The 144179-nt window shown below is 51.6% G+C and overlaps 2 protein-coding genes and 1 long non-coding RNA gene across 6 annotated transcripts; 2 read left to right on the plus strand and 1 right to left on the minus strand.

Annotated features, from left to right (window-relative positions):
* The first annotated feature begins 41085 nt into the window (after window positions 1-41085).
* LOC118702906 lies at window positions 41086-66349 on the plus strand. Its single transcript, XR_004982879.1, has 4 exons — window positions 41086-41098; window positions 53469-53481; window positions 57461-57465; window positions 66170-66349. It is a non-coding gene; the product is annotated as an uncharacterized LOC118702906 (long non-coding RNA).
* On the plus strand, window positions 45260-46390 carry ACTBL2 (actin beta like 2). Its single transcript, XM_036409447.1, has one exon. The coding sequence runs from the start codon at window positions 45260-45262 to the stop codon at window positions 46388-46390; it is 1131 nt and encodes a 376-aa protein (XP_036265340.1).
* Window positions 65898-114557, minus strand: GPBP1 (GC-rich promoter binding protein 1). Of its 4 annotated transcripts, none has more exons than XM_045571855.1 (13): window positions 114292-114557; window positions 112601-113586; window positions 92790-92909; window positions 84822-84945; window positions 84494-84717; window positions 80809-80875; window positions 79755-79814; window positions 74253-74437; window positions 73544-73684; window positions 71980-72147; window positions 70515-70702; window positions 68021-68123; window positions 65898-66336 (listed from the first exon to the last, which is right to left on the minus strand). In XM_045571855.1, the coding sequence occupies exons 3-13, from the start codon at window positions 92850-92852 to the stop codon at window positions 66178-66180; spliced, it is 1482 nt and encodes a 493-aa protein (XP_045427811.1). In that variant the 5' UTR covers window positions 92853-92909; window positions 112601-113586; window positions 114292-114557; the 3' UTR covers window positions 65898-66177. The 4 variants fall into 4 exon arrangements, with proteins under 4 accessions (XP_045427811.1, XP_036265337.1, XP_036265338.1 ...); XM_036409444.2 differs by having other exon boundaries at window positions 112621-113586; window positions 114292-114556; XM_036409445.2 differs by lacking the exon at window positions 79755-79814 and having other exon boundaries at window positions 112621-113586; window positions 114292-114554.
* Window positions 114558-144179: the final 29622 nt, after the last annotated feature.

The following is a 144179-nucleotide window of genomic DNA, read 5'->3' on the forward strand; positions in this document are numbered from 1 at the left end:
GTGACATACAAGCCCGCACTGCCCGGGGCCGCCTGGGCATACACTGGCCGTCTGCTCAGTAGTAGAAACCTACGCGGGCAGTCCTCCTGATGCTGGAGGTCATCTGGTCAGTACAGTCCTCCTGATGCTGAAGGCCACCTGGTCCATACAGTCCTGCTTGATGAAGGTCACCTGGTCCGTACAGTCCTCCTGATGACGGTCACCTGGTCCATACAGTCCTCCTGATGACGGTCACCTGGTCCGTACAGTCCTCCTGATGACGGTCACCTGGTCCGTACAGTCCTCCTGATGAAGGTCACCTGGTCCGTATAGTCCTCCTGATGACAGTCACCTGGTCCGTACAGTCCTCCTGATGAAGGTCACCTGGTCAGTACAGTCCTCCTGATGAAGGTCACCTGGTCAGTACAGTCCTCCTGATGACGGTCACCTGGTCCGTACAGTCCTCCTGATGAAGGTCACCTGGTCAGTACAGTCCTCCTGATGATGGTCACCTGGTCCGTACAGTCCTCCTGATGAAGGTCCCTGGTCCATACAGTCCTCCTGATGACGGTCATCTGGTCCATACAGTCCTCCTGATGAAGGTCACCTGGTCCATACAGTCCTCCTGATGAAGGTCCTTGGTCCGTGTAGTCCTGCCTGATGCTGAAGGTCACTGGGCCCACTTCCTGGTCACTGACATGCCTGCCCACAGCAGGACGGTGGAGGGACTCGGGGAGGGAGAGGTGGCAGCCACGTGGGTCAGCACTCCGCACACTTTTCCAAACGACCGCCATCACTTGGCAGCTGTCAATCATCCCGCCCAACGCAGACGCTCCGGGCTCTCGGAGCAAACGTCACCCACACCGAGCGCGGTTCCCTCACTTTCCTGAGAGGAAGTCAGTACGTGACTCACTTCTAAGACACGGTCGCCAGGGGCGGGCGGCCTTCCGCAGCGGCCGGCTCTCCGTGTGCCGCAGGCCAGAGCTGCTCACACTCCGGATCTCGATGCTCTGCGGGCACCTGAGCTGGAGGCACAGCCGTTTGATTCCCTTCCGATCGCCATCTGCAGAACCCAGGCGCTGGGGAGTCAGAGAGGCGCCTGCATTGCCCTGAGCTGGCCGAGCAGCCGGAGACTGCCAGAACGAGGGGGGTGCCCCCGGAGCACTCGGAGTGTCTCCTCGGAGCAGAAGGACGTGACGCGTCAGGAGTTAAACTTCCCAAACCACACACCAGGGTGTCGGTCGAGGCCGCGCTCATGACCGGGTGGCTTTGATCCTTTTCACAAAGCGGGACTGGCACTGGGCCGAGTTCCCATGAGAAAACGTCCTGTGATTGGTTAACGTGCCGTCCACACCCGGCTCTAACTGAACCACGGAGGGACCAGGAAGGTGATGGCGGTCACGTGGCCACAGAGCTCTGTGCACGCCGGCTCAGCGACTCCGGGACCGTGGCTTTTACCAGCAACAGCAGAACAGACCCTGGACTGAAATCCCTTCTCCCGAGTCAGTGTTTACACACAGTTTTAAAGTGACTTATTGTAACTACAGTTTCAATATTTCACTGTAGAGCAAAGGTATATTTGAGTGAATAAGGTTGCTAAATAGGCATGCAGTTAATTAAAATTTAAAGTGTGGCTGAAGCCGGTTTGGCTCAGTGGTAGAGCGTCAGTCTGTGAACTGAAAGGTCCCAGGTTTGATTCCAGTCAAGGGCATGTACCTTGGTTGCAGGCACATCCCCAGTGCAAGAGGCAGCTGGTCGATGTTTCTCTCTCATTGACATTTCTAGCTCTCTAGCTCTCTCCCTTCCTCTCTGTAAAAAATCAATAAAATATATTATAAATAAATAAATAAATAAATAAATAAAATTTAATGTGTGTGTTAATTTGTTGTGTGTGTTAATCCTCACCTGGGGGTATTTTTTCCTTGATTTTTAGGGAGAGTGGATGGGCGGGGGAGAGACAGAGAGAAACATCGATGTGAGAAAAGCATGTTGAGCGGTTGCCTTCTGCACACGCCCTGAACCAGGGCCAGGGATCAACCCGCCACTGAGGTGCATGCCCTGGGCCAGGAATCAAACCCAGGACCCTTCAGTCCACAGGCCGGCACTCTGTGCACTGAGCCACACCAGTTAGGGCTATATGTTCATTTTTAATCAATAACATGTCATAGTACATTCCCTGAATAGTCTTTTCAAATTATTTTTGTGGTTATTGAATGATGTCTTTTCTTGTTCTTTTTATTTATACCCAGATGTGAATAGGAAGAAATCATATGGAAAATGTCAGCTCCTTTGATAAATAACTGCGATCACTAATGCACCTGAACTCCTTACCGTCTGCGTGACCCTGTTAGGAACTGCCGTGTCCAGCTCTGTGAAGCTGGTGGTGTAAGCGGAGAAGCCCCTGGTTTGTGACGGCTGGCTCCATTTCCATCCCGTACGATATCTGTGAAGGGTACTGGATCGCACGGGCTGTCTGGGCGAGGTTTGATTGTCCTGAGAGAGTCCCGCTGTCAGGGCCCCTGAGCCGTTTCTCCCATGCAAAACGGAATAACAACAGGCCGGCCAGGCTGTGTGGGTGCCGTGGGCGTTTCTGAAACGCCGGGCGAGGATCGGATGAAAGGCGTGCTCTGATTTACCGCGTTAATTACTGTTTTTATTAACCTTAATTACCCCAAAACACAGCAGCTCTGCATGTTGTTTGGCCATCACTTCCCATGAGCCCCGGCCACGCCTGCTCCTGACACCTCGCTCTGTCCACACGGCGGCGTCTCCGGGTTCCCCACGGAGCCAGCTCGGGGACGGCGCGCAGAGCGGGCAGCCAGCAGGACAGGCCCAGCCGCTGCCGGCCTGCTGGGGAGGCCTCCCGGCCGGGAGCAGCTCGGGGCGGGGTAATGGAGGGACACAGGCAGAGCCTGGCTGCGGACGGGGATGGAGCTCCTGGGTGTCTCTGGGAGCTCGGAGCAGCACGGGATTCTGCCTTCACTCTGGGGAGCGGCGGGAGGCTGCCAGGAGGGTGTGCCTGGGGCCACGGCCTCTCCCAAACGAGGTCAGAGGGTTGCCGGCCCGGGAGGGAGGGAACGCAGTGTTTTGAATCTAATAATTGGGAGACGCTGCCTCTCTTCAGACAGACGGTGCCGTCTGAGGATGAGGCGCCGTCTCAGCGAGTGGCCGTGCTGGGCCCGGGAGGCTGGGCCCGGGAGGCTGGGGGGTCAGACCACACGGCCGCTCCGCCTTCACGCTGCCCGTCCGCCTCCATCCCGGAGCACAGACTGCGAGGACCTGCGTTCTTCTGCACGTCTCCCTCTTCCCCGCACCCCTCCCCCAATCCACACACACACACACACACACACACCCGCCCACCCTGCCAGGCCCGGCTCCTCCTCCTGCAGAGATGCCTCTCAGCCGTGCCGGGTGCCCGGGTATGTGTATGGGGGGAGGGGGGGTCGCCAGGCTGAGTCACCTAATTGCCCTGGGAGCTAAGGCAGCTGCTCGAGCTAGGCCTGAGCCGTTTGCCAGCATTATTTGTTTCAAGAAGCCCAGCCGGCTATGTGTGTGGTATTTGCTGCAACTGAACTGGAATCTAATTTCCAGCGAAGGCCTGTGCGTCTCTGAGGAAGGACAGTCGTGGGTCCGAGGGGAACCCCTGGTCTCACACTCGCTGGCCCCTTCCCCCACGGCTGGCCCCGGCCTATGGCTGTTTTCGGCTTTTCCCCCTCAGGCCATGGACTGTCCCCCCAGGACCACACGCCCGCCCCTGTCCTCAGCGCCGGCCGGCACGAGAGCGGAGCACCCTCTCGGGGTGTCACTGGGGGTGGCGAGCTGTGCTCTTTCCCCCTGAGGTCGTTCTGAGGCCCCAGCGGCTGAGACTCAGCGCCACGTGGGCAGAGCTCTCTGTCCGAGCTCATCTTGGCTTTCGTTCCGCCCCGAGCAGACACAGCCTGGTGACACGTCTCCCTGCTTCCACGTGGAAGTCCACGCGTGACACCAAGGAGGCACGTGGGAGGCTCCATGGGTGTCGCACAGGTTCTCAGCCAGCAGACGGTGAACTGCCTGCTCCCGGCATCCGTGCGACCCCCCTGGCCCCCAGCCCTCCAGCCCCTCAGCCCCCAGCCCCCCAAACCCCCAGCCACCCAGCTCCTCAGCCCCCAGCCCTCCAACCCTCCAGACCCCAGCCCCCCAGCCCCCCAGCTCCTCAGCCCCCCAAACCCCCAGCCCCCCAGCTCCTCAGCCCCCAGCCCTCCAACCCTCCAGACCCCAGCCCCTCAGCCCCCCAGCTCCCCAGCCCCCCAGCCCCCCAGCCCCTCAGCCCCTCAGCCCCCCAACCCCCAGCTCCCCAGCTCCTCAGCCCCCAGCCCTCCAACCCCCCAGCCCCCCAGCTCCTCAGCCCCCAGCCCTCCAACCCCCCAGCTCCCCAGCCCCTCAGCCCCCAGGCCCCAAACCCCCCAGCCCCTCAGCCCCCAGCCCTCCAACCCCCCAGCCCCCAGCCCCTCAGCCCCCAGGCCCCAGCCCTCAAGCCCCCCAGCCCCCAGCCCCCCGCCCCTCAGCCCCTTAGCCCCCAACCCCCCAGCCGCCCAGCTCCTCAGCCCCTCAGCCCCCAGCCCTCCAACCCCCCAGCCCCCCAGCCCCTCAGCCCCCCAACCCCCCAGCCCCCAGCTCCTCAGCCCCCAGCCCTCCAACCCCCCAGCCCCCCAGCCCCTCAGCCCCCAGCCCTCCAACCCCCCAGCCCTCCAGCCCCTCAGCCCCTCAGCCCCCAAACCCCCCAGGCCCCAACCCTCAAGCCCCCCAGCCCCCAGTCCCCCAGGCCCCCAGCCCCCAGCCCCCCAGCCCTCAAGCCCCCCAGCCCTCCAGCCCCCCAGCTCCCAATCCCCCAACCCCCAGCCCCCAGCACCCCAGCTCCCAATCCCCCAGCCCCCAGCCCTCCAGCCCCCCAGCTCCCAATCCCCCAGCCCCCAGCTCCCAATCCCCCAACCCCCAGCCCCCAGCACCCCAGCTCCCAGTCCCCCAGCCCCCCAGTCTCCCAACCCCCAGCCCCCAGCCCCCCAGCCCTCCAGCCCCCCAACCCCCAGCCCCCAGCCCCCCAACCCCCAGCCCTCCAGCCCCGCCGGGCTCAGAGCCGAGAGTGTGGGCCAGCACAGGCTCCAGAACCAGGCAGCCCGGGCCCCAGAAGCACAGGTGGCAAATGCCAGCCGCTCGGTGCAGCCGGTCCATGTGCCGGCACTCGGTGTGGGCAGGGAGCTGCCTGCTGACAGTGACTCAGCACCGGGCACTGTGCTCGCTGTTTGCCGGTAACTGGGAGCAGGTCCTCTGCCTCCCGGCAGCGGTTCCGGCATTTCTCGGGGAAGGAGTGCCGTGAGCTCAGGGCTGGGCGGGGAAAGGAGCATCGCCTGGCCCGTGGGACCAGCCCGTCCTCACCGGCCCTGGCACCGCACACGAGCTCGGCCACGTGCAGGAGGACAGGGAGGCCTGGCCTCCCAGGCGTCAGGCGGCCAACACCCCGTACTGGCGGGACGGCGACTGCGCACACGCAGCCCGGACGGCCTGGGAACCTGCTTTCCTTTACTCACACGCTCACTCACACACTCACACACTCACTCACTCACTCACACACTCACACTCACTCACATTCACACACACACACACTCACACACATTCACACACTCACTCACACTCACACACACTCACATTCACACACTTACACATATACACTCACACGCAGTCACACACCCACACACATACACTCACACACACTCACACACTCACTCACTCACACACTCACACTCACTCACATTCACACACATTCACACACACACACACTCACACACATTCACACACTCACACACTCACACTCACACACACTCACATTCACACACACACATATACACTCACGCAGTCACACACTCACACACCCACACACATACACTCACACACACTCACACACACACGCACACATACACTCACATTCACACACACACATACACTCACTCACATTCACACTCTCATACACACATACACTGACATACACACACACACACATTCACACACTCACTCACATTCACACACACACACACTCACATTCACATACTCACACACACACACACACTTACTCACACACACTCACATTCACACACTCACTCACTACACACTCACACACACTCACACACACTCACACTCACATTCACACACATTCACACACACACTCACACACACACTCACATTCACACACACTCACACACACACACTTACTCACACACACTCACATTCACACACTCACACACACACACACACACTTACTCACACACACTCACATTCACACACTCACATTCACACACACTCACACACTCACTCATAAACACACTCACACATTCATTATCTCACACACTCATACACACAAACTCTCACACACACATGCACTCATTCACACACTGACATACACCAAGCATGTTAAACCCGGGAGCCTTCCCACACGGAGCAGACCCCCAGCACCAAAGAGGGAGACCCGACTGAGCAGCCACAGCCCCGTGGCCCATCGAGCCCCTCGCCTGCCGGCTCCCCTGCGGCCAGCAGAGCAGCTCTGGGCACCGGCGGTTCCCGGTCAGCCTCCCGGCCACGGCTTCCCCCGGGACCCCCCGCGGGACCCACACCCACACGGCCCTGCATCCTGCTGACTTGGGCTCCATTTATTTCAGAACCTTGGCCCTGCCCCCGGGTCTCTGGGTACAGTCTGTGCCCTGGCCCAGTTCTCCCCGCTGGACCCAAACGCAGGCCGATTCCCTGAGGACAGAGTGCCTCTCGGTCCGACCCGGCCAGGGCCCACAGGACCGGCCCTGTGCTCTGGGCGCTGGGTGCTGGGACGGGTGCCTGGCCCACAGGACCGGCCCTGTACTCTCTGTGCTCTGGGCGCTGGGACGGGTGCCTGGCCCACAGGACCGGCCCTGAGCTCTGTGTTCTGGGCACTGGGATGGGTGCCTGGCCCACAGGACCGGCCCTGAGCTCTGTGCTCTGTGCACTGGGACGGGCGCCTGGCCCACAGGACCGGCCCTGGGCTCTGTGCTCTGTGCGTGGACGGGTGCCTGGCCCACAGGACCGGCCCTGAGCTCTGTGCTCTGTGCGCTGGGACGGGTGCCTGGCCCACAGGACCGGCCCTGAGCTCTGTGTTCTGGGCACTGGGACGGGTGCCTGGCCCACAGCACCGGCCCTGAGCTCTGTGCTCTGGGCGCTGGAACGGGTGCCTGGCCCACAGAACCGGCCCTGAGCTCTGTGCTCTGGGACGGGCGCCTGGCCCACAGGACTGGCCCTGTGCTCTGGGCGCTGGCGCTGGGACGGGTGCCTGGCCCACAGCACCGGCCCTGAGCTCTGTGTTCTGTGCGTGGAAGGGCGCCTGGCCCACAGCACCGGCCCTGAGCTCTGTGCACTGAGACGGGTGCCTGGCCCACTGCAGGGTCACCCTTATTCAACAGCCAACAGGCTGAGGCCACTCAGCCTGCAGAGCAAGCACGTCCAGCCCGTGGCCCATGGCCCGTGGCCCGGCCATTATAAGGGTAAGAAACGTTTTAATGAAAACTTAGTAACTTAATTTTTACAATGTCCTGTTATACGTCATTATTAATAATGAGCTACAACCTTCGCTGATGACTGATGACTGTAATCATGTGGCACTCACTTCCCTTACACACACCATTTCTCTCCACCGACACCAGCAGTGAATGTTCTAGCGGCCGATGGCCACGTCATTAGTCTTGAACTGACCTGGCCGGTGTGCACAACAGAAAATATTTCACTTTCGGAGAACAAGAAAAATAGGTTTATTTGCGTTACGCTTATTAATTTGCACAGTTTTTCAGTGTCTGGTGAGTTAATACTCAAGAGAAAATATTCATTTTTATTAAAATGTTCTATTATTTTATGTTAATGACGACTCATTTGTTTCAGCCTTTGTACTCAGCGTGTCTCTATCACAATAAACCTCTGTTCTCAGGAAATCACCGTCCAGGACTCGCCCTGTCATGGATCTCACCTTCGGCTCACGCTGGAATCGCCTGCCCGAAGAGCTTTGTGGGACACGGAGGCTGGGGGCCGGCTCCGAGAGAGCCCTGCATTCCGGTGAAAAGACGGGGTGGCCTCCCCACACCCCCACCTCCTGCTGCTGACAGCTCTAGCACCGCTGAGCCCAGAGGCCCTCGGACCAGGCAGCTCAGGACCGGAACCCTGCGGGCGGGCGGGCAGGCGGGCGGGCAGGCGGGCGGGCAGGCGGGCGGGGGACAATGCGGCAGCCCCTCGCCTTCCCCGGGTCCCTGCCCGACCTCCAGCCCGAGGCGTGGTCCGGACGGAGGAAACGCCGTGTTTACACAGCCTCTGCAGGAAGAGCCGCTGATTGACGGAAGGGCGGGCAGCGCTCCGGTGATTGCTCTCAGCCCCGGAGATCCACCGTGCAGGGCCTTGGCCGCGCTTAAAGCACAAAATCAATCTGTCCGCTTCCTCCCGAGGGCCTGGGTGGGCGGGCCGTCCCCAGGAGGGCAGGCATCACCTCGGCCGTCGGCCAACACACTCTCCTCGGCCGGATACACTCTCGCTGGGGGAGAGGAGGCGAGACGTGACCATCCAGGCGGCCATCACACACCTGGGACCAGACAGTGAGGTCACGGCCTCCCGGTGACAGACATGCCTCCCTGGTCCTCTGACCCGTGGTTACTCCATCCACTCCGGGCGGCACAGCTCCCGTACCAATGAGCCCAAGCCCGAGCCCGAGCCCGAGCGAGTCCCAGCCCCAGCCCCAGCCCCAGCCCCAGCCCCGAACCCCAGCCCCAGCCCCAGCCCCAGCCCCGAACCCCAGCCCCAGCCCCAGCCCCGAACCCAAGCCCAAGCTCGAGCCTGAGCCCCAGCCAATCCCCTCAAACGAGAGACAGCGGCACTTTCCTCGGGGTGTCACCCGTCCCTTTTGTCACTTCCCTGGTGGACACCCTTGCCCTGCATTTCCCCAGTTCCCGCGTCTCCACCGCCCCCCAGCAGGCCCCGCCCCACCTGCCCACCCCGCCTGCCCCGCCCGCCGCAGCTCCGCTTGGGGGCCCACTACTCCACTGGGGGGGAACGGGGAGGCGGCTGCAGGCGGCAGGGACTCAAGCAGCCCCACCCTACGCTGCTGAGACGGGACCTCCCTTCCTCCACAGCTCAGGCCACAAGCCCGACCACGTTCCACTCTGCGCCTGTCTTCTCCTCAGTGACCGGCGTGGCCTCCGGAGCCGCTCCTGGAAATAAATCAGGCGGTGAGGCTGCATCGGGCAGGTGAGCCGGAGCCACACCCATCAGCACCCGCTGCAGGGCGGGCGCAGGCCCCTTCCTCCCACGGAGCAGTCAGGCCTCCCACAGCCCCGGGCGCAGCCCGCCCGGCGTGGTCCCGACGCTGTGCCCAGGGCGGGCATGCAAGAGGCTGGCGGGCAGGCAGGCGGGGCACCTGGGCGGGCAGGCGGGCAGGCAGCTGTAGGGCAGGGCAAGGCCCGTCCCCAATGAAGAATCCCAGGCATGCGAACACCCACACATCAAAGGGACTATTATCCGGGTTACAGCTCCTCCCCTCAGGAGCTCAGGGCCTCCCGCTCCCCAGGCTCCCGGTGATCAAAGGCCAGGCCGCCAGGGGCAAAGATGATGTCAGATGTCACTGCCTGGACACATGCCACCTGAGGTACTTCCGTCTCACACCCTCTCCCAGCCAACCTCAACACACAACAGCCGGGGCAGGTCTGAATGAAGCTGTATTTCTCCCTTCCTCACAGATCTCACAGGAGAGAACCTCGCTCTCTTTTAGATTTTTATGAAAGTAATGATAATAGTTTTTTTGTTTTGTTTTTGCTGATTTCAGAGAGGAAGGGAAGAGGTGGGTAGAAACATCAATGATGAGAACAGATCTTGGATCAGCTGCCTCCTGCACGCTCCACACTGGGGATGGAGCCCACAGCCGAGCCAGTGCCCTGACCGGGAATCGAACCCGCTGAGCGTTCATAGGTCGACGCTCAACCACGGAGCCACGTCAATCGGGCTGATGTTTGGCTTTTGAATGCTCAAGATTAGAATGGAGTTCTCTCTTCAAAGACACATCCTTCTATTTTTTATTCAAGAAGCCTGATTATTGCTCAGATCCTTGGGTTTGGGATCCAGAGATGGACGACAAACACAATCCTTCCACACAATGAAGCCTGTGTCACGGATTCCGACTGGACACCCCAATTCCCTTTAGAACGGAGCGCATTAGCCCAACAGCACCAGCCCTTCCGTCGGCGGCCAGTTTAACACGAGGGTGATGACTGGACCTCTGTGCGAAGGAGAAGGAGAGAACCGGTCACTCCTCCTCCTCCCCCTCCATCCACAAGGCCGGCCGCCCACTGCCCGGGAAGTGGGGACCTGTCTCCTCAGACCGGTCCCCGTGGCCGCCAGACGGTAAGAAAAACGGGAAGAGAAGAGGTTTGCTTGGCTGACCCAGGGGTTCTCGGCTCCCAGCACTGCACACCCACGGTTCCCGGGCGTCTGTACGGTCCCGTCCCCGCTGCCATTACAGCGTGAGAGTGACACTTCCCATGATGCACCCTGACTCCACGCCTATGAGGGTGTCCCCAGAGTGACCACATCCTCTGACAGCTGATCAAAGAGCTCAAGGTGACAGTGAGATGTGTTTTCATAGGCACTACCGTTAGAAGTACTGAGAGTGTGTGCAGACATGTTGGGGGGATATCCTGTGTACATAATTTAACATAGAGTATATACATATGCATACAGTGTTTATAACATATGAATACACCTGCAAGTTTAAAAAGCAAACGTACTGTGATTTCCCACTGAATTAGGTAGCAGTGAGTGAGCCATAGGACAGCATGGATGATGCAATTACTCGTTGGTAAGTAGTTAACACGAGGGTATGTTAGATTCTCTTTAGAGACGTGTTACCATTGTCTTGTCAAAAGCAAAGCAGGTGCCTCTCAGGAGGCTGAGGGTAGCATTTCCTTTTCGTCCGTCTTCTGGGAGGATCTTCAGCTTCGTAATTGTGCTTGGAAAGAGCTCTCTCTGAAGAAGTGTCACAGAAAACCGGAGAAGAACCAAGCAAAGCTTAGAGAGATGGAGTTCCATTTAGTTCCTGCAGGCCCAGAGAAAAATGTCTCTCAAATTCTGGGCCCCCACATAAAGGAACTTCCCTATTTATATGTTTTACCTTCTTTGTCTCCCAAATATGGGGTGTTTCCAGCCTTTTTTGTGAGTTCTTAAAGAGCCCGGATTTGCTGGGGTCTTGAGACCTCAACCCAAGGCCGTGCCTGGTGCCAGCACTGATAACCTTGTCCGGGGAAGGTTTAATGGCCTCTCTGAAGTGGGAGTGTTCTTATTTCCTTATTATTTAAGCAAGCACGCATCTACAGAAGCCAAAGAGCAGGGTTAACATTTCAAACAGCAGTTTTTACAGAAGATAGATGCTTCGGAGGATCTGGTCAGCCCCATGGACCAGCCAACAGTCAGGAAACCCCGACGCTGAACGTTTGGCAGGAACTCAGCGAAGAAACCGTCAGGTGGAGAGGGAGCAGCTGGGCCCATTCCCCCGGAAGCAATGCAGCCGGAAAGCCGTGGCCCTCTCGCGGGCCAGCCTGCCTTCCCGCCGACTGAGCTGAGCCCCGGCCGTGGAGGAAATGCCTGGGCTGGAGCTGCCCTTGAGATTGTCTCTGTAGCTCTGTCTGTGGGGAGAAATGGGCCTTGTAACACCTGCTTTCGCCTTGAAGACGCAAACACAAGAGCACACGGCGGCACCTGCACGCCCGGCCAGGTGACTGGCAGCGTCCACGCCTCCCGTCTTGCCACCAAGAAAGCCCAGAACAAAGCCGTGTGGGAGCCCAAACACCAGCAACAACACCGTAACCGCGCAGGAGCGCTCCGCACCGAAAGGCCGTGTTTACAAAGCACCTGGCAGCGTTCTCTCTCGTTCTCTCAGCCCAGGTGTGTGGGAGGCGTGTCCCCGTCCCGTCTGGCGAGTGGAGACGTGGAGGTTCGTGGAGGTGACGTGCTCACGGCCACCAGGCAGTCCCACACGGGAACTGAGTCACGGGGCTCAGAAGGGAGCCGCCCGCACCCCGCACCCCACACCCCGCACCCGGACGAGGCTCCGGGGCTGGACGGCCGCCACCACGCAGTGCTGACCTGAGTGTGAAGAGCGAACAGTCCCTGGTGCAGTGAGGGGGTCGCCGCCCGGATGGGAAGGTCGTCAGAGGTCGCCGCACACAGACACACCGGGCAGTGTCCCCGACGGGCACTCTGAGAGGGCCGCACGCAGAAGCAGAGGAGCTGGACTTCCGACCTGGACGCTCGTTAGAGAAAGTCCAGGAGGAAACAGGAGACACACTGCAGGGACGGTCAGGCCAGTGGGATCCTTCCTCACGCACCCACATCTGATGGCACCCACATCTGATGGCACCCACATCTGATGGCTCCCACATCTGATGGCTCCCACATCTGACTGCCCACGATGCTCCGTGCACGTGGCCCAGCTCTGCACCACATCACAGAGCCGCACCCAGCACAGAGCGACAGGCACCCAAACTGCGTGAACCAGGAGTGAGTGAGGGACACGTGAATGAGTGAAAGGATAAGACAATTCTTAAAAGGCTCGTCTACATCTCCTGGACGTGACCGAGACTTCCGAATTCAGATAAAGAGATAAATCACATTTAGTGCATTGTCCACAGAAGACAAGTGCCAACAATCAGAGTAGTTACCCACGTCGTCAGTCAGAGCCCACCCCATGTTCCCACAGGATCACCTGGAAGGCAGTGATGAGGCAGCACAGATGAACTGTCACTTCACTCCGAAGACCTACCGTGTTTCCCCGAAAATAAGACATCCTCCAAAAATAAGACCTACTTACAGGTTTCCTTCTGAGTGAAATATAAGGCATCCCCCGAAAATAAGGTCCCCCTAGGCTAAACATGAGAGATTTGGTCCACTGATTCTGAAAGAAATGGAGTCACAAGAAATTCACCAGGAAATTCAGGAATTGGATTGTTATGATGATGTTCCAGAAGATGATGACATGATTGTCACTGAATATCGATAAATGAGTAAATTCTTGATACTGTAGGATTCACAGTTTGTCTGGTTTGTGTTGACAACTACCGTACTACCGTACCATATACAGGTAATAAATTTCCTTATTTTCATTTAACAATAAATGTGTACCATATTCTTCTTCATGGAAAAATAAGACATCCCCTGAAAATAAGACCTAGCGCATCTTTGGGAGCAAAAGTTAATATAAGACACTGTCTTATTTTCGGGGAAACAGGGTATTTCATGGGCCCCACATGGCGGGCAGGGAGGGGTAGAGTCCATCGGAGTAAGATTTCCGCAGGAAGAAATGTTCCCGTGGTCCCGAAGGCACCACGAAGAAATGTGGGAAACACTTCTCCGCTCGGAATCTCGCCCTGCCCGGACATTCTCCTGTTCTTGGCCTTCCACATGTTACGTTCTGGTGTCTGAGAACGCATCGTCTCTCTCCAACCGCGAACCCCAGAGCTCAGGGCCCGTCTTTCCGTGGGCACAGGGGCTGGGGAAGCCGCCGATGGACCACACCTGCTGCCTGTGCAGCGTGAGCAGTGACCCAGCCCCAGCCTGGCTGAGTCCCAGACACGGGGAGATAACGGAGGCCGTGTGCCACTCCAGGCAGACAGAACCGGTGCGAGCTTCCATGCTTTACTCCAGAAACAACTCAAGTCTCAGTAAATAAATAAATCTTATGAAGCCCACAAAGGACAGGAGCCAGGGAGGGAGGGGACCAAGCCCTGAGGTCCGTGGGCTGATGTGGTGACTGATGTGGCTGCAGGCCGGCCATCGGGGTGCCGTGGTGAGTGGTCACCGGCGGCGTGGGCGGCGGGCACCGTGGGCGGCGGGCACCGTGGTGAGTGGTCACCGGCGGCGTGGGCGGCGGGCACCGTGGTGAGTGGTCACCGGCGGCGTGGGCGGCGGGCACCGTGGTGAGTGGTCACCGGCACCGTGGGCGGCGGGCACCGTGGTGAGTGGTCACCGGCACCGTGGGCGGCGGGCACCGTGGTGAGTGGTCACCGGCGGCGTGGGCGGCGGGCACCGTGGGCGGCGGGCACCGTGGGCGGCGGGCACCGTGGTGAGTGGTCACCGGCACCGTGGGCGGCGGGCACCGTGGGCAGTAGGCACCGGCGGCGTGGGTGGCAGGCACCATGGAAGTGACGTGGATGGGTAGGTGGGCACAGGACACTCAGGAAAGTCTCTGCAGGAGCACGGAGCCCGGGCCCCTCCTCCCAGGCAGCCAGGTGTCTGCATGGCTTCACCGTGAGCGACGCCTGTGTAAACACAGGACGCACGGGCTGACCACACGCTAACGGCATCACACACAGAGTCACGTGTGTGTTTGGGGTGAGAGGAGGTCGCTGTGGGATGTCGTAGGACATCGGAAACTCCCAACGATAAACAGCGGGACAGCACGGTTTGTAAACTCCGGAGGCCGATGCCAGAAGAGCAGCTAAGGGGAATGGAGCGGCGTCCTCCAGCGGACGAGGGGGCTGGGGGGCCGGGGGACTGATTTGCATTCTAATCCCAGAAGGATATTGGGCGTTTACACCTCCTTACGCTCAAGGCGGTCACTCATCAAGCACAACGGAACCGCCTTCATCCCCGAGCGTGTTTATGCTCCACATGTTTACTCGTGCTCGTGTTTACCGCTCTGCAGGCTCTCGTTAACTATTGGACAAATGACTATGCACATGAGCCATCGGGGCTCACATACAGAATCGCCGGCAGAATCTCAGGAGGGAAAAGGAGGAGGCGCCGTTGCCTTTGATTTTATAACAGAAGGAAGGAACTGTCACACGGGACAAAGTTTTGAACAAGTGTTGATCTGTCTGTGGCGCTTTTTAGGGGAGGGACAGAGAGAAGCTGCTATAAACAGGAAATCGGGTACCAGTTCCAAAGGTGTGGCCTGTGAAATGTGAATATTTTCAACTTAAAAAACTCCCTTAAAAATGCCATTAGCTACCTAAACAGGGTGAGTGAGTTAACCTGGTAAAGTCAGCTCTGACGATGGCCTCTGCCAGCAGCACTGCTCCATGGGTCCATCCCGCGCACCATCCCTCGCCCTCCGCCACCAGGCAGTGACTGACATCGCCGGCATCCGCCCATCGATCGGAGGCATGATGGTGGAGTCTGGACACACATCCCACGCTCACACTCACACTCAGACTCACACAGCACAGACAAGCAGCTTCCGCCTTCAGGGGCCAATATCACACTTTGGCTTTGTGTTTCGTTTTCTTGCCGGACCGAGTCTGTGCTTGGAGGTTCCCATCCGGAGGCTCTTCCTCCAGCCTCTCACCTGGATCAGGGAGAAGAAAACGGAAAATAACAAGATCCAATGGTGGGCTGTCTACTCCCCACCCGCTCTGTTTTATTGCCACTATGACCCCTGAGCCCAATCACTGGGGATCAATGGAGATCAACGGGGATCGACGGAGATCAGTGGGGATAAATGGAGATCAGTGGGGATCACTGGGGATCAGTGGGGATCAGTGGGGATCCTGAGCACTGCTGTGAGGGCTGCACTAACGAAGGGGCACCTGGACAGCGCTGAGGAGGGAGCGCCTGTGGTCGGCTGCCCTCCAATGGGACGGGGGAGCCTGCTGTGCCGACAGAGGACCCACAACCGTACCCAGGAGGCACCGTCTGCCGTAAGGAAGTGGAAGAAGAGGCGGGTCCGGAGCCTGTTCTCCGCAGGACCCTCTGGGCGGCTGGAAGCCTCCGTCAGGGAAGGTGGGTGGAAGCTCTGCCCGGAGAGGGTGGCACAGGGCGAGGGCTACACTGGGTGCAGGCGGCAGATCGCCCAGACGTGGATCCTGAACAGGAGAGCGAATGCGCTTCCACAAATGATTCTGCTAAAAGCCAGCCAAAGCCCATTACCTGTGCCCCCCCAACCCACCCCCCCAAAAAAAGAGAGAACGTTTACAGCAAATAAAACACCGAATCAACCTGCTTCTCACCCAGGGATCCAATTCTCGGGAGATTGAGAGTTTTTAAAGCCTCTGGGCTGGGCTGGCCAGTGACCCGGGTTCGGTGCTTCCCTCCCCGACCGGCCGCCAAGCACCAAGGGGTGTAGCCACGGAGGCGGTGCCGGCGCCTCTGCGGAAGGGTTGTCACAGCTCCATACCCGTGTCCGAGGAGCAGTGTCTCCGGCCTCCCAGGTGGGCAGGGAGGCCGGGGCCACGCCGACAGGCATGGCGGCTGCCTGCTGCCCGCAGAGTGGCTCGGGCCTTGGCACCGTGAGGTCCAGCTCCGCGGCACCAGCTGGCCAGATCGAGGGCGCCCGGCTCCTCAGAGACCGAGGGATCTCCCGTCCCCCCAGCAGCCCCGGCGAAGGAGCCGCAGGGAAACACTCCTCGCAGAAGCGGGCAGAACCCGCTGGGCAGACCGGGCGGCTCACCTCGACCTCCGACCTCCGGAGCGAGAGCCAAACAAACACACTGTCTCTGCTCGGGATGCAGACAGGCGCGTGTGTGCTGGCACGGCGCAGAGGCTGAGGCCGGCGGGGCCTGGCGGAGCCCGATGTCCTCACAGGCAGCCCAGAATGCTGCCTTCGGCCGCTCTGCCAGCCCGGCGTCCGCCGGCCCGGCGTCCGCCAGCCCGCTGAGCCGTGTCCTCAGGGATCTCACCTTCTTTCCGAGTCCCCAGACGCCCTGTGCCACGCGGGGGGCAGTTCACCCGCACTGACCACTGGACTCGACAGCGCGGGGCCTGCAGGAGGCAGCCCATCAGATTCTCTCTCATCACTGACGTTTCTATTTCTCTCTCCCTCTTCCTTCCTCTCAGGAAGAAACCAATAAAAACATATTAAAAAAAAAAAAAAAAAAGAATAGAGGATCAGCTCCCAGGCAGGCCCCGGGGCCAGTGGTGTGAGCTGGGAGGCCCCACCCTGTCTCAGGGTGGCCCCAGCCCAGCAGCGTGGGCGGCAGAGCGTCGGGGGTTCACCAGCAACTCAGGCCTCTGAGAGGGTGGACACCTGCCCAGGTCCCTCCTTAACGCCGAGCCCCAAGGGAGGTCAGCCGGCCCGACCACAGGCCCTGGCCGGACACAGCCTGCTCCCGCTGCTCCTGTGTAACCCTCAGCTGCTGGGACAGCGACGCCCCTCGGACATTCACGGAGGGCGCACGGCTTGTGGGCACAGACGGAGACCGGCCGGCATGGGCAGTGCCCGCACCTCTCAGCTCGTGTCCCCCGGACTCTAGGCCCACCAGCCTCGCCCGGCCGTGTGAGAGCCGGCCCCACTCAATGTCTCTTCCAAAACGTCGTTTACTGATTTCAGAGCGGAAGGGAGAGGGAGAGTCAGAAGCACCCGGGATGAGAAAGGGTCATGGATCATGCACGCCTCCTACTGGGGAGGAGCCCGCACCCCGGGCCTGTGCCCTGACCGGGAACGAACCCTGACCTCCTGGCTCCCGGGTCGACGCTCAGCCACGGAGCCACGCGGCCGGGCTGAGTCAGCCCCGTTTGAGAGATGAGGACGTTGAGGCTTAACTATTCCACCTGGTGGCCCCAAACCACACCCTGCGAGGAAGCACTTGTCACTGAGCCGAGGTTTGCGGGTGCTGTGGGTTTTCCACCAAACCCCAGGTGTCTAAATATAAGCCAGGAATAGCACCTCCTCCCCCCTGACATGAGGCAGCCTCGGGGGAGCTGGGAGAGTGTGAGGACGTAGTCACCGCACTCACCTCGTTAGACGCTATTCCGAGCTCAGCCGCCCCCTCACGGCCTCCCGACCCGGGCACAGGGGTCAGGCACCCACGACGCCTGCTGACGCGCACGGTCCTGACTCAGCGCTGAGTCACCGCCCGGCCTCCGAGGACCAGGCCCCCGAGAGGGGCCGCAGGCAGGACCGCTCTCCACGGGGGACGGGGGCTCCAGCGTCTGGAGGGGGGCCTGGGCCCCAACCATGGCCGGGAAGGAGGCTTTCTCCGCGTCCACCTCACACCCGCACGCACGGAGACGGCCCCTCGCAGCCGCCCCGTCGGTAACCGCACCGCACAGAGAGGCCTACTCTGGCCTCTCGGTTCCAGCGAAGGACTCGGAAGGGGGTCTGATGACTCAGGCCCCAAAGTAAACAGAACGGATTGTAAACAATCAGCACAGCACAGCACAGACTCCACCAAGCAGCCCGCCCTCCTGCCTCCCCTCTCCCCATGCTGCAAGCTTTAAAGGGGGGCGGACTGATGGAAATGGCTTTTCATTCCTTCCTTCCTTCATTCATTCATTCATTCACTCATTCATTCATGGGGGGCATCAGCGCTCAGAACCGGCCCTTCCCCCTTCCCCCCTCCCATCAGGAGGCCAGGCCATCTTCCCTGGCGGCTCTGGACAATCCCTGGCCTCTGAGACGACACCCACAACCCAAGGAGCCGGTAACTCCGAGGCGCCGGGACCCTGGGCTGCCCGTGGCCAGAGGCGCCCGCGCGCGGAGCAGAGGCAGGAAGGTCGGCCCAGCTCCCGGCACAGGGTCCTCTGCTGTGGTTGAGTGAGAGGAGCCTTCACCCCGTGGTGCTCAGACTCGCGAGGTCCCGGGCCGAGGGCAGGCCCAGGCCCTCCCTGGGCACCGGGCACGGAGCCGGCCTGAGGCAGCCTCTGTCACTGGCCCAGGTGCTCTAGCCCCGAACTCCATCTTCTCCCTGCGATGTCTCTGCCTGCGATGTCTCTGCCTGCGATGTCTCTGCCTGCGATGTCTCTGCCTGCGATGTCTCTGCCTGCGATGTCTCTGCCTGCGATGTCTCAGCAGCACCGCGACGAGCCCAGCGGGTGATGGAAATGGCTTTCATTCACTCACTCACTCACTCACTCTCTCGCTCATCCCCTCATCCCCTCATCCAGTAACAGCAGCAGCATCGGCGGCGGCTCTGTGCGGAGTGCTGAGGGGCTACAGGAAGGCGCTGCTTGCTCGCCTGCACACCGAGCACCGTGCGGGCGGAGGGCTGAGGACGAGATCAGACCGGACCCACTCAGCCGCGGAGACTGACCTCCCGGGGGAGAAGGCAGCGGGCCCCACACAGGGGCCCGAGACCCCACGTTCGAGGAGAACCGGGGTCAGGGTCACAGTGCAGTCGCAGGACTGGAAGCAACCTTTGCTTTGACCTGAAGAGCATTAGCGACCCCGGTGAGAGCCCTCAGAGCTGGCCGCCGGGAGCCTGTCACCCACAGGCACCCTCAGAGCTGGCCACCAGGAGCCGTCACCCACAGGCACCCTCAGAGCTGGCCGCCGGGAGCCTGTCACCCACAGGCACCCTCAGAGCTGGCCACCAGGAGCCTGTCACCCACAGGCACCCTCAGAGCTGGCCGCCGGGAGCCTGTCACCCACAGGCACCCTCAGAGCTGGCCACTGGGGAGCCCGTCACCCACAGGCACCCTCAGAGCTGGCCACTGGGAGCCTGTCACCCACAGGCACCCTCTGAGCTGGCCGCCGGGAGCCTGTCACCCACAGGCACCCTCAGAGCTGGCCGCCGGGAGCCTGTCACCCACAGGCACCCTCAGAGCTGGCCGCCGGGAGCCCGTCACCCACAGGCACCCTCAGAGCTGGCCACCAGGAGCCTGTCACCCACAGGCACCCTCAGAGCTGGCCGCCGGGAGCCCGTCACCCACAGGCACCCTCAGAGCTGGCCACTGGGAGCCCGTCACCCACAGGCACCCTCAGAGCTGGCCACTGGGAGCCTGTCACCCACAGGCACCCTCAGAGCTGGCCACTGGGAGCCCGTCACCCACAGGCACCCTCAGAGCTGGCCACTGGGAGCCTGTCACCCACAGGCACCCTCAGAGCTGGCCACTGGGAGCCCGTCACCCACAAGCACCCTCAGAGCTGGCCACCAGGAGCCGTCACCCACAGGCACCCTCAGAGCTGGCCACCAGGAGCCTGTCACCCACAAGCACCCTCAGAGCTGGCCGCCAAGGCCGTCGGCACCGCTGGGAGCCGGGGACCCAGGAAGGGGTCTCCAGGGGAGGCTCGGCAGGACGCCGCTGGGCTGACGCCTCGATGGCACGCCTCCGGCCCGGACTCTGAGGAGATGAGTTTCTGTCTGAGCCCAGCGGGTGGCCACGTGTGGCGGCCTGGGCCACGGGCGCGATGCCGTTCACTGGACCACGAACGAGGTTCCTCGGGCTCTGCCCCAGCCTGAATTCCCAGAATGCCGTGCAGCGGCACCTCCCAGCGGCAGCCACCTGCTTCCTGGGGCCATTCATTCGCTCACACAGCACTTCCCTCCGTTTCCCTCTTGGCTTTCGAAGCAGCAGCACGGCCGCGGACAGCCACCGGATGGGACTGTGCTCCCGCAGCCAGCTCTGAGGGTGCCTGTGGGCGAGGCTCTGCCGCGGCCGGCGGTCCCGTGTGAAGGAGCGGGCAGGACGACATCGCTGAGGGGCCAGGCTCCCTGGTCTCCAGGGGTCTTAGCACGGAGTCTGCCGCCCCGGACGCCGCAGCCTACAGCAAAGAGAGGGGGCTGCTCTGTTTCAGAGCCTCCCAGCTCCAACCGCCCCCCAGCATCTAGCTGTATTAATGGAAGGGTAACATGCCAATTAGACCATGAGACCTTCCAGGCGTCCTTCCGGACAAGGCCATGGTGGCGGGGCCGAGGCAGAGGAGGCTAGGGGTGATCAGGCCAGGAGGGAAGGGCAGTTGGGGGCAAGCAGGCCAGCAGGCAGAGTGGTTAGGGGTGACCAAGCAGGCAGGCACGTGAGAGGTTAGGAGCCAACAGTCCCGGATTGCAAGGGGGTTGTCCAACTGCCAGTTTAAGCCTGATCCCACAGGGGTCTCAGATTGGAGAGGATGCAGGCCGGGTTGAGAGACACCCTCCCCTTATGCACGAATTTCATGCACCGGGCCTCTAGTATACATATAAAAGCCTAAGCAACCATTCAACCATTCAACCAGTAGCTATGATGCACACTGACAGGGGCCCTCTGACCTGAGGCAATTCTCCCCCGATTCCCCCTGGATCTGGTGATTCTGCCTCCATTCAGGGTCCCCAGCATCTGGAGAGACCCTGTTTCCTACCCAGGGCCGTGCAGAAGCTTCCGGCATGGCCTCCAGCCACCTGCTGGCAGTGAAGCAGGCGAGGGGGCGGGGGGGGGGGGGGGGGACGGACAGGCCTGAAGGGAGAGGTTTGAGGAAGCCCTCCGGGTGCCCAGAGGCAGATTCCGGGTGTGGCCAGGCCTGCCCCTGGGCTGTGGCTCCAGGAAGAAGGGTCCGAGTTCAAAGAGAAGCCAGGTGTCCACACCCTGAGGCGCCTGATTGCGGTGACAGTGCTTCTGTCCCCAAAGATGTGCCACAGCCAGAGCGGCTCAGACTGCGCGTGTGACCGTGCTGGTCCCCGTGGAAGTGAAGGTGCGATGAGGGCGTGGGGGGCCCGAACCAGCATACCTGGCCTCCTTACAAAAGGGGGTCTGGCCGGAGGCACAGAGGAACACCACGAGGCGCCCGGTGGAGGAGCTGGTGTCTCGGGCGGTGCATCCCCAAGCCAAGGACGCCAGCCAGCGCAGGAGGGGGTGAGGAAGAAGACGCCCCCAGCCGCCGGGGAGCCTGCGCCCTCTGGGCGCCGGGAGCTAAGCTGCTGCCGGTTCCGGTGCCGATGTGGTTCGAGCCGCAGGGATGCAGGCACGTGGACGGACGGACGGACGGACGGAGCAAGCATCCTTCACCTCTCAGGGTGCACATTCGCCCCACACGGAGCTCAGAGAAGATGGCGTCCACGCCTTCACTTTATGAATGGGGACACTGAGACACAGGGAGACTGGCTCACGGCACACAGCAAGTCCGGCCAGCTCTCCGCCTGCCTCAGGGGACGAGGCGGGGCGGGGAGGAGTGTGGGGGTCCGTGAGCGGAAACCCTCACACAACACGCCTCAGTCCCCCCATCGCCTCCCAGGAGCCCCAGGGAATGGAGGGCACCCCCAGGCGCAGCGTGAGGGCCCCGGGGAGGCAGCACCATGAACAGCCTCTGTTCTCTCCCTGCCAGAGGAAAACATCCAGTAACCCTGAGAAAGTCCCCATAAACCCGCAGAACAAAGGGGCATTTCCTTGTGAATTAGCAGTTTGAAAGTTAAACAAAGCTCATTGTGTGAGGAGTGACCGGCCATCCATTCCCGGGAGCAGCGATAAGAAACGGCCCAGTCAGCAGGCACGGGGGCGGGCGGGGCCCCGCCGAGCAGATCCGCTTCCCGTGGGCAGAGTTTCCTAGGGCGGCTGCTGCCCCTCCTTTACAGTGTTTGCTGTGGCTGATGGTGCTCCAGCACCTCCCCCCCCATCACACACACACACACACACACACACACACCGTCTCCCCCTATACACACAGACACACCGTCACACACACACACACACACACCCTGTCCCCCCCATACACACACACACACACACACCCCGTCCCCCCGTACACCCACACACACACACACACACACACACACCCCGTCTCCCCCTATACACACACACACACCGTCACACACACACACACACACACACACACACCATCTCCCCCTATACACACACACACACACCATCACACACACACACACACACACACCCTGTCCCCCCCATACACACACACACACCCTCACACACACACACACACACACCCTGTCCCCCCCATACACACACACACACCCCGTCCCCCCCATACACACACACACACCGTCACACACACACACACACACACCCTGTCCCCCCCATACACCCACACCACACACACACACCACCACACCCGGGTCCCCCCCATCACACACCACACAACCTCCCCCCGCACACCATCACACACACCACACCACACACACACACACCCGTCTCCCCTATACACACACACACACCGTCACACACACACACACACACACCCTGTCCCCCCCATACACACACACACACACACACCCTGTCCCCCCCATACACACACACACACACACACACCCTGTCCCCCACATACCACACACACACACACACCACACACACACACACACACACCCTGTCTCCCCCCATACACACACACACACACACCCTGTCCCCCCATACACACACACACACACACACCCTGTCCCCCCCATACACACACACACACACACACACCCTGTCCCCCCCATACACACACACACACACACACCGTCCCCCCATACACCCACACACACACACACACACACACACACACACACACACCACACTACACCGTCACCCCTATACACCACACACACACACACCCACACACACACACACACACCCGTCTCCCCTACACACACACACACACACACACACACACACACACCGTCTCCCCCTACACACACACACACACCGTCACACACACACACACACACACACCCTGTCCCCCCCATACACACACACACACACCCTGTCCCCCCCATCACACACACACACACACACACACACACACCCTGTCCCCCCCATCACACACACACACACACACACACACACACACCGTCTCCCCTATACACACACACACACCGTCACACACACACACACACACACCCTGTCCCCCCCATACACACACACACACACACACACACACACCGTCCCCCCACACACACACACCGTTTCCCCCATCACACACACACACACACACACACACACACACACACACACACACACCGTCCCCCCGTACACCCATACACACACACACACACACACACACACACACACACCGTTGTGTGTGCCCCTTCCCCCGCCGGTCCCAGGGCCGTGCTTCTAAGAACGAGTCCTTTGGTTTCTCTCTTCTCGCCCCCAACCCCGCGTCATGGTTGTCCATCAGCCCCTGCGGGCCCTGAGGGAGGCCACACCCCGGGCCGGGGGAGGCTCCAGAGGCTGTGGGAGGAACTGGGGGGCAGGCCCTGGACCCCGGAAAGCCGTGAGCCGGGAAAGCCGGGCCCGGGAGAGCCAGGAACCGGGAAAGCCCTGAACCCAGGAAAGCCATGAACCGGGAAAGCCAGGTCCCAGGAACGCCGTGAACCGGGAAAGCCGGGCCCGGGAGAGCCGGGAACCGGGAAAGCCAGGTCCCGGGAACACCGGGCCGGGAACACCGCCGTCCTGGGACCTCTCTCCCCGGGAGCCACCGTCAGCAGGCGCCGGGCTGGGCCCCGGTGGTGACCCTGTCACGGCTTGAACAGGCTGCCAGCTGGGGTCCCGGTGGTGACCCCACACGGCCGGCCCTCCAGAGCAGGATTCTCTGCCCAGGTTCGGCCCCTCCGGCAGGCAGAGCTGTGCTCCAGACGAGTCCTCGGGCAGACAATTAGCTCCACAGACTCGGCCTGAGAATCGCGCCCTTAGGACCCGACAGCCCCCTGAGGCCCGGCTGGTTCTTGGGGTTTGGGGACGGGGAGGGGGGCTCACCGGGGGAGGGGCTCACTGGGCCAGTCACACCTCCTGTGCGGGTCTGGCTCTGGTCCCCGCTGGTGCCCAGAGGGGGGTGCTGGGCTGGTGTCGCCCACATGGGGCACCTCGGGGACCAGGTCACAGATCACAGGGCCTCCCACATACTGCCCGCACCAGCCGGTGCGGACACCTTCCCAGCCGGCACTCGGCACGGGCACAGAGGCCCAGGTGGCTGCTCCCCGGCTTCCCCCTCAGACCGGCTCCTCCGCACCAGGACCTGAGCTCGCCCTCTGGGCAGGGAAGCCCAGCATCACCGAGAGCCCCGTGAGCTGTCCCTCACAGCGAGGCCCCTTCCCGAGGGCGGCAGAGCAGGGGCGGCAAACACAGTTCCCTTCCTCCCGGACACCCGGCTGCCCCGCCGTCCCTGTCCCGCCCCGGCTCAGCATCAGCCGGCGCTGGTGACCCCTGAGCACGGCCCCTCACTGGGCTCACACGTCCTCAGCCAGCGGCAAACACCTTCCCTCTCAGCGCCTTTAGAAAGGACCTCCTCCCGGTACAGCCCCTGGGGCTGTGCTCAGCAAACCCCTAGTCCACAGAGCCAAATATCACAGCACAACGACGGGCATTTCTTTGGAGAGCCGTACTTTTTAAACTTAAACTTCTTCTAATGCCACTTCTTCAACACAGACTTGCCCAGGCCGTGGTGTTTTGTGGAAGAGCCACACTCAAGGGACCAGAGAGCCGCATGTGGCTCGGGAGCCGCGGTCCTAGGGGATCGTTTCCCTGCAAACAGAGGCTCCCAGCCACCCCTCTCCCACCCTCTCCCCGTTCCCAGGGGACGTTTGTCCTGAACTTTATCTTTAAAAGGGAGAGAACATGACACCACGAACGTGGGACATCCACGTGCAATGAGTGAAATTAAACACGTGGCAAAACCGGGGGTGTTTGTGGTGAGATGTGTCACAGTCAAACTGGTGTGTCAGGCCAGCCACAGCCTCGTCCCCGGCTCCCCCCGGCCTCTGAGCAGCTCTAAGGTCACTGTCCCTCCCCAGGCTCTTCCCACGACCCGTCTGCGTGGCATGGGCATAGGGCTGAGCACACACAGGTGCGTGTGAGTGTGTGTGTGTGAGTGTGTGTGTGTGAGTGTGTGTGTGTGTGTGTGTGTGAGTGTGTGCGTGTGAGTGTGTGTGTGTGTGTGCTGTGTGTGCTTGAGTGTGTGTGTGAGTGTGAGTGTGTGCATGTGTGTGCGTGTGCAGGGGGTGTGTGCGTGATTGTGTGTGCATGTGGTGTGTGTGTGTACGTGTGTGCATGCCTGTGTGTGCATGTGTGGTGTGTGTGGTGTGCATGTGTGTGTGTGTGTGTGTGGTATGTGTGTGCTTGAGTGTGTGTGTGTGAGTGTGAGTGTGTGCATGTGTGTGCGTGTGCAGGGGGTGTGTGTGATTGTGTGTGCATGTGGTGTGTGTGTACGTGTGTGCATGCCTGTGTGTGCATGTGTGGTGTGTGTGGTGTGCATGTGTGGTGTGTGTGGTGTGCGTGTGTGTGTGTGTATGTGCGTGTGAGTGTGTGTGTGGTATGTGTGTGCTTGAGTGTGTGTGAGTGTGAGTGTGTGCGTGTGTGTGCGTGTGCAGGGGGTGTGTGTACGTGTGTGCATGCCTGTGTGTGCATGTGTGGTGTGTGTGGTGTGTGCATGTGTGTGTGTGCATGTGGTGTGTGTGTACGTGTGTGCATGCCTGTGTGTGTATGTGTGGTGTGTGTGGTGTGTGCGTGTGTGTGTGTGCGTGTGTGTGTGTGTGTGTGGTGTGTGGTGTGTGTGTGTGTGTGTGTGTGAGTGTGTGTGTGTGTGTGTGTACGTGTGTGCATGCCTGTGTGTGCATGTGTGGTGTGTGTGTGTGTGTGTGTGTGTGCGGGGAGTGAGCCCAGGACGGGATCATCCACGCCCGCCCTGCAGACGAAGCGGCCTTTTCCCTGGAGGAGCGAATGGCCCCCAACAACAGCCGCTTTGTGGTCCGAGGGCAGCAGGTCCAGAGGGGAGCCGGGTGTGGGCGGGTTCGAGGGCAGCACTCAGACCACGTCGAAGGCTGCTTCCTGCCACGCACTGAGGACGCACAGAATCCCCCCAGGCCCCAGAGGTTCCATTCCTTTTCCGGGGGCAGCGCTGGCGGCTGAGCCGGTCCTGCGGGCGGGGCCTGTCCTGTGACAGCTGGGGGTGAGCGAGCCCCAGGAGCCCCAGCGGCTGTGCACACGGGCCCCTCCTGGAGAGAGGCCACGGAGTGAGCGTGGGGGGTAGGCATGGACATGGGCGTGGCGGGGCGGGCACTGTGGGTGCAGAGCAGCCAGGAGCCGGCCGCTGGGAACGGGAGCCGTGGGGGGCGTGAGGGATGTGGAGACCACAGAGACCCTGAGTCCGATCTGACTGACCCTAAAGGGAGGCCCGGCTCCGGGGGACAGACGGCTCCGGGCGGGCGGCAGGGCCCGCACCACTCTGGGAGCCTCAGTGCCTCGCGGTCCTGGAGCTGCTGGGAACGTGGGGCGAACGGCGGAGATCGCCTCCGAGCTCTGAGCTCCGGAGCCGCGCTGCTGGTGGCGGCACCGTCTGCGGGACCCGTCTGCGGGACCCTGGGAGCCAAAGGGTGAAGCAGGGGAGTGGCTGAGGGACCTTCCTCACCGCCGGCCGAGCCGGACGCTCTGGGCACGAAGCCGCTCGCAGAGAGAATCCAGGGTGAGAGCTGGCGAAGCGGACGGGCTGGTCCCCACGCGTTCCCACGACGACGCAGGCCTGACAGAGCAGCAGGCCACGGACGGAAACGTGTGGGAGACGCTCACTCAGCGGGCACCGGCGCCGAGTCAGCATGGGGCCCGGGGCCCGGGCATCGGGGACCCTGACTGGGACCCGCCCGTCACGGGCGCTCCTGCTCCTGCTCCTGCCAAGCACGAGCCTGTGTCTGTGACCAGCCAGCACCGGGCAGCCCTCCGGGCGCAGGGAAGGGGGAAGGCGATGGAGGCCATCTTGGGGGCTGGGCCCGGCGGGAGAGCAGCCACAGGGGCCCCGGGGCAGCAGGCAGAGAGGCCCAGGCGTGGGTCACGATCGTTGGGGTGAATGTGGGGCAGCCGTGAAGACCGGGCTGCGGAACCGCGTCCTTGCTCTTGGAAACCTCGTGGAAGTGTTGGGGTGGGAAGGGCCCTGCGGGTGCCTGGGTGGGAGCATCGTCCTGAGCACTGGGAGGTTGCGGGTTCGGTTCCCGGTCAGGACAGATCCTCATTGTGGGTGTGATCCCCATTGGGGGGCGTCGTACAGAAGCAATCGATCCATGTCTCCCTCACACTGGTGTTTCTCTCTCAACATCAACAGGAACAATCCTCCGGGGGGACGTTTGTGAAGAGTAAAAGGGAGTCTTCCACTCACTCTCAGAGGAGAGCTGTGCTATTACAGTCTGTGAATGTGGACAGAGAGGGGGCTCAATGTAAATATGCAAAGTCACACGCGCGAAGCAGCAGTCACAGGCCGGCATGGGAAGGCCCCTGGAGGACAGAACAAAAAGCAGCGCCTGAACTGACGGAAACCTGCTCCAGAAGTGTGCAGCACACCCTTCTCCCCCGTCCAGCATCATCGGACACTTAGGGGTTACCTGGGGCAAAGGAAGCAGCTCCGTAAGAGAGTGAGATGCGGGGGGAGCTGAAGGCGGTGAGTACTTAGAAAAGCAGTGACACAGCCATGGTGCCTCTGACCTCCAAGAGCCAAGGTCACGGCTCAGCAGCCCCCTCTTTGAGCCGGCAGGAAGGCCGCCCTCCTGGGACCTGGACAAAGGCCCTGCCTGCCTCTCATCGCAGCGTCTCCCACCCATTTCCACCAACAGAACCGCTCCTCGCAGAGCCAGAGGAAAACTACCTGGAGAGAACCGGCCGCAGCCAGATACGGGGCGGGGAGGGGCGGTGTTGATACTGCAAGGTCAGCCCTGTGGAGGTCGCTGAGGGCGGAGCTCAGCACGCGCAGCAGGAGACGAGGCTGGGTGGCAGGCACCCGATCCTCCTGCCAGGCCACACCCCTCCATCAGGCTGTCTCCCTGAAAACAGGGAGCAGGACGGGCACCCCATAGCCCCAGCCCTGACATGGCCACCGGGAGATTCAACTGCTTCATCCCTGAATGCCCTCAACTTTCTTCTCATAAATTCGACAACAAAGTCAGTTCTTGCTCTCCTCCCTTGCATTGGATTTATTTTGTTTTTTTAAGCTTCACCAAGGATTTTAGAGAGAGGGGAAGAGAGAGGGGAAGAGAGAGAGAAATGTGGATGTGAGAGGAAGGCTGCCTCCTGCAGAGCCCCAACCAGGACCCAGCTGGGGAGGAGCTGCCACCGAGGCATGTGCCCTTGTTTGGAGTCGAACCCAGGACCCTTTGGCCCGCAGGCTGGCGCTCTAGCCACTGAGCCAAACCAGCCAGGGATGATGTGGCTCTGACCACGTTGTTAAGTAACCAGCTAACATGAGAGATCGCTCTTTAAGTCCTAGGAGACACACTTTGCCATGGAGGGTTTTCCTCTCCTTGTAAGCACTAACGTTTCCCCAACCAGCCGAAACCAGTTTGGCTCAGTGGATGGAGCGTCAGCCTGCGGACTGAAGGGTCCCAGGTATGATTCCTGTCAAGGGCATGTACCTTGGTTGTGGGCACATCCCCAGTAGGAGGTGTGCAAGAGGCAGCTGGTCGATGTTTCTCTCTCATCGATGTTTTTAACTCTCTATCCCTCTCCCTTCCTCTCTGTAAAAAAATAAATAAATAAAATAAAAATTAAATTAAATTAAATTCCCCAACCAGATATTAGGAAAATAGTTTCCAAATCATTTAATTAAAGGCAGGAAGGGACCTCACATGGAGAAACAATTCTCACTGTTTCTTAAGCATGTTCACAGCTCATGTTAAAACTGCCCCAAAACCAGACCCGCCCCTGAGACCACACACACACAGGCCACCAGCTGGAGAGTCAGAGGGCGTGGGGGGTCCAGGGCAGCCCCAGCGCAGGGACAGACCCACCGACGAGACACACATCCCTCTCCTCTCGTTTCCCAGAGTCTCCTGGCGAGAGGAGCTGTGCGTCTTTATTCCCGATGCCAGGAAGACAAGGAACAGAGACGCCGTCTTTCAAAGCTCAGAGGAACCCGGGTCTGCTTGTCCTAAGGGAGCCCGCCTCACCGCGCACGGCTGCGGGGGCAGGGACCGCAGCATCTTTCTCAAGGAAAGTAACCATGACGACAGGCGAGGTGCCCACTCACGGCGGTTTATGCGAGTGCTGCCGGATACACACTCAGCAGGCCGAGTCCCATTCCGCCTGGCTCCAGAGGCCTCTCCACACCGCGTCCAGGTCGTGGACGAGAGGCCCAACACGAGTCCAAGCGCTGATGACGAGAAGGAACGTTCATGGAGGGCCAGGCACGAGAGCGGCCGGCAATGGCCTCGGGCTCTGGGGCTCGGAGCCGTAGCTCTCCAGGCTGAGCAGGAGGTCGGCCTGGCCTGAGGACACGTGCTCGGACAGGCCTCTCCTCGCTCGGTGGCAGAAACCAGCACGGTTACGACCGCTGAGCCTTTAGCCACGAGCGAGGACACAAAGATTTTTATTACATTTTACATTGACTTCGGAGAGGGAGAGAGAGAAACATCCACGATGAGAGAGAATCACGACTGGCTGACTCCTGCACACACACACACACCCCCCCGGGGGGATTGAGCCCACAACCTGGGCGTGTGCCCTGACTGGGAATCGAACCAGCCTCACTCGGTGGGTGAGAGGACACCCAGCACCTGAGCCACATGCTCAGGGCGCATGAACACATGGTTAATTCTGATAAACAAATACATAACAGCCACGCAGCTGCTGTTATGAAGCCATGCTGCTTCCTTCCGTCTCTGCACCATCTCCCAGACGTCAGCAGAGGTGGCGGCGAGTTCCCACCTGACTCCGAGGACGGTCCTCGCGGCCGGGACACATCCCATTCTACCATTTCTAAGGGAACACTCACCGCCACCGCGGCCCGGACTCCGTGGTCGGTGACATAAATACCGCCCTCAGCACCTTCCTCGTTAGACCGCAATCCAGTGTAACCATGGAAACAGATGATCGGTTTTATGACAATGTGAAGTCTCATTCAACCGGTGAACATAAATACCCTCAAACAGGAACTCCGTGAGCAGGTTGGAGAGGAATTCAGAATAGAATTGAAAGAACATTATCTGGTAAAAATAAATAAATAAATAAATAAATAAATAAATAAATAAATAAGTGTCCTTCAAACACATTCGCTGTAAATACTATTGTAGTGGGGATTTTTCTACCCTCTCTCTCAAACCCTAAAGCACCCATTCTTTATGCTGCTGATTCCAGGCTTCACTACAGATGAGACTGTAATTTGATCATATCTTTTACTGTCAATCACAAACCACAATATCAAACCAGTATCCAGGGTGGGACTAGGAGACAGACCAATGGGACTGGGAGAGGGATGATGGGACTGGGAAAGGGATGGATGGATGGACTGGGAGAGGGATAGATGGATGGACTGGGAGAGGGACGGATGGACTGGGAGAGGGATGGATGGATGGACTGGGAAAGGGATGGATGGATGGACTGGGAAAGGGATGATGGGACTGGGAGAGGGATGGATGGATGGACTGGGAAAGGGATGATGGGAGAGGGATGATGGGACTGGGAGAGGGATGGATGGATGGACTGGGAAAGGGATGGATGGATGGACTGGGAGAGGGATGATGGGACTGGGAAAGGGATGGATGGATGGACTGGGAGAGGGATGATGGGAGAGCGATGATGGGAGAGGGATGATGGGACTCGACACAGGACGAGAGCCTCCCTGGGGCGTCACCCGGACAAGCACCGCTCGTGACGCAGTCGCGTGGAGGTCTGCGCGTTCACTAAGCAGAGCTCACCAGTGACCACTGCAGACGGACTGTCTGCCAATGAGCCTGATACACCTGGACACACGGTCGCCAGAACACATGGTCACCAGGACACCTGGTCTCCAGGACCCATGGTCACCGGGACACACGGTCTCCGGGACACATGGTCACCGGGACACACGGTCACCGGGACACCTGGTCTCCAGGACACCTAGTCTCCAGGACACTTGATCTCCAGGACACACGGTCTCCAGGACACAGGGTCACCGGGACACATGGTCACCAGGACACACGGTCTCCAGGACACACGGTCTCCAGGACACAGGGTCACCGGGACACATGGTCACCAGGACACACGGTCTCCAGGACACACGGTCTCCAGGACACAGGGTCACCAGGACACACGGTCACCAGGACACACGGTCGCCAGGACACCTGGTCTCCAGGACACCTGGTCTCCAGGACACACAGTCACCAGGACACACGGTCACCAGGACACAGGGTCACTGGGACACACGGTCACCAGGACATACGGTTGCCAGGACACCTGGTCTCCAGGACACACGGTCACCGGGACACACAGTCACCAGGACACACGGTCACCAGGACACAGGGTCACTGGGACACACGGTCACCAGGACACACGGTAGCCAGGACACCTGGTCTCCAGGACACAGGGTCACCGGGACACACGGTCACCAGGACACCTGGTCTCCAGGACACCTAGTCTCCAGGACACTTGATCTCCAGGACACACGGTCTCCAGGACACAGGGTCACCGGGACACACGGTCACCAGGACACACGGTCGCCAGGACACACGGTCACCAGGACACCTGGTCTCCAGGACACACGGTCACCAGGACACCTGGTCTCCAGGACACATGGTCACCAGGACACCTGGTCTCCAGGACACACGGTCACCGGGACACACAGTCACCAGGACACACGGTCACCAGGACACAGGGTCACTGGGACACACGGTCACCGGGACACAAGGTCGCCAGGACACCTGGTCTCCAGGACACCTGGTCTCCAGGACACACAGTCACCAGGACACACGGTCACCAGGACACACGGTTACCAGGACACAGGGTCACTGGGACACACAGTCACCAGGACACACGGTCGCCAGGACACCTGGTCTCCAGGAGAGACGCTGAAGCAGGGAAACAGCTTAAAAACAGTGTTGAGGTGTCATTGGGGGCCCTCTGACCTGTGCGTGGGAGGGCCGTTGCACACCGAGGGGGCAGCAAGCACCATGGACCTCCTCATGTTTTAGCTCCGTGCTCATTTCTGCTTACACACAATGCCCATTTCCCAAAGTCACTGCTCGGCTCTGACCCGGGCCTCTCCAGTCCCCGGACAAGTCCCCCTTATCTTATTATGTCACCGCTATTTGCTGTAATGACTCCGTTATTAACACCCTGTTGTCTCTCTGTCCCTTTAAAACAGGACGTGCACCGTGTCCCCGAGGTAGCCAGCTGGTCACCAGGAGCAGCCGCCCGTGGACGGCGCCTGTGGACGGGCAGGCCTGCAGCTGTGAGAGCACAGACCACAGCTTCTTCCTGTGCCTTATGAATGGCGCCTGTACCATTTCCACACCAACAACCGTCCTGTCAGAAACCACACCCACAGGGGAGCCGGGCTGAACGCCGCCCGAGGGCTCAGACAGACCTGCGACTGGGATGAGGGACCAATCCCCCGGGAGAGATCAGAGCCCTGACAGCAAGCCCAGTGGTCAGAGCGCAGCCCGTGCCTCCCCCTGTACAGGTTTGCTCTCCGCCCCAGCGGGGTGCGTGTGGGCGGCAAGCAGCCGATAACTCGCTCACATCCATGCTTCTCCCTCCCTCCCTCCCTCCCTCTATCCCTCCCTCCCTCCCTCCCTCCCTCTATCCCTCCCTCCCTCCCAATCTGTCTGAAAAGCAACAGGAGAAACACCCCAGAGTGCAGGCAGCTCTGGACCTCCTCACAACGACGGAGAAGAAAGAGAGGCCAGCCACCTGCTGTTCGGGGTTTTGGATCCGGAAACCACATGTTCATGGCAGGGGGTGTGCAGGAGGCAGCAGATCGATGTTTCTCTCTCATCGATGTTTCTAGCTCTCTATCCCTTTCCCTTCCTCTCTGGGGGAAAAAAAAAAAAAAAAGAAAAAAAAAAAGATATGTTTTAAAAATAAATAAATAGGTAATCATAAAGCTACCTCGACCCAGAAATGCTGCCACCAGACACACGCCCCCGAGAGCTGCAGGCGGGTTCTCGGACACACACCGCGGGCGGGCGGGCGGGCGGGCGGGCGGTCAGCGCTGTCACTGCAGTGTTTAATGAGCTGCTGCTGCCAGACGGGCCGTCCTGGGGAAGCTCACAGATGTGCAAACGACTGAAACGTCTCTCACAGCAGTGACCATGGTGAAGTGCATGAGAATTTTACCACAATTCATTTTGTAAGTCAACACGCTGGTTTCAATCTCTCCTTCTAAATCCCTTCCTCACTTCAAGAAGCACTGTTGAAACATATCGAATTGTTTAAGCAAAAATTAAGGATTCATTTCAGCCCACTAAGCGTTTCTACACACATCTTTGTCTGAGCCAACCAGGAACATATGTGACTTGCTGTTAGCACACACCCCTACCCACCCACCCCCACCTCTCCACCCCCGTGAGCGCCCACTCGGCCTGAGAAGCCACAGCTCGGGCCGCGTCCCGGACGAGGTGGGGAAGGCAGGCCTCAGAGCTCAGAGCACAGGCTGGGCGGCTCAGGGAGGTTCATTCCAGAGAAAGTGAGGTGCTCGCTCAGATCTGTGTTCTACAGCCTGACCCGAAGGTGGAGATGACAGGCCCTGGTGTATCCCTGAAATCCCGTAGAGTGTCCTCTTCCGCCCCTCCCCCTCCCCACCACTCTATCCCCCCTCCCCTCACACACACACACACACACACACACACACACACACATGCTGGGCTTCATGGGAAGCCAGGTGCTGGGACTGCAGCCTCGTTGTCATGGTAACGCAGTTTATTCTGAGCAGCCGGAATTGATATATTTATAGGATGCTCAAACAGAAACCCTGATTGCTTCACACAGACTGGGAGAAAGGTTAAGAGAGAGTCCGTGAGTATAATGGACACAGTGAGTGTGGACACGATAGAAAACGCAGCTGCAGTCCCAAAAGCCAGTCTGTCCACAAACACCAGACCGTGTGTGCGGCTCCCGGGCCCTGTCACCGGACGGCGGGAGGACAGCACGGGGGCCGGCGGTGTGCTCCGTCAGAGAGCCCCAGATCCCCGCACCAGACGCTCCTTCCCCTCCCACGGCCCCGCCCCAGCCTGCCACTCACACCTGCACACTCACACACACACTCCCATTCATCAATTATCACACCCACACACGATCACTCACACACAGACTCCCATTCATCTATTATCACACTCACACACACTCACACACACACTCCCATTCATCTATTATCACACCCACACACGATCACTTACACACAGACTCCCATTCATCTATTATCACACTCACACACGATCACACACTTACACACTCCCATTCATCTATTATCACACCCACACACGATCACTTACACACAAACTCCCATTCATCTATTATCACACCCACACACGATCACACACTTACACACTCCCATTCATCTATTATCACACTCACACACAATCACACACACACACAATCCCATTCATCTATTATCACACCCACACACGATCACACACTTACCACTCCCATTCATCTATTATTATCACACCCACACACAATCACACCCTTACACACTCCCATTCATCTATTATCACACTCACAATCACACACTTACACACTCGCATTCATCTATTATCACACTCACACACAATCACACACTTACACACTCCCATTCATCTATTATCACACACACAATCACATACTTACACACTCCCATTCATCTATTATCACACTCACACACGATCACACACTTACACACTCCCATTCATCTATTATCACACCCACACACAATCACACACACACACTCCCATTCATCTATTTCTATTATCACACCCACACACGATCACACACTTACACACTCCCATTCATCTATTTCTATTATCACACTCACACACAATCACACACTTACACACTCCCATTCATACACTCACACTCTCATACACATTCACTCACACACTCACACACAGTCACAGAGCAGGAGCCGTGCGAGCATCGGGCTCGGGGGTCTGGCCGCTGTGGGCTTGTCCTCCATGTGCCTGAGACACGGGCCTGAGACACGGGCACTGCACGGACTAAACACCTCGCTCTCACGGCTCAGGGCACGCGACCTCCGAAGTGGACAGACGTGTGTCCGGGAGAGGGAGACGCCTGGAGCGGGGGACGCTCATCCTGGTTTCCAGAGCCGTGGTCCTCAACCTCCCTGACGCAGAGAGCCTTCACTACAGCGCCTTGTGTTGTGGTGGCCCCCAACCATGAAACTATGGATTGAACGCCGCCCCTGTAATGTTGCTCCTGTTATGAATCGTAACGTAAATATCTGTGTTTTCCGATGGCCTCAGGCTCCACAGCAGCGGTTCTCACCTGTGGGCCTCGGCATTAGGAAGGCTGAGAGCCACTGCTGCAGAGAGAACGGCAGCAGCAGGCCGCCCTGGCAATACCCCCCCCCCCCCCGGGCTGCACCCGCCCCGCGGAGCCGCCTGCGGGCAGGGCGCCGGGCCAGAGCCGCCGTCGGCTCCGGGGAGATGGACGCACCGGAGACTCCACGTGGGGAGCGAGGCAGAAAGCAATTCCCTCCACACGCGGTTCCCAGGCTCGGGCTGTTTTCCCTGGAAAACGCTTCCGGGTACCCAGCTGCGAGCAGCTGCCTCGTGGAGGGGCCCTCGCTCTGCCAGAGCCTCCGGCTGGTGGCAGGCAGGAGGGCGGGGCGGGCGGGCGGCCACCCCAGGGCAGGTTCACAGGCCACAGCCAGGAGGCTCGTGAGTTCACTGCCCACAGAGACACAAAGTTAAAAAATTAAAACAAAGACTGGGAAGGCCCTGGGGCCTCTCCTGACAGCTGCTCCAGGGCTCCCCAGCCTGGGCCTCTCACCAAGTGCAAGAAGCCACCCTGTCTGCATCTCCACCCCCTGCTCCACTCAGCACGGCCTGTCCCAAGGTCATCTACTCCACAGAGGCCCCCGGCCGCCCTGGCAGGGGCCCTGCAGCCCACGGCACCTGTGACCGAGCCACCGGCCTGGCCTCCAAAACCAGGCTGAGCATGCACAGCGCCTGCAGGGTGGGGGGGTCCTGTGGTCCTGGGAAGGGGCTGAGGATAAGCCGCCTCGAGCCAGTTTCCTGGAACTTCAAGGTGTTTTATGAGATGCTTTCCGGAGGAGGAACATTCTAGAAACATGGACAGAGGCTCCGACACACGTTCTCCACGGAGCACTCCTGCTGGCGGCTCCCTCAGTGGACCCACCAGCCACCTCTGTGCCCTCTGCCAGGCCCAGGCCAGGCCCTGAGTGTCCCTGCAGCTCCCTCGTCCCTCACACTCACGTCACGGCCACCCTGACCGGCTCCTCATGCTGAGACATCACAAGCACTTTGCACAGAAAGCCTCTTTGTTCAGACTAACAGCTCAGCTGGATGAGCTCAGCAAAAGCCAGAGAAGCAACTCGCCTGCAGGAAGGGGTCTCCCGGGAGCCACACCCGGACTGCCTGCAGCCCACACACAGGACAGGTTCCCAGGGGGCAGGGCGGGGGCCGGGCAGGGGCACTCCGCTGCCTGGGAGTGAGCTGCTCCTTGCTGGGTCTTCCTTGTGCTCTCACTTCCTGCAGAGCCAGGGAGCTCCGAGTTTGACCGGAAATCTCCCTTCCGTTTCCAGTTTCCTCGGATTTCGCCGACTTTAGCCCTGGACACACACAGCCAGACCAGCCACAGGGCAGCGTCCTATGACAGCCGCTGTGTGCTCTTGCCTCGTCTGCCACCGCAGGCCTGAGGCGTGGGACCAGGCGAGACGTAAACCAGAACAAAGGACGTTCAGGCTGTGTCTGTGATAAAGCCTGCGGCCTGCACGCCCACGTGTGCTGAGCACAGCTAAAGGTCACCCGAAGGACGTGTGTGCACGCCTGTGAGCTCAGCTAAAGATCACCCAAAGGACATGTGTGCATGCCTGTGAGCACAGCTAACAGATCACCTGAATAGCATGTGTGCACGCCTGTGAGCACAGCTAACAGATCACCCGAAGGACATGTGTGCACGCCTGTGAGCACAGCTAAAGGTCACCCGAAGGACGTGTGTGCACGCCTGTGAGCACAGCTTACAGATCACCCGAAGGACGTGTGTGCACGCCTGTGAGCACAGCTAAAGGTCACCCGAAGGACATGTGTGCACGCATGTGAGCTCAGCTAAAGGTCACCCAAAGGACGTGTGTGCACGCCTGTGAGCACAGCTAACAGATCACCCGAATGGCATGTGTGCACACCTGTGAGCTCAGCTAAAGGTCACCCGAATGGCGTGTGTGCACGCCTGTGAGCACAGATAAAGGTCACCCAAAGGACGTGTGTGCACGCCTGTGAGCACAGATAAAGGTCACCCGAAGGACGTGTGTGCACGCCTGTGAGCACAGCTTACAGATCACCCGAAGGACGTGTGTGCACGCCTGTGAGCACAGCTAAAGGTCACCCAAGGACGTGTGTGCACGCATGTGAGCTCAGCTAAAGGTCACCTGAAGGACGTGTCTTCTCACATGTGAGCTCAGCTAAAAGTCACCCTAAGGACGTGTGTGCATGCATGTGAGCACAGCTAACAGATCACCCGAAGGACGTGTGTGCGCGCGCCTGTGAGCACAGCTAAAGGTCACCCAAAGGACGTGTGTGCACGCATGTGAGCACAGCTAAAGGTCACCCGAATGGTGTATGTGCACGCCTGTGAGCACAGATAAAGGTCACCCGAAGGACGTGTGTGCACGCCTGTGAGCACAGATAAAGGTCACCCAAAGGATGTGTGTGCACGCCTGTGAGCACAGCTAAAGGTCACCCGAATGGCATGTGTGCACGCCTGTGAGCACAGCTAAAGGTCACCCAAAGGACGTGTGTGCACGCCTGTGAGCACAGCTAAAGGTCACCCACCAAATGGCGTGTGTGCACGCCTGTGAGCACAGATAAAGGTCACCCAAGGACGTGTGTGCACGCCTGTGAGCACAGCTAAAGGTCACCCGAATGGCGTGTGTGCACGCCTGTGAGCACAGATAAAGGTCACCCAAGGACGTGTGTGCACGCCTGTGAGCACAGCTAAAGGTCACCCGAATGGCGTGTGTGCACGCCTGTGAGCACAGATAAAGGTCACCCGAAGGATGTGTGTGCACGCATGTGAGCACAGCTAAAGGTCACCCAAGGACGTGTGTGCACGCCTGTGAGCACAGCTTACAGATCAGCCCAAGGACGTGTGTGCACGCATGTGATCACAGCTACCCGTGTTTCTCCAAAAATAAGACATCCTCCAAAAATAAGACCTAGCGCATGGAAAAATAAGACATCCCCTGAATAGATCTAGCGCATCTTTGGGAGCAAAAATTAATATAAGACACTGTCTTATTTTAGGGGAAACAGGGTAACAGATCACCCGAAGGATGTGTGTGCACGCATGTGAGCACACCAATGGGCACAGACACTGGGGGAGGGAGGATGGCATGTGCCAGGGGGAGGGGAGGCTAGGGGAAGGTCAATGGGGAAAAAAGGAGACATGTACTATTTGTAATACTTTAAACAATAAAATTAAATTAAAAATAAAAAATAAAGGCACATCACTCCAGCCTCCACCTTAAGTCTCAGTCTCCAACCCCACGCCACGGGCCCGCCCACGCCATGGCCCCGCCCACGCCACGGGCCCCGCCCATACCAAAGCTCCGCCCCGCCCATGCTGTAAGCCCCGCCCATGCAGGCCCCGCCCACAGCCGTCTCCATGGACCCCTTTCCTGGCTCAGACTGATGGGCACTGACCAGGGAACACAACACGCACTTAATCTAGGGCTTTTCTCCTGGAAAACCAGCAGCTCTGGCACCTACAATCATCCTCACTCCCCACGGGCTCATCCCAGGGAGCTCACTATGAGGCTGAAACATAGGAATTTGCCTTCTTTGTGGGTCACAGAGCGATCTGCCATTTGCAGTCCCACATGGCCCACCTTCACGGCTGTCTCACCTCTGGAAAGGGGACGGCAGCCGCTGCTCGGAGTGAGTCACCCTGATAGCAGGGCCCATCGGTAACGGTGCCACAAGCAGCAAGCCCTGAACGTGGTGAGACTGCTCCTCCCAGGTCCATCCAACAGCCAGCCAATCAGAGCCTCAGGGCTGACTCCGTTCAACAGCCAGCCAATCAGAGCCTCGTGGGTTGACTCTGTTCACTACAGCCAGCCAATCAGAGCCTTGAGGGCTGACTCAATTCGCACAGCCAACCAATCAGAGCCTTGAGGGCTGACTCCATTCACACAGCCAGCCAATCAGAGCCTCGTGGGTTGACTCTGTTCACTACAGCCAGCCAATCAGAGCCTTGAGGGCTGACTCCATTCACACAGCCAACCAATCAGAGCCTCGTGGGCTGGCTCCATTCAACAGCCAGCCAATCAGAGCCTCGTGGGCTGGCTCCGTTCACACAGCCAGCCAATCAGAGCCTCCGGCGTTGACCAGCGCTGATGGCAGCTATTGAACAGACTGAAGACCAGGTGAAGCTGCCTGACCACGGCCCTGCTCTCTTCCCACATCGCCTGCTGTCTGCCCGTCAGAGCGGTTTGGGTCAGACTGGTGACCCCCGGGCAGGTTCCGACCCCACAGCCTCGCGATGACCCATGGACACGCAGGAGGCAGGAGGCCTGGGGCCGGAGCGGGCCTGGGGTGGGCGCTCCGATCTCTCCAAACCCGGAGCTGCCCGCCACCGGCGGGACGGGTTAGGGTCCTGGGCCGCGCTCAGTGGTGGCTTCACATAGGGCACATGATTAGGCCCTTGGTGTCGGGGTTTAGGGTATTTGGCCACTGTCCCCTCTAGCTCTCCTTTGCCAGCCCGTCCCTTCGGGGCCTGTGTCTGTGCGGTGGGCTTATTTATGTTTTCTCCCAGTGCCCCTGAGGTTAGGTAAGGCTTCCCTCTGTTTTGCTCAGTTCCCAGCACTTAATAGGCTCTCCGTAAATATTTACCGAGGAAATGAAAACAGGGTGACTCTGCAGGCTGAGGCAGGAAATGGAACGTGGGCGTCCGTGAGGCAGATGCGAGCCGCGTCCCCTCACCTCTCGGGCAGCAACGTCCACACCACCACAGGGTGAACCCAGACCACAGCCGGACCACGCTGCAGGCTGAGTAACAGCCCCCGGATACGAGTCCTAACCCGTGACCCTGCCTCACCAACAAGATGGACTCCGCTGTGCCATCAAGCCAAGGGTTCGAGATGGAGGCGGTTCCTGGATGTTCGAGATGGCCCCAGTGTAATCACGGGGCCCTGGAGGGGAGACAGACGGGGGCACGGACAGAGAGGAGGGGGTGATGTAGGACGGTGGTGAAGATGGAGGAGGGGCCGCCAGCCCAGCGCCTGGGGGATGGCATCTCTAGAAACTGGAAAGGGCCAGCCTGATCCCAGCCCCGAGGCTCCGGCCGTGAAACGACCTGGGACCTCCAGACTCTGAGAGGACAGGTGTGCCTCAGCCAGGAGGGGGCATCACAGCAGCCGTGGGGACGGAAGCAGGCAGAGAACACCATCTCTGCAGCAGCCTCAGCCTCAGAAACGGTGTGGCTTTGTCCGGCAGCACAGGCACCGCTCTGCAGGCCCGTTCGGGCTTTTTTATAAATATACTAGAGGCCCGGTGCACAACATTCATGCACGGGGAGGGTCCCTGGGCCTGACTGCAATCAGCCAATCGTGCTTCTGGCAGCTGGCTGGGGCCTCCCTTCCCCGGCTGCCAGCTGCCACCCAGGGTCTCCCTCTGTTCCACGCCGCCCCCTGGTGGTTAGCACATGTCATAGCGAGTGATAGAACTCCTGGTCTCCCAGCCCAACTCCTACAGGGATACTTGGCATATTGGCCTTTTATAGAGAGATAGAGATGGAGATAGAGATGGAGATAGAGATAGAGATAGAGATAGAGAGATAGAGATAGAGATAGAGATAGAGATAGAGATAGAGATAGAGATAGAGATAGAGATAGAGATAGAGATGGTGATAGAGATAGAGATAGAGACAGAGACAGAGACAGAGATAGAGATAGAGATAGATATTGATATATAGAGATAGATATAGATATAGATACAGAGATATAGAGATAGAGGTAGAGATAGAGATAGAGATAGATAGATAGATAGATAGAGAGATAGAAATATAGATAGAGATAGATAGAGATGGAGATAGAGATAGAGATAGAGAGATATTGATATATAGATATAGATATAGATACAGAGATATAGGGATAAAGGTAGAGATAGAGATAGAGAAAGATTTTTATTCATTTCAGAGATGAAGGGAGAGAAACATCAATAATGAGAGAATCCTTGATCGGCTGCCTCCTGCATGCCTCCAACTGGGTGGGGATCAAGCTCACAACCCAGGCCTGTGCCCTTGACCAGAATCGTACCCGGGACCCTTCTGTCTGCAGGCCGATGCTCACAGAGCCACCCGGCGGGGCTGGGGGCTCCTTGCCGCTGAAACGGAGGCTCTGAGGGAAAGGCCCTGAGGACCCCGGTTCACAGGCATGGATGAGCACACGCAAAGCTCGCGCTGGAGGAAAGCCAGAGCGTGCTCAGCCGACCTCCGCCTCCAACGTCCACGATGCACTGGCTCTTTCATGCTCGGACATTCTGGGGAATGGGGAGCGGGGGGAGCCCCCAGAGGCCACACCGTCCCCACTCCTCCCATCTGTCTCCATCCCATCCCCCCTCCAGGGGCTGTTTCCGACAGGCCCTGCTGGGCGGCTGGAACGCCAGAGTCACAGACAGATGGAGGGCGTCGGCAGGCCCACGGCAGAGCCGGGCACGGAGCCATGGCACGGCCGGCCGGGCCCGGCAATCACGTCACATGTCACGTGTCACGTGTGCCCTCTCTTCAGAGCTCCTGCCCCCCTTTTCTCTCCCCTGGGCCTCACGATGGTTCCGGGGAGAGCAAAGCAGGTGCTATGGCTTCCTTTCTCAAGATGGAGAGACCGATGCCCGCCTGTCTCCTCCCTCAAGTGGATCCTTCTCAGGGGCTCTTTGGAAAGACGACTCCCGAATGCTCCCATGGGATGAGGTCCCAGCGTGGAACTCTTCCGTGTTTTTCTCATTGCTCCTCTTCACGCGACCGTTAAGACCAGAAACCCAAGAGTCACTCCTAGCTCTTGTGCCTCTGACTTGCCCCCAGCCCGTCCACAAGTCCTGTGGACTCTGCAGAGGACAGCTCTGCCTCACGCCTCCGGCCACCTGCCGACAGCCCTGCGGTCAAAACCTTCTCAAATCCAGCAGATTGTGCTGTCCACCCCCGCTCAGGTTTCTCATCGGCTGTCCGTGCCAGGCGGAGCCAGATGGGCACACGCACCCACAGACTCCCTGGGCGCAGCCAGACAAACCTCTCGGCCTCCCCTGTGCGCCCAACTAGCAGGTGGCCCAGGCCGACAGGAACCTGCTCAGCCGAGGCCCCAGCAGTGCCGCCCGTCCCTGGGCCTCCTCCCAGCCCCTCCTGCCGTCCGCGGGAAGGTCTGCTCCCTCATGGTGTGGATGTTAGAGCCCACCTCCCTCTCCCCCTCGTTCCATCCCCACCGTCCACCCCCTGGAAGTCCCATCGGGCAGAGCCCACGTTTGCACACCTGGCTGCCGGGGCCTGTGCTCCAGGCCTGGCCTCACCTGGTGGAAAGAGGAGTGAGGGGTGGAGGGTGATGAACTTCTCAGATCCGTGCAACCACAACGGAACGCCAAGCACAGCAGGAGGAGCGAGTCTCTCCCGCCGACTGCAGGCCCCCACGGGGGAGCACAGGGGCCTGGTCTTGGGGTCTCTGCTCCCACCTTCCCAGCGAGACTCCAAGGAGCGAACAGCCAGCGAACGGTGGCCGAGGCCAGAGCCCACATGGCAGCTCCGAGCAGAGCTGGTGGCCCCGGGAGCCAGGCTGCTGGTCCGGGGCAGGAATCAGGGGTGAGCTGGTCTGTGGCCTGCCCGGCCAGGCGGCCGTGGCTGGCTCTCAGGCCGCAGCCCGGCTCCCTGTGCTCTGTGCCTGTGGTCAGTAAAGGCCTCCAAGTGCCCCTGGCAGAGGGGGGGGTCTGTACGGGGCCCCAGAGCCACGTCATGCTGGGAGACCCCTCAGACTGTCTCCCTGGGGCCGTTCCCCGGGGGCCTCTCTCTGGTGGGTCAGCTCTGTGTGGAGGCTGATCCCTGACTCGGTGGGACTCCTGGGGAAAGAAGCAGGCTGTGGCCTCATTCCCACCAGACGGACGTTCTCCTCAGAGCCTAGCCCAGCAGCGTGAAATATCAATTAAAACGTGATTGCCGCCCAGCCCATGAGGCTCTGTGGCTGAGCGTCTACCTAGGAACCAGGAGGTCAGGGTTCAGTTCCTGGTCAGGGCACAGGCCGGGCTGTGGGCTCCACCCCCGTGTGGGGCGTGCAGGAGGCGGCCGGTCCATGATTCTCTCTCATCAGGGATGTGTCCACCTCTCTCCCTCTCCCCTCCTCTCTGAGACCAATAAGAGACGTTTTTAAGTTGGTGTAAATTTGAGTGTGAAGACGGAGAGGGGACTGGTTTCTCCCCTGAGGAAAGGTTTGCTTGCTGAGCGCCCGGGCTCCCAGGGAAGAACGCTGCTGCCCCCTAGGGCTGAGGCAGGACCCAGGGCCCCTTCCAGCCCCGGGCTCTGACAGGGGGAGGGTGTGGAGTTAACTGAGGGACAGAGAAGGTTAACCTATGACCCCAGCCTCTCTAGTCAGACCTGTCTTCCTGCTCACACTTCTCTGGACCAGAGCAAGTCAAGGGCAGCTTGAGGTAAACTGTAAACCAAGGCAGTTCCTCTGTGTGTGTTTTAAACATGAAAGGTGCTGATGAGAGGGGGTGTGAGAGTGGAAGGAGGGCTTGGCCCACCGCCCCGCAGGTGCTGGAGAGGCTGGGCCTGGGCGGGAGGGGACAGGGTCCCGGAGAGAGTGTCCTAATGACAAAGAGGCTTCCCGTCCAGATCCAGCCTGTGCATCTGGAAGATCAGTGTTTACAAAGCTCAGGTCAAATATGTTATTTAAAACGGCCGGCCGTGTGGCTCCATGGTTGAGTGTCCACCTACGAACCAGGAGGTCACAGTTGGATTCCTGATCAGGGCACAGGCCCGGGTTGCGGGTTCAATCCCCAGTGAGGGCCTGCAGGAAGCGGCCGACCCACGATTCTCTCTCATTGATGTTTCTCTCTCTCCCTCTCTCCCTTCGTCTCTGAAATCAATAAAAGAAACTTCTTTTTAAAGTGGAGTCAGATTTCTCACAAGAGCAGCGTTTGAGTTGAAACCGGTTTGGCTCAGTGGATAGAGGGTCAGCCTGCAGACTGAGGGGTCCTGGGTTTGATTCCGGTCAGGGGCATGTGTCCTGGTTGCGGGCGTGTCTCCGGTGGGGGTGTGCAGGAGGCAGCTGGTTGATGTTTCTAACTCTCTATCCCTCTCCCTTCCTCTCTGTGAAAAATCAATAATGTATATATACAATTTTTTTTTTAAGAGCAGCGTTTGAGAAGGAAGCACTCAGCTCGGCGGAGGAAGTGGACGGAGGGGGCTGCTCCCCTCTGGCTCCTCCCGTCCAGCTTGGCATCCGGCTGCACCCCGTCCCCAGAGGCTCCCCAAGCGTGTGGGCGGCCTAATTACAGTAACTGTGGGGGCCGGCGTAGCCCGTATTCTGTGAGGAAGGCCGCGAGCGATGTACATAACCACCCTCATCATTGGTACCGCGCGGCCACGCCGCCCGACTGCTGGGCAGGGCGGACGGACGGGGCGGGGCCGCGGGCCTTTATATGCAGCTGTCAGCCCGGGCCGTCCACAGCCCCCCCGGCCTGGCGCTCCCTCGCCCGGCGCCATGTCGGACAGCGAGCGCGCGGCCGTGGTGCTGGACAGCGGGTCGGGCGTGTGCAAGGCGGGCTTCGGCGGGGACGCCGCGCCCCGGGCGGCGTTCCCCTGCGTGGTGGGGCGGCCCCGGCACCGGGGTGCGCTGGTGGGCATGGGGCAGAGGGACGCCTACGTGGGCGACGAGGCGCAGCGCCGGCGCGGAGTGCTGAGCCTGCGGCGCCCGGTGCGGCACGGCGTGGTCGCCGACTGGGCCGCCATGGAGCAGGTCTGGCACCACGCCTTCCACAGCGAGCTGCGCGTGGCCCCCGAGGAGCACCCCGTGCTGCTCACCGAGGCGCCCCTGAACCCCAGGGCCCACCGGGAGAGGATGGCCCAGATCATGTTCGAGGCCTTCGGCGCCCCGGCCGTGTACGTGGCGGTGCAGGCCGCGCTGTCGCTGTACGCCGCGGGCCGCACCACGGGCGTCGTCACCGACTGCGGGGACGGCGTCACCCACACCGTGCCCGTCTACGAGGGCTACGCCCTGCCCCACGCCGTCCAGCGCCTGGACCTGGCCGGCCGGGACCTCACCGACTACCTCGCCCAGCTCCTCAGGGAGCGCGGCCACGGCCTCTCCACCACGGCCGAGCGGGAGATCGTGCGGGACGCCAAGGAGCGGCTGTGCTACGTGGCGCTGGACTTCGAGCAGGAGACGGCCGGCGCGGCCGCAGACCCCGCGCTGGAGAGGAGCTACGAGCTGCCGGACGGGCGGGTCATCGCCGTGGGCAGCGAGCGGTTCCGCTGCCCCGAGGCGCTGTTCCGGCCGTCGCTGCTGGGCCTGGAGGCCCCGGGCATCCACGCCGCAGCCGCCGGCGCCGTCCTGCGGTGCGACGTGGACCTGCGCCGCGACCTGTTCGCCAACGCCGTGCTGTCCGGCGGCAGCACCCTGTTCCCCGGCCTGGCCGAGCGCCTGCGGCAGGAGGTGGCCGGCCTGGCCCCCGGGGGCGTGAGGGTCAAGGTCATCGCGCCGCCCGAGCGGAAGTACTCCGTGTGGGTCGGCGGCGCCATCCTGGCCTCGCTGTCCACCTTCCGGCAGATGTGGATCAGCCGGCAGGAGTACGACGAGGCCGGCCCGCCCGTGGTGCACAGGAAGTGCTTCTGAGGGCGGCGCCGCGGTCGGCCCGGCCCGGCCGCCCAGACGGCACCGTCCGCGCTGAGGGGCAGCCGTGCTGCCCTGCAAACCTCACACGCGCTCCACCCCGGCCGAGGGCCCGCCCGGCTGACCACCCGGCCCCCGTCCCCGGAGAATCCCACGAGATCAGGGTGAGGAGGGGACCGGGAGACACTCCTTCCCGGAGACCAGCACTCCAGCCCTCACGCTGGTTCTCGCAAACACAGAGCAGCCGCGACGCAGTGAACGTGCGTCCGCATAGCCAGCCGGTCCTAGGTTAGAATTAGTGTCTCCTATTTACCTTATTCTTCGTGCAGAGAGAGCGCAATGAGGGCCAGTGACATCTGTCCACACACAGCTCCAGGGAGATAGGGCTGAGGGTCCGCTGACCCCGAGACCTGGCGGGCAGGGCGCCTCCCTCCCCAGGGGTCATGTCTTAGGGCCCATCGCTCCGTCCTTCCTTCTTATAAAGCGGCATCATGAGAAGCACGGTCCCTCTGCTCAGCCTCCAGCGAAGAGCTCGGAGCGGATCCCAGGGCAGACTGCATTCTACCCGCAAAGCCGTGGCCTGTAGACAAGGCCTGCTTTCACCACAGGGAGACACACTCCATCAGCCATCGCCTCGACGAGACACGCTGCCCACCGTCTTCACTGGAGCGCGGTCCCGGGCGGGCTCCCCGGGCCGGACGTGGGTGTTTCTCTTCTCGAGGACTTCGAGGCAGGTCGAGGCAGGTCACGGTGCTGCCACGCCCCGCATGCCACAAACTGGCTCCAGCAGCCATGCCGGTGTCACTCCTGGGAAGACTTTGGAATAGATCTTTCTTGTCCGGTAGCTAGACTTCCTTATGCAGAAGCTCACAGCTCAGAAAATACCACTGTGCCTCCCCTTAATGTCTAAAAATGTCTGATGAATCCGATGATCATCTTCAACCCATTTCAAGTCCTCGTGCATTCATTTCAATATCTGCCATGATTTCTGGTGATCAGGGTCATTTGCGTGATTCTGAAATTTTGAGATTTGTTGGGGGCTGCTTATTAAGGAAGAAAGAATTTCTTGTTCCTTCTCGGTGGGAAACAGGGTTGTGTTTTAAAACTCTAAGTGGGAGGTGTTAGCATTTTTTCCTTCAGATGAAGTCCTTTGTTCATGATTGTTTGCACCTGTGGTGTGTGGTCCTGGGACCATTGGGAGGAAATGTTTTGTTTTTTAAAACAATTTTAAAAATATATTTCTTTATTGATTTCAGAGAGGAAGGGAGGAGAGAGAGACAGAAACATCAGTGATGAGAGAGAGTCATGGATCGGCTGCCTGCTGCACACCCCCCACTGGGGATCGAGCCCGAAAACCAGGCAGGTGCCCCTGGCCAGAACTGAACCTGGGACCCTTCCGTCCACAGGCTGATGCTCTATCCACTGAGCCACGCCGGCTAGGGCTGGAGGAAATTCTCTTTAAGGCGAGTGGTCACCGGTCGGTCAGGTTCCGGCGTGAAGGCTGGCGTCCGTGGGGGAGCCGGTCTCCGGGTAATTAATGGGCAGAGGCGGCAGCGACAGCGAGAAGGGGCCCTGGACGGACCGGCCGCAGCGTCTCTCCACACAGAGCGCTGAGAGGCACTGGGGTCAGAGGAGCTTCCCGCTGGACGAGCTGGAAGACGCTCCTCCTTGACCAAGGACCCGTGCTTTTAGTAACGCAGTTTGTCCCGAGGCGAGGCGAAGACAGGCACTTCACAGGGTGAGGTATCAGAGGGCTCACCGAGATCGTCAGTTTGGGGAATAGCCCACCGCTGCTCAGGTGTTTGGCCAACAGGAGGCAATAAATGCCCCGAGCTGTCTGGCAGCTAACGATCATCCTATTCAGGTTTGGGGGCAGTGCCTTCCAACAGGTGAACTGCATGTGGCTCACCCTCGCTGAGCTGCACAAGACCCATCGACCTTTCGGTAAAACTCTTGGAACTGTTACATGCTGGGGTTGGCTCTCGGGGTACAGACCACGGGGCCCGGGGCCCGGACAGGGGGCGTGGGCTCTGACTGACGGGAGGGGGTGGGGGGCGCACAGAGGAGACCAGGGCTCCGCAGCCAGGAGGGAGAGGGACCGGCCCTGGGAGCCTGCGCTGGGCCGGGGCCACATTCCTCTGTGATTAGACGAGGTCCCGATTGATAGGTACGTGTCTGCGCGGCCAAACCAGCTCCAAAATCAATAAGAAAGTCAGCTTATCGCTCCCAGTGGGAGAGGGGGGAGACAGGGACTGAGCGCGTGTCAAGGGCGGACCCGCATACCTTCGTGTCTAACCGGACAGCACAGCCGGCAGGCGGCGTTTATCAGCCGGGGTCGCCTTCCTGGGCAGCCGGATCCACCGGGAGATACCGGCCGGGAGATACTGGCCAGGAGATACTGGCCGGGAGATACCGGCCGGGAGATACGGGCCAGGGTCTGGCGTCTGAGACCACGGCCTCTGATCCTCACGTCGGAGGGAGACGTGCTCCCAGCAGAAAGGGGGGGGGGGTGGGCAGGTTAGGGCACAAGACGAACCACGTGGAGGAAGAGAGAACCTCACCAGGGCAGGTCGCACACGGACACGGGCAGGCGCTGGGGACAGAGGTGGGGGTGCGAGGAGAACAGGGAGGCGCCCAGCACAGCCAGGACACGTCCGAGGTGGCGGGAGGAGGGGTGCCCTGGGGGGAGAGCTGGGGTCTGAGTTCGGGGCGGACCCTTGGGGGGCTGAGCCGTGAGTGTGGGGCTCCAGGGCCGCAAGGGGAGCAGAGCCCAGCGGACAGACGGACAGTCAGGTGGACGGACACAGGATCAGCCGCTGCCGAGAAAAGGGAAGGAACTGGAGCCGAGGAGCTCAGAGCAGACAGTGTCCTGGAGAGCCGGGAGCGGGTTCAGGAGCGAGAGGCCCGGCCGCGTGGCTCTGTGGCCGAGCGCTGACCTGTGAACCAGGAGGTCAGGGTTCGATTCCCGGTCAGGGCACAGGTCCGGGTTGCAGGCCCGATCCCCAGGGAGGGGCGTTCAGGAGGCAGCCGATCCATGGTTCTCTCATCACTGATGTTTCTCTCTTCCTTTCTCACTGAAATAAAAACAGAAGCAGAGCAGCCAGTGTGAGGGGAAGAGGCCCTCCTCTCAGGCCCCCTGAGAGCAGGGGTCAGAGCGGAGCCGGCCCAGGTGGCCGTCAGCCGGGAGCGGGGAGCCAGAGCAAGCTCCAGGCTGCTGAGCGCCTGGCTCAGACCGGACGAGGCCAGCGGCCAGCAGCCGGGCACCGGGCCGATGTCAGCGGCAGGAACCCCGGCCGGCGCCCCACGGCCAGCCGGCAGGTCACTGACCCCACATTCTCCACGCGCACCCCGTATCAGGCCGATTAGACCAGCGTCTGGAGCGTCTGGAATGCGCCTGGCTTTTGTCGGAGCAACGCCGACATGACAAGCAGCACGGCCTCCGGACCGAGCTTGGTCCCCTCGGTGGGAAGGCTGGCCTTGACGGAAATGGCCAAGCGTCCCCATGGGGCCACGTGCAGCCGGCCACCAACGGGCCCTGGGGACACGGCACCCTGAGGACGGCCCCGAGGGCACCCGGGGTGACCCCTGAGCTCCTCTGCTCAGCGAGGAGCCGCCCTCCGTGCCCGCTGGCCGGCGGGTGGGAGGTGCGGGGACTCGGGGTGGCTCCTGGAAGGAAGTGACACTGTGCTCCTCACGGGACCGTCTCACGACCTGCTCTCCGAGTCACTCTCAGTGAATAAAAAACACCGGACTCTCCCCACTGACCAGGGACTTTAGAATGTTGTGGCTTTGTTTCAAACGGTCTCACAAAAGGCTGTTTTATTTCGTGTTTTGTGTGGGTAGAGAACTGACTAGCAGGGACTGATTCAATCAAGCCGTTGTGCTTAATGAGTTCATTCGAATTTCCTGACGCACTTATAGCTTTTTAATTCAGCTTTTTCCATTTACATTTTGGGGTCATAGTACATTTCCATAGAGAAAACCTGTTTGTTTTTAATGGAAGCATTTGGTGGCTAAAAATAGAAAAATCAATCTTTCGTTTAAGTTCAAAGAACTGGCAATCTTCATTCCTATGAGAGAAAGAGAGAGAGAGAAACTAGAAACTGAGAACCAGCTGACCAATGTGCTCCCTTCTCTCCGAGAACAGGACGGGGAGACACGGCGGCTTCTTTGCAAACGAAGCAAAGAAGTGGCTGCTCTGGGGCTCAGCAACGTGGAGTGACCCCTTAGTTTGCACCGAAACTCAGTTTTCTGTCTTTGTCCTGGTGGGGGAGGAGCAACGAGGTAAGATCCTCCCTCTAGCCCTGGCAGGTATGCTCGGTGGTTAGATCGTCTGTTGCCAATTAAAGGGTCACAGGTTCGATCCCGTCAAGGGCACATAACTCAGCTGCAGGCTCGATTCCCAGTGTGGGGTATGCAGGAGGCAGTCCATCGGTGATGCTCTCTCATCATGGATGTTTCCATCTTTCTCCCCGTCTCCCTTCCTCTCTGAAGTCAGTAGAATACTTTTTTAAAAAATAAAAGAAAGCGAAAGCTCGAAGGTGCTGAGCCAGGAGGCCGATCACATGTCAAGCCCAAGACGCTTTCTGGCCTCGTCTTCTGCTGCCATGGCAACAGCCACCCTCTATTTTCTGAAAAGTGGTTCATAATTAGATTTGGGAGAAGAGAAATTCTATTTCAAACTTCAGTTCAGCTCACTCCTCTCTCTGATAACACCACCCTGTGTGCTCTTCCTGGAGATTCAGGGAGTCCTGGGAATGAACATCCGGGGAAGGTGGGTGGTCCAGATCCGTGGACTCTACCCAGACCCGGGCCTGGGCCTCCGAGGTGCGGCTGTGAGGGCAGGGTTCACGTTGCAGAGCGAAGTGGTCTCGGCAAACGAGCCGGGACTTGCCAGCACGGCCCAGGCAGCGTGGCTCCATGGCTGAGCCTCCACCTCTGAACCAGGAGGTCACAGTTCAGTTCCTGGTCAGGGCTTGTGCTCGAGTTGCGAGCTCAATCCCCAGTGTGGGGCGTGCAGGAGGCAGCCAATCCATGGTTCCCTCTCATCACTGATGTTTCTATCCCTCTCTCTCCCTTCCTCTCTGAAACAATAGAAATACCTTTTTTTAAAAACACAGGCTACCAAGTTAAATTTACATTTCAGGTGAACGTCGAGATGTTTTCAGTGTAAGTGTTTGTGAAACATTGCATGGGGCATACTTAGACTGAAAGTTAAGCTCACCTCTTTGATCAGGCCCAGAAATAGATCTGGAGATGCTGACTGGCATAGGAACCAACCAATCAGAACCAAAGGTGGGTGCTTGTGGGGAGCCAATGGCTGTCTAGGAGGCAGAGCTTTTGATGCTGACTGGCATAGGAACTGACCAATGAGAACCAAATCTAGGTGCTATGGGGAGCCTAGGAGGTGAAGCTTTTATGCTGGTATAGGAACCGACCAAACTGACCAAACAGAACTCTTGGCCAGCAGAAGAGGGCAGTTGGGGGTGACATCAGGCCTGCAGGAGAGGGCAGTTAGGGGTGATCAGGCTGGCAGGCAGAAGCAGTTAGGAACAATCAGGCAGGCAGGCAGGTGAGCAGTTAGGAGCCAGTGTCCCAGATTGTGAGAGGTATGTCTGAATGCCAGTTTAGGGATCAGCCTAAAATGGTAGTTGGACATCCCAATAGGAGTCCCCAATTGGAGAGGGTGCAGGCTGAATAGAGGGAATCTCCCCTCTGTGCACAAATTCTGTGCACCAGGCCTCTAGTATTAAAAATAAATAAATAGCTGAAACCGGTTTGGCTCAGTGGATAGAGCGTTGGCCTGCGGACCAAAAGGTCCCAAGTTTGATTCCGGTCAAGGGCATGTACCTTGGTTGCGGGCACATCCCCAGTGTGGGGTGTGCAGGAGGCAGCTGATTGATGGTTCTCTCTCATCGATGTTTCTAACTCCCTATCCCTCTCTCTTCCTTTCTGTAAAAAATCAATAAAATAAAATAAAACAAAATAAATTAATACATACATACATACATATATAAATAACTTTAAAAAGAGAAATTGCTATTTTTCTCTTTCTCACTAACATCCACGCAACTATGACTGTGAACTTATGCAAACACGTGGTTAGTGATTCACATCTACCTGAGGCCGTGGTTGGCAAACTGCGGCTCGCGAGCCACATGCAGCTCTTTGGCCCCTTGAGTGTGGCTCTTCCACAAAATACCAAGGCCCGGGCGAGTCTATATTAAAGAAGTGGCGTTAGAAGAAGTTTAAGTTTAAAAAATTTAGCTCTCCAAAGAAATTTCAGTCGTTGTGCTGTTGATAATGGATCTATGGACTAATGAGTTTGCCGACCTCAGGTGGCGTTTCTCTGGTTGGTTACTGGAGGTTTTGTGTGTGTTTGTGTGGTAAACTGCCCACACGTTTATTGAAACTAAAAAATATCAACTTACCCAACAGGAAACCAATGCAGCCCACTACGAAGGCCTGAACCCTCCCACGGTGTTTACCCCAAGCTGTGACATGTTCTAGAAGTTTCTGTGTTGATGTTTTTCCTCAACCATTTTACTCCATAATATAATCACCCTTAAGTTCTAAAATCGGATACTTTAAATTGTTTACTGCTTTTCAGGTCACCTTACGAAAGGGGTGAGTGTTTTCTTAGGAAGAAGGAGGAGGAGGGAGGGAGTGGGGGGAAGGGGAGGAAGGAAGAGAGGGAGGAGGGAGGGAGGGAGGAAGTAGGGGAGGGAAGGGGAGGGAGAGGGGGAGGGAAAGAATATCCTCCCGAACCAATAATGCAGAAATAAATGGTAAACAGACCAGAATCGGACAGAGGGGGGTCGAGGGACCTACACCTAAGGTCACATCAGGTGAGGAGTCAGAATTTCTCTCCGGAAACGTGTTTGGTCGGGGAGGCACCTCCTCCTCCTCCTCCTCTTCCACGTGGAGTCAGTGCAGCCTCAGGCCGCCCTGGCGGAGCCGCGAGGCCCCTGAGCCACGCAGCACCCGCTGGCCGGGGTCCTGGTGGAACCCTCACAGCCGCCCACAGAGGGCGCAGCCCCCACACGCCCTGCAGGGCCGCCCGGCACACTGCTCGGCTCAGCACACGCAGTCGCGTCGCTCATTATAAAGGGATCCATTCAGCCGAAGCCGAGCGTCGGCCTGCAGACTGGAAGGTTCCAGGTTCGATTCCGGGCAAGGGCATGTATAATACCTTGGTTGAGAGCACATCCCCAGTGGGGGGGGTGCAGGAGGCAGCTGGTCGATGTTTCTCTGTCATCGATGTTCCTAACTCTCTGTCCCTCTCCCTTCCTCTCTGTAAAAAAATCAATAAAATATATTTTAATAAATAAATAAAGGGATCCTTTCAAAGCATCTCTGCGAAGCAGCCCTCGTCCCTTCGTCACCAGCAATGCCACGGACCAAGAGGCACACATGTGACAGACTCACGTACCAGGCCTGAGCTAGCCATGCAGCTGAGAAGTTACTTTTCCCACCCTTTTACTTTAGAATTAAAAAAAACAACAACAAAAAAAACCCTCATCAGCAGGACTTACAGTACACGTGTCTTTAAAAAATGCTTTCAGGGTGTTTACACAAACACAGGTTTCTCGCGTGTGTTTGCAGCGGGGAGATTAGCGTTGTACCCGCGGACATTACAGCTGGCCCGGAGTGGCCCTGTCCTTCTTCACAGGAACCCCTGGGAGCTCTGAATACATGTGTGCAGCCGGCCCGTGTGGCTCCATGAGCGTCGGCCTAGGAACCAGGAGGTCACAGGTCAATTCTGATAGCGCACAGGCCCCGGTTGTGGGCTCGATCCCCAGAGGGGGGCCTGCAAGAGGCAGCTGATCCACGATTCCCTCTCATCACAGATGTTTCTCTCTTTCTCTTTCCCTCTTCCTTCCTCTCTGAAATCAATAAAAATATTAAAAAATAAAAATAAAAATAAAAACTGGGTCAAGACAACCACTTCCTGCCACCTGCAGGCCCCTGTCCACCACCTCCAGCCTAGGCCGCGGGTTCGCAGGCCACGCCCGCCCTGGGCTGCAGGTGTTTTGCGGGAGAATCCATTTTGCCAATCTGGCCCATCTTCAAGGTAAAAGCTTCCATTTAAACCGTCAGAATGTGTGGCCAACGCGAGTGGGACTGATGCTCTTCTCCCTACAGACCCGGGATTACGGAGACCACCACAGGCCCTGCAGTTCCCCTCCCATCACCCACCTGGGCCGCCCCCCCCCCACCCCCACAGAAACCTCCGGAAACCCCGCCTCCGCAGGCTCACGCGGCTCCTGGGTGGACCCGATGGGCACCAGCCCCGCTGCCCTGCGTGGGGCGGGCCCTGGAGGTCGGGAGTGGGTCATCGATCAGAAATCGGTTTGGTGAGAACGTTAAACATAAGGACTCGGCCACATAAACAGTTGTTATAAGTGGTTTCCTGGGACAGCAGCTCCCTCTCTGGCTGGCCTCCATCCCGGGAACCACGAAACGTGACTCATCAGCAGAGACCGTCACACAGCAGCCGGCCGCTCCGACGTCCTCTCCCCACGAGCCAGCCTGGCCCACGGCCTCACCGGTCCTGGCCGAGCAGCTTCTGCTTCAAAATGGGCAGGTCGTTCCTGCTCCGCGAGGTCGCGCCCAGCTCTCCCGGGCCTGGGGGAGGGCCTCTGAGGCCACCCAGGCCCGGTCCCCTCCTCCCCCGCTCACCCTGTGCTCTGTCTCAGCAGTTAACTTCCTTAGTGGTCTGCTCACTCCCTACAACGGAGCTGCCTTTATTCCCAATCTATATATTATATAAAAGGCTAATATGCAAAGTGTCCCCCTGGGAGTTCGACCAGGAATTTAACCACTCGCTATGACATGCACTGACCACCAGGGGGCGGTGTGGAATGAAGGAAGGCCCTGATCAGCCCTGATCGCCAGTCAGGCCCAGGGACCCAACCTGTGCACGAATCTCATGCACTGGGCATCTAGTTCTAATACAATCGGATTTATCACCAGGAGAGTTTCTTTCCTGGTTAATGAGAGCATCATTTTTATTATTACTAACATAATCATTATTTTATAGGTTTCAACACTAATCAACGTCTGGATGTCATTGCAGCTGCAAATGGTGGCTCCTACGCTCACACCAGTCTTGTGGCTCCCTGGCCCGCCCACTCCCCACCCTCCACCCCCCACCCCCGCTGCATTATGACTCTTCGGCAGGATCACCGACGTCTCCCATCCCCTCAGGCTGGCCGCCTGTGCCGAGGCCCTCACCACGTCTTTTCGCCCCAATAAAAATTCTCTGAACAAGCAGACTTCTCAGAACCTAGACCACAGCTGCCCACTTGTAGGGCTCCATCACTTTCTATGAATGAGGAACTCCCAGAGCATGCACACATATATACATGTATGCATGCATACATACATACTGTGTGTGCATGCATGCGTGGGTGTGTGCCAGTTCACCTCTCACATCAGCAGCAAACCTCCCGGGGGCAAATCAGAATCTCGTTTTCGAGGAGTCGAACTATAATTTGGGGGCCTCTGATGCTCATGAACCCACAATCGCCTCCAGTGACTCAACTGGAGGTGCTGGGGGCCCCATAACAGCCCTGGCTCCGCCCAGCGTGGTGGCAGCTGCACCTGCGGTTGAATTCGTCCTTCTGTGCGGCTGCTTCCTGGGAAGCACTAGTACCCATCAGGTGTGCGGGCACGGCCAACTCATTAGCCAACAGAGCTGAATGTCAACAGCACAACGATTGAAATTTCTTTGGAGAGCCAAAATTTTTTTAAATATATTTTATTGATTTTTTACAGAGAGGAGGAGAGAGGGATAGAGAGCTAGAAACGTCGATGAGAGAGAAACATCGACCAGCTGCCTCTTGCTCACCCCCCACCGGGGATGTGCCTGCAACCAATGTACATGCCCTTGACCGGAATCGAACCTGAGACCTTTCAGTCCACAGACCGACGCTCTACCACTGAGCCAAACCGGTTTCGGCTGGAGAGCCAAATTTTTTAAACTTAGACTTCTTCTAACACCACTTCTTTAAAACAGACTAGTCCAGGCGTGGTGTTTTGTGGAAGAGCCACACCCAAGGGGTCAAAGAGCCGCCTGTGGCTCGAGAGCCGCGGTTTGCCGACCACTGCCGTAGACAAACGGCTCCATCTCCAGACGGAAACCAGCAGCGTGTCGTCAGCCGGGCGGTCAAGCCGCAGGCGCCAGTCATGTGGACGGAGCCCACCGGTCCCCTGACCCTCGTCTGTGCAGAGCAGCCAGTCCGCTGGGCCTGCATGTGGGAACCTCCTTTCTGAGCCCACAGCCTTTGCCGGGGCCTCCCGCGGAGGGTCGGGGGGAAGGCGAGAGCAGGGCTGTCCGAAGAAAGGTAACGTGGCCTCATTTTTAATTTCCTTCTCCCCCCACTTAAAAGGGCGAATGAAACAAGTGAAATTAATTTTAATAATCTGTTACCTAACCCACTAGACCCAAAGAGAACCAGCTAAAACATGTGATTAATATAAAAGCCATTGGGCTGTTTCACGTGTGTATTTGGTCCTAAGTCTTTGAGATCCGTGATCTCACACACGCCTCTCCTCTGGAATGGCCCGGTCGGTGCTCCCGGCTCTGGGGGAGGCCATGCGTCGGCCAGGGAGGAGGTGAATGGCGGCAGCAGAGGGCCTTCGGGGCACGGGACTGCATGTGGCACCGAAGTGGGGGATACAGTCCTTACCTGTGTGCACACACAGGGCGTGCAGCCCAGACAGGAGCCTGAGGCCACTCTGGGCCCCGGTGAGGATGTGTCAGGGAGGGTCTCAGCTGTACCAGGTGCAGCCAGGGGTGTGGGTGGGGGCTGGGCAGGGGGCAGGGGTATATGAAAACCACCTTCTGCTCAGTGCTGCCGTAAAACCACTGGGGCACCCCAATCACTACCTGTACCCCAACCACTCCCTGCACCCCTAGGTGCCCTCTGGGCCACACTCCCAGACAAACCCCCACTTTCCCCAGGTCCCTCTCCTAGACGCTGCCGCTCTGGACCTGAACCCCCTCTGTCTCCTAATTAGGCAGGTGAGGAGGAGGAGCAGGTGTCCCAGCTCCGTGTGCAGGAGGAGGAGGTGTCCCCGCTCCGTGTGCAGGAGAAAGTGAAGCCGGTGTCCCCGCTCCGTGTGCAGGAGGAGGTGTCCCCGCTCCGTGTGCAGGGGGAGGAGGTGTCCCCGCTCCGTGTGCAGGGGGAGGAGGTGTCCCCGCTCCGTGTGCAGGGGGAGGAGGTGTCCCCGCTCCGTGTGCGAGAGGAGGTGTCCCCGCTCCGTGTGCAGGGGGAGGAGGTGTCCCCGCTCCGTGTGCAGGGGGAGGAGGAGGAGGTGTCCCCGCTCCGTGTGCAGGAGGAGGAGGAGGAGGTGTCCCCGCTCCGTGTGCAGGAGGAGGAGGTGTCCCCGCTCCGTGTGCAGGGGGAGGAGGTGTCCCCGCTCCGTGTGCAGGGGGAGGAGGTGTCCCCGCTCCGTGTGCGAGAGGAGGTGTCCCCGCTCCGTGTGCAGGGGGAGGAGGTGTCCCCGCTCCGTGTGCAGGGGGAGGAGGAGGAGGTGTCCCCGCTCCGTGTGCAGGAGGAGGAGGAGGAGGTGTCCCCGCTCCGTGTGCAGGGGGAGGAGGTGTCCCCGCTCCGTGTGCAGGGGGAGGAGGTGTCCCCGCTCCGTGTGCGAGAGGAGGTGTCCCCGCTCCGTGTGCGGGAGGAGGAGGTGTCCCCGCTCCGTGTGCAGGAGGAGGTGTCCCCGCTCCGTGTGCGGGAGGAGGAGGTGTCCCCGCTCCGTGTGCAGGAGGAGGAGGTGTCCCCGCTCCGTGTGCAGGAGGAGGTGTCCCCGCTCCGTGTGCAGGAGGAGGTGTTCCCACTCCGTGTGCAGGAGGAGGTGTTCCCACTCCGTGTGCAGGAGGAGGAGGTGTCCCCGCTCCGTGTGCAGGAGGCCCACGCCCCTCCTGGTGCAGAAGCTCCTTTAGGGCAGGAGCCGCCTCCTGACCACAGTCCTCGCAGCCCAGCGACCCACTGTCCATGGGAGCCTGGGCCCACCTTCCCTGATCCCAGACTCACACCCACGGGGACGTGGTCTCTGCGAGCTCACAGCCACGGCTGAGGCCGTGATCCTGCCGGAGGGCTCTCCTCCACGCTGGGCCTGCACGTGGCCCTGCACAAGAGGACGGCACGTCCTCAGTCCGGGCGCGAACCTGTGCGAACGCAGGGGCCGCTCTCCCATGGGTCCTGCTGCCTCCGCGCCAGGAGGGAGGGACCTCGGGGCCCCCTCGGTGTCCCCCGGACCGTGCAGCCGGGCACGGCAGAGGGACTGCAATCCTGGAGGGCGGCTCGGGGAGGGGGGAGGGGGGAGGAGATGGGGGGCCCGGACAGAAGGGCACAGGGTTCACCCAGGCCTCGCTGTTTTCCGTTTTGACAAAACAGTTTATTTTGGATCTAAACATCCCCCACCACGCTGTGAGCTGACATTTCTGTGTTTTCACTCGAAAGAGAAACTAACCAGAAACCACGGTGATAAACACCCGCTCGGCGAGGTTGGTGTCCAAGCCAAACAGCAGCCACGGGGAGAAGGCAGGAAAGAGGGGTCGCCTGCCGGGTCCTGTTCACAGCAAAGGCCGGTGTCCTTGTGGCCAGACGGGCATGAGGGGCCACCCTGCCCACCTGCCTGCTGTGCCCGGCGCCCGGCCGGCCTCCGGTGCACCCAGCACCCACCTGAGGGGCAGCAGCAACACCTCTCCAGGGGTCTGTGCAGCCACCATCCACCTCTCGGCCCCGCCCGGGTGGTCAGCGCTGTCCTGACCTGTCCCACCTGCAGGGGGCGCCGCAGAGGCTCAGCTCAGGTCCCTGCAGGGCCCTGGGGCCCTCGGCCCTCATGTGGGGCCCAGGGAGCTGCTGTGAGGAGCCGGCTCAGGTAGCGATGGAAGCAAGTTCCGGGTTTGACAGGGAGCTGACAGAGCCCTGGCTGGTGTGGTTCAGTGGCTAGAGTGACACCCTATCGACTGGAGGGTCCTGGGCTCAATTCCCGGTCAAGGGCGCATGTCTAGGCTGCAGGCTCCATCCCCAGGATGGATCGATCCCCAGTGGTTCTCTCTCATCACTGATGTTTCTCTCTCCCTCCCTCTCCCTTCCTCTCTGAAACCAATAAAAAGATTAATAAAAATATATAAATAAATAAGCGGCCAAAACCGGTTTGACTAGTGGATAGAGGGTCGGTCTGCGGACTGAAAGGTCCCAGGTTCGATTCCGGTCAAGGGCATGTACATTGGTTGCAGGCACATCCCCAGTGGGGGGGGTGCAGGAGGCAGCTGATCAGTGTTTCTCTCTCATCGATGTTTCTTAGCTCTCTGTCCCTCTCTCTTCCTCTCTGTAAAAAATCAATAAAATATATTTTTTTTAAAAGAAGAAAAAAAGCAGACAGAGCCCTGGACACAGGCTCACAGGACTCCCGGCTGACACTTAGTGATGTCACTTTTCACAGTGACTGTTCCTTCTCCAATTGTCAGACGGATGGAAGGTTACTGAGCTGGCCCTGCCCGGCCCCAGCTCAGGGGTGAGGGCGGCCCCAGCTCAGGGTGAGGGCGGCCCCAGCTCAGGGTGAGGGCGGCCCCAGCTCAGGGTGAGGGCGGCCCCAGCTCAGGGTGAGGGCGGCCCCAGCTCAGGGGTGAGGGCGGCCCCAGCTCAGGGGTGAGGGCGGCCCCAGCTCAGGGGTGAGGGCGGCCCCAGCTCAGGGGGTGCCCTGTCCAGGGAGGGCGGCCCCAGCTCAGGGGTGAGGAGCCGACCCCAGCTCAGGGGGTGCCCTGTCCAGGGAGGGCGGCCCCAGCTCAGGGGTGAGGAGCCGACCCCAGCTCAGGGGGTGCCCTGTCCAGGGAGGGCGGCCCCAGCTCAGGGGTGAGGGCGGCCCCAGCTCAGGAGTGAGGGCGGCCCCAGCTCAGGGGTGAGGGCGGCCCCAGCTCAGGGGGTGCCCTGTCCAGGGAGGGCGGCCCCAGCTCAGGGGTGAGGGCGGCCCCAGCTCAGGGGGTGCCCTGTCCAGGGAGGGCGAGGGCGATCAGGACACGCTGAAGCCAGCGCCCCCCGGACTCCGGTTTGCCAGGAAGCCCCGCTCACCAGCCACAGCTGCAGGGAGGACCAGCAGCCGCGGCCCCGGCACCTGGGCCGGGTTCGCTGGGCCGGATCCGACGGACTCGGGGTGACACGGGTCGGGGTGCTGGCTGAGGTTCCGTTGCTGTGTTCCTGGAAGTGAGAGTGAGACCAGGTGCAGGGAACCGCCAGGCACCGGCCCAGGACAGCCTGCCCGCCCGCGCCCGGCCAGCGGAACCGGGTCATGGTTAGGGCTGCAGTTATAGCTTCTCATCCTCACCCTCAGCCCCGAGGGCACCAGCACACACACCCCCACCCAACACACACGCACGCACACACACACGCACACACACACACACACCATCACACACACACACACACCATCACACACACACACACCACCACACACACACACACACCATCACACACACACCATCACACACACACACACACACCATCACACACACACACACCACCACACACACACACACACCATCACACACACACCATCACACACACACACACCATCACACACACACCATCTCACACACACACACACACACCATCACACACACACACACCATCACACACACACACACCATCACACACACACCATCACACACACACACACACCATCACACACACACACACCACACACACACACACACCATCACACACACACCATCACACACACACACACCATCACACACACACCATCTCACACACACACACACACACCATCACACACACACACACCATCACACACACACACACCATCACACACACACCATCACACACACACACACACACACACCATCACACACACACACACCATCACACACACACACACCATCACACACACACACACACACACACACCCCATCTCACACACACACACACACACACACACACCATCACACACACACACACCATCACACACACACACACACACCATCACACACACACCATCACACACACACACACCATCACACACACACACACCATCACACACACACCCACACACACACCATCACACACACACCATCTCACACACACACACACACACCATCACACACACACACACCATCACACACACACACACACACACACACACCCCATCTCACACACACACACACACACACCATCACACACACACCATCTCACACACACACACACCATCACACACACACCATCACACACACACACACACACACCATCACACACACACACACACACACCATCACACACACACACCATCACACACACACACACCATCACACACACACCATCACACACACACACACACACACCATCACACACACACACACCATCACACACACACCATCTCACACACACACACACACACCATCACACACACACCATCACACACACACACACACACACCATCACACACACACACACACACACACCATCACACACACACACACACCATCACACACACACCATCACACACACACACACACACACACACCATCACACACACACACACCATCACACACACCAGGAGCCCCAGCCGGATGGACGGGCTGGGGACCTGGGGTCAGAGTCAGCGTGCACCTCCAGGGAACTCCCCTGTGTCACAAAGGAGGAAGTAGAGGTCATGTGACCGCTCGAGGTCACAGGGTCAAGGGAGAGCAGCCCTGCAGCCCTCCTCCTATGGCCTGTCCCCCTCCGGGGCCCCAGGACCCACCACTCGCAGGAGGACGGACGCAGCCCGCTGGCCGGCGTGACGGCCCCGGAAGGTTCTAGTGAGACGGCACCGCGGTCGCAGAGGACACGGGCCTGGCTCCGCCTCCGGTCCTGTCCCCCGCGAGGGCCTCAGCGACCCTGCGGACCCAGGGCCCCTCAGCCTCAGGAGCAGCACCAGCCCTCAGACTGAAAGGTCCCGGGTTCGATTCCAGTCAAGGGCATGTACCTTGGTTGCAGCTGCTCCGGCCCCGATCAGGGCACAGGCAGGAGGCAGCCAATCGATGTCTCACATGGACGTTTCTCTCGGTCCCCCTCCCTTCCCCGCTCTCTCAACATCGATGGAGAAACCCGTCGGGGGAGGGAGAACAAATAAAATAAATAGAAACCAGATCTCAGAAAAGACGCAGGAATCCACCTCCTCACTCACTTCTCGGGGGAGACCAGGGGCTCAGTCGGCTCAGGGTCGGGTGGGGGGTGCGGGGAGGAGGCCCAGGGACACGGGAGACCCGGGTCCTGCTGAGCAGACGAAGTGCCTGCAGGCCCTTGGGTGGGGGGTTGCTGCCCCCTGGTGTTCATTCTCTTTTATGAAAACAGTCGGACGAAGTCCTTACTGGGGTTTCCTTCCCTTCCGCACCCCCCAGAGGAGGTGCCTGCCCTGGCTGAGGCTGAGGCTGCGGCCCGGGAGGGGTCAGGCTGAGCTGGTGACAGGCCCTGGTCTCCTCACAGGTGCCTGGGCCGAGCTTGCTCTCAGCAGGAGGCGGGAGCCCGAGGACCAGGCCGGAGCCCAGGCCCCGCCACGGCCCCACAGGGTCCGGCCACCTCCCAGCCCGGGGACCAGGATCCCCCGCCGAGCGACCGTGATTCCGGGAGCAGAGTTCAGAGTCAGGCCTGGGCCCCTGCCCCGCCAGGGTGAGAGCCCTGAGCAGGGGTAACGGGTGAGAACCGGGGGGGGATCGGGTTCAGAGTCAGGTCTCCTGGCAGAGGCGGCCAGGAGGCCTCTCAGGTGGCGGGGATGGAGGGGACGCCCGCCTCCCGGGCAGCCCCACTCCGGGTCCGTTTCTCCCACGAGTCCCGTCAGATCTGTCTGTCCCTCAGGAATCCAGGCAGGAGTGAGGTCACATCAGGGCCTCCCCCCGACCCGGCCGGAGCCAGGCACCAGAGACCCTCCTGTCCGTGACGGGAGGCCCCTTCCGTGGCCACCAGGCCAGGCGCGGCCGGGCTCCGTGGACAGGGGCGGGGACGGGCCAGCCCAGGGCAGCCTGCGGCCGGGAGTCCTCGGTGTTGGCTTTCCTGGCTGAGCTGGGTCTGCTCCGTGGCACAGGCTCCGGAGCCAGTGCCCTCCCTCCGTGGCCTCCGGGTCCATCGGCGCCTGCGCCCGGCAGGAGCCGCAGGGAAAGGGGGCCCGGGAGGGGAGCCCGGCTGCCTCCTGCACGCCTTCTCCTGGGACCGAGCTGGCAGCGAGGGCCTGTGCCCCGGACGAAATCGCACCAGGACCCTCCCGTGTGCAGCCCACGCACCAGCACCAGGCACGCCGGCCGAGCACGTGTGCGCCTTTCTAACAGGTGTGAACCCTGCCGCCAGCGCGCCGGTAAAGCGCCGTATGGAGCCTGGGAGCAGAGGCTGGAGATGGAGGAGCGACTGAGGCCACCTTCTCTGCGGGGGGGGGTGGAGGGCAGACGGGTCAGGACACGCCCGCGGCCCTTTACACGTTTAGTGAGCACGCGTGTGTTCTGAGACCTACACCACAAACACTCCCCAGCTCCTCCACCTGCCCTCCAACCCGAACTCTGTTCAAAGTCTGATGGCATCAGGCCAACCGGACCATTGTTACACTTCAGTATTTGCTTCAACTCTTAAAGAAACGTTTATGAAAATAAAAATTACCCCACTAACACAAAACATAAAATATTCTCTTTGAAATGCTACGTTAAACCCATTACAGGAAGTTTCGGTCACACATTCCAAAACCCCCAAAAACCGCTGGGGGAGGGGAGTAATGGTAAAGGCGGGGGGGGGGGGGGGGGGGGGGGAGCCACCAGACACCTTTTTGGGGCGAGACACGTTCACTCCCCGACGGCCGTGATGTTTCACAGGTCAACACCTGCCAAACGACATGCCTTCAGTGTGTATTTTGTGTCCACTTTTGCCGCAACAGAGTGGTTTGTGTTTAAGGAAAACCTGCCACACAAAAACAAATGTGAAGTAGATGGTGCCTCAGGCTCCGTGGCCGAGGTCAGCGTTTCCAGATCACAGCTTGGCTGGTTCCCGTGCTTGTGGGCACCCTCTCTCCAAGCCCGGTGCAGCCGCCGCCCGCTCCCGAGATGGCGAGTCAGAGCATGGCTCTGGGCAGACAGCCTGCCCTCTCGCCCACGCGAACGGAGCCCAGCGTGGGCCTTCAAGGCAAGGACCGGGCGCTGTGCCGCCTCCGCCGCAGCTGTGAGCCAACCACAGGCTGGCACCGCCCGGCGCCCCACGCCCCAGGCGCTGCTGAGGGGACGAGGGCCCAGAACCCTGAGCGAAGGCAGGACGCCAGAGCGGAGGACGGCCAGCTCTCCTCCGGAAGCTTCCAGAAAGCACAGCAGGTGTGCTCACATGGACGCCACGGTTCTCGGAGCCTTTCGGGCTGGCAAGCACCTGTGCACTGGCAGTGCGAGCCCAGCAGTGCGAGCCAAGCAGACACGTGGGCGGCCGAGGCCGAGGTGGGAGCGCAGCAGCCACGGGCTCCGCGTGGCCAGCATGCACGAGGGAGGACTGCATGGCCGGTGACAAATTCCGAGGAGAGCGCTCCAATGACAAGCACTTTGTAACTCCCCACCAGGTTCAGTGGGACGGAACCCTCACCACCACCCCCAGGAACAGACCTGCCTCCTGGTAAAGACTGAGGAGAGACAGACAGAGAGGAAAGGGAACATCCATGTCAGACATAGGAGTGGTTATCTAGGCAGAATATTGAGGTGGAAACAGCAAAAACACAGAAGTCTTCTGAAAACACAATTTGAAAAAGGAAAGACTGAGGAGGAGCTCAGCCTGAGACCTGGGACACTCTTGCTGTGGAACTTTCGTGAGTATGGTGTGGGAGGGAGGCAGACACAGGAATACGGCACAGAGAAAAAATAAAGCTACAGCCTCCTCCCCACAGCAGAGAGAAACAAACGACTAAAACGGACGTGTGCTGGAACGCGGGTGCGCGGGCACTGGGCGCGCGAAGCCGCGGAGGACGAGGCCGTGGCCAGCCTCCGTTCCTGAGCGGGCCGGCCGCGCCCGCCCGGCAGCAAGCAGCGCCGGGCCGGAGCAGAGCGTGGAGACCACCCCGAACACCACAGAGCACGAGGTTCTGAAAATCCAGTTTATTTCCATGTTGGGACAGGTCCAGCCAGTGTGATCAGCTTTTCTGCTCATGTAATAATTTATCAAAATAAGCTTTCCCACAATAACGCTCCCATCAACCCTGGAAACCCTGTCTCACAACATCCCCAATAAAGCTCTGGAAAACCACGTCTTAAACTCGGGAGGAGGTGGAGTCTGTGCTGTAACAGGCACGGAGTTACGACGGCTGAGCAGCGAGTGCTTGGAGGGAGTGACGGCGGCCGGAGGTCAGGCTCCGTGCACTGCTCCGGGTCCGACATGCTAGTGTCTCTGGGCGGGCACAGATGGGCGGAGGATTCCCACTGGACGAAGAGGCTCTGCAAACAAACAGTGGAAGCTGCCTTTTCTCTTAGACCCGGACATTTTAAGACAGAAGCTTTGCAAAACATTACACAATTTTTTATTATTAAATGAGAACATCTCATCTGTTACATCGTCACATTGCTAGTCAGAGAAACACTGTGGTGCTGAGTCCACGCTGTCCACCACAGTCCTCATCTCTACAACATCCATGTACAAAGAGAATGTTCGCGGCCCAACACCACGGTCTTGGTTCTCTTCGCACTGAAGTCCCCCAAGCTCCTCACGGCGTTTCTACGTAAGTTCTAGTTCACGGACTCCGGCGGAGGACGCGGCCACACGGGCTGAGGCCGGGCCTCACACGTCGTCATCGTCGGACGTGTCGCTGCTGCTCGTCTCCGTGTCGTCGTTCTCGATCGTGGGGTGGAAAGTGCTGCTTTTCCAGGGTCCGAACTTGAAGTCACAGATCAGGCCGTTTTTCAAAATACCATTTTTCCTCAGACCATTCTTCTGCAACTAAAATGCCAAACACAAAAATTAAATACACTGTGCTCCAAGAGTTACCATCAAGTTAAGAACTGTGTGATAGCCCTGGCTGGTGTGGCTCAATGGATAGAGCATCGGCCTGCAGACTGAAAGGTCCCGGGTTCAATTTCAGCCAAGGGCACATGCCCGGGTTTCAGACTTCATCCCCAGTGGGGGGCGTGCTGGAGGCAGCCAATCCATGATTTTCTCTCATCATTGATGTTTCTCTCTCCCTCACCCTTCCTCTCTGACATCAATAAAACATTTATTTTTAAAATATATTTTATTGATTTTTTTATAGAGAGGAAGAGGGACAGAGAGCTAGAAACATCGATGAGAGAGAAACATCGATCAGCTGCCTCCTGCACACCCGCTACTAGGAATGTGCCCACAACCAAGGTCCATGCCCTTGACCGGAATCGAACCTGCGACCCTCCAGTCCGCAGGCCGAAGCTCTATCCGCTGAGCCAAACTGGTCTCGGCAATAAAACTTTTGAACAGAGTAATGCCGAAACCGGTTTGGCTCAGTGGACTTCAGCCTGCGGACTGAAGGGCCCAGGTTCGATTCCCGTCAAGGGCACATGCCTGGGTTATGGGCTCAATCCCCACTGGGGGGCGTGCAGGAGGCAGCCAATCAATGATACTCTTTCATCATTGATGTTTCTATCTCTCTCTTTCCCTCTTCCTTCCTCTCTGAAATCAATAAAAATATATATAAAAAAAAAAAAGGAAGGAAGGAAGGAAGGAAGGAAGGAAGGAAGGAAGGAAGGAAAACAGACAGACAGACAAAAAAAATCTAGTTCCTATTTCTGAAAATGAGAAATTGGAGCTCATTAGATCGCCTATGGGGCCTGGGAAGGGGCTGTCCCAAATCAGAAACTATTTAAAGATACAAAGTTAAATAACAAAAACAGTAATAACAAACAATAACTATGTTCATTCTACCAACTTCAGTCTCTCTTTCATAAAAACGTTTGACACTGGGAATTTCCATAGAAATCTCTAAGCACCGCTTTACAGGCCACATCGCTATGTAGTAAGTGACACTCTGGCACTGTGTGTAGGTCCCTCTTCCAGAGGGAGAGAACTGGGGGATGAGGAGAGATGAGGAGGGGCTAAAACCACTATATTCAGTTACGCATCAGTGGCGGGATGTTCTCAAGGACTGCTGTGTAACGTCAGCCGGCACTCCACACCCTGGATGGTGCAGCCCACACACCTAGGCCGACTGCTGTTGGGGAGTAGCAGCCCGCTGACTGCATTTACCACTGTGTGCATCTGTGAGACGCTTTGCTTTGAATGTGGAGAAAGGCACTAGGAGAACTTCACCAGGCGCCAACAGCATAAGGCGGCAGACCAAGATAATTGGTTATAAAAGCTTGTGATGACCAGGATGGGCAGATACAACCCTATTGATAACAAAATAAGTAACTGATAAAAGTTTTGTGCCCACTGGGTTGGAGAGCAATGGAATGTAATATCTCTGTCCTTCTGATCTGATGACAAAGAAATAGATATATTTATATTGATGATGACCTATAATGTGATATCCAATAAACTCCTGGAAAAAACTGTAACACCCCCCCAACCCCAAAAAACTGTTTTTTAAAATCCATTGTTATGATTAAGAAAAGGCAATGGGAAGGGAACTGTTGTCTGACTCGGGTCTTCCCACCTGTTCACTAATAACTTGGAATTCTCTCATTTCATCCTCAGTTAAGGGAGCACACGTCTCGTCGTTTTCACTGTCTTCTTGCCAGCCCATCTCCTTTAACAATCTGAAAAAAGGGAGAATTAATAAATTAGAGCCGCACCTGTTTATGTCACGTGGGAGAGAACATGAACCATTTCACAAAGTCCTCAGAGAACTAGTGCATTAAACAAGGACTTGAGTTATGATTTGGATGAATTTCTGAAAGTGAGTTAACAGATGAGATTAAGCCAAATAAAACATCTTAGATAAGAAGACCAGAATGCACTGCTTAAATTCTGGTGTTTGAGGCTCTCTAGGCTGGAAACTTGCAAAAGGCACTCGTCTAGAAACTTCCAATTTGCTAAATTCGTGGACCAAAAGTAAACGCAATTTCTTACCCACTTGCTCTACCACCACCACTTCATTCTGTCCTAGCTCATCACCAGGTCTTCTACTTTGAAGAGATGGGGCTATCCCGCCCTCATGTGCACTTTGTAACTTATTTGCCTGCTGGTACCATTTCTTGTGCACGTCCGTCTCCCTCCTGAGCACCTGAGCACTGTGAACTGCGTGGTGCTCTGTAATCACGGCGAGGGCCGTCGTAAAGCTTCCTCCAGGATCCAAGCACAACGACTGATGTGGTTATTCTTCTCCTTTCCTTCATCTTAGGCCCATCGGGCAGGAGAAGACCCACCACCTCTCCAGCTGGCAAACGCAAACACCCCGCCAGAGCCGGGCGCCTGGCTCAGGGACTCAAACACTTCTTTTCCAGATGGACATGTTTTACGCGGATCTGGCGTACTTTGCAAAAAATTAATTCTACGTCTTAAGTATCTGCTACTCCTAATTACACCTATCATCTCTCAACTGGAGCCTGCAACGAATTAGCTATGTTGTATGCTTGTATGCCTTTTTAAATAACCTCATACAATATCGGTGTCAGATTCTAAATAAAAATAAATACTAGCCGAAACCGGTTTGGCTCAGTGGATAGGGCGTCGATCTGTGGACTGAAGGGTCCCGGGTTCGATTCCGGTCAAGGGCATGTACCTTGGTTGTGGGCACATCCCCAGTGGGGGCTGTGCAGGAGGCAGCTGGTCGATGATTCTCTCTCATCGGTGTTTCTAACTATATCTATCCCTCTCTTCTTCTTCTCTGTGAAAAATCAATATATTAAAAAAAAAAAAAGAATACTAGACCCGAGTTTTACAAAGAATTAAGATGACGTAAGTAAAACATCTTGCCTACTTGACAGCAGAGAAGGAAACAGATTTGGTGTTTTGCCTCTCCAATTGGTACATGCTGCCTCTGGACCATTAACTAATACTATTTCTCTCATTCCTTTCCACCATTTAACATTTCCTTCCCGTGCCCTGTCTGACCTCTAACCTCTCCTCCGTCCCTATGCCACCCAGTCCAGAGCCTGTAGATGAGACTCTAACCGGTCTCACTGTTAAAACCTGAACAATGCAGGTGGAACAAATCATCTCACGTCACCGAAGTCCAGGCTCCTAACTGTCCATTTCCTCCTGTGCCCTTAGTCCCAGGCTGTGACTGATAACTATATACTTCTGGGATAGCTTTCAAAACAAATGATCTTGAAAGAATGAACGAACAAACAAAAACTAATAACAACAACCTTGTGTTCCCCCACAATTAGAAATCTATCTTAACAAGGTCATCTCTAACTCCATGAAGGATTCAGAGCTTGTCAAGCTATTCCATCCACGGCCCCTAGAACAAATGAGGTAGGCACTCACTCCAAACACCCCCTCTCCCACAGGAGAACCAGCACCTTGCCATGTCCACGTCTCACTCTCAGCAGTGTCACAGCACAGGCAGAGGCCCTGGCACTGCTGCACCTCCTTCATGAAGAGAAGCTGAGCACACAGTGAGTGCCAGGTGCTGGGCACAGTACTGAGCATGCCATACAGACGTACACACTGTGACAGGGACACTCACAGCACAATTCACAAAATGCACAAAGTGCCAACAGCCCAATCCCGTCGGCCTGTGAACAGCAGAGCCGTACAGCGCACGGAGGTAAGAAAAGGAGCATAGAAGTGACACGTGCTGTTGGGTCTATGGACCTAGAAAACATGCTAAGAGAAGAAGCCAGACATAAAGGACAAATGCTTTAAGGTTCTGCTTCTATAAAATAACAAAAAAAGGCATAGCTACAGACACAGGATGTAGATCGGGCTGCCTACAGCAGGAAGGTGGAGGAGTAACCACGGCAGACAAGCCCAGGGTTATTCTGGGTGTATGGAAAGTGCCTAAGACTAGGCTGTGACAACAACTGCACAACTCTGAATTTACTAAAAAAAAAAAAAAAAAAGTCCATGAACTTACTTTCAAAATGTGTGAAATGTACGGCATTAAATCACACCTCAATAAACTGCTAAAAACAATATTATATTCTATAATATCAAAACCCTCAATATAAAAATACAGAAAAGTAAAAATGAGCACTAACCTGTGTTCTGCCTCAAGGGAACTAGAGAGAACATCCGTTTGCGGGAAGGTTGAGGACCGGATGACCTGCTGGGAAATGACAGAGGCATTGCCATTCTCCTGTGGGATTTCATTTTCATCAAAGTTTCGGTTTATATCTCTGTCCTGGTGAGTACTATTGCTGTTATGCAAATTAAATGAGTCTTCATCCTGATTTTTAGGGAATTAACAGTAAGAAAACACTGTTGTTAAAAACTTTAATAAATCCTAGTTCTCTTACGTTGATAACATATAAATGTAATGCTTATAATCATCCTATCTAATAAAGAAAAAATATGCTAACTGACCCTCATCCCGTCACAAAAATGGCAGCACCCACAGCCAATAAAGAGGGAATATGCTAATTGACTGACACGCCCTCAAAAATGGTGGCACTCACAGACAATGAGGGGAGATGCTAACTGATTGTCACTCCCTCAAAGATGGTGGCGCCCAGTCCCCCCAGCCGCCCAGGGCTGGCCAGAGGTGCAGGCAAGCCTCAGATGGCAGCTGCCCAGCCCTCAGGTAACCAGGGCCGCCAAGGCTTGCGCCGCCGGCAGTGGCAGCAACAGAGGTGTGATGGGGCGTCACCTCCCGCTGCCAAGGGCTCCCGGACTGTGAGAGGAACAGGCCAGGCTAAGGGACCCCCCCTCTAGGGCATGACTTTTCATGCCCCGGGCCTCTGCTTAAATTCAGAAGACTTTCTCATAAAATCTGATGGCCTGGCCAGTAAGGCTGTGTTTGAGCATCAACCCAGAAGCCAAGAGGCCACTGATCCGATCCCGGTCAGAGCACACGCCCTGGCTGCAGCTCAATCCCCAGGGGCAGGCCAGAGGCAGCCGATGATGGTTCTCTTACCACTGATTTTTCTCTCACTCTACCTCTACCTTATATCAATTAAAAAATACATAGCCAAGACCGGTTTGGCTCAGTGGATAGAGCGTTGGCCTTTGGACTGAGAGGTCCCAGGTTCAATTCCGGTCAAGGGCATGTACCTTGGTTGCGGGCACATCCCCAGTGGGTGTGTGTGTGTGTGTGTGGGTGTGTGTGTGTGTGTGTGTGTACAGGAGGCAGCTGATCGATGATTCTCTCATCGATGTTTCTAACTCTATCCTTCTCCCTTCCTCTCTGTAAAAAAAGCAATAAAAAATATATATATTTTTTAAATACTAGTTAGACACACAAAACTAAGCTGTGATGGATACACACAGATTATTAACTATAATATTCACATTTTTCAACAAAAGCAAAAACCCAAAGGATGAAGGTAGGCAATGTGGGGAGAAAAAAAATCATATTTGAACAGGAATTTTTTCAATTTTATTTTTGTATAGGAACTACAGAATGAGAGAACTGTACTTTAGGGGAAAAGTCATTAAAGTTGATGCAAGGGTCCTAACTGGTTCTGGACCAAATACTCCAAGGACCCATTACCCAAACCAAGTCACCTTCTCGGAGCCAGCGTGGCTCTCCTCCTCATGCTCCTCCTCCACTCGGTCCCGTTTCAGCGCTTTCAGAAACTCGCTCTTCTTGTCCGTGCGCATTCGGGTCAGCTTGGTGAGACGAGGCTGCTGACTGAGTTTGTCAACAGGTGAAGAGGAATTGGAGCGATTACTCTTAAGAAAAAAATTCAGAGAGATTGATAAATATGTAAACAGAGAACTAATGTCAATGTAACGTTCAAAACCACCACCACAACCTCCTCTTTCACCTTCATCCACAATACAAACCTGATGTTAAGGTCTCTGTCAAAGAGCTTCCTCTATCCCAATGTTTTATCTACTCCATTAGATAAGTAAACAAAAGTATTTTCTCAAAAAAGAAAAAAAGAACTTTCTTATCCCAGAAACAATTAAGGTCTGATAACACAAAGAACTAACTGACTCAAAGTTAGGAGTTTAAATTCTATTTTATGGAATTTCTAAAAACCCTGAAATGTTTAAGCATTTCTACAATACACAGAAAAGCAGTTGTATGCTGTCTTTCCCAGAATTCTCAGCTTCAAGGTCCAATAACAGCTCCCATAAGATCTGTTTACATGTATTTACACACAGGCACACAAAGGGCTTTATCAGTAGGATTTCACCAGGGGACATTTGGACAAGCAGGAGGGAAGGGGGAAAGAATCACGTATTGACATCCCTTTGTTTTCCGTGTTTGTTTTTTTGACAGTGGGATACAGTAGGAAACAGTTTTAGAACTCTAGATCAGGTTTTAACCATGGAAATAAGCCATAATGCTTAACTGTTGGCAAAACGTCTGTACAACTGTAATGAATCTACGCCATAGCTAACCTGCTGACAATGTTGGTACTTCACCAAAGCTCTGGCGTTCTACAATAGAGAACTAACGTGTTTCCCCGAAAATAAGACATCCTCCAAAAAAATAAGACCTAGCGCATGGAAAGATAAGACATCCCCTGAAAATAAGACCTAGCGCAACTTTGGGAGAAAAAATTAATATAAGACAATGTTTTATTTTTGGGGAAACAGGGTAGTTAGTACATGAGATGTGTTCCCACACAGTGCCCAGAGCTCTTAGTACAATTATAGTCACAAGTGTCTTCTGATTCTAAACTGGTCAGAAAACTCCCTGGCATTGAAGTTTCAGAACCTAGCAAAGGACACAAAAATACTTACCTTAGCAGGCATCTCAGCCAGTGAAAGAATGTGCATTTCCCCTCATCCCCCTCCCTCTGTCCCCTAAGTGTTAGTACTAACAAAGCTTCCTCAGCCCCTAATGCATAATTTTATAAGAAAACGTACTCTAAACTGTCATTTTCCTAATTCTTAGTCTTCCTGGTCGGTAGGTATATGGGTATTATTTTGTCTACATTTTGGGATATTTGGAAATCTTCATTAAAACTCATTCCTACTTAATTAATGCTGAAAAGTGTCAGCAAGTAGGAGAACTATCTCAAAACGTGTTGTGAAAGAACTCGTGGGTATTGCTGTAAGGAGACTCTCGTGATTACTAGGTTACATTCCTCAGAAACAATTGTAAAGGCCGCACCTCTTTCACTGTCGTCGTTGATGGACTAAAATTCTTGGCTGTTGACTTAAAAGCATTGAAGTTGCCAACACCGTATGTAGACTCATGAGAAAAAGAAGTCCCAACTTTATTCTCTTTAGTTTGGCTTTTCCACTGAGTAGGCTACAGAAAAGCACACAGACGTTAATATCTATAAAAACACAGATTACACAGAAGAGAGAAGAGAATATAAAATAAAGGGGACTACATGGGGCTTGTAAAACAGATATTTTTGTATTATATCATAATCGTTACCACAGGATTCTCTTGCATCTTTTTCTACAAATAAAATCAAAGCATGGTATTCAAATAAAAACATCTGACTACATTGCAATTTTTTTTCAGTTTTATAAACCTAAAATGAGATTTCTTTTACCTATTGTCAAGAAAACACTAGTGGGAGTTTCAAAAACCTAAAACAGTACACCAAGAAAACAGCATTATATATTGTTATGCAAATATACCATAGATGCATTTAGCAAAACAAGTTTTACAGACTTTATTTACTACTAAAACAAGAAAACACACACGACAAACACATGCCATTTAAAGGAAAATTAAAATCAATGACACACAACCAGTTCCCCACAAAACATTCCAACAATTCAGTGTAAATTTCCTAACACTATTCTCCCAAAATAATTCAACTGATATCAATTACAACATGTGATGTTCACCGTGTGGAACTTACCTTTGTGGGCGGAGCAGCAGGCTTAGGGACCAAGCCTTTATAAACGCTGGGGCCAGGCCCGTTCTTCCCGGGCTGTGCCGGGGCATTCCCTCCAGCAGGAAACCCCGACAGCTGCAAGTCCTTGGCATTGCCTTTCTTGATGACCAGCATCCTGGGCGCTCTAGATGTGGGGTTCGGAGGGTACTCTGCATAGACAAAGCACGAGCAGGCGTCAGTTTAAATTCTAACATAAAAAGAAGAGCATACTCTAAGCCTTGACTGTATTTAAATACACAGCTGCTTCCTGGGTCATGTAAGCTAAGTAAGTATAAGCTATACTCCTGCATAAGAAATACAGCTAAAACATAGCTGAGCAAATCACAGGAAGAACTGAGCCGTGTGAGTAATACAGATAATGGGCCAGCTAGACAGTAGCCTGTCAATGTTAACTATGACCAAAGCAAGATTAGCTCCTAATATATTTTATGTTCATCGCAGTTCTCATCCTAATGGCCCTTAAGACTTGAAATACCAAGTATATTTTCCGCTTTTCCCTTTTGAAAAGAGAATTTTCCTAATTCCTTTTCATTCTCACTTATTTCTACTTGAGTTATGACTGATGAGAGAGTTCTATTTTGACATACCAATCAATTCATTCAAATATTTATTGACCACTGAACTGAAGGCATTTATGAGGTGCAGGGTAACCGACTCAATCCTACATCTGAAAGTAGTACTAAGAATAGCACTTGCTAACTAAAAGCTTTTCTCAAGACCACAGCATGAAACATGAAACATGAAAAACTACTCCTAGAGTTTGATTGATGTCTGTATAATCACACAGGTGTTCCCAATTATTGCAATGAAAATTTCTGAAAACACAAGTTTCATAATTAAGAGTTCAGAATAAAATAATTAACTCAAAGAAAGAAACCCAAGAAAATCTAAATTAAAGTTCTGGTGTTGCATGTAAGAGATGATCCTGTGGTGCAGTGAGCTGCATAGATGTCTTATGGTGATGCTCCACCTCAACCAACCAAACCCAACTTCCTGAGGGGTCACCTCAGAAACTGAACTGCAGGACTCCCGGGACAGAGACTCGCAATCCTCCTTCCACGTGAACAAACCACATCCAATGTCTCCTACTTTTCCCATTTACTTTGCCAATTGGTAAACTGTATGGAAACTACCCAAATTGTTTATTCTTTTACTTTTTATTGTTACTGGGGGAGCACTGGTTAACGGGATCCACAGGCTTCAGGGCTACTTCTTTATGATACATGGTCTGCACACAGCCGTGTGTGACCACCTCCCAGGCAGACCGTCAGTCACCGTGTATGTGGCTGTTTACCCCCCAGAACTCCATCCCTCCCCTGTGTGCTCGCCTCCTACTGTCTGTGCCTGAGCTGCTCAGCGTCATACCCCACGTGATGCAGTGGCATGGTCCTTGCTCTTATTCTTTTAAAGAGAAACGGTCTGTGTTGGTGACAGGCCCTAACACTGACCTTAGAGTTAGAAAGGGGGTGATCTTAGAGAATGACTATAAATCACACGCTCATTGCATCAAGCTCCTTAGCAGGTATTCTCGTTCAATTTAACTTTAAGGCACCTGAAGGAAAGCATGACTATAAATTTTCGTATTGTTAGTGCCCCGTCATCCTCAGAAACAACTGGAATCTACCAATAACTAATTTTCAATATCCTTTTATTATCCTATTGGTCATGCTCCCAATATCTGTGAATATAATAATTATTTTCACTCCTTCCATACAAAGTCAGTGGTAGAAGTGCCTCCATTCTTTTGGAAGGAAGATGAGAAATAAAATACTGCCACATCACCCTAGCTGGTTTGGCTCAGCGGTTAGGGCGCTGGCCTTCAGACTGAAGGGTGAAGGGCATGTACCTCAGTTGCAGGCGCTAAGCACGGCCCCTAGTCGAAGCATGGGGGGTGGGGGGAGCAACTAATCGGTGTTTCTTTCTCTCCTCTACCCCCTGCTCTCTCCCCCCCTCTCTTCCTCTCTCTGAAAAACTAAATGGGAAAATTTAGGTGAGGAATATATAGTTACATGTAATACAAAACAAACTGGCCATATGCTTAATTTCTCATCCTTTCTTTCATTATACTCTCCATAGCTGCCATATAAAATTTGTTTCACTTATTATTCTTTGACATATCACTTAAAAATTTTTTTTCCTCTTTGGCCTCTTCATAAATTTACTAGAATCTCCCTGGTTTATTAGATTTGGACAACATAACTAGTTAATATTTATTAAACACCTATGACATGACCAAGGATTTTACATAGTCAACAATCATTAATACTTTTCTCATGAGGATTATTGTGATGATCCTCATATCTAACACACGACAAAATTCACTCTGAGAGAGTAAGTACAATCTTCCAAAGCCTAAATTAACCAATACGTACAAGGCCGAATGTTAGGGTCGTCTCATTCCAAAGCCCATGCACTCAGCACTGCACTGTGCTGCTGGAGCGCATGGCGCTGCTGGCCAAGCTCCTCCAAAGGTTCGCCTCCCAACGAGAAACACTGACACTGAGACTGCACCAAGTTGTCAGAATAAGAGGCTTGTAAAGGGACACTACCCATGACATCAGGGACCCCGGCCCCCTTCACCATCACACCAACGCCATTTTTAATGGAGTTCCTCATTATCTTGACTCAGAAAATAAACAACTTTATTTTTTTTTTTCCTTCTTCTATTAATACTCATCCTAAGGACATTTTTCCATTGATTTTTTAAGAGAGTGGGAGGGGGAAGGACAGAGACATCAATTGGTTTGCCTCCTGCATGTGGGGCCAGGGATGAAGCCTGCAACCGAGGTACCAGTCCTTGACTGGAATCAAATCAGGAACCTCCTGTCCACAGGCCAATGGTCTATCCACTGAGCCATACCAGAGAGGGTGGAAAGAGGGTGAACAAAAGCACACAGCCAAAGGGTAAAACAGTAACTGGACCGCATCTTCACACTCGGGGAGGACACCGAGTCACATAAGACTCACTATACAAATATTAAACTCAGAGAATCTGTACCTGTTGTGAGCACATTTTTTTAATCCTCACCCAAGGATATGTTTTTACTGTTTTTTAGAGAGCGGCAAGGAGAAAGAAACACTGATGTGGAGAGAAACACTGACATTGGCTGGGACCCACATGAGCCCCAGCAGGGGATGGAACCTGCAACCTAGGACTCTGCCCTGACCAGGAACTGAAGCCACAGCCTATGGTGCCCGGCGACACTCCCGCCAGGGGAGCCAGGCCAGGGCACTATGAACACTATTCTACTCAATAGCCTGTTGACATCGTTTTTATAGACTGATGTTGTTTGAACTTTTTAATTTAATGAAATTTGTTTTGCTTTGCAACAACAGTATGACAGTGTTAAACAAATGAGTTTAACGATTTATGTCAATAGCGGGGGTAAGGCACTTTTCCTTTAACAAACCCTCATGTTACTCATATGAAGGACAGGCTTAAAGAAATGCACTTCTAAAGTAAAAACCATTTCCACGATGAACAAGTAATACTCCTAGCCCTGACAAAATAGAATTTACTTGTGGCAAGTTGTCCAATCAAACCCCCTTACCTTTCTTTTCTCAACCTTGATCCTTGGAATAATCTTAACTGTTCCCATATAAGAAGGACATCAAGGAAAGTGGAGTCATTTCAATACATAATTTATCCATATAATGCTTTTACAAAGATATTTGATAGATTATTCCCTTCTCTTGATCCTGCTTACAAAGTTCCTTTTAAAAAATCAACAGTGCTTTTCAACATGATCTAACTTATGTAATGGAATCATATCTATATGCTTGTGGCTAATATCATTGGAATTCTCTAGAAAACATCCCACCTTTAAAAACCAGTCACCAGCTGGTTTGGCTCAGTGGATAGAGCGTAGGCCTACAGACTGAAAGGTCCCAGGTTCGATTCCGGTCAAGGGCATGTACCTTGGTTGCAGGCACATCCCCAGTGGGTGGTGTGCAGGAGGCAGCTGATTGATGTTTCTCTCTCATTGATGTTTCTAACTCTCTATTCCTCTCCCTTCCTCTCTGTAAAAAATTATAATATCGATAATAAAATATATTTTTTTAAAAACAAAACTAGTCACCAATTTGCTTTGATTTTGAAAGCTAAACAAAATTCTTAAAAATGAACCTTAATGCTCTCAAGCAGTATATCAATTATGAGCAAAAGTCAGATAAGTCCAGCAAGTTATAAAGGAATAGTCACAAGAATTCGGAGATGAAACAAGACTAAGTTTTAAGTTGATTACTAATGACAGGTTTTCATGACTTAGTTTCTTAAGCACTGCATGTCTGTTAGGCTCTGCCAATAACATATAGCTGACAGGTTGTGTCCACACAAAAATAGCCAGTAGGAGTCCTGAAAACACAAACATCAGTCCCTAATTATGTCTCAAATTGCATACAAACCATAATAAACCTATCATTTTATCTCTCCTCACACCCCAAACAAAGCCACACAACTAAATTGTTTTTAAAATTCCCGAGGGCACACTGAAACATCCTGAATATTTGCTTTAGTTTCACATTATGAAAGAATGGAAATAAGATGGACCTAGTGAGCAACAGTGGCCCTGGTTAAGGTCACAGGTAGAGCTGCATGAAGGTGTTTCCAGTAAATCCAATTAGCTTATAAGTAGAATCAAGCTTATGTAACTATTTCTTAAATGGCTTAATTACTTTCCCAAAAGGTTTTTTAAATTGAGATGTTATGTTTAGGCTCTAGCAATTTTTGATCTATAAGAAATAATTTCAGGGACAAACTGATTTATTTTTATATGCATTACATTTCCATTATTAAATTTTTACTTACCTGGAAGGAAGCACTAGAAAAGGTTCAATTGAAGTCTTTCCTAAATTTCTCTCATGTCTTCCTCAGGAACATAATCACTATTTTAAATGTTGCAGTGGGTAAAACAGTATTTGGGAACCCAGGGTGGGGAAGAGGGGAGGGAGGAGCGAGAAAGGAATAATAAAGTGCTATACAATGGAAGTTTCATTGTATTCCTATGGGAAGTACTGGGAATTGACCAATTAACCAAGCCACCATGAACCATTTCTTTCTAATGCAGACACACTTCTCAGTTTACCTAAGACACAGACAGTCAAGAGTGCATCTTCCTTTTAAACATCTTTCAACTATAGTGCTCAAATCCTTATTACACCAACCCTGAAATAGTAGAACCAAAATCCTTTATTAACACATGGTCTTCTCAATATTTTCAAAGATGTATTTGCCTTTAAATCATTTCTAAACTTATCAAATTAACAAAGGATCAATACCAATAGTATCTATAGGAGATTTTATATGACAAATGCTCACTGACATTCTTGACTTTTTATGTACTTTCATTCTAATCAAATCCAAATCATTCCTAATTCCTTAGAGAATCTATTTAACACCTTCCAGGTGATTCTATATTCTTATGCAATCAGCTGTTCCCAGAAAAACTGAATAATAAGGAAACATACCTAAGAGAGGAGCTTGGGAGATTTTTTTGGTTGGGTATGTGTGTGTCTGGGCGTGTAGGCCTGGGGAGAGTGGTAGAAATACTAATTTGCAATACAGAAAAAACAATGCCATTCACATGGTTCTCACAAAAGTGTCTGACCGCCCCCACCCCCACCCTCAAAAACCCTTAAATCAATCTGGAGATCAAAAGAAACAAAGTAATTCCTCAGAGCATTACCCCATAAATACAATAAAGAACAGCACAGGAAGTGGCAAAGTTTAAAATAATGCCTTTATTGTTAGGACTAGTATGCTGCCACAGCCACAATCCTTGTTTTGATAAGTTGTTGACTTTCAGTAGAAACATACAAATGAACGTGTACAAGTTCCAAAGTGAATGCACCACCTTTGAATTTGGTATCAAATAACAAAAATTTATTTTTCGGATATCAAATCTTTATATTGTAAATGTTTCCATTATTTTAAACTTCACTTGAATCTTTAAAAGGCTGTCTAATTTATACTAAGTGCAGTTTAAATCTTTTGTAAGATTCTATTAAACACTAAGCAATTTTAAAGAAAACGGAGTTATTACCAGAAAAACTGTCATTAAGCTTTGACAATCAAAAAGCAAATAAATTCAAACAGACTAGTTCAATAGGCAAATTGGTATATTTCAATACTCTGTGTAACCATTTTCATAGGCATGATTAGAAGTATGAATCTTTCCAGTTAACAAGTTTTCAACTTTGAAAAACTAAAAATTAATTTAAAACTAAGTCTTTTCTTTAGATGATGATTGGGGTACTCTCCAAATACGTCCATTCATTACATTAACGTAAGACCGTTTTTTAAAAATTCATGTTAGTAAACTTAATGGTACAAATCAATTACTCTGACTCAAAAATCTATCTTGTTTTTAAAAGCTAAGTGCCACCCTTTTGTAGCTAAGCACATCAAAATTTATTTAAAAGAAAAGGTTTAATTCTGCCCTATTTATTTTTAAAAACACAGAAAAGTAAAACCTACAAATAACATTTTATACCCCTCAAAGATAAATAAAAAAGTACTTACCCCATACGCCCGCAGCTAAAGACTTATTTTGATTTGGTTCTCTCTCATATTCAGGATTTAAAGACGGCTGGAAGTTGGAATGAAAACAACACAAAAAAATGTTTAACCTCTCACATTTAAAAAAAACAAAAATCCTTTTAAAAGTAACCTCAAAATCATACTGAAAAATGACATCATCATCTCAATAATTAGAGTAATTATAATCATAGCCTTAATTTTCAACTTAGTCTGCTCATTATTATAATGATTACTACCTATCCTCCCTCCTCGTAGGAGAAAACAAGAACAATGTCTTTAAATATGTCCCTCCTCCCCGATTGCATGAGAGAAAAGTGTCCAACACCTCCCCCCACCACACACACACACACACACACACACACACACACACACACACACACACGGAGTGCAGTCTGCATCCATCTGAGGAACATCCTTTCTCAGCACGAGGTCAAGAGCAGCGAAGAGGAGAACCAAATTGCCCCCCAATGCTAGTTTTCATTACTGGATGCTTTCATTAGCAACTCGTTCTCAAAGCCAAGTGCAAATTCTATTTTAACAAGTGATGCTCGGAATATTAAAAAGAATGGAGCCCTCGCTGGTGTGGCTCAGTGGATAAAGCATCAATCAGCCTGCAGACTGAAGGATCCCAGGTTCGATTCCAGTCAAGGGCACATGACCCAGTGGCAGGCTCGATCCCCAGTAGAGGGGCGTGCAGGAGGCAGCCAATCAATTATTCTCATCATGGATGCTTCTCTCTCTTCCTTTCTGAAATCAATAAAAATGTATTTTTTTAAAAAAGAAATGGAGTTGAGCACTGAATGTGTGCTCTAAAGCTAATCTTAATAGATATGTTTACCATCTAAAGTCCTAAGTTTCCATTAGTTATATCAGATATGTCCCATATTACCTAGCAACACAGCATGCCATGCCATAAAGGTGCTTAACATGTGTTGAAAAAATATGATCAAGTGATGAAGGCTTAGATCTGGATGTGTTGAGTTAGTATAGCGCTGGGGTGTTGATCTGTGAGTGCCTTGGGTGGGGCCTGAATGAGGCTGGTTGACCTATTTGGAAATGTCTTTTGTGTGAAGTGTATCATTGGGCATGCGGAGGTATTATTTTTTTTTTCTTTGTTATATTTTATTGATTTTTTACAGAGAGGAAGAGAGAGGGATAGAGAGTTAGAAACATCGATGAGAGAGAAACACCAATCAGCTGCCTCCTGCACACCCCCTACTGGGGATGTGCCTGCAACCAAGGCACATGCCCTTGACCGGAATCGAACCTGGGACCTTTCAGTCCGCAGGCCGAAGCTCTATCCACTGAGCCAAACCGGTTTCGGCTGGAGGTATTATTGATATGAGAAAATGCTAAGTAACAGATTTACTATCTGAAAAGGGATTTACTATCGGGGAAAGGGAGGGAGGAAGAGACTGAACATAAACTGTGCACCTATGGATGAGGACAATGGGGGATGGGGAGGGGACGGAGGGTGGGGTGGGAACCTGGTGGAGGGGGGAAGAAATGAGGAACCTTTGTAATAATATGAACAATAAAGATTGATTTAAAAAAAAAATAAAAATGAATCCTCCCATGACAACATTACCAAAAGCCCCAAAGGGCATGCATGCAAACTAGTATGGATTCCTGACACAAACTCAAGACTGGTGGCAGTTCTATGTGTTTTGTCAGGACCCCTCTAGTATGAGACAGCAGACTATCGGTCTGCATGCCAGGACTAGGATTGTAATGGCTAATGCCGGCCATCTTGGGAGTGGGGGTGGAGCATAATAATTGTAGCAGCAACTAGGTTGCATTGAGTGCTTGCTATATGTCAGGCATTGTTTTATTAGATGACATATTTGTATCACTCATTTAACCCTCACAACTCTATGAGAGCACACTGTTATATTTCTGATTTGTTTAGATTATAAAAATTCCATTTCATAGTAACTAGCGAGTGGAAAAATGGGAAGGTACAGTGATTGCAAGGTTACCAGATTATAGGATAGAAACTAAGCATAATTCTTGTCTCTTTTTTAAAATATTTTGTTGATTTTTTACAGAGAGGAAGGGAAAGGAATAGAGAGAAACATCGATCAGCTTCCTCCTGCACACTCCCTACTGGGGGTATGCCCACAACCAAGGTACATGCCCTTGACTGGAATAGAACCTGGAACCTTTCAGTCCGCAGACCGACGCTCTAGCCAAAGCGGTTTCGGCTCTTGTCCTCCTCTTTCCCTCACCACTTCCCTGACCCAAATCCAATCTGTCTTATTCTTTCACTTCCACCCTCCACCCAAACTACCATCAAACTACACCTCAAACCATGTATCTTCGCCGGTCACAGCTCCCACCCAGTCAAGCTATTTTCTCCTGAACAACTTGGACTGGCCACTTCCTAACTGGTCTCTCCGCTCTCATCGTAATCCGTTCAAGTTCTAACTACTGGGATCATCTTCAAATCAACTAAATCAACTCACCCGGCTTCTCCCAAGAGGCTTCCAAAATGGTTTACATTGCAGGCAAGAGGCCTGCGCACTAAACCCTTCCTCTCTCTGAGGGAGCTAACACGACTCTTCCCCAGCTCTTCCCAGTCTCCGGTCGTAACAACACTCGCTCCTCCAAGTCCCAGCTTACAAGACACTTCCCTGCAGAAACTTCTTCTGATCTGGTAAACCAGAGTAGCCAATCACATCCTGTCTAAATCCTCTGCAAAATTATTTTTTCTTTTTATGGTCCTAACGTCCCCAAAAGAATGTAACTCAGTAACAGTGGGGGACTTTGCCTATCTTATTCACCTATGTGTTCTGAGGGCCAAGAAGAGTTAGACGCTGAGCCACTCAAATGAATGCTGAATGGAGAATGAGCATACACACAAAAAGAAATTACCGGAACCACAAACACTAGGTAAGAGTATACACTAGATCAATTGTTATGTAACTGGAAACATGTTTAGAAAAGCCAGCCACATGGTGAGCTTCACCAATAGGAAAAATTAAGAAAATTTGGTTTTAATTAGTTCATACTTGTTTTTAGTAGTGGAGTTGCTATTCCTAATGTAACTGACCTAGACTAACAATTAGTTTTCCTTCCCTGACCACAATGAAACTTGTGAATAGAGAAAGTAGCTGAAAGAAGACAGCTATATTGGGATTCACGTAAGCGTCATATATAAGTAATCATGTTGAGAGAGGCAATCTAAGTAAAATGCAATGCACTTGCAAACAGGCCACTAGAACTCAGTCATTATTTCTGTGGGAAACTGTTAAAATTTTTATAAGGAGCCTGACCAGTGTGGCTCAGTGGTTGAACACTGACCTATGAACCAGGAGGTCAAGGTCATTCCCAGTCAGGGCACATGGCCGGGTTGCAGGCTCGAGCCCCCGTGGGGAGCATGCAGGAGGCAGCTGATCAATGATTCTCTCTCATCATTGATGTTTCTCTCTCTCCCTCTCCCTTCTTCTCTGAAATCAACAAAAATATATTTTAAATAAACAGGTTTCTCTAAGGAATAAAATGACAAACTTATCAAAGGGTCTTGAAGACCATGGTGGCAGGATACGGGCATAAAGAGGGAGGGAGGAAGCTGTGGACTGGACCTGTGTTCTCAGTGAATGATGGGCTTGTGCTAGAAGAAGCACTTACAAAAACCACATTTGTACTACAATGACAATTCACTCACAAAGTCCTCAGCCTCGAACTGCTTGCGTTCTCTCCTGTCTTCCTTCCTCCCTGGCTCATTGTCAGGGATGCTGTTCTCGTGGAGTCCTGGGCTCTTTCCAGAATGGAAAACACTGCTCCGAGCCCGGGAGCTCCCGCCATGGTAGCCCCCTCGGTGGTTTATGTTCTCCGTGCCGTTTCTCCCGTGTGCACGCCATCCATTTTTCTCTTTCCTTCCAAAGTTACCTTTTTTGATAAAAGTATTACAAATTCAAAAATGTTATACTTAAAGTCTCAATCACAATCAAAACGTTCCTAAAAGATTATGAAAAATAATTTTCTTAAATTACCTCCACTGGGACGTCCAATACCAGAATCAAAGCCGTCTGAAGAGTTGTGTCGTCGACGACTCACATCGTAACGATTTTCTGTCCATGAAAAGTGGTCAGAATGCTTCTCAAAATTCAATGAGGGCTGAAACAAATTATAAGCATATGCGTAAACATATACATGAATCCTAAATATAACTTTAAAAACGAACACTCTGGCTTTATTTCCCAGAATTTAAGCGGTTAGGAAGTTGTTGTAGCTATTTCAGTGTTTGGTAACTTGTAAGATGGATGTGTTGTGGGTCTGTTTTCTTCTACCTCGTGAAAGCAGGAGCACCATGCTGAACGAGCGTGGCCACTACCTCTACCCACCCCAACATTTGGAAGGTAAAATAGTATAAAGAGAACGAGGCAAAATACGGACATCATCCAAAACCACTCGAAAGCTGGCTGAGTGGGAAATCTACAACTAGAAAGGAGAGAGGCTCACGGATCAGGGGAGCCGCAAAACACTGAGGTAGGGAGATGTGAGCGCAGAGAGGAAGGGCTGCTTGGCTGGCGGGAGGGAGGGGAAAGAAAGGAAGCCCCCACCTGCACTGAACCCCAGCCCCGGCCGAAACCCCGTGGACCCAAGCTCATACGGGTGGAGTCTGGAATGTAGAGAAAGGCACCCGGAGACTCAGAGACTGGGAGACTCAGGGGAGTCACAGCAGGCAGGGTCTAGAGGCACATCTGCGTGCGAGTGAGTGCACACAGAGAGGTCTGACCTTGGAGTCTCCTGCAGCCTCTCCAGAGCAGGAGTCAGAAGCTCCTCACTGCACTGAACCCCAGTTCTGACTGCACTGAGCACTGAACCCAATTCAGGGCGAGCACCTGCAGCACCCAGGCTCTTACAGAGGGAATCTGGACTGTCAGGTGGATCCACGGAAGGCAGAGGTCTGAGGCGCGCGCACAAGGGCTCGGCTGACGGGAAGCCAAGACTGTCGTGTCGGCTCAGCCCTGAGACTCCGCCCCATCCAAGCTGAGCGCAGAAGCTTTTGCAAGTCTGATCCTATAAGACTGTCTCCAATACAGAAGGTATCTCAGAGTAGACACAGCTGATATTCACATTCAATTGGCCTGGAGGTCAATTCCTCTCAGGGATACCAACAACAATCAAAACTTAACTACAACAAGGCTGTACACGCAGTCCACAAAGGGGAGCACCAAGAGTGTCTACCTCAGGTAACTGAGGAGGCTGACCCACCGGCCCATGTAAGACACCAAACACAAAGCCATCCTACCAACTCAGGGAAGCAGCGAAAATGCCGAGACAAGGAAACAGATCTCAATCGAAAGAAATGGAGGAGAACAAACGACTAGATATAGAGTTCAAAATGACAATTATAAGGTTCTTCAAGAATTTCCTAGAAAAGGCCGATAAATTTAACAAGACCCTCGAGGATATGAAAAAGGACCAACTAGAAATAAAACATACACTTACTGAAATAAAAAATATTATACAGAGACCCAATAGCAGACTAGAGGAATGTAAGAATCAAGTCAAAGATTTGGCATACAAAGCGGCAAAGGACACTCCTCCGCAGAAGCAAGAAGAGAATCCAGAAAGTTGAAGATAGGGTAAAGAGCCTCTGGGACAACTTCAAGCGTACCAACATCAGAATTATGGAGGTGCCAGAAGAAGAGAGCAAGATACTGAAAACCTATTTGAAGAAATAATGACAGAAAACTTCCCCCACCTGGTGAAAAAAATAGACTTACAAGCCCAGGAAGCACACAGAACCCCAAACAAAAGGAATCCAAAGAGGACCACACCAAGACACATCATAATTAAAATGCCAAGGGCAAAAGACGAAGAGAGAATCTTACAAGCAGCAAGAGAAAAACAGTTACCTATAAGGGAGCACCCATTCAATTATCAGCTGATTTCTCAACAGAAACTATGCAGGCCAGACGGGAGTGGCAAGAAATATTCAAAGTGATGAATAGCAAGAACCTACAATCAAGATTACTCTACCCAGCAAAGTTATCATTCAGAATTGAAGGGCAAATAAAGAGCTTCACAGATAAGAAAAAGCTAAAGGAGTTCATCACCACCAAACCAGTATTATAGGAAATGCTTAAAGGTATTCTTTATGAAGAGGAAAAAGAAAAAGAAAAGAAAAAAGTAAAGATAAAAATTATGAACAACAAATACATATATATATATATATATATATCAACAAGTGAATCTAAAAATCAAGTGAATTAAAAATCTGAGGAACAGAATAAACTGGTGAATATAATAGAAATGGGGGCAAAGAAAGGGAGTGGATAATTATCAGGGGGAAAGGGGTGTGAGGGGTGCAGGAAGAGACTGGACTAAAATAGTACACCTATGGATGAGAACAATGAGGGAGAGAAGGGTAAGGGCAGAAAGTGGGGTGGAAACTTGGTGGAAGGGAGCTATGGGGATGGGGGGGAGAAACAATTGTAATAATCTGAGCAATAAAGATTTATTAACTTTAAAAAAATACTGCCTGTGAACCATGAAAAAATAAAATAAAATAAAATAAGAACGCATACCTGGGTTGTAGGCTCAATCCCTGGCCCAGGTCAGGGTGTGTGTGGGAGGCAACCAATGGATGCGTCTCTCTCACAATTAACATTTCTATCTCGTCCGTCCACCTCCCTTCCACTCTATCTAAAAATCAATAGAAAGGTATCCTCGAATGAAGATTTAAAAAGAAAAGAAAAAAAAGAATGTGAACAGGCAATTCACAGAAATGTAATCTAATGTCAAAGAACAATGACAATGCATTTTGTAACCAAGACTGGCAAAAATGTTAACTCTGATACTCTGACAAAATGTTGGCAGGAGTATAACTCCATACATCACATGGGAGAGAATTTAGCAATATCTAATCGAGTCCCAGCAATTTCTCTTTTTCTTTTTCTTTTTTTTTTTTTTCTTTCAATTTCTCTTTTAACTATAGGTTAGAGCCTTGTTATCAGAAGTTTGGTCCATGGACAAGCAAAATCAACATCACTCTGAACAGTTTGGAACTAGGGTCCTATCCTGAAACCTACTCTAATCAGAACCTGCATTTTAAGAAAACCCCTGAGTTATCTTATCACACATTTGAGGTTAAAGAGCACTGGTCTAGAAAATCTTACCCACTTACAAGGAAACATGACAAGAATAGTCAATGCAGGGCTCTCTACAGTAGCCAAAAGGTATAAATAACCTGAACTAAAACGGACAAATGAAAGGTGGCAGAGGCACCAGGCAGAATACTCGACAGAGTTGTCTATAATTACACTAAATCTGCAGATAGCAACATGGAAAAAAAACTCAAAGGCAGAATTAATGTAAAAGCAAAATGAAGATATATAAATGCATCATTTATATAACAACTTTACACATGCAAAACAATACTACTTATTAGCATTCACACAGCAAATAGTAATTAAGGAACATAGAGACTACCTGTGTTTGTGGGGGGGGATTAAAACAAACAAGGGTTATAAATAAGTAAACTGAACTTCACCTATACATTTAATGTTTTATTTCCAAGAGATCAAGTAAAACAGCAAAATATTAAGATAGGGGTATTGTGGGTGTTCACTCAATTCTCTCTACACTTCTCCATACATTTAAATATTTCACTAAAACCTTCTACACTTTTAAAGAATTACCAAGACAAACATGCTGTAGAAAAAATATGTGCCATATTAATGGCAAGCAAGTCCCACAATATGAAAAGCTATTACAAATCAAGAAATGGACCACAGCCAAAACCGGTTTGGCTCAGTGGATAGTGTCGGTCTGCGGACTGAAAGGTCCCAGGTTCGATTCCAGTCAGAGGCATGTACCTTGGTTGTGGGGACATCCCCAGTGGGGGGTGTTCAGGAGACAGCTGATCAATGTTTCTCTCCCATCAATGTTTCTAACTCTCTATCCCTCTCTCTTCCTCTCTGTAAAAAAAAAAATCAATAAAAAATATTTTTAAAAAAAAGAAAGAAATGGACCACAATAACGAAGTTCTTAGAAAGTCTTCTTAACACAAAAATATGCTCAATAAAGTACCATTTTTCACCCAATTTCACAAAGACTCAAAAATGTGAAAACAGCCAGTATCACAAAACTGAAACAAACAGACAAAAAAAAAACCCCGGCCCCCTCGTAATATTTTGATGGAATTTATAAATTGGTGCAATTTTTCCAGAGTAATTAGGCGCTATTCACCAAATATAAAATCCTTCTGATCCAGTGATTCTACTGCTAGGAATTCACTTTACAAATATATTCCTGCAATTTAGTCCACTAACAGATGCTAATTAAGCAATCCCTGCAGACCCACTCGGTAAAGATGATACAGCCACTGAAAGGAGTTGGTCCCTGACTAGAGAGGATGCTGAGATGCCATCCCGAAGGGGAAGGAAACAAGCCATCCTGTTCACTAAAACCAGGATAAAGACATATTCTGGCGCATGAGTAAAAGCATCCTGGTATTATCATTCCTAAAAATTAATCTCCTACCTAGCAATCAAGAAAAGAAAGTTACTAAACTGACAGCATTTAAAGTCAGATACACATGCGTTCCTATCCTGGGCCGAGAAGTATGTAACAGGTCACTCATCTCTCTCAACCTGTACTCTCATCTGTAAATGAGAAAACACCGGAGTATCTACCACTTACAATTTTTGTCACAGAAAGTATTTACACAGTGACTGGTATGTAGTAACACCTCAAGAAACATTAGATAACACAATGAACAAGGAAGAGACCATCTCTCTCTCTTACACATTTTCATTCTTCTTCTGAATCCCTTAGAATATCTGAGTCAGTTACAAAAAAAATTATACATAGTAAACAGAATAGATTGAATACTATACCAACTCTGATACTCTGAATAAACTCAGCTACCCTCTGACTGGATTTTCTGATCCTCTGTTGGCCTAGTTTAAATAGCACATACTTTTCATGCAGGCTCACATTGCTAACACTGCTGACCAGTACAGTATTATTCATTGTTTTTTAAATGTTACCATGTCAGAATCAATAAAGCACTACTGCTACACTTTAGCCATAGAAATAACTACAGAACACTGAATACAAATATGAAAATGTATTGACTGTAGCAGAATCTCACGTTTTGGTTTAAAAAGAAAAAAAAAATTCCCCCTTCACTTTCCTACCACCCATCTACTCTTAATACCACACCTCTGGCATTTTCTTTTTTTCAAACAATTACTGCAATAAACTACCTGTACGCCATAAGCATCTATAGACGCAATCAGCAGCAATTCCTTTTTAAATTAAATTCTAATTATTGTGGCAGTTAACTGGCAAAAAGATGCTTCAGCTTAATGACCAATCATTTTATTGCACTTCCTAAGGTAGGATGATGAGAAAGAAGTATCAATGACAGGGCTTATCTAAAAAGGAACCTAATTTTTCAGTATCTATAACCATTTCAGTTTGGCATTCTTCCAGTAATAAAATTGTTACTTTTGACAAAATGCAGGTCAGACCCTATTAAAAGGTGATGAAATCTGTACCAGTTAGCATTTTTAATGGAAAATGAACAAAAGGCCATAACAGCCCAGCCAGTGTCGCTCAGTGGTTGAACATTGACCTATGAACCAAGAGGTCTTTGCTTCGATCCCCAGTCAGGGCACAAGCTTAGGTAGTGGGTTCTATCCTTTTGGGGAGAAGAGTCGGGGACTGCTGGAGGCAATCTGATCAATTATGTTTCTCTCATCTATGTTTCTATCTCCCTAGCCCTCTCCCTTCCTCTTAAAAAACAAAAAAAAACAAACATATTTTTAAAAAAGAAAATATTAGTGCACCACAGATGTATGCTTTTTAGTGAGACCTACATGTATACAAAAACATTGTGAAATTTACTTTTGTCTGGGTTCCAATAAACACTTCAAAAGGCAATGCCCTATGCCAGATATGATCAATGTAGTTTAAAATCTCACCACATGATGGGGCTAAAATTCTACACACCTCAGAAAACTACTGAAGTTCTGAAAATATTTTTACCCTTAAGTCCTCGTATCATCCTTCAAACCAATAAATGAAAGACCTCCATTGAGTTCAAGCAGAGAACCCACAGTAATTATTATTTATTCCACTTATATAGCATAAGATTTAAAAGGGCTCTGTAGAAAACAGCAGGTTAATTATAAATGAGAGGCCATAAATAGTGATTCTGAGATGAAAGGATAAGACAGAAGGCAACGTGTTTCCCCAAAAATAAGACATCCTCTGAAAATAAGAACTAGCGTATGGAAAGATAAGACATCCCCTGAAATTAAGACCTAGCGCAACTTTGGGAGAAAAAAATAATATAAGACATTGTCTTATTTTCGGAGAACAGGGTAATATAAAAAGTTATTATTAGAAGGTGTGTGTTTATGTTTATCAAAACTACTTTGGGTAAAGTACAAGGAACTAGTTTCAAATACTACTAGTTAAGAGTTGTAATTGATACTATTTCTGGAGGCAATTTAGAATAAGTGAGTGAAATTTTAGAATAGGAAATCCCAATTCTCAAAAGTCATCACCACTGTTTTTTATGAAGGCCTACATCCAGATCGCGAGTCCGGTTCTAGAATGCAGGATTTCACCAGACATAAAAGTAAGGCTCTGTCAGCCGCAGATTAACATTTGAACGAAGACTTATTCTCAAACGTGTTCATGTTTTGCAACTAACTTTTCAGGTGCTGGTAATTTTCTTGATCTGCTTACAAATAAAAACAAGTCTCATATACTCATTTCAGAGAGCATGAATAAGAGAGAAGAGGGAAGCAGAAAGTTCATGTATCCAAGCTCTGAAGTGAGCCTGGGGAAATGAGCCCACTAAAGGGAAGAGGAGAGACAGCTGAGGGAAAATTAAACAGCAATTCCAGACACCAACCCATCAGAGGGCAAGGACTAAGCAGTCTGTTACTAAGAGGTGATCCAGTGGCTTCCTCAGTAGTAGTCTCCACTCCCAGCAAGTTCAAATCCCACTTCACAGTCTATGAAATGGAATGCCCCATCATTTTACAGAACACCAAAAGTGAGTCCTACGGAAAGAGCACAGGAAACGCCTCCTGGCTCATACCAACTCAGGACAACAATGAGCCTTCCAGCGAATCAGCCCGTATAAAAAGGGTCAGTTTCTATGGTTACTAAGATCCAGTGTCAAACATTAAAATGCTATTGCCTAGGAATTCTGTCACCCCATGCAACTTTTTCAACATATCATAGGCCAAATTTATTATGATCTAACAAGTCCTCATAAAATTGTTCTCAGAAGAGCTGTTTTAATACTGTTCATAAAACCTGGTAGAAACTTTATTAATAGGCAGCAGATGATCAAGACTCTCTCTTGATTTCTTCAAATTAAGGAAAGAAGTGGAAGACAGCTATTAAACCAACTAGATTGCCTCTAACAATTCCAAAGTCCCTCACACAAACTATGCCGTTAATGGTATTTTAGTAAAATGAACAGTTCTAGATTAGTGAGTCCTGATATGTAACAATATTGCAAACTCCTCAACATTCCTGAAATTTTAGTTATGCGCCATTCAAAGTCTCACTGATATAAAAAATAAGTCTTTCAGTTTTATGGAAAGACTTCAAAAACCTCCACTTAAAAAGAAAACAACAAACATTGCCTATCTCAAAGTAAGGCAATTTATCAGAAAAATAATATAGAAAATGGTAGGATGCAAAAGTAATATTCAATATATTAACTGGTTTGAAATAGTGTATGAAATTTTGATTAGTACAAAAGACAACCTTGAAGTAAATGGTTTCATGATGATGTTATATTGAAAACTGACTTTTTATATAATGAAAACCAATAGATTAAATAAAAACTAACTTAAATGTTAATACAAAAAGTATTTATCCGCAAAAATATTAAGCCTTCACGTTTTAACTACACTTGTGCAGAATGTGAACAAAAGAGACAGAAAGAAAAGAGAGAAAGATGCAAGGAAGAGTACCTTTGTTGATGATGGTGGAGTGGGAAAATTAAGCCAGGCTGGAGCAAAGTCATGCTGCGCCATTTAGGTCCAGTCTCTCCGACTCAATGAAACAAGGCTTCAACACCTCATGGCAAGTCCCTGTCACATAAAAACGGAAGGAATTAGACCTGCAGCTCCTGGCCAAATGATCTTCTTATTGTGTCTCTTTAAATTACAATGATCTTACTACTTCAAGGCTCCACTTATTATGGGATTCTAGGAAAGGCAAGTGATAGAAGCTACACCAATGGGGTGGGGGAAGGGCCCTGGGGAGAGGAGTTAGTGCACAGGGAAGGAGGGAATTTCTGAGGTAATAGGGTATTATCTAGGATTGTGGTGATGGTTACAAATTTGTACATTTGTCAAAACTCATCAAATTGTACACTTAAAATGGCTAATTTTTTTGTAAAAAGTATTATCTCAATAAAGTTTATTTTTTAAAAATGAAAATGGCCTTATCACAGACTATACATTCAATGTCTCCTGACATCACACAATAGGATGCACATACCACCATCTATGATGTACTCTTGCCCCATCCCAGTTGGGAATAAGGAATCTGATCTAACTACCAATCTGCAGGAAATTCAACCTAGATAAACAAGTGAAAGGACACCTGAAGGAACACTCTGACAAATCCAGATCACATGATGTTCTACAGGTCAAATGATCTTCAACAAATAAATGGTTCTGAATAGGCAGATCAATCAAATACAATGTGTGGGCCATATATATATATCCTTACTCAACAAACCAATCCTTAAAAAGTAAAAATTATAGAATAATAAAACACTTGAACATGAACTGAATATTAAATGACATTTAAAAACTTATTAATCATTTTAGATGTCATAATGGTTAATGGAATTATGGTATTAAAAAAGATGTACAAAAGTTTTTACAATTAAAATTGATATAACTGGAATTGCTTTAAAATAAACCACGAAATGATTAATAGTTTTATAGTTGAAATAAGGTTGTCAATGTTTATAAATATTGGTACTAGGAGTGGTATAAATCCTCCTCTCTACTTACATGGTTGAAATTTTTCTTAATTAAGAGGTTATTTTCATCATAATCATCACAATAGGTATCTATACTAATAGAAGAGAAAGATGCAAACTGTCACTTTGCTACGCACACTAGCCAATCAGGACTGAGTATTCAAATTAATCCACAACGATGGCAGGTTAGTTTGCATACACAGCTGCTGAGTGGCCAAGGAGGCCACTTGCACACGCACTGGCACCAAACGGCCTGGGTCCCAGGTGCAAACAGGACCAGAACCATCTGTTTAGGATTCTGTCACAGCTGCTGCCACAATCGCCCCTCAGGTGCAAGCAGCGGCTCCGGCACTGGCAATGGGTGTGATCAGGGCTTGCACCAGTAGCAGGTGTGAGCACTGGCTGGGACTGCAATACATGGGGCAAAGAATTTCCGGTTACCACCAGAGGCTCTCCCAATGACAGCAACCAGCGCCCCGCCTTTGTCTGGTGCCCCTGCTCACCTGCTCCACCATCCTATCACTGCCAACACCCATCATGTTCCATACACCCCACTGGTGGTCAGGTCATAGTGACCGGTTGTTGCGCCATTCAGTCTATTTGCACATTAGCCTTTTATCATATAGGATTTTGACAAGAAGCTAAATATTAAGCTGCTTTGTGATACAGTGTTACTTTCCCAACAACTTTTTGTTGTTGAAACTCTTAAGATTATAATCCTAATAACTCAAAAGAAATGAAAATTTTTTATAACTTGTACCAAATGACAATTCACATGAAACTCCAGCGAACTTAAATGAACCAATAATTTAAAATTTATCATTTTATACAGGGTCTCATCCAAAATGATGGTTAAGTGAGAAGTTGTATACTGAACACCATCCCTAAGAGACAACCATCAACATTACCTACGCATTTCTGCAATGTCTTCAATGAACTGTAATTTAAATCCAGCTCTTAAATAAAGAATGACTAGCTAATGGCAGAAGCGTTTTCATGCTCTGAAAAAAGTAAAGAGCAAAAACTAGTTCACATGATGGCATCAGGATATGCCAACCCAAAATATACCACTTTGACAAAAGAATAGTTTTGAGCTGAAGGCATTTGAGTTCCCAAAATCCCCCATCTACCTAAAGCAGAGCCTCCCAAAACAATTTATCAATCCCCTACAATGGAGCAACTCCAACCTTCTCTCTGGGAGACAGAAACAATCCACAATCACCCAAACATTGCCACAAACTATCATTTCTCCCATCAATTCTCCTGCAGGCCATTTACCTGTCTTTCAAAAACAGTCATTTAATTTTTCATTAAGTTCCTTTATCCCTTTCTCTTTCCCCTATTACTAGATATCAACATTCTAACCATCTCTTGACTTACTCATCTCTGAACACTCCCAAACGTGAGCACATGCTAATAATGAGCTTCTGTTGTCTCTTGTGCACTGTCTGCTGTCAGTCTGACAGACAGGCCCCCAGTCACAGAACCCACAAGTGTGGAAGGAAAAAGAAATCCCACTCCTCTACATGTGTAAGGGAAAGTGAGTTTCAAAAGCTCCGCCCTACTCATTTTCTTTTCACCATGCTTTGTGCCATCTGATTTCATCCATCTTTCTTTCCCTGTATAAATGTTATGGGTTGAACTGTGTTCCACCCCCTCCAAATTCGTGTTCATGTCAGAATTTAATCATATTTGGAGATATGATCTTAAAAGAGGTGACTAACTTAAAGGGCACTGTTAGGGGTGGGGCCCTATTCCAATCTCCTGTGTCTTTCTAAAAAGAGGAAGTTTGGACTTACAGAGAACACCAGAGCAATACAGTACAAAAAACAATATGAACAGACAGCAAGAGCTGTGGTCATCTGTAATCCAAGAAGAGAGGTCTGAGGAAACCAACCTGCCTGCATCTTTCTGTTCAACAGCTTTCTAGCCTCCAGAACGAGAAAGTAAATGTGTAATATTTTGTTGCAGCAGCCCTTGTAAACTAATGCAAATAGCAATATTAGAAATACACTAGTTAAAATATTTATTATTTCATTTACACGTATATCAATTGATTACTACCAAGAGGAAGGTTGCAAATAAGCAGTCACTCCTGTTAATACACCAGGGAATCAAGTTTGTTAGGAATCTCCTACCAGATTCTAGGTCTAAAGGCCCCATCCTATATAATAAAAGGCCAATATGCAAAATTGACTGAACAGGGGAACGACCACCAGGGGGCAGACGGCACACTGACCACCAGGTGGCAGATTCTCAAGGCAGGAGCTGCCCCCTGGTGGTCACTGTGCTCCAACATGGGGAGTGCCACTTAGCCAGAAGCTGGGCTCATGGCTGGTAAGCGCAGCGGCAGTGCTAAGGATGTTTGACTGTGGGCTTAGCACTGCCTAGAACATCAGCTGGACACCCCGGAGGGCTCCCGGACTGCGGGAGGGCATAGGGAGTCCCCTCCCCCCAAATATACAAATTTTGTGCACAGGGCCTCTAGTAGATATAAAACAGTTAAGATTTTTGAATGCTGCCAGTATGAAATTATACCCCAATTTCTCTCACCCAATTTACAACTTGTTCATAAAATCCATGTCTGAAGTCAGAACCATCTACAATAAAAAATTCCCCAGAGAAAACTGATTCTCTAAAAGCCCTAATCTAAACTTCGTGCAGTTTTAAATGTTCATGCCTGACTTTAAAAAAAAAAAAAAAAAAATCAGATCATTAATTAAAATATAGTGTTCAAATTAAAGAACAGTACACTTTGATCAAAAGTACACAAATAGGCTAAGGCATTCTAAATAGAGGCAGAGTTCAGATTTTTACTGTGCTCAATAGATCATTAGGCTGGATGGCCTTACCAAATTTACATCATAATCTGTTTCTTCTCTTCATTAAATGGAGATGACAATTACTTACCTTACAAGGGTCAACCTGAAAACAAGGTTAAAGCTTTAAAAAGGACAACTACCCTTTACTACCAGACTATCTACATTCAAATCCTTGATCAGGTTAAGTTTTTCAAACACTTAGTCAAACTGCTAACATTAGGCAAGATTATTCAAAGTTATCCTTAATGCTCTTTCTAGTAAACCTATGGAATACCTCTTCAGTATAAAAACTTAAGTTTAATCTGTTAATAGGTTTCATTTTTTAAAAGTGGGTCTCTGGCCTAAGCGGTATATGGGGCAGAGCAAAAAACAAACAAACAAGGGTGGTCCTAGCTGGTTTGGCTCAGTGGATAGAGCATCAATCTATGGACTGAAGGTTCAATTTCGGTCAAGGGCACATACCCAGGTTGTGGCTTGATCCCCAGTGTGGGGCGTGCAAGAAGCAACCAATCAATGATTCCCTCTCATCATTAATGTTTCTTTCTCTCCCTCTCCCTTCCTTTCTGAAATCAATAGAAATATTTTTTAAAAAGCCAAAGGATGCAAACCAGGTGTGAAGAGTAGGAAGGAGAAGGTAACAAGTACTCAGAGTGCTCAGCTCAGCATGTCAGCATCTCAGCAGGTGAGACAGGACATCCGTGCAGACGGACAGCGAGGGACCGGGCATTGGGCCCACAAGAATGAGGACGGCATCCATGTGGGGAGGAAGCAGCAGCTACAATAGGGAATCAAGAAATCAAGGTGTCCACATGGGGGGAGGGAAGGATAGGAAGATATGATTGTCCGTATCCAAAAAAAGGTAAGCACTTCTGTTTACATAGATGTGTTTTTTCCTCCCCCAGCTCTGTGTAATAGCAATAAGCATAATTAACATCTGGGTCTTGGCTTCTGAAAACCATTTTTCACTAAAAGAAACTAGGGCCTTTTAAAGAATAGCTGATTCCAAGGCTGGGAAAAGATGACAAATGGTAATATTTTCTTGTAGCAAAAAGCAAGGAAGTGTTCAAATAATGACTGGGAAATTCCTAAAGGACATAGAAACCAGTTTCAATGGATTCCCATTCCCATTGGCCAAAGCAGTAACAATTTGAACTTTAAAAATGAGGAAAGACATGTCAAGGGCATCAACAAAAATGGTGAAATATGGAATTCCAAAAACCTATCCCTCCACAAAAATGCCAAAATGTCAAGCACAATCTGTCAGAATTCTGAAAAAGTAAAAGGTTTATAGCAATCAAGTAAGCAAAGAAACCTTAAAACGGTGGATAAGCTCTGTGGCATTTTTCCTTGCCTTTAACCCACCCCTCTCTCCCCCTGGCACAGTGGAAGTCTAACGCCCAGGTGGGACCCTGGTCTCTGGCTCAGCAGAGTGAACCTATTCCCACAGAATCGTGTGTCTGTGTGGACCTGCCTAAGGCAAACCTTGTAAGGCATGAATGAACCCCCTCCTCCCTGGGACCCGTCACCCCAGCTCTCCTCCAAGGCCCGGCCTGAGCTACCTACCCTACACAGCTCCTCTCGGCCCGCACAGCCAGCACAGCCCTGTCCACAGTGCCCCTGGGGTGCTCCACCCCCGGAGGAGAAAGGGGAGGCTGCAGACAAGAGTTGCAGGAGGGGGCAGAGCAGGGCCCACCAAGTTAGATGGAGGAGAGGGAGGGAGAGACCCCACGGGACTGGGGACAGAGAAGGCGGGAAAGGAGGGCTGTGCGGAAGCGTCGCCTTTGGTTGACATAGAAATCCTTACCCCATTTACAGATCCCAGCAGTGTGTGTGTGTGTGTGTGTGTGTGTGTGTGTGTGCGCGCGCGCGCAGGGGGGAGGGGGGGGTGTAAAGACAAAAAGAGGGTGTGAGGGGAACTGGATAAATGGAGATCAGTGCATTTGATTCATGGCTGGCCTATTTATTTATTTTTTTAATATATTTTATTGATTTTGTACAGAGAGGAAAGGAGAGAGATAGTTAGAAACATCGATGAGAGAGTGTCATCAATCAGCTGCCTCTTGCACACCCCCTACTGGGGATATGCCCGAAACCAAGGTACATGCCCTTGACCAGAATTGAACCCGGGACCTTTCAGTCCCCAAGCCGACGCTCTATCCATTGAGCCAAACCGGTTTTGGCATGGCCTATTTATTTTTATTAATATATTTTTATTGATTTCAGGGAGGAAGGCAGAGGAAGAGAGAAACATCAATGATGAGAGAGAATCAATCTGCTGCCTCCTGCGCGTCCCCAACTGGGGATTGAGCCCGCAACCCATAATGTGCCCAGTCTGTAGGCTGTGGCTCTATCCACTGAGCCACACCAACTAGGGTGCCCCATGGCCTATTTAAAACCACTGCAGTAGGCTGAGCAGGGGTCTTACCACAATGGTGTTACCTGATAATGAGGGTGTCTCTCCTTATGTTGGGTAATCAGAAATGCAGAGACACACCATGGAGCCTGCAAAGTATTTCCACACACAGGATGCAATTTACTTCCTGTAGCAGCTGAGGGTGAGGAGACATGAGGTCTCCAAGACAGGGGCTGGAGGGAAAGTGTGGCAAGCATTCCACACCATAAATTACAATCTGTAAACAAAACCCTAATATGCTAAGTGTCTGACCCAGTGATGACTGGTCACTATGACGTGCACTGACCCAGGGGCAGATGCTCCAATGGTACATTAGCTTGCTGCTGGGGTCCAGCCCATCAGAACTGGGTGAGAAGGGCCGGACACGCCCTGGAGCCCTCCCATGGTCCTTCCCCAGCCACCAGCCCAATTGGGTCTAGGCAAGATGGCCCTGATCTGCTGATCTCTGGCCAGGCAGAGGGACCCCACTTGTGCATGATTTCGTGCACTGGGCCTCTAATGTAATTTATTAACCAATGTCACCCCAATAAAGTCAATGAAAAGATTAAAAAAAAAAAAAAAGGCTGCAACCTGTCTCAGCTGTGAGGACTTGCACACTTTACACGAGATAATATGCTAAGCCTGGTGTACTTAAGCTTTTATTTTTTGCATTAATTTCTTTAAATGTTTTCATTAAAATATCCTTGTTAACAAAACAAAACAGCCCTGGCTGGTGTGGCTCTGAGCGTTGTCCCATGCACCAAGAGGTCAACAGTTCAATTCCCAAACAGAGTATATGCCAGGTTTGTGGGCTCAATACCCAGTAGGGGACGTGCAGAAGGCAAAGATCTATGTTTCTCTCCCTTCCTCTCTCTCTAAAATCAATAGAAATTTATTTTTTTTAAAACAACAACAACAGAAAACCACTAGGTGACCACAAGCTAAGAGTCAGAGGCTACCCAAGCCAAAGAATACAGTCTTTGCCCTGGCCAATTTGGCTCGGTTTGTTGGAATGTTGTCCTGTGCTCCACAAGATGGCAGGTTTGATTCCTGGTCAGGGCACATACCCAGGTTGCAGGTTTGTCCCCAATCAAGGCACCCAAGAAAGGCAACTGATGTTTCTCTCTCACATAAATGTTTCTCTCTTTCTCTCTCTCTAAAAATAATATATTTTTTTATTTTTTTAGAAAGGATACAGGCTTTACAAAAATAACTTAGAAAAGTCACTGAATAAACAAACAACTACAACCCACAGCAAGCAACCCTGAGGATTAGGGGGAGAGGGAGAATATTACAGTCCCAGAGTCTACAAATTACAATATTCAAAATGCTCAAAAAAAATCATGCAAAGAAATAAGAAAGCATGGCCAATTCACAGGCAAAAATAATTGGCAGAAACTGTCCCTGATGAAACACAGCCCTCAACTGTCTGAAATACAAAGAGCTGAAGAAAACCAGAACAATGTATCAACAAATAGAGCAGCAATAAAGACACAAGAATTATAGAAAAGAACCAAAGAAAAATTCTGGAGTCAAAGAAAACAATAACTGAAATGAAAATTTCACTGGACAGTTTCAATAGCAGACGTGAGGCAGAAGAATCAGAGAACTTAAAAAAGGTTGCTTAAAATTATAAGTCTAAGCCGGGACCGGTTTGGCTCAATGGATAGAGCGTCGGCCTGCGGACTGAAAGGTCCCGGGTTCGATTCCGGGCAAGCACATGTACCTTGGTTGCGGGCACATTCCCAGTAGGGGGTGTGCAAGAGGCAGCTGATCGATGATTCTCTCTCATCGATGTTTCTAACTCTCTATCCCTCTCTCTTCCTCTCTGTGAAAAATCAATAAAAAATATATTTTAAAAAAAAAGCACTCTACTGATTAAAATATATATATATATATAAGTCTAAGAAGCAGGAAGAAAACAAAAAACTCAACAGAGCTGAAAAGACCTGTGGGACAGCGCACACACACAAGTTCCAGAAGAAGAAAGAGGAGGAAAGGGCACAAAGAGTTTTCTAAGGAAATACTGGCTAACCACTTCTCAAGGTAGTTAAACACACAAATGTATGTATCCAAGAAGCTCACCAAACCTGGAGAAAGATAAGCACAGAAAAATCCCCCTCTGGATGCCACCCTGCACCCCACGTGTGCACTCACTGCTTGGCCCCTTTCCTCTCCAACAAGGTAAATGCATGAGCCAAACTGCACGCACAGATGCCCACTGGTAGGAAAGAAGCCACCCACAAAAAGAAGGTGGCTCACAGAGCAGGTGCAGCAGGTGATGAAAAACTCCAGTTCTCCTTAAACGTTAGCTAGGGTAAACAATATCTCTGGTATTGAGCAGTTCAGTGATATTCACAGACCTGGGAACTATGATCCACTTTAAGAACCCTAAAGTCCAGGCAACTCTGGCAACCAGCACTTTCACCATTACTGCCATGCTGAGACACAACAGCTGATGGAAATGTTGCCCAGCATATTAAACCAGCCTGGACAGACAGTCTGACTAGATTAAGGAGAATGACATGAGCTTACAGTTAGAAAGTTAGAAAGAATGGGGGGGGGGGGGGGGAGACACACTACTAGAGGTAATAAATTCAGCTATGTTGCAGGATGACAGAAAACTCAGGTATACAAATGACAATCCAAAAGGAAAATTTAAACAATTCAATTCTACTCAGAATAACATGCAAAAGAATAAAATATCTAGAAGTATAAATTTAACCAAAAAAGTATAAAACATGTTCACTAAAAAGTACAAAACACTACTAAAGGAAAATTTAAAAGACCAAATAAGTATAAAGACATTCCACATTCAAAGATTGGGAAACTTAATATTGTTAAGATATCAGTATTATCCAAAGTGATACAGATTCAACATAATCTCTATTAAAATTCCACCAACCTTTTCTGCAGAAACAGAAAAGTCATTCTCAAATTCATTTAGAACTGCAAGGGACCCCAAATATTTTTTAAAATACATATTGAAAAGGTAGAATTGCGGGACTCACAGTTCCCTACATCAAAACTTACTACAAAGCTATCATGATCAAAGCAGTGTACTACTGACATAAGGACAGATATATAAGCCAATGGAAGAGAACCGAGAGTCCAGAAATAAACTTATACACATATGCCCAAGTGAGTTTTCAAAAGACGGCTGGAACTGATTTGGCTCAGTAGATAAAGCGTCGGCCTGCGGACTAAAGGGACCCAGGTTCAATTCCAGTCAAGAGCATGTACCTTGGTTGCGGGTACATCCCCAGCAGGGAGTGTGCAAGAGGCAGCTGATAGATGATTCTCTCTCATCGATGTTTCTAACTCTCTATAACTCTCTCTTCCTCTCTGTAAAAAATCAATAAAATATATTTTTTTAAAATACTTAAGACGATTCAATGTGGGAAAGAACAGTCTTTTCAACAAATGGTACTGGGACTCCAAGTGACACCATATACAGAAATAAATGCAATAAAGGATCAAAGACAACTGGAAAAGCTAAAACTATAAAACCATCAGGAAAAAAACAGAGGTAAAGAAAGCTTCATGCCGAAACTAGTTTGGCTCAGTGGATAAAGCGTCGGTCTGCAGACTGAAAGGTCCCAGGTTCGATTCAGGTCAAGGTAAAGTACATTGGTTGTGGGCACATCCCCGGTAGGGGGTGTGCAAGCGGCAGCTGGTCGATGTTTCTCTCTCATCAATGTTTCTACCTCTCTTATCTCTCTCCCTTCCTCTGTGTAAATAATCAATAAAATATATTTTAAAAAAGAAAAAAAAGAAAGCTTCATGACCTTGAATTTGGCAGTGGATTTTTTAGACATGACACAGAAACACAAACAATAGGAAAAATTGTTTTTTATCAAACAAAATGGGCTTTAAAACAAAGGCTATAATAAGGACACTTCATAATGATAAATGGATCAATCCAACAAGAAGATATAAACCTCATAAGCATTTATGCCACCAACAAAGGAGCAAATAAGGATACAAAGCAAATACTGATGAACATAAAGGGAGAGATAAGAAATATGGTCAATAAAAGATGATTTTAACACCACATTGACATCAATGGATATATTTTCCAGACTGAAAATCAACAAGGAGTGTCTTTAAAAGGCACACCAGAGAAGATGGACTTAATTGATATTTTCAGAGCATTTCATCCCAAAGAAGTTGAATATACACCCTTTTCAAGTGAACATGGAACATTTTCTAGGCTAGACTACATGGAACATTTTCAAGGATAGACTACATGTTAAGACAATAGCTAAAAAGACATACTGCATACAAACATACACATTACACACAAAAAAAAACTTTGCTAGGCAATTTGCTTAGGGCTTTATAAGTTTTATCTCATTCAGTCCTCATTGCATCCCAGGAGGTTATTATCTTTTCTTCAAAACAAGAAAAACAGGTTTATACAGTATATGTAGATATGTACATATGCAAATATATATATTATAAACACACATATATATACATATACATACATATAAATATGGCACATTTTAAAGTTCCTAAAGTCAGTCTTCATCAGTGGCAGCTGAAATTCCTAAGCACTATACACACACACACATACATACACACACACACATACATACATACACTATAAATAACCCAGGACACATTAGGTAGAGACCTTTCATATCTTATAAAATACTAACTTTAATATCAGGTACTGAAGCATTTCCCTAAGTTCTAAGATTTAGTCTTACAACTATCTCAAACTACACAAAGTACAATCTCAATCTCTTCCTAGGCAGGTAAAACACAAGTATTTTGAACTACCACTGCAGTCACAACTGGCTCTCCACTAATATAGCTAACTTTGTCCCCAAATTGACTCTTATACTCATTAAGTTCAGTCTTTAGAAGGATAATTTAAAGAAGTAAGGTGAAAACATTTTCACTCCCTTTTCTCTGTTTCCAAGTTCTTATAAAAGGAACTCATATTAGTGGAGGAGAGACCAAAGAGTAATTCATGTGAAAAATCTGAAACTATCAGTTGAATTATAGGAAAAAACTAAGGCAACTAAGCTTGCATTGCAATAGTCCTTAAGCCATCTTATCAGGTGAATCCCATTTTTCAAGTCATTTTCAACATAGCTAGTAATCCATGAAACTCTGATTTCATCATTCACCTGATATTACTGTAACTGCCCTAAGTTTAGTCTCCTATAATGCCCTCTTAGATGCTCCACAATTCAGAATCAAGGCTCTATTTACTCCATATTCACAGAACTGCAGGACAAACCACATAAATTTAGGAATCTTAGTTTTGCCTTTTTTGCTACTAAAAGCCCAACACCAATGAAAGTACAGCACAGCAGACACTTAAACATCTGCTAGGGCAAACATCTTCCTCATTTCCAACACAGAAATTCTGTCACTTGTTTCCCATTATGCTCAGGTACAGATTAGGTAATAGTAACATTTCAAGCCACTGGAAAGCAGATTGCTCTATGAATTCAAAATGGCATTCTTTTGCAACAGGTCTTTCTTCACATGTCCATAAAAAACAATTTCCCCTTTTACTAGTAATCCAAATTTCCTATGGCAGATTTTAGAAAACAAAAATACGTCAATCATGCTTTAAAATAAATTTTAAAAAGTCAAATACTATATTTTCTATTTACCAACTGCTGCTCAATATAAATGACATAATACATATATACCAATGAAGAGTCCACACATATGGTCAACTGATTTTCAACAGAGGTTATTTCAAAGTGATTCAATGGGAAACAACATCTTTTCAACAAACAGAACTGGAACAACTGGACATCTACAAAAAAATAAAGAAAGAAAAAAAAAGAACCTCTCAACCCTTTCCTCGTATCACATGCAAAAAAGACACAGACATAAATGTGAGCCAAACAAAATTTCTGAAAGAAAGCAGGAGAAACTCCTGTGATCTTGGGTTAGTCAAAGATTTCCTAGGACACAATAAAGCACAAAACTTGAAACAAAAATTAACCAATTTTACCTCAGAATTTAGAATGTCTACTCTTAAACACAGTTAAGAAAATGAAGACAAACCACAGACTGGGATAAATTATTTGCAAACGATTTGTATGATACACATTCCCAAGTAATATATAAAGAGTTCTTTCCAAAAAAAAGAATTCTTTCAACACAAACAAGTGCTTTTGAATGGGCAAAAGATGTGAACAAACACCTCACCCAAGCATGTAAAAAGATAGATGCTCAACATCATCATTAGGGAAATACAAATTCAAACTACAATACAAATTCAAACTACACACCCACTAGAATGGGTAAAATTAAATTCTGTATCATTGATTGAAAGTCATGCTGTCCATTATGGCAGCTAGCAGCCATATTTGTTATTTAAATTTAACTGAAATTAAATAAAACTTAAAATGCAGGTCCTTATCTGCAATAGCCACATTTCAATGCTCGTTACTGGCTAGTTACCACAAGGAACGGTGTAGAAACAGAACACGTCCATTATCTGACAAAGCTGTACTGTACAGCCCTGCTCTGCAACTTACAATACTGGGAAGCTAACTCTGACAGAACACTACAGATAACACAATTCAAATTCTGGCTCCCTCACTTACGGGGGACCTTGAGTAAATTATTTAATCTCAGACTAAGTTTCTTAAAACCATTAAATAGCATTTATTTCACAAGGTAACTGGGAAAAACTGAGATACTATATAAATATTTATTGTGCCAAAAAGAAAATACTTCTGAGATCAAGACCATTCGAAGGGTGTATTTGAAGCAAGTCACAACTATCATCATAAGGAAAACAAAATGTAGTTGCTAAGAATATTTTCTAAGTTCCTGAAACAGAATAGTATTGTACTTTCCTCCAATCACCACCTTAAATACTGTAACTATGAACCATACTGGTTAGGTGTCTAGACTATGGATAGAGAATGTATGCATCCAGAAATATCACTTACTGGCTATATGGGAAGTAACTTAAAATCCCCTGACTTCATTTTCTCATCTGTAACATGACAATAGGACCTTCCCACACACAGTGTATGAGGCTTTAAAATACTTAATAGACTTAGAACACTGCCTGGAACAAGATAAGCATTGATAAATATTAGTTATCAAGATCTGCTCATTACTATAGGTTTTGATATCCAGAACACAAAAAACAACTACAACTCAACAACAAAAACAACTTGATTTAAAAAATGGCTGAAGGACTTGAATAAACTTTTCTCCAAAGATGGTATACAAATTGCCTAAACACATGAAAACACATTACTAATCATTAGGGAAATGCAAATCAAAACCACATTGCCCTAATTGGTGTGGCTCAGGGGAAAGAGGGTTGGCCTGCGAACTGAAGGGTCTGGAGCTCAATTCCAGTCAAGGGCACATGCCCAGGTTCCAAGCTCAATCCCCAGAAGGGGGTGTGTAGGAGGCAGCGATAAATGGAAAAAGAAAAAACGAGATACCACTTCAAACCCATTAGAAATGGCTATTATCAAAAACACCCGAGCCCTAGGCTCAATGGCTCAGTTGGTCCAGATAAGCCAAGTTTGCAGGTTTGATCCTAGATCAGGACACATACAAGAATCAACCAATTAATGCAAAAAAATATAATTGAACAACAAATTGGTATTTCCCTTTCTCCCTCTCCCCCCTCTTTCTCTCTAAAAATCAATCAATAAATTAAATAATACTTTAAAAACACACAAAAAATAACAAGTGTTGGAAAGAATGTAAAGAAATTGGAACCCTGTACACAGTTGATGGAAGTAAAAAATGGTGCAGCCCCTATGAAAAACAAAGTTCCTGGAAGAATTACATAGAATAACCATATGATCCAGCAAATTTACTTCTGGGTATATAACCAAAAGCATTAAAAGCAGGTATTCAAACAGATATATGAACACCAATGGGTTGGCAGCACTATAAACAACCCAACTGTCCATCAACAGATAAAAGTATAAACAAAATGTGGTATATACACACATTAAGTTTGTCTTAAAAAGAAAATTCTGACACTTGCTACAACATGCATGAAACTCGAGGACATGATGCTGAGTGAAATAAGCTAGTCACTAAAGAACAAATAGTGCACAATGAGGTACTTAGTAAACAAATTCATAGAAATACCAAGTAGAATGGTAATTACAGGGGCTGGGAAGAGAGAAAAAACTTGGAAGTTAATGCTTAATTGGATGCAATTCTGGAGATGGATGGTGGAAATGACTGTACAACATTGTAATGTACTAGATGCCACTGAACTATGCTCACAAGTACCATAAGATGGTCAATTTTATGTTTATTACCCCTCATATACTGTTTGGGAGATTAGTGTGAAGGGGCTGGAAAATCCCTCCATCTCATACATTGGTTAGAAAGGTAGGATTTAAATCTTCTGAATTCATTTAAATTTAGAACACACTTTCTTCTCTAAACTTATAATAGTTCCATTTCCTATTTGTGGGGCGAAAATTTTAGCTAGTTATATTGACAATTATGGGGTGTGAGGGATTACCTCCTACTGTGATTTTTAATGTCACAAATAACTCTGAAAGAACAAGGTGTCTAACTTCACTCCCCTGAATGCAGCCTAGATTTAATGATTTGCTTCTAACTAAAAGAATGTGACTTCTACGAATAGGTAGGTTATAAAGGGCACCACACCTCACCTATCCTTTTTTTTTTTAATATATATATATTTTTTCTAAATATATTTTATTGATTTTTTACAGAGAGGAAGGGAGAGAGATAGAGAGCTAGAAACATCAGTGAGAGAGAAACATCGACTAGCTGCCTCTTGCATGCCCCCTACCGGGGATATGCCCGCAACCAAGGTACATGCCCTTGACCGGAATCGAACCCGGGACCCTTCAGTCCGCAGACCGACGCTCTACCACTGAGCCAAACCGGTTTTGGCTTAATATATATTTAATTGATTTTTTTACAGAGAGGAAAGGAGAGGGTTAGAGTTAGAAACATCAATGAACGAGAAACATCTATCAGCTACCTCCTGCACACTCCCTACTGTGCCAACAACCAAAGTATGCGTTCCTGACCAGAATCGAACCTGGGACCCTTGAGTCTGCAGGCTGATGCTCTATCCACTGAGCCAAACCGGCTAGGGTAGTAGTCGGCAAAATCATTAGTCAACAGAGCCAAATCACGACAGTATAACGATTGAAATTTCTTTTGAGAGCCAAATTTTTTAAACTTAAACTTCTTCTAATGCCACTTCTTCAAAATAGATTCGCCCAAGCTGTGGTATTTTGTGGAAGAGCCACACTCAGGGGGCCAAAGAGTCACATGTGGCTCCCGAGCCTCAGTCTGCTGACCACTGGGCTAGGGCAATCCCTTTTCTCAAGTCACTTGCTCTGGGAGACACAGCTGCCATGCTACAAAGAAACTCAAGCAGCTGGCCAAGCCAGCATGGCTCAGTGGTTGAGCATCTATGACCGGGAGTTCACGTTTCGAATCCAGGTCAGTGCACATGCCCGGGTGGAGGGCTGGATCCCCCCAGTATGAGGCTTGCAGGAGGTAGCCAATCCATGATTCTCTCTCATCATTGATATTCCTATCTCTCCCTCTCCCTTCCTCTCTGAAATCAATAAAAAATATATATTTTTTTAATAGAAACAAACTCAAGCAGCTGGATGGAGACATCCACACAGGATAAAGAACTGAGTCCTTCGGACAACAGCCAGCATCAACCTGCCAACCAATGAGAACACCACCTGGAAGGAGATCCTCCAGCCCGTCAAGCCTTCCATTGGCTGCAGCCTTGGTCAATGTCTTAAGATTTTATGCAAGACCTGGAGGGAACCAGAACCACTCTGGTAACTCCCAAGTTTCTTACCTACAGAAACAATGTAGAAAAAATATTATTCTTTAAAAACTCACTCAGCCGAAACCGGTTTGGCTCAGGGGTGTCGAACTCAATCAGAGAAGGGGCCAAAATCTAAAATCCAGCCTAAATCGCGGGCCGAATGGTTTACTGAACAGTCATAAACTGTCATTGTGATGGAAACGCAGCGGAGTGCAGTGATGACAGCGCGGTGCGGGCCACATTGCAAGGCCTGGCGGGACGGATTTGGCCCGTGTTTGACACATGTGTTTGTGTTTGACACATGTTCTTTAGATAGGTTCTCTGGCCACAGAAGAGACTATGGGGACAAGAGAATGGAACTAAAGGCAAAAAGGTGAGTTAACAGGCTATTTCCTTGGCCAAGGACCAAGCTAGAATAATAAATGAAACTGGAAATGAGGAGGCAGGGTCACAATAAGTATTGCAGGTCAGCCAATTAAAATCAAGAAGAGCCAGGACGGGTTTGGCTCAGTGGATAGAGCATCGGCCTGCGGACTGAAAGGTACCGGGTTCGATTCCGGGCAAGGGCATGTACCTTGGATGCGGGCATATCCCCAGTGGGGGTGTGCAGGAGGCAGCTGATCGATGATTCTCTCTCATCGATGTTTCTAACTCTCTATCCCTCTCTCTTCCTCTCTGTGAAAAATCAATAAAATATATTTTAAAAAATAATAATAATAATAAATAAGACAAAATAAAATCAAGAAGAGCCCTAATCAGTTTGTCTCAGTGGATAAAGAAAGCATCAGCTTTCGGACCAAAAGGTCCTGAGTTCGGCTCCAGTCAAGGGCACATGCCTGGGTTGCAGGCTCGATCCCCACCCACTAGGGGGCAGCTGATCAATAATTCTCTCATCATTGATGCTTCTCTCTCCCTCTCCCTTCCTCTCTGAAATCAGTAAAAATATTTTTTAAAAATAAATGCAACAAAGTAAAAATATTTTAAAAAGTAATAAAAGGTAATTTCAGAGACTATGATACTGATTTGACATATAAAATGTATTAAGCAAAATCTTAAAATATAGAAAAAAACTTTCCATCTATATTACAGCTCATAATTAACAAAATCAGTTTTATTGAAAACAAAGGCCAAAAAAGGTTACGTGAATATACAAGGTCACATGGGCCCTTTTCTAGATATTCCAAATCCTAAACCAAAAACCTTTCTGACTCCCAAACATTCCTCACTTTCTATATCACTGCCTTTACCTGATCTAAATTGTCACCTAAACATTTTCATCAAAAATTAAACAGAAAAAAAATTAAACAGAAAAGGTGGTTGTGTCCAGTACAATTAGATAATTTGCTCGGGGTTTAGGTTCTATTCTCACTTGCCAATTTTACTTTCAGATTAGAGACTTCATCTCTATCCACTTCCATAACTCTCTAAATTTTATTTCCTTCTTTGTTCATTTCTGTTCTTTCCTTATTATTTCCCATTACTCTTATTTTCCTACTAGTCCTCCCTTTCTCAATTCTAAAGTGTCAACAGCTATCGCCATGTTGTAATCTCAATTCAAACCCAGAGAAAAAGGCAAACAAAGTTAACATGCATTTAGCTCCATACCTGGGCAAAAAGGCAAGGGTGCATGAGATCTCAAAATAACCTGACACCACATTTTAATACTTTGCTAACCCAAGTTATACTAAACAGCAAAACCAACAATAGTTTCTCTGATATCTTTTAGCTTGTCTCCAAATAGCAATCAAAATTAACTACAAAGCAGCAGCATATGAAAAGAAAAACAGCCGGGACTGGTTTGGCTCAATGGATAGAGCGTCGGCCTGGGGACTGAAGGGTCCCAGGTTCGATTCCAGTCAAGGGCATGTACCTTGGTTGCGGGCACATCCCCAGTAGGGGGTGTGCAAGAGGCAGCCGATCAATGACTCTCTCATCGATGTTTCTAACCTTCTATCTCTCTCCCTTCCTCTCTGTATAAAATCAACAAAATATATATATTTTTAAAAAAATCAGGATAACGTGCAAATACAATTGAGCTAAGTGTTAAGTATGGTACAATTACTAGCATAAGGATGGGGCTTGGAGATTTGTTCAAGATGTCAATCTATCCTTGGACCTAACCAAGTTAAGTTTGCCCCCATCTCAGTCTCTCTAAATCTTAGTTTTCTCACCTATGCCACTGTAACAGTACTCTTCTCATATGATTATGATAAGAATTAAGATACACCATGTAGCCCTAACCAGTTTTGCTCAGTGGCTAGAGCATCGGCCTGCGGACTCAAGGGTCCCAGGTTCTAACTATCAATTCCTCTCCCTTCCTCTAATTTTATAGAGTATTATAGTATTAGTAGTTATTTTATTGAATTTATTAAAAATTCAATAAAATATATTTTTTTAAAAGATATACCACGTAAAGTACATCGCAAAACATGATACAATCTATAGATGTTAGCCACTTTGATTGTGATTTTTAGACCTATAGTTTAGGCACAAGAGGAAAAAATGGGAGACAAGATAGGAGAAAAAGAGGTACTTATGAAGGGAGATAAGCATGAGCCCAGTCACTGTTCCAATAACTACTAATATTATCAATATAATACTATATATTTCAATGCCAAGAAAATACGTATCAAAACAATCAAGTAAGGCCGGGCTGAGCTTGGAACTGTGAACCAGGAGGTCACAGTTCCATTCCTGGTCGTCAGGGCACAAGGGGGCGTGCAGAAGGCAGCTAATCAATGATTCTCTCTCATTGATGTTTCTCTCTCCCTCTCCCTTTCTGAAATCAATGAACAACAAATCCGATGTTTATCTGTCTCTCTCTCCCTAAAAAAAACAATCCATTTTTTAATATATTTTATTGATTTTTTACAGAGAGGAAGGAAGAAGGATAGTTAGAAACATCGATGAGAAACATCGATCCGCTGCCTCCTGCACACCCCCTCCTGGGGATGTGCCAACAACCAAGGTACATGCCCTTGACCAGAATCCATCCTGAGACCCTTGAGTCCGCAGGCCATCGCTCTATCCACTGAACCAAACCGGTTAGGGCCAATCAATTTTTAAAACTGAAAGGTAATTCACTCACAAAAAATTCTAGTATGGTAATTAATATTCAGTTTTTAAAATATATTTTTATTGATTTCAGAGAAGGGGGAGAGAAATAAAAAACTAAATTTCTATGACAGATTTTGCCGAGACCGGCTTGGGGACTGAAGGGTCCTGGGCTCGATTCCGGTCAAGGGCATGTACCTTGGTTGCGGGCATATCCCCAGTAGGGGGTGTGCAAGAGACAGCTGATCGATGACTCTCTCTCATCGATGTTTCTTTCTAACGCTCTATCTTTCTCCTTTCCTCTCTGTACAAAATCAATAAAATACATTAAAAAAATTTTCTATGATATTTTTAAATGATATAACTTATGCTTTAAAACAAGCTACTTCATGAAATATAATATTAAAAAATAAGCCATATAAGGTTTTAAACATGAATAATTTTGGGGGTTTTTTCTACCAATCTAGAAATCCATAAATCCTAAGGTGAATAATAACCATATGTACCTTACTTTAGGAGCACAAAAAAAATTAAAATTTGAACTGTTTGATCTGAAATAGTCTTAAACTTTAACTCTTTCTGCATTTAAAATTAATACGTAGTTGTTTTCAGATTGTCCAGAGCAATATTATTGGGAGAAACTGAAAGGTTCCAAGAATAACAAAGGATAAATTAACCCTTATTACATTTTACAAATGTCCATTTGACATGCTCACCATATATCGATAGTACTTACAAATTCCAACAGGACTGCACAAGAAGGTGCTGGGCTTTTCTCTGTTATCTTTGTGTTTTCCAGTTTGTTTTTTTATTTTGTATCCTCTGAAATAGAATCCAAGTTCTTTGAAGATACTTAACCTATGACTATTTGACATAGAGTTACTTCAAGTCAGCTACCCATACTTCAGTTTTAAAGTTTTCATATGGCTATCTCCAAATTAGCCAAGTTCCTTGGATGTAAGATTATCAAGTCTTCTTTATTATTCCATGTACTTGTCAGTGTTGTACTTATCCACTCGAGATGAAATATCCAACTTATGGCCCAAAAAGCAAAAACAAAAAGAAAATTTCACATCTGAAGAGCATTCCTGAGCAGCATACAGAGACGCAGCTATCTCAACACTGCCGTGCCGCTGGGAAACCGCAACATCTTAAATTTCCACGTAAATAAAAGATAAAAGGAAAAAAACTGGTCTCTCTCAGTGTCTTCATTCAGAGAAGCCGGCCCATTGTGACATGAACAGGGCTGAGGTCAGAAATTCCTGAAAGTTTTAACGGGGGTTAGAGTAAACGGCCATGGGACCTCGGCTGCTAGTTGAACAGTAATTGGAAACTTCCGAAACTACCCAACGCGAAAATCAAGCATCGCTGACAGTTTCGGCTGAAAACACCACAGGGGCGGGGAAGGCCCCCCCCCTAAAAAGAAAAAAAACACAAAACACAAAAACAACAAAGCAGCAGCTGAAACCGGTTATATAATCCGTTTGAACCGAAAGACTGACGAAGGCTGGGTTTCTGTTTAAGCGGCTCGCGGGGCCGTTCGCTATCAATTCGCCTCAGCGAAGGCTCTCGCCGATTTCAGACAACTTCTGGGGCAAAAGCATCCGAAAGCACTGTAATTCCAAAATGGCCCCTTGCGCTCTCCGGGGCCTGGAACACAAGCCCTGGCAGAGGATCCTCACACCTGAGTAACTCCGGTCACCTGTAAAAGTTGTGGGGGAAAACACAAACAAACTTGCGTTACACCGGGGTTGGAAGCGGGGCTGGAACCCACCGGGAGCGGGGCCCGAGGAGCGGCCCCTCCGCGGGGGCCGGGCTGGCGGGGCCGGGCCGCGGCCAGGGGGCAGGGGCTCCCGGTGGGGCGGGCGCGGGGGCAGGCGGCGCTGCGGGAAGGGACGCGGGGCCGCGGTTACGTTAGGAAGCCCTCGCCTCCGGCCGCGGGCCCGCCCCAGGCACCGGGAGGCGGCGGCGGACAGGTGCGGGGCCAGCGCCGTCCCCGCCGCTCGGACAGCCCGCCCCGCGGAGCCGCAGGCCGAGGGCAGAGAGGGGGGCCGGGCGCCCCCTCCCCGAGCCGGCGGCCTCCGGGGCAGAGCGCGCCCCGGTGCCGGGACGCAGGAAACAGCTCCTTCCGGCTCGCCCGCCCGCCGCCCGCCACGCAGGGCCGCTCAGACCGGGCGGGAGCGGCAGCGGCCGAGGCCCCGGCCCGCCCCGAGCGCCCGGCGCGGCCCCGCCGGCCCGCCGCCCGGCCCACGCAGCCGCCAAGGCCCCGCGCCGGCCCGCGCTCCCCCCGCGCTCCCGCGCCCCGTCCGCGAGCACCTCGCACCGCGCGCCGCCAACGCCGCCCCGACCCCGGCCCGACGCCCACTCGCCGCCCGCCGGCGCCGGCGCGGGCCCCGGCCCCCGTTACCTTCTGCCCCGCAGGTGCCCGGCCTGGGGTGCGGGCGCTGGGTCCGGGACAAGGCGCTCGGTACTTTGAATAATCCCCTTTTGCCGCTTTTCCCTCCCCCACAACCAGCCTCCGTCCCAAAATGGCGCCGACCCGGTCCGCAAGATTCTGGGGCAAGTCTCGCGAGATAAGGGACGGCGGCGGCGAGGCCGGGACGGAACTGGAGGGCCGAGGGGAAGGGAAGGGAGGCGGGGCGCGGACCGGCGGGAGCGAGGCCGGCTGTGGAGACGGCGCCGCGAGCGCTGGAGCCGACTGGGCGGGGCCGCACGGGGAGCTCCTCCACCTCGGAACCTTCCGGCCGCGCAGCCGCACAGCCCCGCCGAGACGCCCCGCCCTCTACGCCGGCGGCGGGGGCGGAGCGGGCGCGGCTACGCCGGGGGCGTGGCTACGCCGGGCGGGGCCGCGAGGAGCCCCCGGGGCGGGCGGGGGCGGGGCTCCGCGGTGACGTCGGCACAGCTGGAGCGGGGATCACCCCCTGCCGCTGACGTGCGCGCCGGAACAATCGGGAAGGTTCGGGGAAGGGGATTCCCCGCCCTCCCGCCTCTCCGCGGGCCCTGCCCCGCCCGGGGCGGCCCCGGGCCTCCTCGGCGGGGGCCCCGAGGACGCGGGCGGGACATCGGCCGCGCAGCCCACAGCCCGGCAGCCGCGCGCCTCCGCCGGGTCCGGCGCTGGGACGGGCGGACGCGGGGCTCCGGGCGGGGAAGCCGGCCGGCCGGCGTTCGGCGCGATGCCGGAGCCGGTGCGGGAGCCGGCGCTGCCGCCGCAGGACGCTCCTGGGCTCGGGGCGCGGACTCCAAGGATCAGGGGCCCCGGGCGATGGCCGTGGGTGCGGGTGCCCACGGGTGTGGGTGCCCGTGGGTGCGGGTGCCGAACCCACAGCCTCTGCCCCGCGCCGCCCACGCGGTTTTAAAACAATGTCCGGTTGTCGCTTCGTTTTAAGGAAAAGCCTTCAGACACTGAGAAGTCAGCCTTGTTGGTTGTGGGCGAGCCGCTAGTGCCCTGGGGGAGGGGAAGGGAAAGCCCAGAAATCAATCTAACGTGTGTATAATAATAAAGGGCCATATGCTAAGTAGACCACACAGCCCCACGTCCTTCCGGACAAGCCATGGTGGCTGCCAGGGCCCAGGGCAGGCAGCAGCAGTGGGGTGAAGGGGCAGCGCCCTCCCCTAATAGGCCCGGTGCCTCCCGCAGACAGAAGCCAGGCTGCGGCTTAGGCCTGATCCACCCTGGTAAGGGGCCTAGACCTTCAGTAGGACATCCCCTGAGGGCTCCTGGACTGTAAGAGGGGGCAGGCCAGCTGAGAGCCCCCCCACACACACACAAATTTTCATGCACTGGGCCTCTAGTATAGAGATAATATATATAAACTTAAAAAAAATGTATCTAGCAGCCATTTCTGCACTGGGGCCTCTCATGCAAACTGCAGGGGATAAGCGTAGACCAGTGGTTGGCAAAACACAGCTCTTTGGCCCCTTGAGTGTGGCTCTTCCACAAAATACACAGCCTGGGAGAGTCTATGTTGAAGAAGTGGCATTAGAAGAAGTTTAAGTTTAAAAAATTTGCTCTCAAAAGAAATTTCAGTTGTTGTACTGTTGCTATGGCTCTGTTGACTAATGAGTTTGCTGACCACTGGTCTAGACCAGACTGCCTGACTACAGGGTGCTCCTGCCATCTGAGCCAGCTCTTAGGAAGGCATTCCTAGAATTCTGCTTCTCCCAATAGGACTGCAGCCTGCCCCAACGAATGGAAACGTCGAAGATCCAACCAATCACATGGCTGTATTCTGGCCAATCAGGACAGTGCCTTTTGGGTCAGTCATGAGGATAGACCAATCAAGGATCAGGAGTGGGAACTTGTGTCTGATAAGTGGGCTTTCTGATGGTTGTGAGCTCACACTTTGCCTTTCCTCTACCCTTATCCTGGGAACAGGTTCCTTATCACTGTCCCTACACTTACCACCCTAGATTGAAATTGACAGCTTTCTTATCTGTCTCTTATTGGACTGAAAAGTCCTTGAATACAGCTAGGAGGTGGTCCTCATGTCTATTCATAGCAACTACTACACTTTCAGGCAGCCTAAATTCTCCAGTATTTATTTATTTATTTTAATACATTTTATTGATTTTTTACAGAGAGGAAGGGAGAGGGATAGAAAGTTAGAAACATCGATGAGAGAGAATCATAGATCAGCTGCCTTCTGCACACCCCCTACTGGGGATGTGCCTGCAACCAAGGCACATGCCCTTGACCGGAATCGAACCTGGGTCCCTTCAGTCCGCAAGCTGACACTCTATCCACTGAGCCAAACCGGTTTCGGCTATTTATTATTATTATTTTGTCAATCCTCATGGAGAATATTTTTCCTGATTTTTTTTTTTGGAGAGAGCAGAAGGGAGGAGGAAAGACAGAGAAACATCAATGTGAGACAGACACATCAATTGGTTGCCTCCCCCATGGGTCCTGACCAGGGCTATGGAGCCCACAAGGGAGGTACTTGCCCTTGACTGGACTTGAACCTGGGACCTTCAGGCCACAGAGCAATGCTCTATCCACTAGGCCAAACTGCCCAGGGCTCTCCAGTATTTATTAAACACATGACCCTCCCACGTTGAGTCTTGCTTCAGCTATTCATTACATGTAGTTCTCAGAATTTCCCTTGTTGAACATTCTGCACCATTATTATTCCCTTTCATTATAAATTGCCTTTCCCCTACCCACTCTCTACTTTGAGAATTCTTATTCTTATCCCTAGAGACCCTGTTCAAAGAACACTCATGTGGACAACCATCCCATAAAACTCAGAATTTAGCCCTAGCCGACTTGGCCTAGTGGATAGAGCATCAGCCTTCGGACTGAAGAGTCTCAGGTTGGATTCCGACCAAGGGCACATGCCTGGGCTGCAGGCTCAGTCCCCTGTGTGGGGCATGCAGGACGCAGCCGATAAATGAATGACTCTCTCTCATCATTGGAGTTTCTACCTCTCCTCCCTTCCTCTCTGAAATCAATAAAGAAATATATTTTTTTTTTTAAAGAAACAACCTCAGAACTTACTCCTCTGGACTCTCACTAGGGTCTGCACTCACTTTTATCTCTATTTGTTCTTCCTGTCCCCCTTTCTATATACTGTATATATGTATTTTTTAATTAATTTCAGAGAGGAAGGGAGAGGGAGCTTAAGTTAGAAACATCAATGATGAGAGAGAATCATTGATCAGCTGCCTCCTGCACGCCCCCTACTGGGGATCAAGCCTGCAACCTGGGCACGTGCCCTTGACTGAAATCAAACCCCGGACCCTTCAGTCCGCAGGCCGATGCTCTATCCACGGAGTCACACCAGCCAGGGCTGTTCCAATTCCTGGACGGTGAGATCCTACCCAAAGCTCAGCCTCTAAAGGCCGGTGGGCGGCTAAAGCATCCGGAAACCTCCAGGCTCCATTCCCCAGGCACCAGCCCCGCCCGGCCCCACGGCCTCTGGGGCCCCTGCCGGGGGCACAAGTTCTTTCCTACTCTTTGTTCACCGGACTGTGGCCCTGCTTTTGCCCTCCCGGGTCACAGAGGACCTGATGCTCTGATTTCCTACTTCAGGAGAAAAGCAGAAATGACACAGCCTTTCTCCTTTCTTCAAAATGTGCATGCTGCTCCACCGGTTTGGCTCAGTGGTGGAGCGTCGGTCTGCAGACTGAGGGGTCCCGGGTTCGATTCCAGTCAGGGGCGTGTGCCTTGGTTGCAGGCGCATCCCCGGTGGGGGGCGGTGTAGGAGGCGGCTGATCAATGACTCTCTCTCATCGATGTTTCTAACTCTCTATCTCTCTCCCTTCCTCTCTGAACAAAATCAATAAATTATATTTTGAAAAATCAATAAAATATATTTTTAAAAATGTGCATGCTGCTCTTTCTTTCTGGCCAGTGTCACAACTTTGTGCTGATCTTTAATGGGTCCTCTCCTCAGTGGGTTTCACCAGGGGAGAGTCCATGCCCCCTTGTCCCCTGCTGTGTCCCCCGTGCCTACCACCATGCTGGGCACACAGGTGTCCCATAAGCACCACCTGGAACTGCAAAGGACGGGAGGGAGGGAGGCAACATAAGCATTCTGAAGAGAAACGTTTTAGGGAGAAACCTGTTCTACAAGAGAGAAAATATTTTCTTTTTCTTTTTTTTTAAATATATTTTATTGACTTTTTACAAAGAGGAAGGGAAAGGGATAGAGAGCTAGAAACATTGATGAGAGAGAAACATCCATCAGCTGCCTCCTGCACACCCCACACTGGAGATGTGCCCGCAACCAAGGTACATGCCCTTGACCGGAATCGAACCCCGGACCCTTGAGTCCGCAGGCCGACGCTCTATCCACTGAGCCACACCAGCTCGGGCAAAATATTTTCTTTCAATTAAAAAATTTGTTATGTAAAAAAAATGAAAACTGATAGTGTCATTTTAACTTTGACAAGATGTGTGTCATCTTTATTTTTTATTTTTTAAATATATTTTATTGATTTTTCACACAGAGGAAGGGAGAGGGATAGAGAGCCAGAAACATCGATGACAGAAACATTGACCAGCTGCCCCCCGCACAGCCCCACGGGAGATATGCCCATCACCAAGGCACATGGCCCTGACCGGAATCAAACCTGGGACCCCTCAGTCTGCAGGCCGACTATCCATCCACTGAGCCAAACGGTTAGGGCTAAAAACACAAGTAAAGATTTGATGGTAAGAAGGAAGGAGAAATGGCTGTCCAACACCCACCATTACTTCGGCAATGGGCAAAGGACAAGTGGACCGGTAACCACAGAGACACGGCGGAGGGTATGGAGGCCATGCTGAGACAAGGAAGAGGGACGTGCACACACAGGACGCCTGCCTCCGGCCCTGTCTCCGGCTGTGAGGTCTTTCCTGGCCCCACGGGTAACCTAGCGGACTGTGTTGGGAACGGCCTCGACGAAGGTCAGGTCCCGAGTGACCCCTAAGAGAGGTGTCCTCCATGCAGGCTGCTGGGCTCGCTCGGGAGGACGCCTGGAGGGGTGCTGTGGCTCCAGCACAGAGCCGGTGGGAACCGGTCGCTGCCTCTGGCAAACAAGGTGGACAAAAGTGGCAAGGACAGCCCTACCTGGTTTGGCTCAGTGGATAGAGCATCGCTCTGCAGACTGGAGGGTCCCAAGTTTGATTCCAACCAGGGCACATGCCCGGATTGTGGGCTCGATCCCCAGGCAGCCAATCAATGATCCTCTCTCATCATTGATGTTTCTGTCTCCCCCTCTTCCTTCCTCTCTGAAATCAATAAAAATATATTTTAAAAATATGTAAGTGGGAAGGACAGACTGGGATAGCGGTGCTGCCCAGCAGGGGAGCATCCTGGGTGGCCAGCTGGACGCCCATCATGCCAAGGTGACGAGGTGCCCGGCGTTTCACAGGGAGGATGCGGGCTGGGGAGGGAGCAGGGACTGCGAGAGTCCAGGAAATGAAAAGTTACAAGAATCCGGAGGGGTTGGTGCATGGAGTCCAGCCGGTGTGTCACTGCCCTTATCGCAGTGGACTCCTGCCTCCCGGAGCGGGGGCCGTGGCCGGCACGGCAGCTCTCCCTGACCTTGAACGTGGGAACAGCTGTCAGCATTCATTCGAGTCTTTATGGGCCAAGGTCGAGGCCTGGCCGAGAAAGGCTCCGAGGCAGCCGGCTAGAGTCTGGTCAAGGGGGGACACCATCAAAACCAGGGGTGGAGGGAGGGTCACGCGTGGCCAGGACAAAGGCCAGTAAGAGCCTGCAGACACAGTTTCTAACGTTAGGCCTGTTCAGGTGGGACGCGGTGTGGAGCCTCTCGAAAAGGGCCAGCCTGTGGCCTCTGTCCACTCCAGGGGGCCCCCTGTGGGTCACAACCCCCAGTCCCCTCTGCCCATAGCCAGGCGCCCTCGCCCGCCCCCTCTGAATTCAACACCAGGGGGCGATGCAGCCTCACCACCCTCCAGGGGGGAGCAAAATGGAGAAAACCTGACCTTGCCCTGCTCCCTCCCACCACAGGTTTAACACCTGGAGGAGGGAGGGAGGAGACAGCTTCAGGGGCTGAGCTCGGGATAGAGGTTGTGGGCAGACTGGCTGTTATTGTAGCTGAAAGTGACTGAGGATGCGACAGGTCACGCCCAAGACGCTGTCCTGAGACAGACCCTCTAGACAGGGTTTCCACACACGGACCTGGGACGGGAGGGGCTTCTGTTTGCAGGCTACCAAGCCTCGTGCATGTATGTAACGACTCATGCACCGCCTCTTCCAAACGGCCCCTGACAGTGAGCCCGGGTGCATATGCGAAACGCAGGTGCTCCGACAAGCGTGTCCGCTCACGTGTAGCGGGAGCTGTCCAGGTTTTCATGATGTTCTGAAGGGCTCCATGGATCACAGCGAGAAAAGCTCTTACCCTGTGGCCAGCAGGTCCCTGCCCTCCGTATCCTCACCCTCCTTCCAGGTTCCACAATAACACGCTGTGGTGCCCTTCACTGTAACAAACTGCAAGTGGTTTGTCACGAACAGCCCGGTGTGTGCCTGCGCAGCCCCTGGAATGCCTGGGGCGTTGTCCTATGTCTGTCCCGTCACCAAACAGGACAACAGGCCCAGGAGGGCTGCGCTGGTGCTGAGCCTCGAGCCACCCAATGAAGGTGGGGCTTGTGGTGGTGTTGGCTCCTCAGAAACGGACTCTGAAGCCAGAGGTCAGCACTGCGGGAGCCCTCCGCCCCCTGAGGACGGGGCTTGTAACAGCCAGCCCGCTGTTCTCATCCATGTCACGCCCCCTCCCGCCCGCTCTGTCCACAGTCCCCTTCCCACACTCCCCAGAGGGGCAGAAGCAGAGGCTGCCAACTCCAATCACGTTTGCGCCCAAATAAAGTTCACATTTGAACACGCCTCAGCGCTCGGAGTCATTGACTGCTAAGGCTCCAGAGGTGATGGCAGCAGTGGGGGACCCTCACTGGAGCTGCTCTGGGCGAGGTGCATGTTGTTTTCTGAAGTTCTGCATGTTTCACTGCTGGCTGGTGTGCTCAGTGGTTGAGTGTCAACCTAGGAACCAGGAGGTCACGGTTCGCTTCCCAGTCAGGACACATGTCCGGGTTGCAGGCTCCTACCTCAGTGTAGGGTGTGCAGGAGGCAGCCCATCCATGATTCTTGCTCATGGTTGTTTCTCTCTCTCCCTCCCTTCCTCTCTGAAATCAATAAAAATATATTTTAAAAATTTTAAAGTTCTGCATGTTTCTTAGTACAGTTTCCCACAAAGGGAAATACCTGGGGTTTTTGTTTATTTAAAATATATTTGTAGCCGAAACCAGTTTGGCTCAGTGGGTAGAGCGTCGGCCTGCGGACTGAAAGGTCCCAGGTTCAATTCCGGTCAAGGGCATGTACCTTGATTGCGGGCACATCCCCAGTAGGGGGTGTGCAAGAGGCAGCTGATCGATGTTTCTCTCACATCGATGTTTCCAACTCTCTATCCTTCTCTCTTCTTCTCTGTAAAATATTAATAAAATATTAATATATATATATATTTGTATTGATTTTTTACAGAGAGGAAGGGAGATAGAGCCAGAAACATCGATGAGAGAGAAACACCGATCAGCTGCCTCCTGCACGCCCCCTACTGGGGATGTGCGGCAACAAGGTACATGCTCTTGACCGGAATCAAAGCCAGGACCCCTTCAGTCCGCAGGCCGACGCTCTATCCACTGAGTCACACCGGTTTCGGCTCTGCATGTTTCTTAATACAGTTTCCCACAAAGGGTTTTTCGTTTGTTTGTTTAAAATATATTTGTATTGATTTCAGAGAGGAAGGGAGAAGGGGGGAGAGAAACAGTGTTAATGTTAAGAATCATTGACCAGCTGCCTCCTGCACACCCCACACTGGGGATCGAGCCTGAAATCAAGCCCACAACTTGGGCCTGTTCCCTCCAGGTTCAGAGGTCGTCGCTCAGCTTCCTCGCCCCGCGGGCCAGGTGGAAAGCACCGATTTCCTCCATTTTACCAGCACTTGCTCTCCCAGCAAACTCCGTTACAGCCAAGCAACACTGTGTCTATCTTTTAAAAGAAGACGGTTGATTGAAGGTAAGTTTACTGAATGCTCTCTCTGTGACAATCAGAACGCCCACACAGTTCCCAGAGGCCCTCAGGGCTCTGCCGTTAGGCTGGCCTCCGGGAAGGTGGTGAAGGTCAGGGCACCTCCCGCCCCTCCCCTCTCCCTGCTCTGGTTCCGGCCCATCCCGCCCTCCACTCCCTCCCTAAGGGGAACGCCTCACAGAAATGCTAATGAACCCAGGCCATCTCGTGATCCGAAGGCCAAACCCTGATGGGATTGCCAAATTGCCATGTTGGTGGGTCTCAGCCTTTCCTTTTAGGGACCTGGCTTGGGGGGGCATCTCCCTGCATGTGGGGGCTCCCCTGCAGAAAGGCCCAGAGCTGTGCTGACGGCCCGATTACAGATGAGGCGTTTCCAAACCCAGGACCTCTGACTTCTGTGCCCGCTTCTCCCACGACCCTCAGCACCCTCAGCACCGACTCCCAGCCCTCACCCTCCCTTCAGGCCTCTGACCTCCCTCCTCCCCCTCACTGCGGCTCCCAGCGCCAGCTCACAGTCCCTCCGTCCTCTGGCCTCCGTCCCGGCCAGAACAGCTTTCCAGAGCGCAGCGGCTGCCCCTCGGGGAGGAAGCCCCTTTGGGACCAGGTGGAGGCCCACCGCTCCGGCCGCCTTTCCAGCCTGCAGAGTGTGTTTGAGCAAAACAGTACGTGCAGGAAGGCAGGACGGCAAATGCTCTGGGCAGTGACTGGATGGTTACATGAGCCCGGCTCGGATGGCTCAGTGGTTGAGTGTCAACCCATGAGCCAGGAGGTTAGGGTTCAATTCCCAGTCAGGGCACAGGCCCAGGTTGTGTGCTCCATCCCTGTTGTGGGGCGTGCAGGAGGCAGCAGATCCATGATTCTCTCTCATCGTGTTTTTCTCTTTCTCCCTTTGCCTTCCTCTCTGAGATCAATAAAAGCATGAAGAAAGCCCTGACTGGTTTGGCTCCGTGGATAGAGCGTTGGCCTGTGGACTGAAGGGTCCCGGGTTCAATTCCAGTCAAGGGCATGTACCTTGGTTGCCGGCACATCCCCAGTGGGTAAGGTAACCAGACTTTTGGTGGGACAGTTACGATTTTTAACAGTTTGTCCCACGTCCCTCGGCGTTTTAAGAAAGTCCAAAAAATTTAAAAGAATCTTTCCAAAAATCAGGATTTTTTTTAAAAAACGCCGCGGGACAAATTGTTAAAAATCTGAACTGTCCCACCAAAAGCGGGATGTCTGGTCACCATACCAATGGGGGTTGTGCAGGAGGCAGCCGATCAATGTTTCTCTCCCACTGAAGTTTCTAACTCTCTATCCCTTTCCCTTCCTCTCTGTAAAAAAATCAATAAAATATACTTAAAAGAAAAAAAACATGAAGAAAGAAGAATATTCGATGAATGTGGGAGAAGGCAAGGAGGGTGGGGACAAGATAACAGCTCTGTGGGGAGGGCCTCGCCCCGAGGGGTCTCAGAAACCGGCCTCTCAAAGGTGTGTTAACCTCAGGGCACAGGGATAAGGGATGGGGCTGCAGTCAGGCGTGACCTCCCGTGACCTTCCCAGCGAGGAATTTATGGATCAGCTCTCCCCTCAGGTGACGGCAGGCTCCTCCTTCCCCAGGTGCCTCTGCTGCCTGCCCCAGGCCAGCCCAGATCTGAAAGCCCTGCCTCCTGGGGATAGCCATGTCCTTCCTCCATCGCCAAGAACCTGGAGTACCAGTTACTCACCCAGAAGGGGCACCTGGGTCTGAGGAAACAGGCAGACATTTCTGTAGAGACTTTATTGCCCATAAATTGGGCGAAGAAATGAATTTGCCAAAAGCATTCTGCTACCTACAGACCCAAAGGAAAAGTAGAATTGTTTTATGGGAGGGAACAGCTTCTGAAGTGATTGGCTCTGTTCGTTAAAATGGCCTAGTTCTGGCCGGGACCGGTTTGGCTCAATGGATGGAGCGTCGGCTTGGGGACTGAAGGGTCCCGGGTTCGATTCCGGTCGGGGGCATGTACCTTGGTTGCGGGCATATCCCCAGTGGGGGGTGTGCAGGAGGCAGCTGGTCGATGACTCTTTCTCATCGATGTTTCTAACTCTCTATCTCTCTCTCTCCCTTTCTCTCTGTATAAAAATCAATAAAATATATTTTTTAAAAAATGGCCCAGTTCTGGAAGGTGTTCACACTAATTAAGAGTGCTGCACTTGTGTTCGAAGGACCTGATTATCCTAAAATCGAACTCTGTGCCAATGTCCTGTTCGGCCCCTGACTGATCTGGGAACCTGGTGTCGCTTTCTGTTCTGTTCTTTTATAGCAGAATGACGAGCCAGGTATAAGAATGCTTTGGGCTGAAACCAGTTTGGCTCAGTGGATAGAGCGTTGGCCTGCGGACTGAAAGGTACCGGGTTCGATTCCGGTCAAGGGCACGTACCTTGGTGGCAGGCACATCCCCAGTGGGGGGTGTGCAAGAGGCAGCTGGTCGATGTTTCTCTCTCATCGACATTTCTAACTCTCTATCCCTCTCAATTCCTCTCTGTGTAAAATCAATAAAATATATGTATATATTTTTTTAAAAAGAATACTTTGGGGGAGATCAGAAAGATTGGTATTAATAATGTATTTTTAAAATATCTTTTTTATTCTTTTATTTCAGAGAGGAAGGGAGAGAGAGACAGAAACATCAGGGATGAGAACCATAGATCACGCCCACCTGGGCATGTGCCCCGACTGCGGGAACCCCTTCCATGTCCCTTGTGGTTCGGGGTTCAGGCTCAGGGTTCGGGTTCTGGAGGAGGCTGCCCACAAATGAAAGAGACTAGGAAAGTATTAAATTGGGAACATTGGGAGCCAGGCGGGAGCCCGCCTCTAGGGGGAGGACTACTGCTCTGGCCTAGCCATCCTTTATTAAGGTTATGGGATACACCTATGTCCTTTAGGCAGGCACTTCCAATAATAGGCAATCAGCAGGGATTTACATAAGACTAACAGGTGGAGGCTGCTTCAGCTACCAATGTCTCAACTAAACAATGAGTGGATGAGTGGTTAGCTCCGACCTTTTCAGAGCATTGAAAGTTGACCAGCCTTCGGGATTCCCCGTCCACATCTCTCTGCTAGTGGGACAATGATCGGCTTCCGGCACCTGACCACAAAGTGAACCCTGACCTCCTGGCTCATAGGTTGGTGCTCAACCCCTGGGCCACGCCGGCCGGGCTGATGTCACTTGTTTTCAAATGAGATGCTTTTCTGAACTCCAGGTTCGGGCTCCTTCACCTCCACAAACCCGGAGAAGATGGGCAGTCCCAGCACAGGGAAACGGGCACTGACATTGTCAGGGAACTGCCGCTGGTTGTAAAATTATGGAGGATTTGGAACAACAAACATGATCCGCATTTTCTCTCTTTTAACTTTGAGACACGTTAGAAGTGCAAAAGCGCTCAGAGGAAGACGAAACTAAGACCCGTGTTCCCGCCCCAGAGCTCGTGTCTGTAACTGAACCCCGTCCAGCACGCCTCCACCACACACACACACACACACACACACACACACACACACACACACACCCGAGTGAGCCTGAGGGGGAGGTGAAGGATCACGGGAGACAGGCAGGAGAGTACAGCTGGGGCCAGGTGGGACACTGCTCCCAGATGGAGAGACAGCGCCAGGGCCTGCAAGCCGAGTCTTTATTTTACAGCCAGATCCCCGAGGCAGAGCAAGGGCGTGGTGGAGATGTTTGCAGTGTTCCTGCGGCTTTCTAATCCAGTGTTTCCCAACCTTCTCTCATGATGAGAATCACCTGGTGGAGTTGTTAAAACACAGATTCCCGGATCCCAACTAAGAAGTGCTAAACTAGAATTTTTGGGAACATATAGGTAAAATTGTATACTTAACTAGTGCTCTAAGACAGATTTTATATACAGAGCACTAAGTTAGGTATGCAATTTTACCTATATGTTCTCAAAAATTCTAGTTTAGCACTTCTTAGTTGGGATCCGGGAATCTGTGTTTTAACAACTCCACCAGGTGATTCTCATCATGAGAGAAGGTTGGGAAACACTGTTCTAATCTACTCACTTCCACGCACCTGAACTCTGTCAAGCTTCGTTTTGGCAGCACTTGCTGCACCTCCCACAGCCTACCTCACTCAGGCACCTGGGACCACAGGTTCGGACCATAAAGTCAAGCTGACAGCCACAGCCTTTGGCTGTCATTGTGCTGGGAGGCTTGCCCTCCCAGCCGGGACGTGACGTGGCTTTACCTCTCCTCAGCCCGAGGCGTGAACTGTCCGAACGCTGCGGCCGCCCTCCACAGTGACCAGCAAAGCCAAGCCGGATGAGCAGGGGTTACAGACGGACGCACCTGATGAGCCCCCACCGGACAGCTCAGAGCCTTGGGGAGGAGTCTTTTTTTTTTTTTGCAGGGGTGCAGTGGGGAGGGGTGAGCAGCAGGGTTGCACTTGGAGTCTGATTCTACCTTTGTCAGCAATGTCTGTGGCCCAGGTTCATACATGGTGGGAATTGTAATTTCAAAAGCCAATAACACACAGGACAAAACCTCTTAAACACTGAAATAAATAACTAGCCGGGACCGGTTTGGCTCAATGGATAGAGCGTCGGCTTGGGGACTGAAGGGTCGCGGGTTCGATTCCGGTCAAGGGCATGTACCGTGGTTGTGAGCATATCCCCAGTAGGGGGTGTGCAGGAGGCAGCTGATCAATGACTCTCTCTCATCGATGTTTCTAGCTCTCTATCTCTCTCCCTTCCTCTCTGTATAAAATCAATAAAATATATTAAAAAAATAAATAAATAACACGCTGCAAGCGAGCGAAAGACAGATGGGCCGCACGGCCGTCCCAGGCCAGGGCGGGGAAGGGACGAAGTCTGGGCTGCCTACGAGGTGCTCCTGTCCACGGGAGGACAAACCTGAGCAGGAGGACGAGCCGGGCTGGTTCCCGCAAGAACAAAAGCGCTGCTGCCAGAACACGTTGCTAGGAAAAGAGACGCCAGGGTGGGTGGGGGGACCCCCTTATCCCCACCTTCCAGACCCCACACTCTGCAGAGCCTTCAGGTTAGCACAGAGTCGCTTTGCTCACGTCGAAACTCCCCGTCAGCCCCACCGTCGCGCAGCTCAGGCTGCAGGTGCGGTCGCCATAGTCACCCCTCAGCATCTTCTCCCCGAGCGCTCAGGGCCTGGCTGCTCTCAAGGACAGCAGGTCAGAGAGGCCATGTCCTGCCCCACCGGGCGCCTCGTCTTCGTCGTCAGCACGTGGACTTTTACAGAGTTCCCGAACAATCAAACATCGCAGGAGGAGAGTTTGGAGAGACTCGCTTTACTCATCACGCTATGGGCTCAGAGAAAAAGAATTCAAATCCTAAGCGAGGCTACAAGCAGAACTTCCCTTTTTATTAAAGAGCCAGACCTGTGTGCACTTAGTGGTTATCTCCATGCTGGCTTTGAAAACAATACAATTCTATCCAATTAAAAAATGCACCTGGCAGGGCATGGAGATTATTGCATTATCTAGTCCCTGGCCTACAAGGTCATACAGCTAAGTTTATCTTCATCATTATTCAAACAGGCTAAAGCAGACTAGAAAGCAAACAATTTTAGAATAAGAGGCCATCTAAGAAACGGCAGAAAATTTTTATAAAATAGGGGATTTCCTTCTCAGACGGACAACCTGAAATCCCAGGCAGGTGAGTGTGAGGCCACAGCACACGGACTCCCAGCGCGGTCCCCGTGCCTCTGGCCTTCGTGCTGCTGTGTCTCCTCACTCCGCTCCCCATCACAGATCCCGGGGAACACGAAGAGGCCGGCCGTGGGAGCTGAAGGAGAGGCAGGCTGGCCATGGGAGCTGAAGGAGAGGCCGGCCGGCTGTGGGAGCTGAAGGAGAGGTCCTTGTGCAGCGTGCAGAAGCAAGGCCCAGCCGCTGTGGCTCAGTGGTTGAGCATCGGCCTATGAACCTGGAGGTCAGGGTTCGATTCCAGTCAAGGGCTTGATCCCAGGTGGGGGGCCTGCAGGAGACAGCCAATCAGTGATTCTCATCATTTATCTCTCTCTTTCTCTCTGAAATCAATAAAATAAATTAAGTAAATGAGTGAATATATTATTATTATTATTATTTTAAGTAAAACGATTTCTCAAGGCCAGCATTTCTAGAGCGAGTCAGATCCCAGGGAGGAATCATTTTAAAGGTGATGAGTTGCCCTTTGCTCTGAAAACAGTGGTCTAGACCCATGGTCAGCAAACTCATTCATCCACAGAGCCAAATATCAACAGAACAACCATTGAAATTTCTTTGGAGAGCCAATTTTTAATTTTTTTTATTTTAATTTTTTTATTTTTTTTTCCAGGTTCATAATTTATTGTACAAATTGAGTATCACACGATGAGTTGACATTAGCTTCTCCAGGCATGGGAAATTAATAGATGAGGTACAGTTTATAATCTTTTCATGTTGCTTTCACAGCTGGAGTTTTCTTGGACCGTAACTTGAAGTACATACCGTATTTTTCGGACCATAAGACACTCCGGACCATAAGACGCACCAGTTTTTAGAGAAGGGAAATGAAGAAAAAAAGATTCTGAAACAAATAGTGTCCTAAAATATTTTATGTGCATTAAAACCCAACATCACAGTCATAAACACATGTAATCAACCCTGTAAAGTAAACAGCAGCATTTAGAACCATTTTAGAGCCGGGCAAGCACACAGAAGACCTCACAGAGCCGGGCAAGTAAAAAAACTTTTTTTTAAAAGTATATGTGTAGGCTATATTTGGACCATAAGACGCAGGGACTTTTCCCCCCCACTTCTGGGGGGAAAAAAGTGCGTCTTATGGTCCGAAAAATATGGTAACCAGCAAAGCAATGCTTCCATATGTGGCTATTACACAATTCATTCTACCTGTGATAGTGTAAGAGTTGAAATATTTTTTGATACCAGTGAACTGGAATTGGGCATCAGCTTCTGGACCAGCCATGATTTCAATCTCGCTCAAAAGCACGAACTCCGCAGGCTGTGTCCTTCAACGTACAAAGCTTCCCCCCGGGCCCCGCCGGAACTGGAGAGCCAATTTTTTAACTTAAACTTCTTCTAACGCCACTTCTTCATATTAGTCTCGACCAGGCTGTGGTATTTCATGGAAGAGCCACATGCAAGGGGCCAAAGAGCCGCATGTGGCTCTAGAGCTGCGGTTTGCCGACCACGGGTGTGGTGTTTACTCCGTGCCAGCTGCCACCCTGAGCACTCGTGGCACCTGGGCAGCAGTGCGGCAGGGCTGTCCTCCTCCTCCCTGGCGTCCCGTTCTACGGAGGAGGAAACCGAGGCACAGACAGGGGAAGTGGCAGGCGGTGGACCTGGGAACGTTCCCCATGAGAGTCTAACTCTGGGGCCCATGCGCCTGTGTACACCCCGGAGCCCCGGCCCAGGCTGCAGGGACCATCTTCGCCGCCCAGACATCTCTCCCTGGCCATCCCACCAGTGAGCACCAATCAGGTCAGAGGCGGCCCCTGCTCAGACCTCCAGTGCCCTGGAATCATGGTGCCTCTTTGTCTTTTCTAGAACTTTGTACAAACGGAGCTGAACCGCGTGACTCCTCCGGGGCCTGCTCAGCACAGAGCGTTTGCGATTCAGCCGTGGTTGCCGCCGTTCTGTCCGTCATGGTGGCCGGGATCCCATCCCATGGACATGTCAGCTAACGGGCTTCGCGTGTTTCTAGTTGGGATGCTTATAGATTAAACTGCACGAATAACGTGGACATGTTTTCATTCCTCCTGGGTGAAGATTCCGAGTGAGACTGTGGGTGTCACAGAATGAAGGGCATATCCGTAATGTCAGTAGAAACCACCAAAGTCGTTGGTTAAGTAATTTCCGCTCCCGCCAGCAATGCCGGAGAACGCTTCTCTTTTGCTTTTTCTTTGTGTTCTGGCCCAGACCTCACAGCTGTCCCCATGTAGGGGAAGAGACTCTTAATTCAGGAGGAGCTGTGAACGTCGAGAGAACCTAAGCTGTTTAATTCTTACCAATCTCTGAAAGTAGTGTGTGTGTGTGTGTATGTGTGTAGGGAATGTGTGTTCATGTTCTTGGAAAATCCAGGGGCCAGCTGGTTCCATTCTCGTCAAGGGCACATGCCCGTGCTGTGGGCTTGATCCCCAGAAGGGGGTGTGCAGGAGGCAGCCAATCAATGATTCTCTCTCATCATTGATATTTCTATCTCTCCCTCCCTCTCTGAAGTCAATGTAAAAAATACACATATATAAAATACAACTGTGAGGTGAAAAACAATGAAAATGACTGCATACAATTTTAAAAAAATGTTGTCCAATGAAATAGAAACTCAGGAAACAGGTGCCTGTCTCGAAGAATCTATGAGCAGTGACTGAAACCTGCACAGCGTTAACAGCCGAACCCGCCAACAGCTCCCACAGCCAGCAGAGATGAAACTGGAAACTGTCTGGGAAGATGGATAAAGATGGATAAGAGCCGTGGACCAAGGCTGGCACATACCAACGAGACAAATAAAAATCAAAGCAAAGGTGGCACCCATCTCACACCTATCAGATCGGCCAAGTGGCAAGGACACGGGGAGCCTGTGTCGAGGATATTCTAGAAAGCGTCTGACAGGACTCAGGGTAAGGAGTTGGTGCCCGACTCCAAGTCAGATATCTCAGGAATTCCCTCCTCCCTCCTCCTTCCTCTCTGAAATCAATAAAAATGCTTTTAAAATAAAGATAAAAAGGAATTCCTGCCCAGATATGAAGGCAGGTTACACAGGATGCTCAACCTAGTGTTTCTGGTAGCAGTGAGCCTGAGACATGCTGAGGGCAGGAATGTAAAATGTGGGTGACGGGCCCTGGCCGGTGTGACTCAATGGATAGAGCATCGGCTTGTGGACTGAGGGTCCTCTGTCCGATTCTGGTCAAGGGCACATACCTTGGTTTCAGGCTCAGTTCCTGGCCCCAGTCAGGGCGCATGCAAGAGGCAAGCAATCCATGTGTCTCTCACACATCGATGTTTCACTCTCTCTGTCTCTCCCCTTCCCTTCCTCTCTGAAATCAATACAAATCTATTTTTTTAAAAATCAATGGAAAAATATCCTCCAATGAGGATTAACCAAAAAGTATATAATAATAATAATAATAATAATAATAATAATAATAATGGTGTGGTAGCTGCAGTATGCTATGCAGATAGGAGCAATATATCTATTTAACATATATGTACTCAGCAGTGTGGCCAGGTCATAAAAATATAGTGGTGAGGAAGAAAGAAGTAAGAAATAGAATGCATGGCATATATCATTAATATAGATTAAGACACATAGACATGCAATGCAAAATGACTTGTTTTATAAGAACATACGCATATTTTATAACCTGGATCAAACATATTAAAGTGACGGAAGAAAAATAAGATGAGTGATTAAGGTTAAAAAAAACTAAAATGAACGAACCACTAACAGCCATTACATACCTGCTCTTGATAGTAAGCAATGGGTTGAGACGTAGGAGTAATTAATTTTTCTCCAACTGAAACTTTAATATGAAAAGTTAAAATTATAAAATATGTGCTTATCTAACATTAACCACCTGGAAAATATTACAATAAAAGTAATGGATAATTGAAAAAAAAATGGTAAAAATACATGTAAGGGAACTGCACTACTGCATTACTGCATTGGCCCTGCATGAACCCTAGCTGCTTTGGCTCAGTGGATAAAGCATCCACCTGTGGACTGAAAAGTCCCGGGTTTAATTCCGGTCAATCCTGGGCTACGGGCTCAATCCCCAGTGTGAGGCATGCAGGAGGCAGCCAGTGGATGATTCTCTTTCATCATTGATGTTTCTATCTCTCTCTCCCCCCTCTCCCTTCCTCTCTGAAATCAATTTAAAAATATTTTTTTAAAAAGATGGTTGTGGGAAGAGACTGGACAAAAACTGTATACCTATCGATGAGGTCAGTGGTGGTGGGCAGTAAGGGCAGAGGGTGGTGTGGGAACCGGGGGGAGGGGAGTTATGGGGGAGGGGAGGAACAATTGTAATAATCTGAAAAATAAAGATTTATGGGGGAAAAAAAGATGGATGAGCTGAAGGGTTCTGGAAGGGATAAAGAAAATAAAGCAAGTACCATAACTATGTTATTCTTTTGAAGCCAATGTGTAACTTTACATCATTCCAATCAAAACACCAGTGGGATTTTTCTTACGATAAAATTGATAGAAAGTTCACTCCATATAAAGACAGTTTATATCAAAGAATAAAGTAAAGCTGAAACCGGTCTGGCTCAGTGGATAGAGCATCAGCCTGGGGACTGAAGGGTCCCAGGTTCGATTCCGGTCAAGGACATGTACCTTGGTTGTGGGCACGTGCCCGGTGAGGGGTGTGCAGGAGGCAGTTGATGGATGTTTCTCTCTCATCGATGTTTCTAACAATCTATCCCTCTCTCTTCCTCTCTGTAAAAAATCAATAAAATAAAAAAAAATAAAAAAGAAAGAATAAAGTAAAAAAGAAGCGCTAAGCCCGCTGGTGTGGTTCGATGGTTGAATCTACCAATTGAAATATATTAAAAACAAACAACAAACAAACAAACCAACCATTTCTGTGGACCGTGCTGTGGAAGGCACAGGCAGACCCATCTCCTACAGCACCTGGTCGGAAAGAGAGACTTAAAGCCACAGGGCCAGGAAGGATGGGGAGAACCAGCACACAGCAGCGAGACTGGAGAACACTGCTTTTGGACCAGCTGTGAGCGGGCAGAATCGTCTTCCTCTCTGTTATACCAAAGGCATGCAAACCTCGTCAGCTGGAAAAACCCACCTTCAGAACCAGGCCCCGTGTCTGGGCCTCAAGCACACCCACCTCAGCCCTCGGCAAAGCCTTACGATACACTGTGGGCCCCTCCCATCGCTCACCTTCAAAGCTGCTGACACGGGAGTCTCCCAGGCCCCACTGGGCGGCCTGGGCCTCCGGGCCTCTCCCTGGAGGCTGGGCCCCGCCCTGGGGGCACGATTAGGGAAACGAAAGCGGAGACGTACCTTCCTCCGGTGGGCACGGGAGGAAGAGGACTCTCGGGAGAGACTGCCTTTAATTCCAACCCGAGAGGGAGCCACTGGCACTTGTTTACAGAGAGTGGGAGGGAGGAGAAGGTACACAGAGAGAAAAACACCGGTGTGAGGGAGACACATCAATCGGCTGACTCCTGCGGGGCCTGGACCGGCAGCAGGGATCCAGCCTGTGTGCCCTTGGCCGGAATCGGACTCCGGACCTTCCAGTCTGAGGGCCAGTGCTCCATCCACTGAGCCACACTGGCTGGGGCACATGGCGTCTATTATATGTTCGATCTGTGTGTGGGATGTGTTCTGTTTCTGAGGCTCCTGTTCAGGCTCATCAGTCTGTTTGTTCCGTTTTATAAACTATTGTCGCATCATAGCGTGCTTTACCGTCTGGAAAGCAAGTAGCCCTCTTTGCTCTTCTTTAAGAAAAAAAAAAAAAGTATTGTTTATTGATTTCAGAGAGGAAGGGAGAGGGGAGAGAGATAGAAACCTCAATGATGAGAGAGAAACATGGATCGGCTGCCTCCCGCATGCCCCACACTGGGGATCGAGCCCGTAACCCGGGTATGTGCCCTGACTGGGAATCGAACTGTGACCTTCTGGTTCATAGGTCAATGTTCAACCACTGAGCCACGCCGGCTCGGCCACAAAAATGTTTTTTCAAAGGAGAAACTTAGAATCAAACGCACTTCACAGCGGTTAGCTCACAGCCTCAGTTTCCCACTGCACACTTACTTTTGCTTTCAGAAGGAGCTGCTTAGAATTTTAAAATATGGAGAAGTAATCTATTTAACCAAGCAGGTATCAGGTGTCACTGGAACTGCAGAATTTGAGTACGGGTTTGAAGTCTCTCTCTCTCTCTCTCTCTCTCTCTCTCTCTCTCTCTCTCTCTCTCTCTCTCTTTCTCTCTCAGAGAAGAAAGATTACAATGAAAATATTGTGGTTAAAAACTAGAGCAAAATAAAAGGAGCTGGTAGAATAAGATCAATGAGGCTAAAACCACTTATACATGGGGATTACAGCAAGGCAATTCCAAATTAAAGTTAATGAGCAAAGAAATTAGGTAGAGCCCAAACGTAATGAAGGGACTTAGCTACTTTACACACGATACAACAAAAGAAATTGCCTTCAAATACTCACCGAAGAATTTGGAAAATATTCAAAATCTAATTACGGGGAGTCGCGTTCACCTTGGGGAGGCGTGTTCAACGTGGCAGCCACTCCAGTGCCCACAGAGGACCAGGCGGAAAGCATAAACACGAACATCAGAGCCAGGGTTACACGCGAACCGCCCCGGGAGGGGAGACAATACCTGCTCACACCTGAAAAGGGGCTCTTATCCAGAATATACAAAGAACTTGTGCAACTCAGCAGTAACAACAAAAAATGACCCGAGTTAAAAACATGTAAAGATATGTTTTCTTTGAAGAAGATCTGTAAACGGCCAAAGGGCGCACGGAAAGATGCCCGAGGCCATTCCCCGTGAAGGGAATGAAGGGAATGCACATCGAAAAGACAGAGAGGAGCCACTGCACTCACCTTGGAACAGCTACTCCTCGCTGGGAACCAGGAGGTCTGGGTTCTCGGCCGGCTGTGGGCCAGGCTGTGGGCTCAGCCCCAGGGTGGGGTGTGGGAGGCAGCCCTTCCCGGGTTCTCTCTCATCGTTGCTTTTTCTCTCTCTCCTCTCCTCTCCTCTCCTCTCTGACGGCGGTAAGAGGAGGAATAGCTCCCGCCCCCAAAGCGGGAACGGGAGACCTGGAACCCTGCTTTTTGGTGGGGACGGGGGTGCCACTGCTATGAAATGTGGCCGTGTTCCTCAGACAGCTCACCCAGGAATGAAATCATGTGACCCACCGGGCCTTTTAAAAAAAATACATTTCTTTTTTTTTTTTTTTTAATATATTTTATTGATTTTTTACAGAGAGTAAGGGAGAGAGATAAAGAGATAGAAACATCAATGATGAGAGAGAATCATTGATCGGCTGCCTCCTGCACACCCCCTATTGGGAACTGAGCCCACAACCCAGGCATGTGCCCTTGGCCGAAATCGAACCGGAGTCCCTTCAGTCCGCAGACTGACACTCTGTCCACTGGGCTATAGATACATTTCTAGAATAGTAAGTTGAATTCAGCAAAGGTATCTAGACACAGGGTCCATAGGAAAAATGTTATGCTTTTTCATATCCATGAAAACCCACTAGAAAATTAAAAGGGTAAAGCGACCATTTACAATTGCACAGAATAACATCAGATCCCCAGGAATGAAATCAATTGAAGATGTGCAAGAATTCTACAGTGAAAACTACAAAATATGGCCAAGAGAAAAATGCAAGAAGCCCTGATTAGAGAGACAGACCACGTCCGGGATTAGGAGGTTCAGTTCTGTGGAGATGTCAATTCTTCCCGGATTTATCCACAGACTTAAGGTAAGTCCATAAACATCTCACAGGGTTCTGGTAGACCTTAACAAGCTGATTAAAATAATTTGTATAAAAAAGGCAAAATAAATCTGTACTAATCCAATCACAAAGAAGAATGGGTTTGAAAGATTAACCTACCAGACATCAAGAATTAATCTAGCCCTAGCTGGTTTGGCTCAGTGGCTAGAGTGAAGGCCTCCAGATTGAAGGGTTCCGGGTTCAATTCCAGTCAAGGGCACCGACCTAAATTGCAGGCTTGATCCCTGGTTCTGGGGTGGGAGCCAATCAGTATGTTTCTCTCTCTCTCTCCCTCATCCTTTCACTCTCTAAAAATCAATGGAAACTATCCTCTGGTGAGGATTAACAACAATAATAAACAAGCAAACAAGGAATTGATCTAAAACTTAGTCTGAAAGTGAAATAAAGACAGGCTGGCCAGATCCCACTCATGCACAAATTCATGTACCAGGCCTCTAATATATATATAGTGGCCAGATTATTATGCATTATCATAATAATCTGGCCACTCAGTGTGTTTTGAATGGTGTTGGAACAATTTAATTTTTTTTTAAAGCCAGAAATCTGCTATCTTTATTGATTTTGTACAGAGAGGAAAGGTGAGAGAGAGAGAGAGTTAGAAACATCGATGAGAGAGTCATCGATCAGCTGCCTCTTGCACACCCCCTACTGGGGATTTGCCCGTAACCAAGGTACATGCCCTTGACCGGAATCGAACCCGGGACCCTTCAGTCCCCAAGCTGACACTCTATCCATTGAGCCAAACAGGTCTCGGCGGAACAATTTAATATTAACATCTACTAAAAAGACCATACTCTGCTTTATACGGATCTAAATGTGAAAAGTAAACCTATGGTACTTCTAAAAAACACATCGCATAACATCTTCATGGAGATGGGGTAGGCCAAAACGTTAAACATGGGACCCAAGTGAATAAACCTTAAAAGTAAGAAATGTCAGCAAATCAGACTTGGTCGAAATTAAAAACTTCTGCTCGTCAGAAGCCCTGTAAAATAAAATCAGATGTCCACAAAGAGAGTTGTCCGGGATATTTACAGCCGTTTTACTCGTGGTAGTCAGACATGGGAGTACGGGAGAGAAGCCCACACCTCAGGGTGCAAAGATGCTTCTGAGTTATCCTGTCCGCAATGAACTCAGGGCTGGCAAGGCCCACACACGTCACATAACAGCTTTCCTATTCTGTCTTATACGGCATAGCTGGTCATTTTATAATATGGCATAGCTGTGTGTCTTATAATACGGAATAGCTGTGTTTTATTATTTATTTATTTATTTGTTTATTTTAATTTATTTTATTGATTTTTTACAGAGAGGAAGGGAGAGAGCGTTAGAAACATCAATGAGAGAGAGTCATCGATCAGCTGCCTCTTGCACACCTCCCACTGGGGATATGCCCACAACCAAGGTACATGCCCTTGACTGGAATTGAACCTGAGACCCTTCAGTCCGCAGGCTGACACTTTATCCACTGAGACAAACCGGTTTCGGCTGCATGTTTTATAATATAGCATAGCTGCGTATCTTATAAATTTGAATATTTTCAAATTTAGCATGCATTTTATTGATTTCTTTTTAGAGAGAAGTAGGGACGGAGAGAAGGGGAGAGAGGGAGAGAGAGAAGCATTGATGTGAGAGAGACATACGATCGATTGCCCCCACACATGCCTTAACCGGGGATCAAACCTGAAACCTTGACATGTGTCCTGACCAAAACACGAACCCGCCACCTTTCGGCGCACAGGACAGGGCTCCGACAGGCGGAGCCACGAGGGCCAGCCAGGGCTGTTTTAAGAAGCCGTGATTTTCACTTGATCACATGGTGCCGGGAGTGGGAGAGCCAAGGCCAGCGGATCTTCAGTGAGATTTTGGGGGCGTGGGGTTGTCTGGATTCTTCGTAGCTGCTTCTTGGGCCCAGGTGCCCAACAGCATAGTTCTTTCAAAAACAGGGGAAACACAAAAATAACTGCAGTCAGCGGTCGTTGGGGTGTACTTCTCTGCCATTTAAACTGGAAATTCCTTATATTCCTGAAACTATTTCTAGAATTTTTTTTTTTTTACCCCAAATGCAGGCGGGATTTTCAGACGTAGATGTAAAGTGATTTGAAGCACAAAGAACTGAAGGTAATGCTTTCACTCAGATGTGGGATAGAAAACTGAAAGCAACACATGACCAACAGCAAACTCCCAGACACAGACCCCCCTGGTGGTGACCGAGGAAGGGAGTGGGGTGGCCAAGGGCAACCTCAAAACGTCTACACACTTAGCAGCTGACAGCTTAGCTGCTGTGTCTTTCTTGTCAGATTTAACCCATTGGGATTAATCATTATTCAAGGTGTGTAGGCCCGGCTGCGTGGCTCAGTGGTTGAGTGTCAACCGATGAACCAGGAGGTCAGGGTTCGATTCTGGTCAAGGGCACAGGCCCAGGTTGTGGGCTCCGGTCCTCAGTGTGGGGTGTGCAGGAGGCAGCTGATCCATGATGCTCTCATCGTTGATGTTTCTGTCTCTCTCTACCTCTCCCTTCCTCTCTGAGATAAAAAACAATGTATTTAAGCCCAAACCGGTTTGGCTGGGTGGATAAGCTTAGAGCACTAGTTAAGTATACAATTTTACCTATATGTTCCCAAACATTCTAGTTTGTTTTTTTTTAATCAATCTTTATTGTTCATATTATTACAAAGGTTCCTCATTTCTTCCCCCCTCCACCAGGTTTCCACCCCGCCCTCCACCCCCTCCCCACCCCCCATTGTCCTCATCCATAGGTGCACAGTTTATGCTTAGTCTCTTCCTCCCTCCCTTTCCCCGGTAGTAAATCCCTTTTCAGATAGTAAATCTGTTACTTAGCATTTTCTCATATCAGTAATACCTCCACATGCCCAATGATACACTTCACACAAAAAACATTTCCAAATAGGTCAACCAGCCTCATCCAGGCCCCACCCAAGGCACTCACAGATCAACACCCCAGCCCTATACTAACTCATCACATCCAGATCTAAGCCTTCATCACTTGATTCAGCAGACCCTCAAGTTCCTGCAAAAGTTTCCAGCCATGTCTGAGAGGCAGCCGTGGGGGAGGGGCAGGCGAGGAGAGAGCTGTTCCGGGCCTGGCTGCTCCGGGCCTGGCCTCTGTTGCTCTGGTTCCTTCCACAACCAGCTGCTCCGGGTCTGGTCACAGCCACTCCCGACCTAGTTGCTCTGGACTTGGCTGTTGCTGCTCCGGGCCTGGCCGCACCCGACCCGGCTGCTCCGGGCCTGGCCGCTCCGGGCCTGGCCACACCCAACCCGGCTGCTCTGGGCCTGGCCGCTCCCAGCCTGGCAGCCGCTGCTGCGGGCCTGGCCGCACCAGACCCGGCTGCTCTGGGCCCGGCCACTCCGAGTCTGGCAGCCTCTGCTCCGGGCCTGGCCGCTCCCAGCCTGGCAGCCTCTGCTCCGGGCCTGGCCGCTCCCAGCCTGGCAGCCTCTGCTCCGGGCCTGGCCGCTCCCAGCCTGGCAGCTGCTGCTCCGGGCCTGGCCACACCCGACCCGGCTGCTCTGGGCCCGGTTGCTCTGGGCCCAGCCGCTCCGGGCCTGGCCGCTCCCAGCCTGGCAGTTGCTGCTCTGGGCCTGGCCACACCAGACCCGGCTGCTCTGGGCCTGGCCGCTCCCAGCCTGGCAGCTGATGCTCCGGGCCTGGTCGCACCCGACCCAGCTGCTCTGTGCCCGGCTGCTCCGAGTCTGGCCGCTCCCAGGCTGGATGCTCCGGGCTTGGCTACTGCTGTTCTGGGCCTGGCTGCTCCCAACCCGGCTTCTCCGGGCCCGGCCACTCCGGGTCTGGGTGTTCCTGGACTGGCCACCCTGGTCTTGGCCGCCTCCGCCTCAGGCCTGGCTGCCCCTGCCCCAGGTCTGGCTGCTCCAGTGCTGGCCGTTGATGCTCTGGTTCTGGCCGCTGCTGCTCCAGGTCCTGCTGCCACTGCCTTGTGCCTGGGCACTCTAGGCCTGGCCGCAGCCGTTCCAACATTCTGTCCCTTTTTCTTTTTTTTCTTTTTTTTTAAAAACGCATTTATGTTGCAATGTTGGCTGGTGAGTTGAGTTCTGACTTAATCTTTGATTTTTCAAGATCTTCTTTGTATTCTTTCTTAAGTAATTTTACTATCTTTTGCTCTCACTTGATTTCTTCACATTGAGAACTTTGGTTTCTTCCTCCTTGTCCTGGGAGCTCAGCAGGTTGGCCTGTGGCACCCCTTTGTTCTCTGCGGGCTCCTGCGCTGCTTCAGCCTGTTGCCGGGGTCGGCGCCACCCAGGAAGCAGCCCCCGTCCTCGGCTCCGTTGCCTGCGCTCAGCGGTAGAAGGCTCAGGGGCAACCCCCCCCCCGTGGAGGCCCCGTCGCCCGGCTCCTTGCTGGTACCCGGCTGGCCGGTGTCCGGCAGGGGCTCCTGCTCTTCGTCGCATTCCTCCAGTCTGGAGCTTTCTTTCTCCCTCCGCTAGGGGAGTCCAGGATCAAAGTCAACAGACTGTCCTCTGCTCGCAGTGTGCGCGACTCCGGGGGCTCCGCTTTTCGCAGCTCCCCCAGGACTCCACCTCACAGCCCTGTCTTCCTCTGCTTGAGCTTGGGTCCCCAGGGACTGGCCCAGACCTGGAGTTCGGGGCGGTCCGGACTGAGGCTCAGCGCCGCCGGAGGCTTTGTTTCTTCCGGCTAGGGCAGGCATCGGCAACCGCGGCTCCGGAGCCGCATGCGGCTCTTTTGAAGCATTGCTGCGGCTCCCAACAGCAGGGCCGACAGGAGGGGCGGGGCGGGGCGGGGAGCTGTATCACTTACCTCCACCGCCTCTGGCGCTCCGGGTGCTCTGTGTGGCAGGTTACCGGCAACTTAGCATCGCTAGGCAACCACAGCGTCCCTGTCCTGGCCCAGCCTCCTCCCTCACATCACAGCATGAGGGGAAAGAGAGGTACTGACAGAGGGGACACTGAAAAATAATAATAATAATAAAGCAATAAAGAGAAAAAAGGGAGAAGGAAAAAGAAGAAGACAGAGAAGACTGGAGAAAGAGAAAGAGAGGGCTTGCAGTGTGACTGTCACTGGGAGTCGGGCCTGTACAGTGAGTGGAAAGCATATATTCTGACCTCCTGCTCCACAACAAGGTCCGGTGGCTGTCCAGAGGCGAGGTGCTAAAACGCTTTGTCGTATGTTTGGAAGAAGTAAAAACTTTCCTGTCCAGCAAAGAGCTCACCTTTGCTGAGCTGGAACAACCAGAGTGGCTGGAAAAATTACATTTTATGGTAGACATGACAGCACATCTAAACACACTAAATACAACTCTTCAGGGGAAAGGAGGCACAGCCCTGCACATGCTGGAGGAGGTTTTGGCATTCAAGCACAAGTTGACAGTGTTTGTCAAAGATTTACAGAGAGGTACACTGTCTCACTTTCCCTCTTAGAGAGAGTTCAAACAAAGTCATGATACGATAAATTTGGAATATTTGAAGTCTGCAATCACCACAATGCAAAGTTTGTTTGGGAAACGATTCTGTGAGTTCAGAGAGGAAAAAACCACATTATCCTTTCCTGTCACTCCCCTGGTGATCAATCCATTCCTATTGAATATGATTGCATTTGCAGGTGTAAGTCAACCTGATCTTGAGATGGAACTGGCCGATATAGCCGACAAAGATATATGGGTGTCCAAGTTCAAATGCTTGGCCGCTACTCGTGAGGATGTTGCCCGTCAGAAGGCCATTCTGGCTCAGAATCATAAATGGAGTGATATTGAAAACCTTCCCAAACAGGACAAACTTGTATTCGAAACATGGAATGCCATCCCCAACACTTATATAAACATGAAAAAGTATGCATTTGGAGTCCTGTCGATCTTCGGCTCATATGTATGTGAGCAGGTCTTTTCCAACATGAACTATATTAAAAACAAACATCGGTCATGCCTCACAGATGACAACTTGCAAGCCTGTGTGAAAATGAAGGTAACATCTTACAGCCCTGATGTGCAGACACTGTGCACTGAGGTTCAGGAGCAAAAATCCCATTAACCAGGTAAATTAAATATTTTAATTAGCTATTAATTTGCAAAAATATATTTTACATTGTTAAGTGAAAAAGTCTTTTTTTTCTTCAGATTGACAGCTAACTGCACGATCTGGTATATAGCATTAAAGTAAGAAACAATATATGCAGTGTTATATTTGTTTTAAATGTCGCAATGGTTTTGCGGTTCCCAGGTGTTTTTTTTTTCCTTCGGAAACGGGTCCAAGTGGCCCTTTATGTCTTAAAGGTTGCCGACCCCTGGGCTAGGGTAATCCAGCATCAGAGTCAACATTCAGTCCTCTGCGTACAATGTGCACGTGACTCCGGGGCCCCCGCCTTTCGCTGCTCCCCCGGGATTCCGCCTCACAGCCCCGTCTCCCCCTGCTGGAGCCTGGGTCCCCAGGGTCTGGCCCATAACTGGGGCTCAGCGCTGCCGGTTTGGGGGTTCAGCCCAGGCTGGGGGTTCTATTTCCTTCCTGCTAGGGAACGCCAGGCAGCACCCAGCCCTCTCCTCCTCTCCAGCTGCGTCCTCTCCGCGCGTGCACGTGCGGACGCATAGCATGTCTCCGTACCTTAGGCTTTTTCAGCTCCTCTGATTTTCCTTCTGGTTTTCTCCCTCCTTCCTATTGTAGAGTTTTCAGTCAGTCGACTACCTGTAGCTCTGGGTAATGTCCACTCTACATTTTAGTTGTATTCCATTGAAATTGTTGTGTGCTGCTGCGGTTAGATGTCTACCCGAGCAGCCATCTTGGATCCTCCTCCCCAAACATTCTAGTTTAGCACTTCTTAGTTGGGATTCAGGAATCTGTATTTCAACAATTCCACCAGGTGATTCTCATCATGAGAAGTTTGGGAAACACTGAGTTAGAGGTTCCTGCCTTGCCAGAAGCAGATCTGGTCTCAGTAACAGAAAGGTGTGGAAGGCTGGTCAACCTTGAAGCTCTGAGAGGTCAGAGCCAGCCACGCCCTATCTAACTGAGACAATGGTAACTGGGGCAGCTTCCCCACCAAATAATCCCGTAAATCCTCGCCGATAAGACACTCTGCCTGCCTGTTACTGGGATTACCTAAGGGCAATGGGTGCATCCCAAACCTGAATGAAAGGGAGGGCAAGGCCAAAGCAAGGCGTAGTCTTCCCCCAGGAGGTGGGCTCCCGCCCGGCCCCCAGTATTCCCAAATTAATGCTCTTCTAGTCTCTTCCATTTGTGTGTGGCCTTCTCCAGAACCAGAACCCTGAACCACATATTTTACAGGCGTCTTCAAACTACGGCCCGTGGGCCACATGCGGCCCCCAGAGGAGTCTGATCCGGCCCGCCAGGTTTTTTGGGCAGTGAGCGCAGCCGAGGTGTTACAGTAGAAATTAGTAGTTCATATAGTCCGGCCCTCCAGCTCTCTGAGGGACCGTGATCTGGCCCCCACTTTAAAAAGTTTGAGGACCCCTGACATAGGACATGAAAGGGGTCCTCACACTGCCTTGTATTCTTTTATTTATATATATATTTATCTACCTAATAAAAGAGTAGCATGCTAATTGACCATACCTTCTTGATGTCCAGCCAATCAGGAGTGAGTATGCAAAATAACCCAACCAACAATGATGGTGGGTTAATTTGCATCTGCAGGTGCTGAGCGGCCATGGGTGGGTGGGATGCTTGCCTTGTCACCATGGCAACGATGCAGGCGTCCTGCACCACCCCAGCTGCTCCGGGCCTCTGGGCAGCGTGGGAAGACGGAAAGGTGACTCCGGCCAGAACGGAGGCAATGCTGGCAGCCAGCGGAAAGAAGGCCCATTCTTTTTTTTCTTTTTAAAAATATATTTTATTGATATTTTACAGACAGGAAGGGAGAGGGATAGAGATTTAGAAACATCAATGAGAGAGAAACATTGATCAGCTGCCTCCTGTACACCCCCTACTGGGGATGTGCCCGCAACCAAGGTACATGCCCTTGACTGGAATCGAACCCGGGACCCTTCAGTCTGCAGGTGGACGCTCTATCCCCTGCTCTATCCAAACCGGTTTCGGCTGGAATCAATAAAAATATATTTTAAAAAAGAGCCTGTGGGTCCTGTGGAACGTGGAGCCACGGGTGCAGCGGGTGCCGGGGAGCCAGCTGTGAAGGGGTAGCCGGCCGGTCACAGCCTGAGGGCTAATGTTAGCAACTCCGAACGCGGTTGTTTGCTGGCCTCACAGACACGGAAGCCGAGGGAGAAGAGAGAGCGAGAGGAGCGGGAGCGAGAGGAGCGGGAGGGTACGGAGGTGACGGGAGCTGC

Source organism: Pipistrellus kuhlii, unplaced genomic scaffold, assembly GCF_014108245.1.
Source record: "Pipistrellus kuhlii isolate mPipKuh1 unplaced genomic scaffold, mPipKuh1.p scaffold_m20_p_4, whole genome shotgun sequence".
NCBI lineage: Eukaryota > Metazoa > Chordata > Mammalia > Chiroptera > Vespertilionidae > Pipistrellus > Pipistrellus kuhlii.

Excerpts from the sequence above, each read along its gene's own strand:
- ACTBL2 (XM_036409447.1), top strand. The coding sequence starts at position 45,260 with ATGTCGGACAGCGAGCGCGCGGCCGTGGTGCTGGACAGCGGGTCGGGC.
- GPBP1 (XM_045571855.1), bottom strand. The coding sequence starts at position 92,852 with ATGGCGCAGCATGACTTTGCTCCAGCCTGGCTTAATTTTCCCACTCCA. Across the intron at positions 79,815-80,808 it reads TTTAGCTGCGGGCGTATGGG|GCCTACACGCCCAGACACAC; the intron begins GTAAGTACTTTT and ends CACTCTCCCCAG. Across the intron at positions 72,148-73,543 it reads CAACGACGACAGTGAAAGAG|AGTAATCGCTCCAATTCCTC; the intron begins GTGCGGCCTTTA and ends TTTTTTCTTAAG.